The 144,179-nt window shown below is 41.1% G+C and overlaps 1 protein-coding gene across 5 annotated transcripts; it reads left to right on the top strand.

Moving 5' to 3' along the window:
• Window positions 1-32,027: 32,027 nt before the first annotated feature.
• On the top strand, window positions 32,028-139,478 carry WLS (Wnt ligand secretion mediator). 5 transcript variants are annotated; one of them, XM_032631048.1, is made up of 13 exons: window positions 32,360-32,707; window positions 69,377-69,649; window positions 98,086-98,210; window positions 103,034-103,195; window positions 104,914-105,050; window positions 107,995-108,163; window positions 110,283-110,380; window positions 110,734-110,797; window positions 113,106-113,249; window positions 114,475-114,558; window positions 121,135-121,288; window positions 137,967-138,131; window positions 138,414-138,554. In XM_032631048.1, exons 1-12 carry the CDS (start codon window positions 32,602-32,604, stop codon window positions 138,116-138,118), a joined length of 1,668 nt encoding a protein of 555 aa, XP_032486939.1. In that variant the 5' UTR covers window positions 32,360-32,601; the 3' UTR covers window positions 138,119-138,131; window positions 138,414-138,554. The 5 variants fall into 5 exon arrangements, with proteins under 5 accessions (XP_032486949.1, XP_032486939.1, XP_032486967.1 ...); XM_032631058.1 differs by lacking the exon at window positions 137,967-138,131 and having other exon boundaries at window positions 32,028-32,707; window positions 138,414-139,478; XM_032631076.1 differs by lacking the exon at window positions 69,377-69,649.
• Window positions 139,479-144,179: the final 4,701 nt, after the last annotated feature.

The following is a 144,179-nucleotide window of genomic DNA, read 5'->3' as shown; positions in this document are numbered from 1 at the left end:
TGCACAATTTCATTTTGCAAATCCTTTTTCCCACAATGAAATGATGTGTTTTTTCTGTTTATAAGATGCCATCTTAAGAAAGTAAGTTCCTTACAGGCAGAAATATATTTTGTTCACTGAAGAGCTCCAAGCACCCAGATCAGTACCTGGCATGGAATAATCACTTAATAATTATTTACTGAATTTAATTCAAGTAAAGTCAAGTTGGAATAAGATATTACTTTATAAAATTATTTGCTATATTCAATTTTCTCTGTGTTAAATAATCACGTGTACCTGGTGTAACCCAGGAGTTTAAGGAAAGCTAAAATGGAGAATACAATTAGGATTTTATTATTTTAGCTCTTTCAGGTCCAGAAAAGTTAAGCACCAGGTTAGGTTCTGTCTTGCATGAAAGGTGTAATATTGATCAAGTCACTAAATTTCCCTGAACCTGATTTAAGATAGATAAATAATGACATATTTATGTAGCAAACTATTTGTTTATCTATGTATCTGCCTCACAGAATTAGGACACCTTCTAAGAATACATACAATGGACCAAAACAAATTAGATAAACTGAATAAAGAAGTGTATCAATACATGTGTAAGTTTCAAATAAACTATAGGCTAAAGGAGAAGATATGACAAAGAATAAAGCTTTGTTTTTTTCAGTTTTAAGTTAAGAAATGGCACCAACCTTGCAGATTTAATGTATTGAATGATTTTATGTGATATTAACTTGTAAGGTTAACACATTTTAGGTCTTTTAGTTGTAATAGTAATTGTAATCTTAAAGATGAGTAGGGTAACTTCATGTTTCCTACCTTCATACCATTTGTGGCATTAATCTCCCCTCTGCACTGTAGTCTTTGTGACAGTTGTGGATGCTCAGTGGGTATTACTGAGGGTGACACAGAGTGTGTGGTAGATTATATGCAAAGATGGCCATTAGCAACACCTCCTATTCTTATATGTCTGCTGGGCCTCTCCTCTAGAAGTGCAGTTTATTTTCCTTTCTCTTAAATCTGGGATGACCTTGTGACTTGCTTTGTCCAAAAGAATGGAACGGAAGTAATATTGCACCAAGCTTTGTGAAGTGTTGAAACTTGTATTTTCACTCTCTTGGGAGTCCTCTGAGACACCATATAAAGGAGTCCATCTACCCTGCTAGACAGAGAGGCCATAATGAGAGAAACAAGCCCAGTCATTCCCGGCCATTCTAGCCACCCGCTCTAGCTGGAGCTCCAGTCATGTGCGTGAAGCCATCTGAGATCCTCCAATCCAGGGGAGCCACCCAGCCAAGACCACATGGGGCAGAGAAGAGCTGTCCACCCAAACCCTGGCCAATTTGGAGAATTGTGGGCAAAAATGTGGCTCTTGTTGGGAGCCACTGACTTTTGGGGTGGCTCTCTATGCAGCAATAGATCAACAGCGTGGTTTTCCCTGGGCAGAACACCAGCCTCAGAAATGCCCTATCCAATAGTAGTTTGTTTTGTTTGTTTCACCTGTGATCTCCCATCCTGAGCAACTTCCTCTTTATTTCTTCAATTACCACTCCATTAGCTATCCATGGATTTTCAAGGAAGATCAGTGATGCTGTGAAAAGGGCCTTGACCTTTGATTGGTACCCCAGAGAAGACTATCAGGTGTGAGGACTAAGTGACAATATTTAAATATTTAAAACTCAGAGTTGTTTAACAATACAGAAATGGAAATCTAGGCCTTCTATAGGCCAAATACCAGAAACTGGATGTCACAGTGGCTTGTTTGCGTAAGGCAAAAAGGAAGGAAAATGACATTAATCAGTCCCAGTGGACCGCAATAAGATATTGGTATCGCACAGGAAATGCAACCTCACTTCCCTTATAAAGTGAAAAAGCAGCGTAACACACACAAACATGCCCTTTTTATTTTCAATTTTAATGTATTGTACAATCAATATTTTAATGACAAGGAAAAGAATAAATAAGCCACAGTCTTAACACCAAATGCAACTATTTTGTCAAGTTCTTTTCCAGTCATCTTCCATGTGCGTTAACTGTAAGCCCTTATTTTTAGCTGGTTAATTATCCAGCTTCTCTTGCACAAGGATAAAGACCAATAGGAACTGAAAGCAGTGAGAGAGGCAGGGAAGGGAAATAAGGGAACTGTGCCCCCTGTCTCCATGGAGGCTTGGAGAGAAGGTGTTAACGGTTAATTTATTTCTTCATTTATTCAGTCAATGAACATTATTGCAAGTATTTTAAGTACTTTCCATTTCTTAACATTCTTCAGCTGTGTAACTACTTGTTCATTGGTCTTCTGCCCAATTAGACTGTGAGTTATACATGGCAAGGTCTGTTTTTATTCACAACTATTTTTCTAGCATTTAATATAATGCCTAGCACTTTGAAGGTATTAAGTAAATATTAGTTGGATTGAAGCATGGGAATGGCAAGTCTAGAGAATATATTTACCAAACCGGAGATGGAAGGAAAGAAGTAAGGAGGAATGGTGGTTGTTAAATAGTGGGTAAGAGCCTATGTATTAAAAGGAAAACATGCATGGTCTAATTGTACTTTAAAATGCGGTCTATTTGATTAATGTTGCTAGTTAGGATTTGGGTCTTCTGGAAAAAAAATGATGAAACCATCTCCAGAGACATTGTGTATTCAGTTCATTTAATATTTATATCGAGCTTCTTAACGCAGCATCCTCAAGGAGACTGAAAATGATCATTGGAATGTGCACTGATACTCAGGAGGATGGGGTAAGAGCACTCCCCACTCTCCCAGTCCCAGATAAATCAACATAGATTGAGTTAAATTTAGGTACTTTCCTGAAGGGCGGAGGAAGCACTATAGAATATTCAGAAAGGAAATATCCTTTCTCATCTCTTTCTCCACAAGACTCTAGCAGAGGTTTAAAAAGTAGGTTTGCTATTACGAGGAATAAAAAATATAAGTTAGGGGCTTCCCTGGTGGCGCAGTGATCGAGAGTCCGCCTGCCGATTCGGGAGACGCCGGTTCGTGCCCCGGTCCGGGAAGATCCCACATGGCGCGGAGCGGCTGCGCCCGTGAGCCATGGCCGCTGAGCCTGCGCGTCAAAATTCAGTGGCTTTAAAGAAGATAAACTTTTATTCTGCTCTCTCATAGTAGTCTACAGGTGGGCAGACCAGACCAGTAGACAAATTTGCTCAACAAAATAACTGACATTTAGATTTTTTTTCCATGGATGTTGATCCATCATCCGCTACTGAGGCAGTACTTCTCAAATGTTAATGTGCATTCAAACCACCTGAGGCTCTTGCTAAGATACAGATTCCGGTTCAGTGGGACCAGGATGGGGCCCAAGATTATGCATTTCTAAAAGGCATCCAGGTGATGCCGATGCTGCTAGTCCAAAGACCACACTAGGGGTAGCAAGGCTCTAGGGTGGCACTGTCATTATCTACATTGTCAAAGCTGGGTGGCTGGCATATTTTGATTCCAGTTTTCAGGAAAGGGAAAGAGAACAAGTCCAGGGCAAAAAGTTTCCTTAAAGTGAACAATGTAGAAATTATATGCATACCATCTGTTTATATTCAAAATCAAAGTCTTAGTACGATGGCCATGCTGGGGTTCCAGGGGGCTGGCAATGTGCTTAGTCTCTAGTTGGCAGCTATGTTGCCAGCAAAAAATGTGGAGTGGAGGAGAAAATCACTGTTACCCTAGGAAAAGAGAGAATGGCTGTTGGGGAACTGTTATCAGTCTACACACAAAAACAAAGGAGGCAGGAACGTGTAATGAAGCAATAGAGATGAAATGGAACACCAAGAAATAGGATGTATGAGCTAGATATTACCCTGAAGCCTATGAAGACAGCTTTAGCAAAAAGCTATTGGATCATAAGTCTATGGACACTGACAGAATCCCATTTTAAGTTTTCAACCCCTGGCATGCTTTGCTTGCATGTCCTCTGTGACTTATTCTTGGGGGGTGCTGACAATATGATAAGTAAGTGGGAATGACTCAGAGACTATTCAATTTCATTTTTGGCTGCAGTGGGTCTTAGTTGCTGTGCGCAGGCTTTCTCTAGTTGTGGCGAGCGGGGGCTACTCCTTGTTGCGGTGCACGGACTTCTCATTGCGGTGGCTTCTCTTGCTGTGGAGCACGGGCTCTAGGCATGTGGGCTTCAGTAGTTGTGGCTCACGGGCTCAGTAGTTGTGGCTCGTGGGCTCTAGAGCACAGGCTCAATAGTTGTGGTGCACAGGCTTAGTTGCTCCATGGCCTGTGGGATCTTCCCTGACCAGGGCTTGAACCCATGTCCCGTGCATTGGCAGGCAGATTCTTAACCACTGTGCCACCAAGGAAATCCCCAGAGACTATTTTAGAGACACTGAGTAGACACTGACATCTGCCTATGGTTTGAGAAAATAGATATAAACAAAAATCAAGAACATAGCTAAGATGTCATTAAAGACATTAGGCTAAATATTAAGAAAATCCAAGCATAAATTAGGAACTTCTGGACATAGTTAACATGACTTTTTATCCCTGTGACCATCAGTTTACCCGGGACGTATTTTGAAATTTGCTTCTGACAGCATCAGAAATAAAATTCATTGCCTAGCCCTTTGATATGACACATTTTCTCAGAACATTCAGTTGCATAATAAATTTGAGAAGCTTCCAGCAAGGAAAATTACATAACCTTTTCTGATAGTCCCACCTCATTTCAACATTTAATTACCCTGTCTTACATAAGATCTTGTTTGGATCTAACGTCCTTAGAGTGACCATGTTGGAACACTTCTGAAATTGATATGGCCATTGTTAACAATTATGCCAGAACAATAGGTATAAACCAGGACTGTCCTGGGTAACCCAAGGGATATGTAACTTAGTCTAGGTAATACCTATCATATTTTCTCTCTCTCTCTCTCTCTCTCTCTCTATATATATATATATATATATATATATAAATAAAATTATATAATATATAAAAATATATTATTTCTTCAGTAGAAGTAGGGAACATTAACTGTATTAATAAGGTTCTTTAAGATTGTAATGGATAGTCAGTTGCAGATTGTCTTTGGTAATGAGAGTTTGTTCCAATAAAAATAACAAGAAGGTGTGGCTGGGGAGCTGTGCAATCAGTCACTGTTGACTCTAATCCTATACTTTCAAGAATGGGATGTTCAATATCATTCAGGATATAGTCTGGGTTCCACTGTCTCTTCCTCTCTATGTGCCTTTGTTGGGCAGAGATATTGCCAAGTCCAAAGCACTTGGCCTTCTTCACATCAAGCACATTCAAGTTTGCCTTGTTCAATCAATAGTACCCAGGGAACAAAGACAGTTTACCTCATTGAAAATGTTGTGAACTTTAGGTGGTCTTCTTGTAGGACAAAAAAACAAATCTGTTGTGTTGTATATTTCCACTTATGTTTTTTTGCTTTAAATGGAGGAAGCATACAATTGATTGGGATATTCGGAAAGGAAATAACATTCTTTCCTATCTCTTTTTCCATGTGACTTTGTAGAGGTTAAAAAAGTAGATTGTGGATTGTGGTCCATTGTGACCATAAAGCTTATTTGGTCATTTGATTACTCCTTTGTAGGATTCTGTTACCAGAAGAAGTGGGGAGAGTGAATGTGATGGGCAGACAAAAATACAAATACTATCATGCTGGACAAGTGATAAAAGCTGATAGAGTGAAGTAGAAAATGTGTGGAACTTACCCCAGTGATACTGGCAATCTGAACAGGAGCTGCCCTCCAAGATGAGAGTTTAGATTGTGTCTGGAGAGGAATGCTATGTAGAAGGTGTGAACTCAGAATCACATAGCCCAGAGAGGGTTTCATAATGAAAGAACGCATTATGCAGGAAAGGGAGCTAAGGTTATAACCTGGAAAAAATCAGATGTTGCCTTAAGCCACAGAGACTCAATTGGAAGTATAAATATGGTAATGCATATGATAAAGACAGTTAAGTGAGGGATGAGGGGATGCAGTGTCAAGGTCAGGGATTTTTGTATATGGCTTCTTGAATTTTGCATATCTGGTAGAGAATATTTCTTTTAAATGTGGGTCCTAGCTTGTTTCATGATAGTGGAAAATAACTCTTAAATAAGTTGAAAGGAACCAAATTAGATAAATTTCTCATTTCAAGGAAGTACAAAGCACTGAGATAGAAATTCCCTTCCATAGACACCCCACTGCCTGGGCGAGGAGCATGAAGCCAGCAAGGAGGCCACGAGTGGGCGAGTATGATGGTATTTTGGAGGCGAGAGCTCCTTGAGCATTCACTCTTTCCTTGTTGTACCAAGTGCCAACACTATCCATAGTTTTTAAATGTGCTGTTCCCCAACAGAGTGGAGACATGCAATAAAACTTTATTGGATGAATGTATGATTGGTACTATTATTTCCCTTTGCCCCCTTCAAATACAAGCGAAGCCTGAACGTCCAACCTTCCCTTTCTCTAACCACTGTGAAGGAACCAAGCCTAGAAACAGAATCAAACCTAAGGTGTTCCTTTTAGTAGTTTCCACACGCTAAATAAACTTTAACCTATTCAACTTGCTAATGTCTAGACCCAGTGTATTCTCTTAATTATATTCCTTTTCAGGGCCAACAGGACCAGTTACTAAGGTATAAGAAGGAGCATGTATAGTTAACCAACTTGAATCAGAGACAGGGATACAGAGCCCAGCTACTAATCATGGGTCAAGGGCTTACTATGGCAGAGACTGAGTTGGTACTCACCAAATCTATTTTCTCTTCTCCCTGAAACATTTTTCAGTCTTGTTTGCAATTAAATGTGATTATGTTTTAGCTAATAGAATGTGAAAAAAGTGATATGTGCAAATTTTAGATCTGCTCAATAACCTTCCATCCTTCCATAGCATACAATCTTTGTTTTCTTTTCTATTCCCCTGGCTTAGTGATAAGAAGCATGGTGACCTGGGATGCCATAGTTTGAAGATAACAGAATCGCAAGATGAAGGAAGTCCCAAATCTTCACTTGGAGGAGAGCCACCTGCATATCAGATGTCTGTTTTGGACTTCATATGAGTAAGAAACGAACATCTTTTGTATTATGTCACTGAGATGCTGGTGTCTATCTGCTGTAGCGACTAGCATCACCTAACTGATTCCTATACACATGAAGAAAGAATCATGGAAATTAGAGCTGGAAAGGGCCTTAGAAATCATCACATCCAACTCTCTCAATATTCAGAAGTGTGGCCCAGAGTGGTAAAATATCTCCCCAAGACTAATGAGCTAGTACTAGAATCCATGTGTTATTTATTAGTCAGGATGAACTGTAACCGTACTAAACAAAAAGCAGTGATGTATTGGCTCACATAACTGAAAACTCATGGGTAGGGCTTCATCCAGAGGCTGAGACAATATCTTCAGGCTTTGGCCTTGCCCCCTCTCTCTGTTGTTCCTTCCACTGGGTGAGCTCTGTTCTCAGGAAGACTCTCCACTTCCGGCAGCAAAATGTCTGCTGGCAGCTCCAAGATACACCCCCAAAAGAAGGAGAGTTTTTCTTTACTGCACTTTAAACAAAAATCCTGGGATAATTGCTTCTGATTGACGTAGCCCTGTCATATGCCAATCTCAGGACCAAATGCTGCAGCCACCAACCTAGATGACTTGCTAGGTGGCATCGACCCCACGCATAAGATCTAGAAAAGCCAGAGGTCAGTGTTCTTACCTTACATAACTAAACGCACCATCTCTTCCTCACAAGAGCATTGACCATGCATTTACTCATTGTACATTTGCAGTATGCCAGGCTCTGTGCAGGATGCTATAATGGATACAAAGATAAACAAGACACAGGTCCTTCACTCAAAGAACTACCAATCTTGTGTGTTTGATGAAACATATACACAAATAATTACCTGGCCACCAAGCAACCATACGAGCAAGCTATCAATCATAAGTAGGATATGCTTAGAGTTTATGATTGCAATTTCCTACCATGAGACAACATGTTTGTTAAAATCCACAATCAGTGCCACTAAAAAGAGGAGAAACAGTTGAGCTAGGGAATTAAAGAAAGGCCAATTGAAACATACTTGGGGAAAATAGAATAAAGCTGGTTTTCCCTTGTAATTCCAAATTCCAACTTTAGTTACTAAAACAAAAGCCCAATTCATCAAAAGTAGTTTAAACAAGATAGAAGTGCATTTCTCTCTCATAGAACATTTTAACAATAAATGATAATAAGGCAGCTTCATAGTGTGAAAGGTCTAAATTCCTTCCGTCTGCATCATTCCTGATGGTGCTGTCTCCTCGTGCTTGAAGATGGATTGCCAACACATCTCCTCAATCAGCTTTCGGCAAGCAGGAAGACTAAAAGTTTCAAGGGAAAGACAGGCTTTTTGCTTCTAAAGGTACAACCCAGAAGTTGCAAACATTACTTCTGCTCATATCCCATTGACTACAAGGGAGATTGGGAAATAGCTTTTGTAGCTGAGAGTTCTAATAAGGGACAAAGGGAATGGGCACTAAGGGATGGCTAGCAATCATGCTACAGTAGAAATAATGATTTAATCTATCCATGAATGATTAGGGAGAACTTGTAAGTATTATTTAGTCAACTTCTGTTATAGGAAACCAAGATTCAGAGAGGTTGAATGATTTAGCTAAGGTCACACAGCAAATTATTGAGGGAGCCAGGACACAAGTTGGTGTTAGTTGACTTCAAATGGTAAATTGTTGTTATCACCCTGTGCTGCCTGGATTTTATTATTTTTTAAAATACATGCACTTTTTTTTTCTTTTTAATGCTTCTAGTACTCTTTGTTTCTAAATTTATTTATTTTTGGCTGCTTTGTGTCTTCGTTGCTGCGCGCGGGCTTTCTCTAGTTGCAGCGAGTGGGGGCTACTCTTCGTTGCGGTGCGTGGGCTTCTCATTGCCGTGGCTTCTCTTGTTGCGGAGCACAGGCTCTAGGCGTCCGGGCTTCAGTAGTTGTGACACATGGGCTCAGTAGTTGTGGCTCACAGGCTTAGTTGCTCCACGGCATGTGGGATCTTCCCAGACCAGGGCTCAAACCCGTGTCCCCTGCGTTGGCAGGAGGATTCTTAACCACTGCGCCACCAGGGAAGTCCTGTGCTGCCTTTAAAAGTGCTTTGTCACATAAAGTTGTAAAAAAGAAAGTAGTAGTGTAAGATGTCAATGAGAGCTTTTATAAGAAATGTTAAAAGACAGAAACACTGATTTTTTTTCATTGCATAGTTGATAGAGCTTATATAGATTTTAAGATATTTGGTTGTGTTATTTAATGCAAATTAATATGCAGTCATAAGAATTAAAGTATCACAGAAGTGGTTAAAAGTAAAAATCTTCCCAGGCATGACCGCTGTTAACAATTTGTGCAGAGATCTTCTCAGGTAGATTTTCAAAGGTTCTTGTGTCTATTCCCAAAGTGATGAGACTCCCAGCAATATTTTTTTAAGTAGAGTCAAAGGAAAAAGGCAAGTAGATCAGCAGAACCATTCCCAGTCACTGCAAAGTGGGGTGATTCTTTGGTTAGGAGACTTCGGAGGCACCTGGGGTCAGGCCGCAGAGAAGTAAAGAGCCAGTATAAGAGGTGGGCACACCTGCAGTTGTCATCTTGCCAACACCAGGACTGGTTGCTTGGCATCAATTCCTCCCTCCATCTCCATAACCCAGCACCCCATCCAAGCTGATATTATCCCTGAGGACACTGCCTTCCTTCCTCCCCAAAGGCTGGCTTCCACAGCCACATTCACTTGGTGGAAAATATTAAGTGTAGGGGCAAAGGGAGAGGAAGAACATGAGTTTTTTGTGTGATTTTCTGACCATTCAGAGTGACAGCCCAGAACTATATTCACGTTCATTCTGTCTGTCCAAGAGATAGTGTGTGCTGAAAGGCAGAGAGCTCAGTTCAAGACCTTGTGCCACTATTTACCATACATGTGCCTTGTAACAAGTCACTTAGCTCTCTGAGCCTAAATTTCTTCATGGTGACCAGGGACAATTAATCTTACCGGGTTGAGAAAATTAGTGAGATGCTGTATATGAACACTGTCGTAACTCTAAGCCTTTGTGGAAGAGAGGTTTAAGGCCCTGCTATCAATGGGCTACACTACCTTCTTTCTTGATTCAAGTAATTTCTGATATTAAAAAGAGTAAACATGTTCATATACCATTGAAATTTATGTTGAAAAACCCACAAGTTCTAATTTATAAAAATATTTTGAGAAACAGGACATAACAACAAAAATATTAGACCAAAATCTAATATTTGTAATTCTTTAGGGACTTAGCAAACCTCAGGTTATAGGTTTGAAGTGCCCTGGATATTTTTAGCATTAATAAAATGATTCTTCTTAATGAATAGGCAGTAATTCTGTAACATTATTCTTAATCCCAGAACTAGATCAGAGGGGCTAGTCCTTTTATTTTTTGTTTTTATTGTGACTTCTATTACTTCCTTTTTTAGTTCTAAACTTCATACGAAGATTCTCTGGGCCATTACTATGTTGGCAACAAGGGAAATGGATTGAGGAAGCCTAAAAGGTAGGGGTGATAGCCAGCAGGTACCATTAATTCAGGCTAAAAGTGGTGGTTTAAGGCTGGCCTTTCTTTTGATTAATACCTGAACCAGTGCTAACAGGGACCTTTTCATTAAAGAAGCAAATGTCAGTTTGAAAATCAACTCATTCTTGAGGAGAGTAGAGTAAACTTAAAGCATCTTTACTTTTGGGCAGAAAGGTTTAAATCAAAGGCAGATATGTTTTTTTCTTGGCAGATATGTTTTTCAACTCCCCAAACAAATGTCATTTACACGTTGACTGAATTGTGTAGATTTGCCCTTGAGATTTGGCCCTGTTTTAAACATAGTTTGGGGTTGCTTATAAAATAAGCAAACAAATGAATCAACCTCCTCCACCGCTCCCCTCTCTGCAAAGAAACCCAACAAACAAAATCAGTGGTGTCAGGAATGCACTAACCCTTTTTGCTCATAGACATAGCAGCATGTGTGTCTTTCTTCCCAAGATCCATTTTCAACCAAGAATACAAGCAACTGCATACGCCTAATCCTTACCATTCCCTTGAAGATATTCCTGAATCTACATTTTCTGTTTAAATTTGAAAAGCTCTAAGCAGAGATTTTATATCTTCAACCCCAAAGTGTTTGAAGACAGCAATTTGTGAATTGGTATATCTGTTTTCCTTCTTTATTTCTTTCTCTCTTTCTTTCTTTTGAAACATTTTAAGCTAGTGACTAATAAAACTAAGATTTTCCAGCTTTTCAACCAAAGATTAGAAACCCTACCCATTTCCTGGCCTCTGATAATTTTGCTTCCATTTATAGGACACAAAGAAAAGACAGCATGGGGAAATCAGTTAAGTCAGAAATTACTTCTCTGTCAGTTGTGCATATTGAAATAAGATATATAGACATATAGAAACAAACTTATGAGGAAAACGAGAAATTCAGAGAACTCAATCATTTCTATTATGACTGAATCAAAACAATTATTTAAGCCACTATATCTATCAAGTCTAAGCATAGCTTATATAAATGAGGGATAAAGTTTGAATTACTCCAAACTATCAGGTTATTCTATTGATACTTTTCTACAATACACTGAAATATTCACTATCTGTATTTTAGATTTGCGATTGTGGGTGATCAATTGCTTTCTTTTTTCTTCAAAAAAATTTTGACTCACATATACTACCAAAATTGGTGTTACTTTTTAAATTAGAAAAGTGAATAAAATAGTCAATTTTTATCATTAGAATACTCTTTTCTGTTCTAAAATGTTGATTCCACTGTGAAAAGTAAGAATTAATAGTTGTTGACTTTGCTGTTGTCCTCTACTGCTCAATTAATCTTAGAATTTTTTTGATGGAATCTTTGTTGGCAAGATACCACAATTCTGAAGTCAGTGTACTTTCATAAAATTGAATATTTCTCTTATGTAATAAGTCTCAGGAAGGTAACAAAATCTAAATTATTCAACCTAGAAAGAGCCTGAATCACCTCTAGTAGAAGCTAAAATTTATAATTTTGTTTAATTTTGCCTTATGCTTATTTTATGAACTTTAGTTTCACCTAAAGAAGAGTCAGGTACCTGATTCTGACCAGAAAATGAAACAAAGACTTAGGCACATTTGCCTTAAACAAAGTAAAGTTTTGAATTTCTGACAGTAATATAACCGTTAATATAATTTATTTTTTATATTTAGCAATCAGATAATTTCTAAAAAAGATTGACTAATGAGTAACCTTAGTCAGAGGAACTCTAATAGTCAATGAAAATTCCCCCAAAGGAAATATCACAACGTTCTTCCTTGCTTTAATTTATGAAATTGATTAATAAACCTGAAATACAAATTTGCCTCCATGACAAAGATGAGCAGTTTATTGTGACCTCTGAATATTAGCAGTCAATCCACAGCAACATTAGACAAGGAACAGTTAAAACATGTTAGCTTTCAGCAATTTAATGTGTTCCCACCATTAAAATGATTATTCCAAACCAGTATCCCTTCTAATGTTTCAATGTCTTAGGAAAAAAAAGCTTCTATTGACTATCTCAACAAATTCAGATGTTTATGATTTTTTCCCAAATTGAGGTTAGGAGTTATTGGAAATTTTTTAGCAGTAAAGATAATAGGTATGACTGCAAATAAATCATTTTTGTGTATGTGTTGCATTTTTTACTAGAAGTGAATTCCGTCTATGAAAAGCAGAACAGCCTGATGTTTAAGAATACAGATCTGTGTCAGAACCTTGGAGTCAAATCTTGCCTCTGCCAATTACTAGTGGTAAAACGTTCAACAAGTTATATAACCCACCTGACACTCAGTTTCCTCATCTGTAAAATGGGAACATCTCATTGGAATGTTGTAATGATTATACAAAATACAAAACTACAGTTTCTTATCCAAAACCCTAAGGCCTAATGTGTTTCAGAATTTAGATAGTATGTTTACAAAGGAAATGTGGTGAACATACTGTATATTATGCAATACCCCCACGAGAGTCTGGGGTGGCACTCCAAAATCAAACGTGTTGTGTTAGTCAGCTCCTGCCTCAATAATTCCTCATAACAAGACACACCAAAACTCAATGGCTTACAAAAGCAATCATATGTATATGTTTTTTATTTATAGGTCTGTGGGTCAGTTGGCATGACCACTTCAGCCTGTGGGTCACCTGAGCTCAGCTAGGATTGGCTGGGTTTGCTCCAGAAGGGAGCCTGGGGAGGCTGTTCTGCATTTCTTCTCATTCTTCTCGAACCAGCAATTTCCTGGCGCAGGCTTTCTCATGGTGAATCATAGGAAGGCCAGAGGCAAACCAAATTCAAACCTCACAAGCAGATTTAAAGCCCCTGCTCTCATCACCTTCACTCCATTCCACTGGCCAAAGCAAGCCACATGGCCAAGTCCACAGTTAGGGAAATACATTTCAGAATGAAGTAAGTGAATTATTTCTGTAAAATACTCAAATCTGTCATACATATTAACATTTCTTCAGTAAAATATACGAATATACTCATATTAAGTGGAATAAACACTAATTATAAATAACCTCATTATAGTCTGGTTTTCAGAACTTTTTGAATTTTATATTTGTTACTAAGACATTGTGGATCAGTAATGTAGGCAAAGAAAGCACTTTTACAGTGCCTGATAATAGATAGTCTTCTTCTGTGCTCACAGATGATGTATAATCTTTACGGTACCTAGGGACTTAACTACTGAAAACTTTTCCCCATGTCATGCTAAACATATTAAAATGTATTTCTATCCCCTCTTGCATATATGAATAAAATTGAACTGTAACTAGAGGACATAATTCTAGATTGTAATGATGCCTAAACATTTATTAAGTTTAATTAATTTATTTTAGTTTTCTTCTTGAAGGTTGAAACGAGTAATATGTCTTTAAATCTGAAGTACCTACATGTAAACACAACATAGAGCTTACCATGAGCCAGGAACTATTAAACTTCACATGTAGAGCTAATTTAATCCTTATAACCACTCTGTGAGTTAGGCACTATTGTTATCCTCAGTTTGATATCCCCAGATAAAGAAACTGGAGGGTCTTAGATGCTCTAAAACTTAAATCAAGTTCACACACCTAGGAAGCTGCAGAATTGGGATTCAAATCCAGGGGGGGCCCACTCTCTTCTCCTTTCTCTAAACCTTGTGCTAAGTGTTTTTGTAAACACAAAGAAGCTTAAGTTTTTCAACAGTGGACCAAGAATCCGTTGTGGATAAAAAAAGTCCCTGTTTGCACATGAATCTAGGACTGCTCCAGCTATCTTTTAAGATTTGGAAGATCTAGTCACTAGTTTACTTTTTGTCAATACCGTTTATCTGTGAGCTCCTGAAAGGCAGGAGGGCCGTGTGCTATACCATCATATTTCCAGCGTCTGGCATAATGTCTGGCATGTAATAGGCACCAAATATATATTTGTTGAACAAAATGAATGACCAAATGAGTAAGCTATACGTAATTAATGCATTTTAAACATGGACCTTTAAGGTAATAGTGTGTATAATTTCCATCAAATCACGTGGTATTTCCACTTATCCTTTTACTCTGCAATTCCTACTCCTGAGACTAAGAGCTGCAGTAAGGATGGCCTCCCCTCTGCTCAAGGCAGGCAAAAGCTACTGCTGGTACCTGATTCCTAAAGTTCTCCATGGCACCTTGGCTCTTTCAGATATCATCTACTTCTTTTGTTGCTCTCACAGGGCCTAACAAAAGCTTCAGACCCACAGGAGGTCCGTAAAATAATGCTTATTCAATTGGATTATAACATCAGTGAAGGCTGTAGATGATGCAAGCCAATTGTGAGAAGACTTGGGGAGTTAAGCCCCAGGGATGTTCCTGCCGTTCAGCTAGTGTATCTCATCCACTCCTATTCTGTAATCATTCTGCTTAAAGAACATCTGAACAATTTTCAGGTGGGTTAATTAAACTTCACATTTTCCATTTATTTACTAATTCATACTGCCATGTTTTTAACCAGAATGAGATAGTTACTTAGACTCCAATAATATTCTCCTAAAATAAAGAAAACAAATCTTGGCAATAAAGTTATACTTAACATTTAAGGCCAGCTAATAATTAGTGACTATACCATTTATGTATTCCCTTAGTTTTCTGAGAATCATGTTTCTAAGGGGATTTGAAGTAAAGCTATGGACTTGTATTTAGAGTGGAATATTGCCCAGTAACAGTGCTATCTACCATATATTTATCCCTAACCCTTTTAGCCTAGATTGTAATTAAAAGAGAAGGTTATTACAACAGCATGGTTATTACTTGTTTCATGTTACAGTAGGTTGGTTGATGTCTTCTTGAAAAATAAAGAACTCAACTTTAAGCTGAGGGATTTTTCTAAATACCCTGATGCCATTCTTGAGTGCACAAAATTATGATTTCTCGGGTTTCAAAAGAAGATAAATAAATCCAAAGATTTATGAAAGAAAAACCATAGAAAACAATACTGCTGAATTACTGGCAATTGAACCAGACAAAAGAGTCAAAATGAATTACATTTATTTTTAAAGCTAAATCATGAAGAAATAGCAAATCAAAAATAAATAAAACGAGAAATTTTTATGCCCACAAAGGAGATTTCTTAACATTTTTCTGGGACTTCAAAGATTCTCACACACATGCACAATTGACAAAAATTTTCCATTGCTTTTTACTTTTTCAAATTTATTTATTTATTTATTTATGGCTGCGCTGGGTCTTCGTTGCTGTGCGCAGGCTTTCTCTAGTTGCGACGAGCAGGGACTACTCTTCATTGTAGTGTGCAGGCTTCTCATTTTGGTGGCTTCTCTTGTTGCGAAGCATGGGCTCTAGGGTGAGTGGGCTTCAGTAGTTGTGGCATGCAGTCTCAGTAGTTGTGGCACACGGGCTTAGCTGCTCCGCAACATGAGGGACCTTCCCAGACCAGGGCTTGAACCCACGTCCCCTGAATTGGCAGGCGGATTCTTAACCACCGTGCCACCAGGGAAGTCCTCCATTGCTTTTTAAAATTAACTATTTTATTACAATAGTAATATAGGCTCAATATTTTAAATATTAACAGAATAGAGAGGTATAGGTAAAATGAAATTTCCCTGCCTTCTGTCCTTCCTACTCTGTAATCCCACTTTCTGGAGATAACTACTGGTAACATTTTCTTCCTTTTACAGCCGTTGAAAAGGTTTCACTTTTACTGTTTGTATTAGTTTGCTAGGGTTACCATAACACAGTACCACAGACTGGGGGCCTTAAACAAGAGAAATGTATTTTTTCACAGTTCTGGAGACCAGAATCCCAAGATTAAGGTGTTTGAAGGGTTGATTTCTTCTGAGGCCTCTCTCCTTGTGTCATACACAGCTGTTTCCTCCCTCTGTCTTCTTGTGGTCTTTCCTCTGTGCATCTCCATCTCTCTGAGTCCTAATCTCTTCTTCTTATGGGGACACCAGTCAGACTGGAGTAGGGCCACCCTAACAGCCTCATCTTAACCTAGTCATCTCTTTAAAAGTCCTATCTCCATATACAGTCACATTCAGGGATCTGGGGGTTAAGGTTTCTACATATGAATTTTGGGGAGAAAGAACTCAGCCCATAACACCATTAAAAGCAATACTACAACAAAACTGTGAAATTCCTGTACATATATCTTCAAAAACCTTTGCAAGTATATGAGTAGGATAAATTTCAACATGGAGGTCAAAGGATATGCTCATTAGTAATTTGGAAAAATATCGATAAATTTCCTAAAATGGTTTATAATAATTTATACTATCAGCAATGGTTTATAATAATTTATACTATCAGCAATACATAGAAATATCAGTTTCCCTTTAGCCTTGAACTGACCTAATCTTTTAATTTTTAATTGAATAGAAAAAAATGACAATTTATTCTTGTTTTAATTTGTACAATTTAAAATATGAATATGGTTACCCATGTAACATACTTTTCATGTATTAATTATCTATTAAGATTTTTTTCCATGAACTCCCTTGTGCATTTTCTCTCTTGGGTTATTTATCTTTTATTTACTTATTTGTGAGAATTTCTTGTATATTATGGATGCTTTTTCATATGTATTACAAATATTTTTTCCAATTTGTTATTGTCTATATTTTTGCCCCTTTTTATTGCATAGTCTTAAAATTGATAAAACCTTAACATATTAAGATATAAATTTGGATATTAAATGTTCTTGAATAGCTTGAGAGGTTTGAAAAATGCTTTAGAAAGGCCTTTCCCATGCCAAAATTGTTTATGTATTACTATTATCTCAAGTTCTCGTCCAGGTATTTTATGGTTTCTTTGTTCACATTTAAGTTTCTTTTCTCACATTTTAATATAGAAGGAGAAGAAGAATACTCAGCTTTATGTACGTCAAATGTTCAGCCATTCTCACCAACATTATTTATTCAACAATTCATATTTTCCTAATTTATTAAAGTTGGCTTTTATCACTTATTAAATTCTGAAAATTATTCAAGTTTATTTATGAATTATCTCTTCTGTCTCATTGATCTGTTTGTCTAATCTAAGGTCAGGGAAATACAGTTTTAAATACTTTACTTGTTACTCTCCTCATGATTTTTCTCTTTTACAATTTTTTCTTACGTGTACATTTTTCACATAAATTTTAGCATCATTTAGTTCAAGTTTAAAAAAAAAAACCCAAAACCTTGTTCATATTTTTGATTGATTCAAAGATAACTGATGTCTTTTTAAATATTGACTCCTCTATCCAAATTAAGGATGTCTTTTCATTTATTTAACTCTTTTTTTAGGTACCTCAGAGGAATTTTTAATTTCTGTGCCTTTTTTGTTATATTAATTCCTAGAATCTCAATATTTCATAGTAATTGTGAATGAGACTTTCCTTTAATTCTACTTTCTGATAGTTAATCATTAAGGTAAAGTAACTGTCTTTTATGTTAAATTTGTGATTAACCATATTAATGAATTTTTATTGTGCTAAATAATTTTTATTTGAATTGTTTGTAATTTTTAGGTTTATAATTATATCAATTACAAATTATTGTAAGTTTGTTTCCTTTTTGCTTCTTTTTTAATTCTCTTGTCCAGTTGCACTGGCTAGCATTTCCAAAATAAATATCAAATAATAGTGGTGACTTTTCAATTTTACATTGTACTGAAGGAATTGGCCATAACTATAAGGTAAGAAAACAAAATAAAGCTGTAATGTTTGGAAAGGAAGAAGTAAAATTGTCATTATTTGTACATGACATGATTGTTCATGAAAAATTCAGAAGAATCTACAAATAAATTATAAAAATAACTTAATTTTGCAAGGTCACTGGATAGAAGGTCAATATAGAAATATATATATAGGTACCAAACTAGAAAATAAAATTTTTTTAATTACCATTTATAATAGCACCCAAAAAATCCAATATTTAAGAACAGATCTAACAAAAGAAGTGTAAGACCTCTTCCCTTAAAATTAAAATATGACTGAGAGAATCTAAAGAAGACTCAAATCATTAGAAGAGACCCCATGTTTATTGATTGGAAAACTTAGTATAGTAAGATGTCAATTCTTGCCAAATTGGTTCAATGCAATCCTCGTCAAAACCCAGTGAGTTCTATTGTGGAAATTGACAAGATGATTCTAAAATTTATTTAAAGTTCAGAGAACTTAGGAGAGCCAAGGCAATTTTGAAGAGGAGCTAATCTGGTAAACTTAATTTATATCAAGTTTTAGCATAAAGCTTTAATAATTAAAAGAATCTAGTGTTACCACAAATTGAGATAAATAGACAAATGACAGAGAATACAGATACCAGAAGAAGACCTGCACAAATATGTTTACCTGATTAGCTACACAGCAACTACTGCAATTCAGTGGGAAAGAAGTGGTGCTGGATCAACTGGCTAGACATACAGAAAAATTAATTTGAGGTGAATCTTAATCTTTTACATGAAAATAAAACAATCGAGCTTCTAGAAGAAAACACAGGAGAATATCTTCATGACCTTGGAATTAGACAAGGTTTCTAAAAATGGAACATCAAGACAAACTGTAAAAGGAAAGATTGAAACATTGAACTTAAGAATTAACATTAAGAATATCTATTCATGAAAAGCACCATTTAAAAAGAGAAAAGACAAGCCATAGACCAAGAAATGATATCTGCAATACAAATCCTGAAGAAGGGTCTGTATCAAGAATATACAAAGAACTGCAAAAATCAACCAATTTAAAAATGGAAAGAAGACTTGAACAGACATTTCACAAAAGAGGATATCAAATGACCAAAAGTCAACAGCATTAGTCAGCAGGGAAATACAAATTAAAACTCCAAAGATATACTCATACATCCCACCAGAAAGGCTAAAATTAAAGAGCTGATAATGCTAAGTGTTGATGAAAATGTGGAACAACTGGAACTTACACTGCCAGTATATGTTGGCACACCTACTTTGGAAAATTATTCTACAGCATCTGTTAACATTGAATACAACCATATATCTATAGCCTAGCAATTCTACTTTTGCTATATACCTAGCAGAAAGGAATGATTATGTCTACCAAAAGACATATATAAGAATACTTACAGCAGCTTTATCATAACAGTCAAAAACTGGAAGCAACTCAAATATTGTATAAATTGTAACATATTTACACAATAAAATGAAATAAAATACTGCTACATGCAATAACATGGATGGATCTCACAGACATCATTTGGGGGGAAAAACAGCAGTCAAAAAGGTAACAGCCCCATATTATGAAGTTCTGAAATAGGAAGAAACATCAATGGCGATAAAGATGAAAAGGGATTAGCATTGGAGGATTGATTGACTGGAAGAGATCACAGAAGAACCTTTTGAGATTAAGGAAATGTTCTATACCTTGATCTAGGCAGTATCTTATATATGTATTTTCTACAGCTGAATTATGTCCTCCTTCAAAGTCATATGTTAAAGTCCCACCCCCCAGTACCTAAGAATGTGACTATATTTGAAGATAAGGTCTTTAAAGAGGTGATTAAATTAAAAGAGACCGTTTGGGAGGGGCCCTAATCCAATATGACTGATGTTTTTATGAGAAGAGGAGAGGACACCAGGGGTACAAACACACAGAGCAAAGATCATATGGGGCTTCCCTGGTGGCGCAGTGGTTGAGAGTCCGCCTGCCGATGCAGGGGACACGGGTTCGTGCCCCGGTCCGGGAAGATCCCACATGCCGCGGAGCGGCTTGGCCCGTGAGCCATGGCGTGTCCGGAGCCTGTGCTCCGCCACAGGAGAGGCCACAACAGTGAGAGGCCTGCATACCGCAAAAAAAAAAAAAAAAAAAAAAGATCATATGAAGAGACAGTAAGAGAGTGGCCACGTTCAAGCCAGGAGAGAAGTCTCAGAGGAATGCAACTCTGCCAGCACTTTAATGTTATATTTACAGCCTCCAGAACTGTGAGAAAATAAATTTGTTACTTAAGTCACCCAGTCTGTGGTATTTTGTTATGGCATCTCTAGCAAACAAATACAGTATTCATTTGTAGAAATTCATCAATGCATATACCTATGATTTATGTAGTTTCCTGTATGTAAGTTATATATACATCAATCTAAATTAAAAAAACAAAGTTTCCTCTGGCAGACAACCTAACTTATCCCAAACACATCAGTCCTACTCATCATTGGAAACCTGTGTCATATTTTATCCAGGATTTTCTGCAGAGCTCATCACTCTATCTGATTATCTTTAGCTTCACCTTAGCCTTTTCAGCTACAATATTTTGCTCTATTTTTCCATGACAAGAAGAGGAATGGGGGGGGGAGAGTGTGGAATTAGCACGATCTTGTTATTTTGGACACTTCAGTGAGCTGCAATATAGAGTCCCATTTCTAGGTCCATCAGTAACTTTTCGTACAACCCTGGATTTCTGCCTTCCCTACCTTGTACTTCTGCTTTCCTGTATGGAAAATGGTGATAATTATAATTGGCCAGACCTCCGAGGTTGTGAAGATTACTAAGATAGCATCTTAAAATTGTACAGAATTGGTGCTATACAAACACAGAAGAAGTGTTATTATTCGCAGTCCAATAATAAACATGGTTTTAAATGATAGCTTTTAAAGATCTATAATCATAATGAGAACATCACTTCTCCACCCTTGTTATGTTCCTATTTCCCATGGCTATAGGTCTCCAAAGCAATATGGTGGAGACACAATGACACATTATACTACCTCTTTTGTATGAGTTTTAGGAGTTACTGTTCTCTGATTTTAATATTGCCTATCTATCTATATATTTTGCCTACTTGGAGAACACCTGCTCATTTTTAAAAACTCATCTAGAGTTATCTTTTTCTCTAAAGACTTATATGAACTCCTTTACTCATTTTTTGTTCTTGCTTCTCAATGCCCATGTTTCCTTATATGGTAATTCCATTAAAACAACAACTACTGCTACTACTACTAGCTACAGCTGCCCTTTACTTAGTGTTGCCATGTTCCAGGCAGTGATCAAAGTTCTTTATATATAGTAAAACTTAAAATCTTGATAGCAATCATATGATGTAGGCATAAGTAATTTAAATGAATTTCCTAAGATCACACAGGAGGTATGTGGCAAAGCCAGGCTTTGAACAAGCTCTATCTTGTTCTAGAGTCTGTGTTTTGTGTTTGTTTTTCTTTTTCTGGCCACACTGCAAGGCATGCGGGATTTTGGTTCCCCGACCAGGGACAGAACCTGTGCCCCCTGTGGTGGAAGCACGGAGTCTTAATCACTGGGCCACCAGGGAAATCCCTAGAGTCTGTTTCCTTAACCTCTTTGTAATTCTACCTGTTATACTTCATTGTACTTGTTGGCTTTAATGTCCTTTTCATTTTCTAGATTTTTATTTTCTGAAGAAAAGAAACATTCTCTGGAGTATTTAGTGTCTTTCATACAGTAGGTATTCAATAAGTGTTTGCTTAATAGGTAGATGGTTGACTGAATGAAAGAGACCCTCATCTCGTACTGGAAAGGTACCTAAAAGTTTGTGTTAAATGATCTGAGAAATAGAAAATTCCAAGGAATTCTGAAACAAGCCCTTAAAAGAGTAAAAGTATACTCTTTTGCACTGAGTATTCACTTCAAGGTTTTTATGGGTTTCCAGTTTGAACTTTTATTCAGTTTTCTTTAAGTTTATCTGTATAGGTAATCAAGGAGAAAAATGACACCTACCTCACAGAGGGTGTTGTAAGGACTGAATGAAGTAATACATGTAATATATTCAGAGCAGTGCCTGGTACATAGAAAACCTTAAGGTATGCTACTATCACTGCTATTTGAATCAAAGGCAGAAGAGAGCATCTGTTAAGTGCAAGGACTTTGGTGTTATACTGATTGGGTTCACAGCCCAGCTCCAGTGTTTATTAACTGTGTGATCCTGGGTAAGTTACTAATCCTCTCTAAACCAGTTTCCCCAGTGTCTAAAATAGCATAATAGCATGTATCTCAAATGGTTGTTGTGAGGTTAAAATGTTCTAAGTGATACGTATAAGAGTACACTTAAAACACTTAATCCTCACTACAACTATTTGAGGTATATATTTGTATTATACTCTAGTAGTTCTAAGTGTTATATATTTACACATTCTATCTATCTATCTATCTCCCTACCTATCTCACTTCAAACAGGGTCTGTTTGATATACTCTGATATGAGTATTTTGTGTTATTATAATGATGCATTAGTTATGATGCCTGGCAGGTAATATTGTCAGTATCTGTTGACTACATTTACAAATGAGAAGTCTAGGATAATTTCTAGGTTTCCATTGAGTCTCTGGATAGCCAGCACTTTTAAACAGACAATGCAACAGGAAAAATACCACGAAATCATAGCTTGGTGACATCGCCTTAGCGGTCAACTAGTCTATCCCAATAATTATGTCACAAGGAGAAAGACATAAGCTAGACTGTGAATTATACACAGTGAGGTACAAAGAAGTGCCTTGGTGAGTCTGGGAACAAAAGGTAGTACAAAAGAACTATATCTTAGAGTACTCAGTGGAATTTTGCTAGACAAGGGCTTAAAAAGTAGGCTTTATTTGTAGGCAGTGGGAAGATACCATAGAATTATATTCAGAAAGTGAGCAAAACGGATCTGTGTTTTATAATGATCATACTTGGAAACTGTGTGCAGACTGGATTATCTAGAGTAAGAAACCAGAGATTGGAGAATTGTTAAGGAAGGTCTTCACTAGTCTCAATTTGGAGAGATAATGAGAGTCTGGAGTTGCAGAGAAGTGGGGAAGATGGAGATGAAAAGGTAGCTCATTTTGGGTAAGGAAGACAGAATCTGGTCTGGATAACTGATTGGATGTGGGGTAATGAATCAAGGATTGCCTTGAGACATGTAATTTGGGTAATTAGTTGGAAAGTTGGGCCATTAAGTGAGATACGGGACACCCGGTTGGTTTGGAGATGCATGTAGGCAGAGATGTCTAGGAAGTGACATCTATAGACTCTATGAGTCTATAGTTCAGTCAAGAGGTCAGGGCTGAAGATCCAGATTTGCCCATGGATTCTATGAGAAGAGATGAGGTAAAGGAAAGAATACTCAGGGATATTACCATTCAAGGAGTGGGCAGAGGAAATGGAGCTGGTGAAAGAGAGCAAAGGGGATGTTAGAGAAATAGGAAGAGACTCGAGAAAGCAAAGTTATTAAAGCTGAGGTAGGGAGAGCTTTTCCAAAAGGAGTGTTACATTTCAGAGGCATCAAGTAGGATGAAGACCAAGGAGGTCACTAGTGATATTTGTCAGAATAGAGAAGAGTAGAGTCAGTGGAATATTGGGTCTGGAATCTAGATCATCTGCAGTAAGTCAGGGAGGGAATGGGAAATGAGGTTATAAAGCCTGCAGATATGAACACTCTTTCCAGAAATTTGATTCACAGCCAAAAGAAAGAAGCCAGTGAACATGATGGATTAAGGAGAATGTGAAGGATATATTTTAGGATGGAGATTTGAGAATAAGATTGAAGCAAGGTAGGAAAAAAAGGTCATTAAAGAAGCAAGTTGTAGAAGGTGATGGAAGGTAATTTATAATAATAGCTAACAATTATTGATTGTATACCATGTGCTAAGTACTCTATCTAGGAAGTGCTTTCCACAGGCTAATTCATTTAATCCTTATTCTCACCCTGGAGGCAGGGGCTAAACAGAGCACACACGCTTAACCCTTAGGCTGTGCTGACCAGCTCTCTAAAATAGGCCGAAGAGCGTAAGTAAAGGTTGATATACATCAGTAAAGTTGTATGCTTTGCCCAAGAGGGGGCTCATTGCTTCTTTGGAGATCAGGCATCGGAAAATATTGATGAGTTTGGAGGCTAAGCATGTTTAAACCTGATGGCTCCTTCCCCCAACTTCCCCAGTAAAATAGAGCAACTGTTTTGAGAGGGAGGTGAAGAGACAAAGATCAGGAAGAAAGATCTATAAGAATCACTACAGAGCTTGGGTTTCTAATAGAATTAAATAAAAAGTCTTCTGAGTAAAACACAGTCCTTTTACCTTAAAAAAATGTGTGACTTAATAGAGTAGATATGACAAGTACCCAAATAACTACAGTATCAGGTAGCATGTGTGAAGGGACATAATAGACATAGCTATATGAGGGTTCACCCAAAGGAGATACTGTATCTGCTTATGAGGCAGGAGAATCAAAAAGTATCTCCAAGTATATCTGTGATACTGGAAAAATAGAGTTTCAGCAAGCAGTCCTAGAGGCTTAGAATCCCATTCTTTCCAACAGACAGCTCCACAGCTCCATAAGAGCAGGGTTGTTCCATGAGAGAGTTTTCAACAAGGATTATAGGGAATTGGAGTTGATGGGAACAAAGCACGGGGGAAGGAAGAGTCCCTGAACAGGGAAGGATGGGAAGGCAAGGGTTGAGAGCACTGAACCTGTTTTCCAACTAAAAAATGTCAGCCACCTCTAAGATTATTCTCCTCTTCTTCCTCCAGCTCTTCCTCTAGTTCCTCGTTATTGAGTGCTTATCAAATGCCTGGTACTTTACAAAGGTCTCTATACATTGAATGTATTCAATCTTCTCCATAGCTTTTGTGAAGATGTGATCCTCTCTACTTCACAGGTGACTTAGCTGAGGCTCTAAGAGGTCATGTTACTTGCCCGGGGAATTCCACTCAGATCCGTTTGATCTTTACCTTGCTTCTCACACTGCCTCCAATAATTATACAAACAGCACCTGGCATATAGGAGATATCCCATACATTAATAATGATGATAATAATAGTAATAATAATTATTAATAGATGTATATCTAACAACACGTGGTGCTTTGGGGATTTATCAAGATGTTAAAGTGAACAGAATCCAAGGTACATTTGTGGGAGTGATAGAAAAGGAAAAAATTTATTTATTTATTTTTAGCAAATCCATTGAACTTAAAATCAGGCAGTTTAAAATACTTTACACAAATTATACCATTTAATCTGCATAATGATCACACTTGGGGAGGGTATTATTATTCCCATTTTACAGGTGAGGGTACTGAGTGACAAAACAATTACCCTAACTGGCCCAGGCACACAACCAATAATTGGCAAAGCAAGGATTCAGATCCCAGGTAATCTGGCCCCAGATCCATGCTCTTCACTGCTTCACTATGCTGACTCTGAAGGTTAAATGGAGCCAGAGTGTGGAGGACCTCGTACATCCAGCCAAGGAAGGCACACCCCCTCTCAGAGCACATTCCCTTTCTCTTTCTCAGATCAGAGTTTCTTCCATGTGTCTTACACCAGTGATTATTTAGGACTTACTATCTTGGCTAATAGAGCCATTGCATCACCAAGATCCTTGGACACACCTGAGATTATAAGCTTTACAAGAGTCAATCTGTCCTTTTTGTATTTGTATCCCAGCACTTGCCAGATGGTAAATGTATAATAAATCTTTATGAAATAAGTGAAAAAAATTATCATCAAATCATTCAGGCTTCAGGTATCAGATTTCCTAGAAAGGTAAGACATATATCAGAAGTAGGAATTTTTACCCATAAAAATGATACAGTAAGATGAATAATATTTATAAAGCAACTTGAAACTTTGTGTAGAGACAACACAATATCAAACAGAAATATTTTAGGACTCAATCTGCAGCTTAGCTAAGCCAAAATTAATTTTGTTCATTGAATGTATTTTCCTAATGTGTATTCTTCAAGGATGTTCTCAAAACACTGTGAAATCACGCTTAACAATTTCTTCCATGAGTCATTTGACTTGAAAATTGATCTTCAACTTGGAAAAGCCTTAGTGGCAGATCCAAGCAAGGAAAGAATTGCAAAGATTTAAGGCTTTATTGGAGGGAGTTTGACCTGAGTGAGAGTAAGGTGCTGAAGAAAAAAACAGTTGAGTGTATGAACTAAGTAGTAGCTGAAAAACACTAAAACAGGGCCTGTCTCAGAATTGGCAGGAAAAGGGGTTTCTGAATGATTGTCTCCTGAGTGAAACATGGGAAAGCAGGAGTTAGGCCCCTCAGCCCAATGACAACATGATTTCTACTCACTTCCACAGCCTTATGGGGTTCTTTCTTTGATAAGTTCAAAGGGCACGGCTGACATAAAGGAGGTAAGAACCTAGGCTCTGAAGTGAGCTTTCTAAAGTAGGCTGCATGAGGGCAAGGCCTGTGTTGGGCTCACTGCTCTTCCCCAGGGTCTAGATCAGCCCCAGCACTTAGAGGAGTTCAGTACATATTTGGTGATTGAATGAATGGAGTGTTGCATCTACTTTAGAATCTTAATTCCCGTTACTAGCTCTGTGGCCAAGGGAATATTCATTACCTTCTCTGAACTGGCTTTCCCCTTTTAAAAATGATAAAAATAGTACCTACCTCAAAAGTTGTCATGTGCATTAACGGTGACAACATATGTAAAGCATTTCATGGAGTGCTTGGTACATAGGAAGCAATATAAGTTCTTGTTGTTGTTGCTGTTTTAATTATTGGTGTTATTATTAGGGGCTATTTGCTGCCATGTATCTGACATTTGGGGAATTACCTGCCCTCCCTCACTCCCAGTCATCCCAGTTTCCATTGGCCAGTGGGAAGTAGAAATATGAAGTTCCTTGACTTTCACATATTTTATTCTCATACAACATTTACTTTCCCACATTACACATAGATGCCTGAAGCTGTTTTTATTGGAGATTGTCCTTCATGCTGAGCTGCTTAGTGATGATTCTGAGCTAATTTACAATTAACATGGGGTAAGGACCGGGCTTTGGTCCAAGTCAGGGCCTATTCTCACCCCAGATGGTCTAGGGCTGACGTTAAGTCTGAGCTCCTCTTCTTGCCATTGGCCACCTGTGGGGGGCCTTCTTGAACCCCTGGACAGCCAGGGACTGGGACATGTTCATTGGTCATTCATTCATTCAGCAAAATTTGTGTGCTGATTCTGTGCTACGGTGTTGAGTGCTGTCCACACATCATAAGATCTCTGTCTAGGCTCTCCTCCCACTGCCACTGTCTCTGGGGAGGAGCAGATGGAAAGGAGATTGTGAGCATGACAGAGCACAAGGTGAGATGGGGAGAGCAGTCGTGAGAGGACGGGGAGTGGGGGAAGCAGTCAGCTCAGACCCCATTAGGCTTATACAGGCTATGAAAACACGCTAAGAGAAAAAGCCCTTTCCTCCACCTCTGCTCCAGGAACCCAGCATGTGTGACCTCTGAGGTTTAAACACTGGAGGCATGTCTGCTCTCTGCCAAAGCTTCTTTCAAGCCTGAGAAACAGCAGGGTGCTGGCTGGCTACTTCAAGTTGTCAGCTGCCTCCCACCAGAGGTCTCTGGAAACCTATAAAGTTTCTTACCTGCCATTCCGGGTTGCAATTTCAAAGAGATAATTTCATAAGAGACAATAATTAGGTGTTTCATAGTTCTTTGGGTTTTTTGTTTGTTTGTTTGTTTTTTCTATCTGGGAACAGAAATCTCCTCCTTTATAACATGCAAAATGTTTGTTGAGTGCCCACTTTGTGCCAGGCTCTGTGCTAGGCACTTTGTAACATTATTTTGCTTAATGCTCACCACAAACTATGAGGTTATATTATCACCTTTTTAAAATTTTTTAATAAATAAGAAAAATAAATATCAAAAAGGTAAGTAATTTTCTCAAGTTTATTTACACAATTAGTAAGACTGAATAAGCCTAATGTCTGAAATGTATGAGGAATGTGAAAGAAAAAGTGAAATGGAGAACTTCAGGGCAGGTGCTGATGTGTAAAAAGCGGGTGGTGGTGGGGTATTTATTAATTAAACAAATTCATCTGAAGATCAGGTTGAAATACTGGTCTTCCAAGCTCTGGGTTCTACACAGTTCCTATCCAAGGTTAGCCTGTGAGTGTGTGGGGGGGAGCTGGGAAGGGTCTTGTGTGTATACACGAAACAAGACAATGGGACTCAGAGAAAGAAGGGAAGGGTGGTTCTCTGTGGGAAAAAAAATAAGCATTTTAAAAGAAACTGAATATATATATATTCAGGGAGTATGTGTATATATATATATACATTCAGGGAGAGAGACAGAGCGAGGGAGAAAAGTGACGCTGAATAATAGAGTGTGAACCCCAAATGCCTGTTCACATTCACAGGCACTAACTGTGAGAAAATACCAACAACGGAGGAGCTGCGGGGATGCCATTTATGGATAAAAGCTATTTATGAGAATGAGAAGCCTCAGAGTGGGACTATTACTCTTGTTAGGTCCCTCTGAGAAGTAAATTACGTGTTTGAGTAGGTAGGTGCAACTCTTTTGTATTTCTATGTTACATTTACTGCGATGACAATAATGATATGCCACCCTTGGCTTCCAAAGGGGGCTTTCTCAAATTGAGGAACTGAGCCTCGCTCTGTGCAAGTTGCTGTGCTGGGGCTGTGAGAGACATAAAGGCTCAGGTCATATCTCCTTGTTTTTAAGGAGCTTGCCAGCCACGGGTGACAATACAGCACATATATAGAGATAGCGTGCAAACTTCAGCGCAGGAAAATGTGTCAGATAGGCATTTAGTCAGTGAAAGCTATATAGGAATTGGGGGTTGGGAGAGGGGGAGGAATTGCAGTGAATCCACCTTCAGTTAGATATTCATTTATTCATATGTTTGTTCACTCATTCCTTCATCCATTCAATAAATATGCACTGCAATCTTTATGACCTTCCATATGACAAACCCTTCAAATAAATCAATGGATAAATCAGGATCCCCAACTTAAAGTCTAGTGACTTGGAGTTGGAATGATCAGTTTCAGTTGGCAGAGTTGGACTGCATCCTTGGATTATCTGTCTTTTGGACAATGTACCTAATGACTCCAAAAAAGTGTTTTACTGGTGATTGGGCACAGTTTTTAGAATAGAATATCTATATTTAAGGTTCACTGAGTGTTGTTCAGAGTTCAGTACTAGATGTTGGCCTTATTAGCACTTTTGTCAAATAGTTAATCACCCAGAGCGATCCTAAAATATGCTTCCAAAAATAATTACAACATGATAAAATTTTAGAGCTGAGAATGAACCAATTAGTGATCAGTTTCTTCTAAGGGTTCCTAAATATAACCGTCATTATCATCGTCATCATATCTTGCAAGAATACCATGAGGTAGGTACTATTATGATCTCCATTTTTTATAGACGAGAAACCTGAGCCTCGGAGTGGGTAAATGACTGTGTAATGGTTTATGGTGATCACACACAGCAAGAGGCAGAGCTGGGATCTAGGCTACACCCCAGATCCAGCGGACTCAAACACTCATGCTCTTTTCTACTCATCTGTGTTATTTCCTTGGGAGATAAGGATCCGATAGTCACTTTTAATATTCATAAAGACATAATCGACATTGTGAATTTTTTAAAGCAGTTCATGGTGATGAATATTGCATGTTGTCTGCCCTACGCTCAGTTTGTCAATATTGGTAATCTCAGGCAAGCTAGAAGCATTTATTAGCAATTAGAAATATCTCTTTTTAATAAAAATGGTTATATAAGTGCCTGTTCAAAATAGGGGATCATATTTGTGGGGAACCAGTATTTTATCCCAAGCCTCTGGTTTCCAGATGTGGACACTGGAACATAAGGAGTTAAGCCAGTTACTCTGAAGAGATGCATTTGGGAGCTACAGGGATGGGGTGTGTTGTAGCAGTTGATAGAAAAATGAGTTGAGGACTCATTAATCTTAAATGAATAAACCAATGCAGCTAGCCAAGAATATCTTATGGATCCAATTCAAACTTGAAGTGCGTGGGACACCCATTTCTTTCTTCTTAAACAGTGAAATGTAATATCAAATGGAGAGTAAATCTTGATATTGAATCCTGTCAACCTTACTTTAGAAATATCCCTTGATATTAAAAAAAGGAATTCTAACCCTAAGGCATTATTATTAAAATGTGTGGAAGTTGCCAGCTTGTTGAGATGAGAACACAGAATGTGGAGTTAACTAGCAGTAAGGTGAGAAGGACATTCTTACTTCTTTTTATGATGCTCTGGAACCAATTCTGACAGGGAAAAAAAATGATGTAAGATTCTGAAAAGGTAAAGAAGGAATGCAAAAATAACCCACGCTGGTCTATCTATGTTTGGGTACCAAAGTGTTGACTTGACCGCTATTGTTCACAAAAATTCTGTCTATTTTTGACCATTTGCCATTTGATCTGCTGTTCTTTAAAGTAAAGATGGTTAATCACTATTCAGTGAATAACAGCTAGTCTGGGGCTCCTCCAGGTCAAGGGCAAGCGTCTTCACATCTTGGTATCCTCAAGTACTTAGAAAAGAAAACTTGGGACAAGTTAAGGGCGCAATATATGCCTATTGGTTAAAGGGTTAAAGGAAAGAATAAATAAATAGCAACTGTATCCTCAGAACTGTTAAAAACTGTTAGACTCCAAGGAGATGGAATTTTATATATGTATGGTTTGGCACCTGTCCTTAAGGAGTTCCTGGTCTAGCTGGAGATTAGAATCGAATACTTCTATTAAGTGTAACCTGCATGGCATCTTCTATAAGGGCACTGAGAAATCAGGAACAGAGTAAAGGAGGAGACAGGACTTGGGATATTCCCTTGGCATGAAGAGGGTGTAGGTGGAGGCGAGGGACAAGAAACCAGGCAAGTAAGGGGTGGTGGGTGGTGGAAACTGTATGTGTGAGAATAGGGTGTTACCAAACCAAGGGTCTGTTGGGCAATGTGAGCTGTACTGGCCAAGTGGCTAGTTTATGTAACGTGGAACAGCCAGGCCCAGGAATTTAGACTTGATGCAGCAGGAAATCTCTAGAGTCCCGCTTACCTTTCCCCCTGGAAGATAAGCATAAATATAAATATATCCTTACAAAGAGAGGACAAACATTGTAACTTAATTTGTGTTCCCTCTAAGGCAAATAAGGTCTCAGGCTTTTGAAATGCACACCGTGGGCTTGCTTTCACATTCACTTATTTATTCATTCCACAAAACTTTACAGAGGACCTACTAGAGCTAGAATTTTGTTAAGCACCACGGGGGGTACAAAGATGAAGAGCACCCGGTCCCTATCCCCCAGGAGTTTACAGCTAAATGGTGGAGACAAACGTGTGCACACAAGTCCTTGCAATAGGAGGTAAGAACATAAACATAGGAATTGTAGGGGCTTAATGTCCGGAGATATTAAAAGGAGGTGGTTTAGAAAGTAAGAAAGATTGTTCAGGCGAGCTGGTTTTTAAGTGAGGTTTAAAACTCCGATGGGGTAGAATATATTTTCTTTCAAGGCAAGAGCCAGGGTTAAGGCTCTGGAAACCTATGGAGTGGGGGGATAATGTGGTAATGAACAGTGGCCTGATCTGGCTGGAGCGCAGTGTTCCCCAAGGGGTGCAGTGGGGGGATTTAGCTGGCTATTTGCCCAATAACGAGGCTGGGATCAGGCAGAAGGAAGCCCAGCTGAGACTTTATTCCGCATCTCCGTGCTTTGACCTAAGCATCTATTGGGTCCCTTTAAAAGATTCTCCTCCTCTTTCCTAAAGAGAGTTCTAGCAGTTGGGGGTGGGGACCGTTTCCTAAAGTCAAGGCGTAAGTTAAAGGTCTGCCGAGCTGCCCACGGGGGATTTAAATCTCGCACCAGAAGAAGAAACGTGTGGGAAGCGGAGTAGGGGGAACCCACTAAAGAACAACATCAACCCCCAAACGACACGAGCCCCTGGCGGGACAGGTTGCCTTCCAGACCCGGGAGCGGGACACCAGCACCCGCCAGAGCTCGGAGACCCGCACTGGCGGGCAAGAGGGAGTGGAAGAGCGGGAGGTAGGGAGGGAGGGAGGAAGCGCGAGAGGGAGGGAGGAAGAAAGGGAGGGAGGCGGCGTCATGTGATCCGCTTCCCTGCTCCTTTAAGCGTCCACAGGCGGCGGAGCGGCCACAATCACAGCTCCTGGCATTGGGGGAGCCCGAGCCGGCTGTGCCGGGGGAATCCGTGCGGGCGTCTTCCGTCCCGGTCCCATCCTCGCCGCGCTCCCGCACCCCTGAAGTTTTGCAGCGCCCAGAAAGGAGGCGAGGGAGAAGGGAGCGTGAGAGGAAAGGGAGCAAAAAGCACACCCTAAAACATTTATTTCAAGGAGAAAAGAAAAAGGGGGGCGCAAAAATGGCTGGGGCAATTATAGAAAACATGAGCACCAAGAAGCTGTGCATTGTTGGTGGGATTCTGCTCCTGTTCCAAATCATCGCCTTTCTGGTGGGAGGCTTGATTGGTAAGTGCGAGAGCTGCAAACTTTTCCCCCTTTCTCTCTTTTCGGGCCCCTTCCCTCTTTGCCTCTTCGGCTACTTGTTACAGTATCACTGCCTTGCTTCTATGATCTAATTAGTCCGGCTATTGTGCTTAAGAAAGCAGAGCTCCATGGGGCTCCGTGGGGCACAATCCAGTCTAGTGGCTAAGAGAAAAGGAGGGGGAAAAGTTTTGGCCTAGTTTCAGTATCCACTTGAAAGGAAGGAGGGGGGTAGCGGGGGTGGGAATCTTAAGCATGGCGACGGATCGCGCGAGGAAGCGCTGGGTTACAAAGTTGATTGCCGCTCCCCCCGCTTTTTCCCGCGTTCCCCCCCTTTTCCTCTCGCTTCCCTCCCAATCAGCTCCCGGAGGGCAACGTAATCGACTTTATTAGGAACAACTGAAGAGTCAGAGAACTGCGCCCGGCGCAAACCCAGAGAGCCCTGTTACAGGGCTGTGATCTCTGCATGTGTAAACGCTTTGGGTTGTCTCAGCTGGGGGCTGAGAGTTTGCATTTTGGGTCCTGACCTTCGTGCCCTCAGCTTCCTCGTCGCACTCCCATCCCACGCCCCGCAGTGGCCGTCCGCAAGGTCCGAGCCTTGGCCCGGAGCCTGGATGGGGTGAGGTACGGTGGGAGAGAGTCCTTGGATGGAGCTGCGGGAAGTTGGAGAGGTCGGAGGGGAAAGGCGTATCGGAAAGGTGTTGCTTTTGGCCTCCCGCCCTCTCGCGAATCTCCCCTCCCCCACTTCTTAGAGCTCCGAGAGCCGGTGAGTCTGGAGCCCCGGGTCCTGCCTTGGCGCCTAGGAGGGCGGCCTGCGCCCCCGCCGCAGCCCCCCGCAGGTGACAGCTCCCCCCCTGGGAGACCTCCCCTGGCGTGCATCGCCCGGACCTCTCGAGCCAAACACGCTTCCGGGTGAAGAAGAGGGTTTCACGGACCTTCCACTCAAAAATACTCCCTTCTTCTCGCCGTGTCTCCATCTCCATCCATCCTCCCGCCTCTCCGCACACTCGCTTTCCCCTTACCCTCGAGATTTAGGACGGCCCGGCGCAAACTTCAGTGCCAACTTCGCCAGGGGTGCGGATGAGAGGCTTGGCTTCCGTATTTCGCAGATCTGTAAAACTTTGCGGAGTGGAGAGTCTACGGAGGGGCTTTCTGCGCGCGTCCCTTTTCCGGAGCCCGCGCGGCGCGGGTGTCGTCGTGGTCGTGAGAGCTGCACAGGCTTGGGCACCTCGAGTCCTGTGCCTGGCGTTTTGTCTCCAGACTTGGGTTTGATGGGAACAAATGAAAGGGAGTCTGGTTTTGTAAATCACCGTAACATCCAAGCTAATTGTTTAAACAAAGGAGAGTGGGTGAAGCTTCACCAAGGAGAGAAATTTCTGGAGGAGATCGTGCCTTTCGCTGTGTGTGTATCCACAAAGCAGAAGGAGGTTCGGAGTTTTCCAAGCTCATATCCTCAATTTGGGTCAAACAGCTTAATCTTTTTTATTCCTGGAACCCTCTCTCCCACCCCTCCCGTTAGGAGCTCCTGTTTAGCTACGTGCAATCTCCATGTTTCCCTGTATTGGATTTTTCGAGGCTCTTAATACATTCTCTACTGGGAGCTGAAGGCAGCCTTCTCTGTGCCCTCACGGTGATTATGCAGCGGTTACAATTACACCTCTTGTCTCCCTTGATGAGCAGTTGCAGTTAGATGCCATTGGATCTTGTGTGATTTCAGTGGCAGACCATAATTAAAATTTCTTGCACCTTGTGCTTTCAGAATTAAATTGGCCTATTATCCCTGTCTGACCTTCATCCTCTTTGAGGTTTTTGCACAAGCAGTGAACCATTACACATAGTTCCCTGGTATTTGTTGGTGTGTGTTTCTTTTTCTAAAGTTGATCTAGCCCATTATCCACTGTTGTAGGTTTCTTAGGGCACTTCTGGAACTAGCATAATTTCTGGAATCTTAGTACTGTGGAGAAGGTCCAAGGGCACTGGTGAGTGGCTGCTGGACATTGGAGTTTCCATAGGATCAGAACAGTTGTATGTTCAAAGAGGGGTTTGTTTGGAGTAAGTGGTGCCAAGGGTTGTTTTTCCCTGAGAACTTGATTAGTGACCGTATCTGATAACAATCTCAAAAAGTTAGTGATAGGTCTAGATTCCCCTCAGTAAATCAACTGATTTAATTCCATCTTTACTTGAAAAAGAAAACTATCTCTGTATAACACTTGTTGGGGGAAATCGTTGTGTACGTTTACCTCTTACCTCTCCTCCTTCCTCAGTTGCCAAGGCTATGTCCCTAGTTCTGGCCTGAAGGCTGAAAAGATCAGATCCATTTCACCGCAACACTTGAATAGTGGCTTAGCCTTTACCTCAACCAGTTATAGAGTAGTTTTTTTCTTTTTTTGCTGTTAAACAAATCTAAGAACTTAGGTATGCTATAAGACAAAAACATGGGAAATAAATATCAACAAAAGGTAAGTGATATGTTTTCCCACCAAACTTCCCTAAACTGGAAAGCAGGTGAAACTAAGCAAAGGATGGAACTTCAAGAAAGTGAGTGAGTGGAATCAGTAGCTGAAGAAGTGTGTAGGCTGGAAAGTCTAAGTAAAGTCCAGAAACCTCCTCTTCCACGCTCCGCAGTGAGAAGAGAACTTCTTCACTGCTCAACCCTATTGATGCGTAGGAAGTCCGGTATCTTGGGTGTGCAGTGTCTTTCTAATTCATCAGCAGAGGCCAAGTGAGAAAGTGAAATCTTCACTTTGAATTGGCCTTGGTATATAATGTTCCTTTTTGATCACTGTTGTCCTAGATGAAAGGAAACATGACAGCCTAGAAAGGGGAGGATCCGAATGGCAAAGCTCCTGATGGTAAGGGTGTAAGTACTCCACACACGCAGACGCAAAACAAAAGCAATCAACCACCACCCCCAAACAATAATGACAAACCACGCACCCAAGGTGACAGGCAGTTTTTCAGTTAACCAACAGGCTTCAGTCTCCTCATTGTTAGGTTGATGATTTTGAGATTCCTTTCAGTTGTGAAATTGTATGAATTTTTCAGTGCTTAAGTTTTATGTGGCATTCAGGCTGGTGTTTGGTTGTAGCCTTCTAGAATTGATGGGGAAAAATTTAAACACTAGGTAAAAAGAAAATTAGAGGGATTGGGTTTTGGTTTAGTCAGCTTAAATCCTCCCCTGCTCCAACAGCCTTCTTAGAACCAAGGTTTTTTTGCTTGTTTTTGTGCTTGTTTTGTTTGTTTGTTTTGTGCCAGGGTCTGTATACTGCTAAGCCTTTAATGGGATTTTTCAAGAAGTCTCTGGAAAGCAATATCTTATGTGGTAGAATTTGGGGTACTTAAGAATTCAATGAATTATGCCATACTTTTTTAAAAACTTTGAGTCATTATAAAATCATGCATCTGATTGGTTTCTTATGTATTGAGAAGGTTTCTTAAGTGGCTAACTTATTTTGTATTTAGAATTCATTTAAAAATTTAAGAACCCCTGAAGGAAAAGAAAATATTTTTAGAGATATAGCTTAATCTTTAGCCTCCTTAAAAATAAGCCTGCAGAAAATTAAAAAAATAATTTTCCTTTGATTTCACGTTTGGTGAGTTTAGTTCATGGAGAAGCAGCTGCAGGGGTGGTGGAAGGGGGGAGGGGAAGGAGACCATGTGTGCTGAAACAACAGTGCAGCCGACTAAAAATCATGAACTTGATTCCCTGGCCTATTATGTGCAATTTGCTCAGCTTCAAATTAGTCATGTCTGGGAGATATAATGGTTGGAAAAGCAGGTCACCGTTCCCACCTGTTCTAAAACTGGTAAGAGTATAAAGATCAGGGTTGGATGAATAGAAAATTATTGCATTGTTTTAAGCATACCTGTAAATTAGAATATTCCAAACTTAAACCCAAGTAAGTATCAACAAATTGCCCATTATTATTATTTTAGGAAGGATTGCTTTCTTTCAAAGGCTTAGTATGTTAGCAGCCTTTTCTTGTTTTTTATTGCTGAGAATATTATATGTGTGTATACATGTATAATACACATACATATACACACATGTATGATCAGTTTTCTCAATTTTAGCATGGACTTTTCTACTGCTTTTCAATGATATAGCCGTATTATTGTTTGAATGGAAACTATGGATGGTTTTGATTGTGGTCCATTCATATGAAGAGTTTTTGTTTCTGCTACTATCACTTATTTGAAAGGGGCAGGATTTTAAGAAATTTAATAAAATCACAGTTATGCAGAGTATATAAGTGTTTGCTTCTCAATATATTAGGTTTTAAACTTGTGGTATTTATTACATTTTAACATATATTAATAATGCAGTACTTGGCAGTCCTGCAGTGTTTGGGTATCTGTTGAGAAAAGAACTAATGAACTTGCTTTTGGTTGATGCTACTCCACAGTTTTCTGTATTTGATTCTTATTTTGTAAAATTTCATATCTGACTAAACCATGTCATTTTTTTCTTTGTTAACTATCAGAGTATCTAATATGGTTTGTAGAAGTACTGTGCAACCTCAAAATTTCTTTTGTAAAGAGTGGGAAATTTTTTGTAATTGAAATTGCATTATTTGACTTTTAAAAAACTATCTAAGCTATCTACTTGGTTATTGCAACAAAGTCATGCTAGTGCTAACAGTCTCTAATCATGCTTTCATCTAATCATTCAGTACGGCCTGTCTAGGCTTCTGTTGGAACTTTCCCTTTTCCCTGTTCAAAGTGAGAAGCATTTCCTTGAGATAATAGTGTGGCTTTGTAAAGTTTTCAAGTCCCCTGCCTGGAACCCAGATCTAGACTCAAAGCCTTTCCTAGCTAGTTGACATTTTGCAATAATGCAGCCTTAAAAAAAAATTTTTTTTTAATCCATGTAGACTGAGGAAAGATTCTTACCTTATCTTCCTCATAAAGGTGTTTCTATGGAGATTTAGAATTTGGAATTGTGTGAAAGTCCTTAGCTTAGAGCTCATGTGTGTTACCTACCTAATGTGCAAAATATCGATTAGAGCCTAATGTGTACCCAGCGTAGTGCTACGATGCTGACTAGGGCTTAGGAAAGAGGGGACTTGAAGCCTGAGTAACCTCAGGGAGCCAGAGGTAGAAAAGAGTCCCTCTTAATCCAAGTTCACTAGCTAAAGGTTTCTTATGATGAGGTTTTTAATATCATGATAATTCTCACTCATTTACTGGGAATTTGAGAACATGTGAAATGAGAAGCCCTGTTAATTATGTCATCAAATAGTTATATTAGCATTTCATCTTAACATATTAATATAACAATATAAATAATACTAAACGTGTTAAATATGTACTGTGTGCCAGACTTTGTTTAATTTGATTCACACAAAGCCTTGCCACATTGGTACTGTTGTACCCATTTTACATATAAGTAAACTGAGGTACAGGAAGGTCTAGAAAAATTGCTCAAGGTTACCTAGCTAGTCAGAGTCAAAACTCGGATTGGATTCCAGTCAATCCAGAATTATCAACCATTAGGTGCTCCTGACCCCACTTCCCAAAGCCTTGCCTTCTAGGGCTGAATAGAAATGGTTTGAATGTAGACAGACATGATAAGTAACACTGTAAATGCAACTAATTTCTCATTTCTAACCAACAGGTAACATGTTAAGAGAAAAAGTATCAAATCTGATGATAAGTGAAATGGAGTCCAGCTGTACTTAATAAAGCAGAGCCTCGACCCAGCTAAGGGAGGACAACTTCTGAGAAGTCTATATATGTCAGTCCAACCAATTTCTTACAGGTTCTAACCAGTATCCATAATTCTATGAATAATCCAACTGGCTGAGCAGCCAAGTTCATTAGCCACAAAATGTTTGAGTTCTGCTACCTTAAGGAAGATTACTCAATTTTATTTTCTCTAGTTAGTGGTTTTAACATATTTATACAGTTATATAAGTCTGGACTTTTTCAAAGGAAGAGGAGAGAAGAAATCAACTGAGGTTGGAGAGGTTTTTTAGAGAGTGTGAATTGGCAGTGAGAGCAGTTGAAAGAAGAGCCTCTTACTGAAAGTTGAAAATTCAGTTTCCCCAAAGGATAATTTTTGTTTATATACACACCCATGCATAATAATGAGGGCATTTCAAACCGGAGGCTTCCATGCTGACGCCGTGAATAGGCACATGTCCCATTGGAAAAAATGTTGATAGATTTTCTCTATTGAGAGATTTACTACCCTCAGTTTTGATAGAGACTCTAAGAGATGAAGGGAGACAGAGAGCATCAAGACGCGAAAAGATCATGTCTATTTCATTTGTCTTCTGTTTTCTCTGAGGTGTTGTAACGGTGGCACAATAGAATAGACAAGTGTGCCAGATGTGGATGGTTCCCAGAAAAAGTGCCTGGATGGGGATGGGAGTGGAGAGGAGGAGCTTGAGGCACTGAAGTTCTCAAACTTGATGATGAAATGTTTTGCGTTTTTCCCTTTTCATAATAGGGCTAATCAAAAAGAATTGATAAATAACAGAAAAGAGCAGCTCATATGTTTTAGAATACAGAAATCCTAAGGTTCTTTAGCCCTTTAGCACTACCTCTCCCTCCCCTCCATCCCTCCCACCCTACCATGTTCCACCCATAATTAAATTTTGTTGAGGAGTGAAAGCAATAATCAGAGTGTCATCTGACCAGTAGTGAGGGATTTGGCTAATTACGATTTGTTGCTGTTTTGAAGATTTATTGGGTGACTGTGGAAAACATTTTACATGTATTGATTCACTTAATGAACATAACAACCTAGAGGAGCAGGTACTTTCTCCAGTTTTCAGATGAACGTGAGGCTCACTTAAGGAACTTTTCAGAGTTAACAGAGATGGTAAATAAGAGGGCTGGCATTCAAGCCCATGATCCTGAACTGAATCAAGCCATGCTCTCAAGTCTAATGCCACTCTCCTCCTATTGTTCCTTCAATTTCTATGGGAAACAAAGAGTCAAGTGTGATGAAACATTCTACACAGATTCAATAGAAGATGAAAGCTCAGACTACTTTTTCTGCTTCTACGCCTTTCCCAGACCACATGCTCCCATCACTGCCTGGGTACTATTCACTGACCTAGTTACTTCCTATACAAATGATCCCAATTCCTAAAATATATTAACCTCCTTCACCAGCTATTGTGAGTGTTGGCCAGTGCTTGCAGGCCATGCTGAAGAGGGCTAAACCTGAGGAAATTACACCCCAGCTCCCCGCCCCCACCAAAAGAAATTATTACACACAGCAAAGAGTAACTGAGAGTTGTAATTGAAAACTTGTCAAAGAGTTGCTTCGACCTGAATGCCAGCTAGACTTAGTATACACAATAGGTCCTGAATATAGCTGTTAAATACAAGAGGGGGGAATGTGGGTGTGGAGAAGGGAGATAGGAGTAGAATATGGATTCAGGAATGGAAAATTAAGGCCCCTATAAACATATGAGAACGTCTCTTTGGGACATAACTTATGCCTGGATTTCCAAAATCTACTTCCTATGTCACCCACTCCCCCCAAGCTGAGCTAGTGTTTCTCTCTACTTGCCTGTTTAAATCCTGGGCCTTCAAGTGCAATTTCTGCTCCCTCTTTTTCTTTTCTACTCTATTCTTTTAATATTCCCTGGTAAAGGGTGTTCTTTCTTCACTGGCCCACAGGAATTATAGGGCCTTCTTAATCTTCTAGTTAATTCCCTGGGTTAACTAAGAGGCTTTATCCATAAATACACATTTCCAAGAAAGCAGAAGAAATTGAAAGAAGATGCCAAGTTATTACATTTGTTTTGGCAAGGCATTATGATTTTTCTTTCTGTAGAAGGTAACCGGTCTGTAAATGATTGGTTCCGTTTTTATTTATTTTTTTTCAAGCCCCAGATTAAGGAGGTTAAGCTTATGAGAGCTGGTTGGGGGCCAGTTATCTGCTGCTTTTAGTTTTGAACTGAGCCCCTCCCAGGGAGAGAGTGCCTGGTCTCAGGGCAGCAGCATGTAGTGGAGAGGAACTTGGCTGTAACTCTGCAGACGATCTGTGGTCTCCGTGATCGCAAATAAGTCACAAAAGCTCCTTGGTTCTCACCCTCAACTGTGCTGTGGGGCAGAGGCCTCCTATTTCATGGATGACTGTAGTGAGGAATCCACTGTCATGAGGATAAGGCACCCTTTGGGTTTCTCATTGAGCCAGGCCCACCAGAGATCTGATTCCCAGAGGACATTTTGCTGAAACCATCTGCTTAACTTGTATCTGTTTCTCCTACTTTTCTTTCTCTGTACCTCTCTGCTCTTAGATCTGGAAGAATTTAGCCTTGATGTCATTTATTTTCTATTCTTTTTCTTTCTTGAGTCACCACCACTTTGTCAAACACCTCCAGATTCATGGATCTATTTAGGCAGAGGGAAGTGGATTGACCCAAAGCATTACTCATTTTGGGTTTGAAGGTGCCCAGAGAGGTCATCCTGCTTTCCAACATGAATTCCCATTATAACTGTATGTCTCAGAATGAGCCTTCCCCAAATTGTAGATATTAATATTGTTGCAGATAACTAGCTAAAAAGAACGTGAGTCTAAATCATTGTCCTAAAGCATGCACATTTTGTTCCAGGTTAATTACTTTTGCTTTATAGGCAATTTTAATAGAGCTTGGTTATGCCATTTTCTAAGTCTACAGCAGTTGGGACAATTTGCCACAGAAACTCACTGGCAGCAGAGAGATGTAGATGCGTGGTAGGTACCATGAGGACACAGGTAGAGAAAGGGAGCATGCTCCGGGTTCTGGGGGTCTCTGGATATAGGCAAGTCATTTCACACCTAGCAGTAGCACCCCTTCCTCCTCCAGTGGCATCATTACGTTATAGGCTGGGGTATGTTAATTGATTCCACTCTAAAGCTTTGTGATCTTATCACTTGCCATGAGTGCAGCTTTTTGGATCCACTGTGTCTGTCCCCTTTGGTGGTATCTGGCCTGAATGGAAGCTGTGAAGCTTGTCGCTATTAAATTGTAAAGATGAAAGGGCCTTGGAGACCGTCTTGTCCTACCTCCTTTGAGGTGGAATCGGAGTCCCAAGAAAGGGAAGGGGCTCAGTTTACACAATTAGAGGCAGAGCCTTGGTTTAGACTCAGGTTCTCATGTCAGTCAGCACTCCAAACATATATCTCTTTCTGCGTTTCAGCGTGAAGATCATCTGATTTCCGTCGTATAGTTGATGTGCAGAAAATTCCCAACTTGTGGTTCTTAAAGCCCTATTGACTTTCCTGTTACTTGAAAATAAAGTAGCAATAACTTTACTGTCTTCTGCTTACCTTTGTGTGCTTAATGTTCTTAGCTAATTTCTGATGAAGCAATAGGATTACATGGAGTGTTAAGCTGTTCTATGTGGATTCTAAAGAATACCACATAATAATAAAAAACAAAAATAAAGCGAAATTTCTTCCTTGTTTGCTGAGCGGGCGGTACATCCCCTTTCTCCTGCTTGAGAAAATGTAAATTTCAAACTTAAAACTGTGCACTATGGTCCTTACCAATCCAACCAAAAGTGACATACATCCTCATGTTTAAAGACTTCCTCAGTCTAAAGCTTCCTTGTCTAAACGTCTGTGACTAACTTTTGTGCTTTCGGGAGATGTTTGTGGCAGGCATAATTCTGAAGTTGTAGTGAGTTTAGGGGAAGTGACATGCCCTGTATTTTCTGGGTCTGTTTTACATACAGAAGAAGCAACAAAGTTGCTCATCCTTTGTGTCTGCCATTTCTTCACTCTGAAGGTAATGGCAAGTAGAAAATTCAAATTGCCAAAACAGGGCTGAAGGCCTTATGCAGTTGTGTCTGACAAGCATATTTTTTGTGATTTCAGAGCTGCCAGTATTACAGGGTAGATTCTTCTACTTCTTTTATTTTTACTGAAACTAAACAGAGTCACAAAGCACTGTTTTTCTGCAGCCTCTGATTTAGCTGTGATGAATTTTTTTTTCTTTTAATTCTCTCTTTAACATGCTTGCCTTCAGGTGATCCCAACCAAAAAGGTGGCATCCATATTTGTGAAACCCAGCCCTCTCTCAAGGCAGATCAAGCCTTTTTTCTGTTCCCTTTACTCCGGGTTCTTATATATTTTATCTGCTGTCATTTAGGTTAGAACTCACCTGAGAACGGAATGCCTCAAATGTAGAAAACACACATCCCCACATTCCTTTCTTTGCTTTGCTCTGTTGAGCTAGTTCTGGCTTGTGTGAAATGGGCTCTGAGTTCAGCCCCTGCGTGCCTGGGCAAAAGGAAGTTGTAGATAAGATTTTTACTGAGGCTTTGGAAAGAGACTGCACCAGGGGCCTTGCTGTCACTTAAAGAACACATCTGTACTTAGAAGGGATCAGCTTCTTCTGAATTGTGAGGTGACCGTGGGTGAGGTGGGGAGGGGCTTGTGACAGGCAACTCCAGGGCCTTGGACATACGTTCAGTCACCCAGTCTCCTAACTGTACAGCGTTTGCACGTTCACGAGCCAGCCTGTGTTAAATCCTCGGCCGGCATCGTTCTTTGAACATGCCCAAATGGAACAGAGTTATGCTCTATGAGAATGTGGTGTTTCTGGATAATAGTTGATGAAAGAGAAAGAAACAGAATAATTTGTAGATGCCTAAGATATTTACACTTAAAGTATGCTAAGGTCCCCTTTCAGTTAGCATCATAGTTTTTTCTAGAGATCGGGAGAATTCTCTCATGTCGCTTCTCTACCCCACCTACCTGTTAAAAAAGACAAAGAGGGCTTCCCTGGTGGCGCAGTGGTTGAGAGTCCGCCTGCCGATGCAGGGGAAATGGGTTCGTGCCCCGGTCCGGGAAGATCCCACATGCCGCGGAGCGGCTGGGCCCGTGAGCCATGGCCGCTGAGCCTGCGCGTCCCGAGCCTGTGCTCCGCAACGGGAGAGGCCACAGCAGTGAGAGGCCCGCGTACCACAAAAAAAAAAAGACAAAGAGAGAAAATATAGTTTGGGGGAGGGATGAGCAGTAGGCTTGGAATTTGAACAAAATCGGCACTAGTATATATTTGAGAAGACAACATTTCCAGGTCAGGATGTGGTTAGGTACTGATACCAGCTCTGTCCGGGGAAGCCGCCAACTCTCTGTGCATCTCACGTTAGAGTAACTCTCCCAGCTAAGCAGTGACGTTACAGGAATTTGGAAGTTGCCTTTAATGACTTGGGCTTCTTATAAGATTCCTAGGAAATTGTCACACTGCAAAACAACATGGTGTTGGCTCAGGGTTTTCCATATGATGTTTCTGTTCAAATGATAGACTTAATGATTTAAAGGGATCAGATTTCTAACTGCTGGCATGCGGTTTTTGGGTTGATCAATGGGTGTGATCCAGTTTGTTATCAAACTTGGGCAAACCACTTACATTCTATGAGCCAGCCTCAGTTTCCTCGTCTGAACATTTTTTCCCTCACAGGAGGTTATGGATTTAATTGAGAGAACGTAAGTTACCTGTGCGTATGTGCTAGATCCATCAATGTATGTGAGACATTTCCCTGAATTAGAAGTCGTCACTAATTAACTTTTTAAGGATTTTTTTAAGTCATCCCATGCCTAGTTAGGCTCATGGCAGCTTATTTCTGCCTCTTAGTGAATTACATAAAATTAGAAACCCAGCAACCCTGCTTCATAGCCTTCCCATTAAGCGTAATCCATTCAAGCCAGCAGTTCAAGAAGCATGTCATCCACACATTTGGTGAATTAGAGCAGTTAACTTACTTTTTGATCCAGTTAGTGCTAGTTTTCACCAGGGTTTACTTTGAATCTTAAATTTTGCATTTTAAAATGCTTGCCAGTATTCAGCGCTCTTTATAGCATATATAGCCCAGGTAGCTTGGCTTTTAAATGAATACCACTCTATATGTGGAAGAGAGATTCCATCCATGCTTGCTGCATAGCAAATCCCAGTTGTTCTGTTTTACATTATAAAATTGAAGTCATCATCCACTGGGAAATGTTTTTGCTTCTAGATATAATATAAATGACAAAGACCTTTGAAAGTCAACCTTCAAGGAAAGAAATGATCTTTTATAAAATATTAACTACTTCTGAAACCTTAGCTAGAGTTATCGCACTGTATTATAAGGAATTATAAAGAAAAATAAAGTTAAAATATAATCCCTGTAAGACTATAAGCTACATGAGAGCAAGGATGGTCTAATGTGCTCATCTTTATCTCCAGTAGTTACCACAGGGTAGTGCAGTGAAGGTGTTCAGTAATACTTTTTGAAGAAATAGATAAATGCCTTGCATTTTGGACCTGTTGCAGGGGTAGCTAAAATGCTTCAACTTTAAGGTCAGCCCTAAAATTTCTAACACTCTATTCTGGGCTATTCTTTTATAATTTAAATGAGGACAGGTTTCTTATTACTTACTTGAACTTAAAAGATTATGTCACCTTCATGGTTTATATGCTTAGATTTATAAAATTGTAAGTTTGAGGAGTTTTGGGAAGGGACCTTTTCTTGTTATGTTGTATAATAGAAACTAAAGCTCAGAGAAATTGCAATGAAAGAAGATTTGAACCAAGTTTCCTGACTGCTAGGGGAGTGTTTCATTACCTATGCCTAGTGTTACAGCGATTACTACTAGGTCTGATTTATGTATTCGGTCTTTATTTGGCCATAAAGGCAGCAAATTGATTGTGGTTATCCATACTAGCTGATAAAGTTTGCTGGGAAAAAGGAACACACCCTAGTACATGAATCTTGAATATTCAAATAGGAATGTGGAACCATAATGGAATTTTGTGATTTATTAACTTTAAGAAGTAAGTGTGTTTCTTCTGCTCCCTGAGAGCTGTTTTTTAGGGGCTTCTTTAAGAAGCTCACATAATTTGCTTAATTTTCTATAAACTTTTAAAGATGGAAAATTCATCTTTCAGAGTTTCCCTTCTAAGAATTTTGCAGATGTATTTATGGTTCTTGTTAGAGATCAGTAATGTATGTGTGATGTCAGCTTTTATAACTGCCCTTGACAAGAAAGCATAAGACATTCAAATAACCACCTCTGCATCCCATTGTGTTCAGCTTGTTGATCTGGTGGGTGGGAATGAATTCATCCACACATTCTTCCAGGTTCCTGAACTGTACTGAAACATGCTGTGTGGAATAGGTGCCTGCAGGCAAAGAGGAGCCTGGGCCTGCTGACTTTCCAGTGGAGCCAGGTGGAAAGGTGGGAACAGAGATTTAAGAAGCAGATGTACACTGAAAGGGAAGGAAGCAAAAACCAAGGAGAAAGCTACGCAAAAGCTGGACTTGGACTTCTCTTAGCCAGACCTTCCAGCTAGAGGTGGAAGTATTGGGGAGGGGACACAGAGCTGACACAAGAGTCAGGGGAGAGGAGGCGGTGGTGATGGAGAGAAAATGGGCTTGAAAGACGCAACAGGAATTCCTCCTCGGCTGGGTCATCACATCATCATGCAGGCCTTCCCTCTAAAATAATGACGTGTGTGTGTGTGTGTGTGTGTGTACGCTATGAACCTATCCACTGCTCTAAAGGCTAGGTAAAACCACAGCGGAAATGGAAGTTTGCTATTCTAAATATAAGCAAGAGTGTTGCGTTCAGAAGGACTGGATAGAAATCCTGGCTCTACCCCTTGGTGGCTAGGTGGCCTTGAACAAATGATTGAAACTCAGAGCCAGAGTTTCCTCATCTACCTCTTGGGTAAAATGGGAGTGGTAGCGTTTGTGACATTGCTGTGAGGATTAAATGAAATAATCTGTGAAATGAAAAGTATGTATACAGTAACTTGCAAATTGTAACCACATAGAATATGCTACATGTTATTTTATTATTAGTCTTATTCTTTTAACCCAAGAATGATTTCCCAGTGTTAAATCACCCAGAGTCCTTTGGGAGCTGACATAAAATGTTTTCTGCCTGCTCCGAACCTGGACACAATGGTTCAGGGAGATGTAGGTGGCTCTAGAGTTGGGTTTAGATTGCTTGTGTGAAATTATAATCTAGTGACTAGAAACATGCATTTTTGTCCCCTCCTAATCTTATTTGTTTTTAAGCAAGAACATAATGATATTAAAGGAATTAAAAGCAAAGAAAAAAGGAAAAGAATCCTCCTAAAATGCACCATTTTAATACAGTTCCGTGTTAATTTTTTCACACTTCTGTGACTATTTCCAATTTTATATAAAAGAAATGTAAAAGCCTAGTTAGCAGAGGCTCAGACGTTTATTGTTTATGCCTCTACCAATTATGTGTTTTCTTTGGAAATTCAGCAGTCAGTTCCTCCTCTCCTTCTAAAACTCTTCTCTCATACTTAACTCAAGATTGCTTGTTGAACCATTGAACCATGGGAAATTCATTTTCAAAATCTGCTTAATTGCTGTGAGACTTTTAATTTGTTCTGGATGATGGTGCTAATGTCTGGGAACTGGGACCGAAGCCCTCCAAAGTTGTTAATTCAATCAGCCACTGTGCCCTTGCCATGCCTAATGAAGGGAGGGGGGTATCCAGACCCCTCTCACAAAGAGGCTGGGTCCCTCCTGACCACCTCGTCAAAGATGAATAAGAGGGACCCCACAGTTAGGTCGAACACTTGGGGCAAATTACCAGGGTGTCAGTCCACATTATCCAAAGCCCTGGGTTGTGCTTTCCCCAATAATTATTCAGTTGGTTTTATGTAGGAGCCCAGAGTTTTAAGGCATGGTTTTTGTGTGCATGTGTTCACACCTGCTAATCTGCAAGATTCTTTAATCCCCAGCGTCTATTTGGCTGTGTCTGCGATCTGTAAGATCATAAACATCACCCCCAGACTATTGATATTCCTGTTAACCACTGAAGTTTTCCATGGCGAGACTGGTGAAAGCTTGCTCTGTCCTCATGATAAATTAGCTTGTTTATTCCTCTTCTGCTTATTTCTATCCTGCTGTTGGTTAGTGTAATGAAGCAGAAGTCCATTGTGTATGTTCATTGGGTAGCGATCCTCTGGCACCAAAGGGGGTAATTGAGTAGAAAGGCAGAATGCTGTTGGTGCATGGGAGAAGTTAACACCACATGAGGTCACCAGGCTTCAAGCTTTAATCAATGTGGACACAATGCAATTGAGATTTTGAAAAGGGTTTGTTTATAGTGTGAGAGTAAGGGTCAGTAGTTAATTTGAAATGCTGTAGGTGTGTTTTCCTTGAACCAAGAAGGTACAGAGCATGTGTCATAGAGGATTGTAAATATCCTCAAGGGAGGGATGTAATTGGGGTGGAGGCTTAAAAAGAAGGGAATTTAAGAACTTCAGTGTGCTTATTATTGACCCATCCATGTTTCATTTAAACTTTTACCATTCTTCACAATGGGAAAAAGACTAGGAAAAAACCCTATAAAAGTCCATAGTACAGAGGCACAGCCCTACCAAGAAACAACTTTTTTGGTTTTTTTAAAGCAATGCTTTCCTTTGGGAAGATATTTGGAGTGCTATAAAATATTGCACTAAGAGTACTTAGTAGTACTAATATTACTCTTAGTATTAGCTGCTCATTCTCAAAGAATTCCCACTCTCAAAAGTTTACATCTTTTAGGATTTTTAATTGCCGTGGCTTGAATGAGATAATATGAAAACCCTTAACCCCTCTACTCATTTATGCTGCTGCCTCTTTCCATTTCAGGCTCCAGTCTAAACCAGGCATGTCTGTCTGCTTTTTGGATTATCTTTGACATTTCTCCCCATTATTTAATTACCTAAGTTTCAACAGCTGGAAACACCATGCTTTTATAATCACTATTCCAATTTGAAAGTAGAGAGGGCCCTATCCTTTTGTTGCAGGGAAACTCTGCAGACCAACGTCTGGTTTTCAGAAATGACTACAGGAAAAGAACATGAAGGCTATGGCAGAGCCAAAGACTAGACATGGACTCAGAGATGCTTTGTTAAGTGCATGTTAAACCTAGGTGATGACTTCATACTCCTAATACCTCATATTTGTATAGTGCTTTTATCCTTCTTCAAAGCACGTTCATAGAAATGATCTCATTTGATCTTAATAACAGCACTCTGAGACAGGTCAGTCCACCAGGAATATTCACATTTTAAAGTTATGGAAACAGAAATGGAGAATAGCTGTGTTTGTGGTTAGTTTTGTTTGAGAAGGGTTGATTTGGTAAGATTTATTTGTGGTGGAGTTACTCTGAGGATTTGAAGATTAATTGCTACTTGATGATATAGGATAAAGTGTAGTAAAGAGCTTAGTTTTTAATATAGAGAATTACTTCTTACAGGAGTTGCTGTATATTAACCAAACATTACTTTCTGAGCTATCTTCTAGGACAAGTACATGTCACCTGTGGTCCATCATGTTTAATTTCCCCATGTAACACTCAGCTGCTCCCTTAAACAATTGTTAAGCAAATATGTCAAAAATATCTCTTTGAAGGAACAACAAATTTTAGCCTGTTGCAGGTGTCCAGGTATTTTGACCTTTCCCTGGGCAGATCTGGGTCTTTAGAACCCTATGGAAAATCTTAAAGAAGGAGCCAGGGAGCACCTAGAGATGAAAGTGAAATTAATTTCTTAATTTTCGCCAGTAAATGGTGCTGTGGTATGGTCACCCACTTAGTAACTCTTCCATGGTATGCCTTTCTCCCTTAAAGTCATGCCAACAAATACGCATTGAAAAGCCATTTTTGGTGTTGGTATGATAGCCCATAGAATGGATTACCATAATTAGTTTACCTAATCTCCTACTGTTGGACACTGATGTTATTTCTAGTTGGGGGCTATATAATAGCACTACTGGGAAAACCTCCCTTGTAGTTAAATTTTTATTCATGCCCTTAATTATTTTCTTAGCAATTTCACTTCTGTGAATTTATCTGAGGTCAAAAATCATGCCCATTTTTAAAGATTTTGATAATCTCCATCTCGCCCTTCGAGATCAATGATAACCTCACATATACCTCATAAGTCAATCCTGGGAGTGTCCATATCCCTGCATCTTGGCCAGTACTGGGCATTAATTTTATTTTTAAAAATTTTGCTAATGTGCCAAGAATATGTTTTTCTTTTAATTTATATTTCTTTGATTACTAGTGAGGGTGAACCTATTTTCATATGCTCATTGGCTACTTATACTCTTTTGTGACTTGCCTGGTTGTTTCCTTCCTTTATATACTCTTTTCAAAGTTGATCATCCTTGTAAAACAAATGGTTAGAGATTAGGGAAAAAGGGAAGACTTACGGAGGAGGATGGTTCAGCCTAATTCTGTTGATAGCAGGATCCTGCATTTCCTTTGTGGTACCTCCCCTTTCCCACTCCCAGACCATGAGCTTTAAGAGGATCTTCATCTCTGACTCCAGTTATGGACATGTGACCAAGCCACAGGGGACACGTGGCTCAATTTAGTCTAATCACAATGAAGTCTGAGACTTGTTGTGGAAGCTACCAGGAAGAGATGTCCTCTCTGTTTATTACTGAACCTGAACCCAGATAATATGAGCCTGGAACTGCTGGAGCCCTTCCAATGAAGTCTGAAAATGAAGCTAGTAAAATATGATAGAATTCAGTGACCGTAGAGAGATGAGATCTGTTGATATAATTCGATTTCTCAAAACAACCACTATCTCAAGACCATGCTGTCTCTGGACATTTTTCATCTTCACCTTGCTAATTGATTAATTTAATTTTTGCTCAAGCAGCTTTGTGCAGGGTTTCCTTTCTTTTGCAACCAAAAGACCCCAGCCTGATTTACTTACTGTGCCTTTGGTTTAAAGATAGGTCGATGGAGACTGCTGCTATATCGTAGAAGGTGTATTTGGAGAGTTTGCTCATGTTAGGTCTTTGGTAACAATTAAAAAATAAAATTAGGTATGGAACCAACTTCTGTTAGGCACAGCTCTTCCAACTATAGCAATAGTTGAAATGGTGTGTGTGTGTGTGTGTGTGTGTGTGTGTGTGTGTTGTGTCACGGTTGGAGCACCAACTGCCTGGTGAAGATCATTAGTGACAATTCTTGGAACTTGGCCAGGCTGTTGGCTTCGAAGCAAAGCTCATTGCAACATGTACTCCTGCTGAGCTAGATGTGTGTGTGAAATGGATGGCAAGAGGGTGTCCCAGCAGCTAAAATGAGGTTCTTGATGGCACCACAGGAGAAGCTTAATGACTGCCCAAGCAGGCTAGTATTTGGGGGGATGGCTGGGAAACTTGAGTAGGTATTATGGTGACTCGAGGTTTCTTTGGGGGCATCCAGAAATCTGTGAGGCAGAACAAAGGATGAGCTGGCACATGTTACTACAATCCCTGAGCTGGGTTAGTCATGGGCTACAGAAGGAATGCACACATGGATCATGCCTTTGGGCAGCTTAACTTTGATTAGAGAGATAAGAGCGATAAAATAAGTCTGTTGTCAAGGTCAAAGTGGGTGAAATGGACTAAGTGCTCTAAGTATTTTTTAGATCAGATATAAAGATTTTTTTTGAAGAATTAGGGAGTTTGACCTGGGCCTTTGCAGTGTGGGTGGTCATTGGAAGCACAATTTGATGTACATAATTCAAGACAAGATTCACGTCATTCAGGGCACTGAATTAAGAGCAAGCTTAATAGAAAAAGCTATGAGTAGAGTATCGAGATCTGGCTCTAGCCCCATTTGCCTCCTTAGACATATCATTTAATCTCTCATGCTTCTTCTTGCCTTTGATTATTTGCTGAGTAGATCTGGTAATGCTTTCCCTTGGCAAATAAAGACAGAGGCATGTCTTTCTCAAAGCCAAATACGTTGGCTTTTTCCACCCATTTCTTTTCTTTTTTTAAAGGCATTAAAGTAAGTCCTCAGAGTCTTTAGGTTACTGGCAGATTAAAAGTTTGTTTAGATGGTGATTAAGGTATATCTTAGAACTTTGCTAAATTCTGGGGAACACACAGAGGCAGAAATCATGATAATCTGCTCATCTGTCATGTCATGGAAAGAAAGCGTGAAGTTAATGAGTTGCGATCTCAGGGAACCTATTTCTCACCAGCTATGAGACTAGGTTTGCTTTTAGTATCTTGTCTGTACCCTACCATAGATCTGTAAATCGGTAAATAAGAGGATGTGTATGAAGGCAAGGCACTTATCTTTTGTAATGTACCAAAGACAAACGAAGTGGCACCGTTTTAGCTGAGTAGACAGGCAGGACATACATAAAAATATCATTAATAAAACAGAGCATGGTGTGGTAAAAATATTAGGTAATATTAATTGAGCACTTACTATGTGCTAGGCAATGTGCTAAGTGTATTATATGCATTATGTTGGCCCACTAACATGGTTGAGCTGGAACTAGAGTCTTTGTTTCACTTGCTGTTTTCATGTTTAAAGGTCTAGAGAGACTGAATGATCCTTAAAGCACTGATTTGGACTTCTTTAACTCGATAATTGTATTTTCTTTAAAAACTGTAAGTTCGAAAAGCAGTGGAGTTTTGGGGACAAAACCTGGGGGTGGTTGTAAATTGACCAGAAGGTTTACAAATACCCATAAGGACGGGCATTGTGTTAGACATTGTGGGCAAATCCATTCAGCCTAGGGCCTTCCGTCTGTATTTCCCTTTGTGAACTCTTTTGCTGAATGTCCCATCATCCTTTGTGAGATGAGGTCCTGTTCATCCTGTCTGCTTTCACGACATAAATGTTTTAGGAACTCTCCACAGACTGGCTGGATTGTCTCTTTGGGCTATGAACAGATTGTGTGGGTGATGAGACAAGTAGGAAAAGACTCAACAATCAAAAAAGGGGGGTGGAAATCTCTTTCTCTGGCTCTCAGAATGGAGCTTGGACACAAAGGGAACTTCGTTAATCATGCCTCCTTTGTAATCAGAATGGTGGAGGCATTTTTTTTAAACCACTATTATTTTGTCCTTTGTCTCGTCTGAGTGAAACCAATTGTTAATAGCTAATCGAGGGGTTAAAAATTTCCCAGACATGGCCAGGCAGAATCAACTTCACTTGCTAAAGTAGTGGGTTGATTCTGGTTGGAACACCAAGTCAGGTGTGGTGACAGGCTTCTTGCAGACATGGTGCTGGTCTGATAGGATACCCTTGTCCAAGATCTACATGGTGGCAGCTTTGTGCTTAGTTGTTGAAAATTTCATGCATGTGTGAGAAATGGGGAAGAGATAGGTAAGACTTGGGGGTTTTGGTGAGTTAGGATTCAGTCACTTTGTAGTACTAAGTCCCTAAAACAAGCACTGAGTGGACAACTCCAAACATCTCAATTTACTGAGCAACTTGGACAGCTTACTTGTTTAATCTTTCTGTAGTTGCTTTCTTAGAAATCAAAGGAGGATAATAATCTTTGGTACCCACTTAATGGGTGTAAAATAATGAGAATGTAAATGCTTTGCGTGCCCTGGAGATGAAGAGATAGGGAAAATTCTCTTAATGTATTATTCATATATAATATGGTAAGATGAATCAGTATGGTTTTTTTTTTGAAAACCTGTTATTATTTTAGCACCTCCTCCCTTTTACAAGGGAGGTTGTGTGCCTTAGCAGAAGTTGACTTTGTCATAATTTTATTTGCCAAGACAGGTCCAGCAAATTTACAACGTGGTGGGTTTTCCAAGAGGAAAGGTTGAGGTTAGCCCTGTCCTATGCATTCCCTGAATCTGGTGGTGAGTTGTTTTATAATGAATTGTTGGTTGAGGGCAAGTCGAGGATAGTGAAACCAAAGACAATATCAGTGTTTAGAAGAAAGCTGTCAACTGTTATTCTAGCTATTCCTTACCTGGATGTTTGTCTATTTTCTTTAAAAAATTGAATGGATTTTTAAAATCAGATACTGAGAGCTGGCTGTAAATTCCAAGAAAGAGGCATCACGGTGTTATTAGGGTTGGAAGACAAAAGAAAGAGCTGCTTGATTCTTGGTCCTTTTTTAAAAACCCTACTGCCCTACCCTATTCAGAAGAGAAAAAAATCCCCCACAAGGCCTTCCCCTCTTATCTGGTACCACCTAAATGATATTTTCTTCCCAGGCAAGATGGGAGTCTGCCTCTCCTATTATGGCGATGAACTAATGCTGGTGCTTTTTGCCCAGTGGAGATCCCCACCTTTCCCACCCTCCATTTGTCTGTTTTCATCAGGAATCCACAATTTCCCAATTCTTTAGAGAAACAGAGATTCTTGTTTTGTAAGGGGCCTGGGAATTTGTCTAGTCTAACCTCACCCACACTGGGGTCTCCCCAACACAGACGACCTCCCTGGCAGCATTTTTTCCATTCCAGTGACGGTTGCTCAGTAGACAATTAAAATTGTTTAATTTTTCAATCTAGTTGAAACACTATGATGGTTAAATGTTCTTTCTTATAATTCAATGGAAAACTGGTTTCCATTACCACATTGTATTTTCCACTCATGAATCCTGGACTTTCCTTTTGGAATAATCTAGAATATGTGCTGCTTCCCTCTTGTTAGATGGTGGCCTTTCAAATAATTGAAGATGACTATCATTTCTCTCTGACGTTCCCTTTTCCAGGTGAAAACACTGTTGTCTGGTAAGATTCCTTACCAGAATCTTGCTGTCCCTGTCTGGTGATTGTATTCCCGGTCAAGATTAAGTTTACCTCTGCTACCATGGCAACCAGCTACTGCTTGTTGTTTCTGCTTAGAGGAAACCACCATTTTCCTGTCTTCAGTAGAAAATCCATAATTCAAAAATCAACTTGTTAGTGTCCTTAGAACGAATACGCCTCTATTACTGGTGATCAGCTTAGTTCAGAGAGCACCGAGTTCTACAACAGTCTATGTGCTGGCCTCCCCATTTTAACTCGGGTAACTCACGCCAAAGGTACTTCGCATATATGTCTGCACTGTTTTTTCTCATTAGGAGAAATAGTGTGACCTGAGACAGAGAGAGACTCTGGACTCAGATGGATTTAGGTTCAAACCCCAGCTCAACCCTTTATTGGCTGTGACCTTGGTTGAGTTATTTACATTTTCAGAGCCTCATTTTACTCATCTCTAAATGGAGATAATGATATCTACCACCTACTGCTGTATAAGAATGGAAACCAATCCAGTTAAATCCCCTAGCCTACTTCCTGGCACATATGAAATACCCAGCAATTGGTAGCTGTTAAAATCATTTACAATTTGTAGATGACAACCTGATGCCCTTTGCAGCCAGTCCAGCATGCAGGCAACTGAGATGGTTATGGATTATTCAGAGCTTGGAATCCCCGTAGTTGCAAATTCTGAAAAGGGAGTGTCGCAAATTGGCTTAGTGGGGTATGAATTTTTCTCCGAAGCCCGAGTGATTGGGATAAAGCCGGGGTTCTCAACCAGGAGTGATTTTGCCCCCCAGGGGATATTTGGCAATGTCTAGAGACATTTTTGATTTGCACTACATTTGGGAGGAGGAGAGAAGATGCTCCTGGCAACTAGTGAACAGAAGCCAGGGCTGCTGCCAAATACCCTGTTGTGCCCAGAAGAGCCTCCGCATTTATTCAGCCCCAAATGTCAACAGTGCCGGGGATGAGAAACCCTGGGGTAGAGGGATGGCAGCAGTGTAGCCAGGAGTATTAAGAGGGAATAGGCATGTGCAGCTCTCTGATTGTAAAGAGCCCAGGCTTTGAACAAAATATTGAAATAAAGTGATGATGAGATAGTGTAGGTGTAGCTCTGGCTTCATATGGTCAGCCCCATAATCCTAACTTGCTTTTCTAAAATGTCAATCCTTTCCATCTTCCCAGTGTCATGTGCTGATTAAATAAGTCCTGCCAAAGGTTTGGATGACTTTTTTGCACCTGTTAATCTATTTTGTTTGTGTTGCCCCCATGTAAAGACATGACTAGCCTAATAGAGCCATCTTGAAGTAGTGATTCTGTCAAAGAAATAGGCAATCCCCCCAAAATGAATTTAAAGTAATATAATAACTTCAGTTCTCTATTCATACTGTGAAACATGGTAAAGAAGACATATAATCTGTAGCACTACTTCTAGAAACCCCCCTTTTCTTCGATGCTTCTAACTTCTGTCTTCCAAAATACCCCTAAAACCTCCTCTGGTAAAATTCCCCCCCAGCCCAAGCCCATCTCTTCCACTTGTCCCTTTTCTCTTGATTGTGTATCATGAAAACTCAAAGAATCCATTTAGCAATAAGTTGAACCCCTGCTGGGGGCTGGTGAGGGCCTGCAACAGAGCAAGCAAAACCAGCATTCTCTCTATCTGCAGGGAGGAGGCAATGGACGAGGGAAGACCCACATTAATACTTTTGGCTGTAGTCATTTTCTAATAATTTATGGAAATACCTGTGAAAAAAGATGTTATTAAGCCCATTTCACTGAAGAGAAAATTAAGAGCTAATCCTGTGTTCAAACCACAGGCTGCTTATGATATCCCTGGGATGTTTCTTAGGGAAAGACATCTTAGATGTTCAAGTTAAAATTCTGATAGAATCATCTCCGATTGCTGAGAACCTCTGTTTTTAATGACCCAAAATTCAGACCTTCTAGTTCCTTGAATGTTTAGATAAACACATCCCTGGTGGGAAGGAGGGGGAGACAGGATAGCGAGCAAGGAACATGTCACCATCTCCCACCAGATTATTCTTTTCCATCTGCTGGCAGCTTTCTTATTATCAGTAGTTAACATTCATTAAGGCCTCACTATGTACAAGGTACTGTGATAGGCTCTTTTTACTAACTATTTTATCTTTACAACAAACTTACGAGGTGGGTACTCATAGTAAACTTTTCCAAAGGAGGAAACGAGCATTTTGTAAGGCCATGAAAATTGCCCAACTAAATTGCTAGTAAGAAACAGAGTTAGATTTGATCCCGAGTTTTTCTGAGTCTAGAGCCCTTGCTTTTAATTTCTCTTGTTCTGTTTTTGTAGATGCCTACAGCAACCGAAAGAACCCTTTCAGTGAAAGCATTTCCCTTGCTGCCCTGTAATTGTCATTTTTCTCTTATGGAACATTTTTTCATAGAGGGTACATTTTGAAATATATTAAGAACCCAGCAGTTTAAATGAAAATCTGAATGAATGTTATGAATTGATGTCTCGTTAGCAAATTTTGTCCATAATCATTTGGCTTAGGGCAGTGTTTGCCATGACTTCCATTTCTTCTGAATAATAGACTCAGCTCTGTTGAGCCTATTTCTATCAACCTGAAAAATAGAGGTTGGACATACTCCAGATTATTTCATTGTGTTGGAATGTCTTTGTGTTGTTATACTGCAAGTGTATGGGCCATTGGCTGGAAGCTGGAATGGAGTTTTGGGTTTTTTTCCCTAAACGTTTTCATTATGATTAGGTTGGACCACCTTCCCATAGTATGTATTACAGGGGTATATTTCATCGTGCTGAATATATCAGTATGAAATTTTACATATACAGTTGGCTCTAGCTTGCCTTTGCTTTCTGGAATAATTTGTTGATGTCAGCAGTTGTTGGAAGATAGAAAACACCCAGAGCCCATTTCGTCCTCAATAAGCACCAGAGAAGAGTAGGAGAGTACAGTCTTTTCCTCTAACAGATGTGAAAATACAAGGAAAATGAGGGGAGAAGGGGCTAGATGGGCAAGGCATGGCAGCCTGTAGTGTTGGCATATACACTGATCCTAATTTAAAAGGGTATTTTTCAAACTTAAAAGAATGACTTTCACCATAACATAGAACGTATAAATTCCCTTTACAGTCGAAGAATTTCTAAGTTAGGAATGTCTAGCAGTTAAAATACTGCCCTTTACAGTTGAGAGAACTGGGGCCCAAGATTGGTTGAATACTTTGCCTGCTTAGTGGCATATCCAGTACTAGAACTCCGCAATCCTGATTCATTGATAATTCATGATAATTGATAATTCATTCTGCCAAGGTTCTTATCCTCAAACTTGTAGTAATTCAGGATAGCAGACCAATTTGTGGCCCAGAGTTGGAGCTCTAAATGTCTGAAGAGTGCTCATAGAATATAATGATGGAGAAGGCCCTAAAGGCTGTCTTTCCATCCCCATCCAGTGCTCAAATGTCCTCTGTGCTCTTTGCACTTACCAAGTGTTTCTAGCAGGAGCATTTGTACTCACACAGGTATGAGTAACTCATTGTGTTCAACTGGTCAGGTTAACTTCGGACCATCTGATTTCTATTGCTCTCAGATTTCCTTCCTTAGAACTTGCAACACTGGAACCACCTAGAATAAATCTAACTCCTCTTTCAAATCTTAGTCATTCATGTATTTGACCTTTTATCTGTAACACCCCCTGCATCATACAGACTGAGCTCTTTAATTTAACAAGCTCTACACCTCCAGCTTCTTTATATTCTGCCTGTCATATGACATATCACTCATTTTCCTTTGATTCCTCTCTTAGCTAATGACATTGCCATCCATATGCTGCCCATGCAAAGAACTTGGACATCCTTGACTTCTCTCTCTCACGTTCCGCGTTAACCAACAGGGCCCACAAATTCTTCCTACTAACTAGCTCTTCCCTCCAGTCACAATTGCATTTGCCTGTCACCATTCAGAAGCTCCGTGTGTCATCTCAAGACTTCTGATACCATTCTGTGCTCCACAGTTCCTTCAACACCAGCAATCTTCCATTGCTTTTCTTGGCTACTCTTTTGTGAACTTTCATATGTAATTCATTGGACCACAGAGAAAATCTCATTTAGAGCTGCTGGGTAAATAGATCATAATGCCACAGAAGATTCTTTAGCCCAGGTTTCTGTCTGAGCTGTTTTGTAGATTTGATCTCAAAAGTAGGATTTGATGCCTTTAAAAGCAAGTGACTTGTATAGGGGATGTTAATGAAATGGCCCCAAATTTCCCTATATATGTTCTTAGGAATATAGATTTTGTTATAAAATCTTCAAATTTGCAGCCATTAATTATATACACTTAAGTCTAAGATGCGAATATTTTATCTCATTTTGTCTCCTATTTTTCTTTCCACCATGCAGGCCTTGATCCCTTCAAGGCAGCACTGGTATAGGGTAAATAACTGTTAAGTTCTACCTTTGTGAACCTCAGTTTCCAGGAAATAATGATAAAGAGTGGTATCTAAACATGCTCCCACAATTTTAATATGGGCTGCAAACCCTCATAGTAAAAAGGTAAAGGCTAATAAGTAAACTGGCAATTGAGGCAATGTGGTGTATTGGAAGGCGCAGCAGATGTGAAGTGAGACCAGGGTTCTAGTCCCAGCTCTGCCACTTACTGGTGGGACAAAGCTACCGATCTTCTGCATATGCAGTGTGGACCATTATAATAACAGCTTCACCTGTTTCCTATGAGGATTAGATGATCCAAGTGTCTGAAAGCGCTTTGTAAAATGCAACGTGCAGTTCACATATTAGTTAGTGTTCCTGTTTACTATTAACATCGGTAATATTGATAAAAGTAGAATATCTGTACTTTATAAATACATGTCTGATAATAATAAATTATAGGTAATAAACATGTGAAATTATTGTAGAATGTAATAGGTACTTCAGAACAAAGCAGCTATTTCTCCTAGAAGATTTAATTTAGGGGTTTTCTAACCCTAAAGTTTCACTCCAAAGGTGTGCCAGTGGTGAGCTTGCTGGTTCATAGAGCCAGGTGGCCACCTTTGTGTCTTCCCTACCCACATAGCTGCCAAGAGCAGCTTTGGGGGCCTCTACAGGGGCTCTGAGAGATTTTCCACACAAAAGCTTGTTCACCCTCCATGCTGGGTTTATGAGATCATAGCCAAGGTAGTAAATTATAAGATGCTATAATTCACTTTCCATAGGTGGTCTTGGCTGCATTCCACAGCCTTTTGGCTGAATGGTGGCTGATTTTGACGCACTGGCACAAAGTCAGAAATTCAGCCCAGATGACTGGTTTGCTGAGCGATGAGCAATAGTGTCAACAGATGAGCCGTTTGCTTTTTCTGTGGAGGACTTTTGTGTTCACTTCGTGTGTAGTTTCTAGCGTTTTGAGTATTTTTGAAGCGATGGAGAAACAGTAATTGTAGGTATTTTTCAGAGCTAGAGGTTAGGAATATTTGATGTACCTGTCAAGCTTCTTAATTTAATCTCTGTTCGTTGCCAGACACCAAAGTTGAGGGTCAGTTTTTTTAATCTGAATTCAGGGTTGCTCCCCCAATTAGCACGTCTAATGGTTGGCAGATTTTATGTGCTAAAACTCTGGCAGGGCTCTTTATGTGCATTTTATTATTTTTTCAAAAAGAGGGAAAAAAAACTGGCACTAATCTTGAGCCTAAAGTAACTTCATGTTTACCACAGCATTTCAAATACTATGTAAGAATTTGGCTCTATGTCCCAAAGCACAGGAATTTTTTTCCTCTTGGTTCCAGCGCTCCTCAATTCCACGGGATCCAAGCCAGACAAGTAATGGAAGCCAAGTGGCGCTTCATGTTTGCTGTGTAGATTCTGACAAATGTAGAGTAATTCTTCTATTCCTCAAAGCTGTTGCATCTTTGGCTCCAGAACAATTGAGGTTGCAGGCTAAGCATTTAAAATCCTCATCAGCCTAAGATGTAAACATACACTATTTTTCAATACTTTTTAAGGAAAGAATGAATTACACAAGTGTTTGCTACAATTTCTGAAACTTTCCTGTCAAAATGTCTGTCATTTATTCATAAGTTTATGTTGTAGGGAACTGTTTTAAAATACATGTTTGACTTGTGTGTGTACAGTACAAATTACTTTGCATTCATCTCTGCTATGTGGGGTGTGTGTGTGTTTGTGTGTTTTGGTGGTGGTAGGTTAGTGTAGAGGAATGTTCTGCTGTGTTTAAAAATTTAGCTTTCTTAGAACAGATGTTAGCATAATTAACTACTACTTACTGAAAACGGCTGGCAAGAATGAATTACACGTCACTTAGTATACCCCGTTACGCCCACTGGGGCAAAGCTAGGATAATTCTGAAAATTACTTCTCCAGATCTTGGCCCTGCACACCCACTTTTGGTTCTCTAGTGACTGAGATTGAATCATGAAATAATATTTTAGTTAGTAATCTAGTAAGATTTAATTGGTATGGTTGAAATATAGGAGAATTTTATCTTCAAAGTCAATGGCATAGGTAGAGTGAGTGTCTGACCATTACAACTTCAGAGCAATTTATGTGAAGGAATTAACAGACTGAGTCAGTTAATTCTGAAGCACTCAGTTTAACACAACTATTTATACTTTCTTTAGCTGAAAAGTTTTGAAGTGGTCATTATTAAGAGACATTCTAAAACTTAGGTACATGCTGTGGTAGATACTAAGAAATCTTTTTAGGAACTGACCTGGAGGGAACAGTAAGCAGAATTGGTCAAGGAATTGCTAGTTGTCTAAAATCTCTCAACTCAACCAGATAATATGATCTGGCTACTTCAGTTGTATAGTATATCCCACATGTATCCTTTTAACTAGAATTAAGGTAGAAGGTTTCTGAGCTTAAGAAAGGCAGGTGCAATCTCTGAGGGAATTCAATTTAATACATTTAAAAGCTAATTTTTAAATTTAGCTGAAGATTCCTTTATGTTAAATGAGTGTTTGGGGGAGTGGTTTGAATAAAACTTGTAGTTGTATAAATAACAGGTATTCATCTGGTCTCCTTGGTTTCTGTGGCCACCTATGTTCCTCTGCCCCTCTTTTCCCCATCCCCTTCCTTGGGAGGGAATCAAAAAATTCTAAGCAAACCCTGGAATTGTCCAAGGGCCTTAAAGGCCCAATGTATTTCATATAAATTCTCATTTAGGCAAGCATAGATATTCAGGTAGGCAAAGCTTAGAACCAATTTGAGTATATAATCTTTTATGAACATCTTATACATACCATCCATGATGAACATCTTATACATATAGTTCATAGCCAGGAAATGGAAGTTTTCTTTATATTACAAAGTGAAATGGATATTGAGCCATTTAGCTTTGTAGTTCAGCTGAAAGCTGCGGGGCTTACATTATCCAGCTATTGCTTTTATTCTCTACTTTCGTAGATACAGACATAGGCCAAGTAATTCTTAGTGCCCCAAACATTAATTCCATGCTTTTAAATCAGCCTCAACTCGTTTTAAAAAATAAAGTCTAATATTCACTTCCTAGTATCCAAAATCTTTTAGGGAACAAAGTAGAGAACAAATAAACAAATTAAATTGTAAAAAATAAATAAACCAATTATTCATGTTTATACAGGTCAGAGATCATGACAACAGATTTTGAAGTAAGACCAGATTTAAAGAGTTAAATCAACCTCCCTCTTGGGTCAGTAGAAAGTATCTGCTAGCAATTGTCTGTGTTTTAATTAATTAATTTATTTTCACTTTAATATTTTAATACATCTCTCTTCTAAATATAATTCTGTCACATATTTTTACACCTATATAAACAGCTTAATAAGTTATTTTAAGAAATGGGAATGAAATGAAAGGAAATAGCACCTTAAATTTTTATTAATTAGCAGAAGCAAAATAATCAAAAATAAGAGTAATGAACTCTTATACAAGTGCACCATTTTCTACAACAAAGATAACACTTTCAAGAAAGTAAATAATTGTAAGAATATAAATAATGTACTTTGTTTAAACAGCTCTATAGTTTACCTGGATCAGACTTATTGCGTATATTTCATAACAGTTTAAAAATTTATCCAGATTTAACTGTTAAGTCCCCAAATTTATAACATTATATATCACATTTCATTCCAGAAGAGAAAATGACCTGGTCTCAGGGATAGTTGCTTACAGCTTGGATATTTTGTAAACTTTTATATGAAGTATTAATACAATTTCTTTCATTCAGACAATTCAAACAATTTTCCTGGAATACAGTAGGGTACAAAATGTGTAGAAATCTTATAGTTAAATGGGATCAAATCAGACAGCAAAGATTTCCCAGACCATAAAATCTATGAAGACAGGAAGCAAGTGATTTAACTTTCAAGATGTTAATATACAGATCTAACTATTCATTTATGTTTAACATTAAAACAAATTTTGAATAAGTACTGTTACAGCATTTTTTTTCTAGGGACAATCTTATACTGGTTGGGTTATTCTGTCAGTTATTAAATATTCATTATTAGATCATATAATTAATGGGAGTCTACTCAGCTTTGTTTCATTTCATTAATTGTAATGGTGTGTTTTTATTTTTTAAAAATGTTTTTCTTCCAGTTTTATTGAGATATAGTTGACATACAGCACTGTATAAGTTTAAGGGGTACAGGATAATGATTTGACTTACATACATCATGAAATGATTGTGGGGTTTTTTTGTTTTTTTTTTTTTTGCGGTACGCAGACCTCTCACTGCTGTGGCCTCTCCCGTTGCGGAGCACAGGCTCCGGACACGCAGGCCCAGCGGCCATGGCTCACAGGCCCAACCACTTCGCGGCACGTGGGATCCTCCCGGACCACGGCACGAACCCGCGTCCCCTGCATCGGCAGGCGGACTCCCAACCAATGTGCCACTAGGGAAGCCCGATTGTGTTTTTAAATCAGTGTGTATAGTTTTGTTTTTCATTTTTGTTAGCTAAGATGCTATTATAAAAATAAAATTCTCTAAAATATTTCTGAAATGTTTGACCATTTTTAATTAAAATCGTTACTTTTTCAATTAGAGAGGTTCTGGTTATTAATGCTTGTAAACATGAATTACCCTTTTAATTGGTCTGTTTTCCACATTCCTTCCCCTTGGAGCCCAAGGCACATTAATCCTGAAATATCATTTCTGTTGCAAGGAAGACAGTCTTCCTCTAATTTAGGTGAAGGCTGTTCTGATAATGGAGACTGCACGGGCTCTTCGGAGACCCCATTGCCTTCTCCCTTCTTTCCGGGGCACCGTGTTGCTCATGTCTGGCCTTGTGGCTACCTATAAGATACCAACAGTGTCTTAGAAGGAAAGATTCCCCCAAATAAAAATTCTTTGTTATTTGCGGGTCTCTTCATGTCACTGTACAAAGTGAAGCTGAGACTGTTGGGAACAGAAGCCAAGGCCCCCTAGAGAACTAGACCCCTCGTCAGAGAAAGCAAAGGGCTGTAACAAGGTTAGGGCTGTGCAGCATTTTCACCTAGTAAATGATCTCTTCTTAAATTTGATGCTCAAACACAGACCGTACGATGGGCCTTCGGTATCCTCAGATCAAACAGCCAGGGATTGATCTGCTGATCAGGAGGACCGACTATATTGTGCCATTTTATAGAAGGGACTTGAGCATCCTCAGAATTTGGTATCCATAGGGGCCGTGGAAGCAGTCCTCCACGGATACAGAGGGACGACTGTATTGTGGTTTTCGAGATAGCCTCTGACCCAGCACATGCTCTTCTTCAGCGCCTTCCCTACTCCTGTCCCCTTTTCCACCTGGCTAACTAACACCTGCTCTCTTTGAAGTCTAAGTCCAGGCCTCGGGCAGGCAGCCCTCCCAGCCCCCTTCACAATTGATGCCTCCTGTGCAACATCTGTAAGGGCACGTTTCAATCAGGATGGGCTTCTCTGCCAACTTCTCACCCTCCCACACTCGACTGTGAGCAACTCAGGGTCTGGGACTGTCATTTGTCTCTATCTTTAGGTTGCAGTGCCCACATAATAGTAATACTCCTAGATAACTGCTAAAGGAAACTTCTTTACTTGTAATAAAGCAAAGAAATAAATAGTCTGTTGGCTTAAACGGAGACCATGTGTCATGTCAGCATGTTGTTTTAATTTTATTTTAACTTTTCTAGGAGGCAACCAAGTCTTGTGTCTCTGTCCAACTCTCTAATTAAAGGTTCTGGCGGGAGTAGGGGCTAATGATTTGATGTTGACTCAACTTTGAGCATGATAGCGGTAGTGGTTGGCCAGATAGTAATTTGTAAACGGGACAGCCATTTGAGATGCCATAACAGGAAGCTGACTGGAGTCAATGAATATTCTTCCAAAAGAAGTACAGGTTTAGTCATTGTTCACTTACATTTTTATTCAAGGTTGCATTGTAATGATGACTGGAATTTTTGCCTCATTCTAGTGAATTCATTTCTCCTGCCTTCCAAATATCTGACTATGGCCCTTTCTCAGGTAATGTCAGGGTAAATATAGTATCACCACAACTATAATTACTTTTTCCTGTAATTATTTATGTATTGTCTGTTTTCCCCATTATTTTTACATTCCACATGGCTGGTGTCTGTTAGGTTCCCTCAAGCACCTAACAGTGCTTCGTGCATAGTAGGTATTCAAGACATATTTGGTGAATGCAGTATGAGCCTTAGTGATGTATGTCACTGAAGGGTCACTGAATTTTTAGAGGCTTCACGTTGTGTTTGTACAGTTTTTCACAGCCTCGAATTAGAAGTCTTATTGATTTCACATCACTTTAAAATTAAATGTTGTGTGGTGTCAGATTTCACAGTTCTCTGCTCTTGTGGAGAGACGGAGGCCAAAAATACTGTGTTGAAATACAGATAAAAAAAGGAAAAAAAATGGCCTATGTTTGACACGGTAAAGAGAACTGGCCTCAAAATGGGGTGGTGTTTTCAAAGAGTGGCTTGTGTTTTATAACTTCTGTGCCTACTCCAAAAGTTGTGTTAACCTACCATAAACTAACCAGTCCATGGTGCCTGGGCATATTCATTTTGGGCCAACCTGCTCTGTCTATGAAATTGTACTGATGTAGAAGTGGCTTTGGGCCACTTGTTTTCAACTAAGTGCTAGGAATGGGTAGAGGGGACATTTATAATATGTGCCGGAGCAGCTGGGTGATATTACATCACTATCCTAGGAGTACTGAGGAGTGGTTATTTTTAGCTTTCACCTGAGCAAACATGACTCAGTTTGTTGACCTGAATCCATCTAGTTCCTTCTTAAGTACACAAACTATTAATCCCTAGAACCACGCTGGCGACTGAGGCCTTCCTTACGTATAACTGTTGGTTAGTTGACTGTGGCTTGTTCAAAGGTCACCGATAATTTCAGCTTCTCCCATTTCATTCTTTTCTCTTACAATAAAATCCCTCACACTTTTTAAAAATTTAAAGACAGAAATCGAAGTTCTTTTGATTTTAGACACCGCTTTGTGATCTACGTAGTCACGTTGTTGGCTGTAGCTGATGAAAACACCTTCTATAGTAGGCAACCAGCTAAGAGCTATAGACTTTGTTTTTGGCTTACTTTGATGTGCTTTCTACATAAGAAACACCTGGAAATTCACTTTTAGCTGGAGTAGGAAGTTGTCTTGAACTGTAAACATATTATTCAGGGAACATTAACTGTCCATGTTTGAATAACAGAATGTCTGTTTACTTTCTCAAATGATACAAGGGTTTCACCTTTTGAGTACTATTAGAAATGGAAAATGTTGAATTCTCTTCAGGTTTTTAAAGTTAGACAAAAGATTTTTTAGACTAGATTTATTCAAGTGAAGAAAAATACTTGTGATTCTTATAAGTACAGCTTGAGATGCACTTGCGGCTTCCCAAGTTCATTGCCATGATATTTATGAAAATATTAGTATTCCTGGGATTTTTTTCTTTATGCAAGAAACACTAGACTAATGAAAGAATGAAAATAATTCAGGCTGCTACAAAGGCAGGCGTTCACCATGTCCATTAAAAATGCAGCCTTTGTGCCTGTAAAGTGTTCAGCTTCTCTGTGATTAAGTTTGGAATGTGGTTTTGGAGGTTAACTAGGAACTCAGATAGTTATTTTTCATTTTGCTCTAAGGAGGGAAAGACTTGTTTTTCAAAAGGAAAAAAAAATAAAGAAATGAAAAAAGGGTAGGTTCATTTTGGAAGAATAGAAGTTTTAAAATGTAGTAACTATTTTCTGCAACAAATAGTCAGTTTGAGTATGTTAGCCAGAAATAGAATTCATGACTTTTGTCTCCCTGTTTATTCTCCAACCACATTAAAAGGAGTTTAGTTAAATGTGCCAGTTGGTCTTTGTAACGTTGGTGGGCCATTTAGCAGAGTCAGGATAACCCAAGTTTGATTGGTTCGTATTTCTAATAATAAGTGAGATGTCTGATTTTAGATGGATTAGGTGTAGAATGTATTCATGATACAGTTTTGAGTTTTAAAGAGAAACTTCGCTGGCCTGGATTAGTGGTGGCTCTGTGTTGTGGTATTCAGGATACTACATTGAAGAACTTTCAGCCAGAGTTTAGCAGTACTGTGTTTTCTGGTAAGTTTTAGTAGGCATCATCCCAATGTTCTGGGAACGTAACATTTTACTACTCAGAATTTACTGTTAGGATTGATATTTAGGGGTAGAAAAATGTGTATTTGAGCACTAGAAGTAGGGCAAAGTATTAATAATACACACCCTTGCGTCATAAATGACTTTTCCTCTTGCTTTACATATTCCTCTAGTTGCTATTTGATCTCTGTTAAGTAAGAGATGATTTCTGTTCATAAAGGGTCTGAAAGCAGTGTGTCAAGTATCATATGTGCAAAATTAAACATATTTAAACCATGCACATAAACCAGATTTATGTTTTCCTTCCACTACTTTCAGAGAAAAGTTTTATAAATAGGTTTAAAAATATATTGTAGTAGAAGGATCCACATGAAGAAAACTATGAAAATTTTCAAAGAGATATTAAAATGGACTGCAGTTAATGGAGAAATGATCACTGTTCTTGGGTGGGAAAACTAAATGTCAGGAAAGGATGCCAACCCTGTCCACATTAATTTATAGATGTAATTTCAATCAGATCCCAGCAAAAAATATAAACATGAAATGGCATGGGGGAGGGGTTTTACTCTATCAGATATTGATATAAACCATCAGTTTACGTGACTTAAAACCATGTTGTGTTAGGCCATGAATTTACAGTCCAATACATGGAAATAGACTAGATTGTCCAGAAATATCTATTTGTATACATAAGATAAAGGTGCTGTCATAAAGCAACAACAAAGGAGAGTTGGTTCAGTAAAGAAGAATTTAAATACTTAGAAAAATGAAACTAGATTCTCACCTCATCCCTTATATCAAAGCAAATTCCAGGTGGATCAACTATTTAAATATTTAAAAAATGAAATTGTTAAAAATGACTAGAAGGTAAAAGTTTATTGAATCTGGAGATTAGAAAGTCTGTCTATACACAGAAGAATGGGAAAAACATAAAAGTGTGATTGTACATGGAATCTGGGCTTTCTCTGTATTAAAATATGCCGTAAACAAATTGAGACAGCAGAGGGAAAAGTTGAGGTAAATCACTAACAAAACATATTAGGCAAAGAATTATTCTTATTTATAGACAACCTTTACAAAACAAGGGGTGGAGGGTTATAGGTAAATTAAAAGAGTGTATCGTGTGATTATTTTGCAACCACTAGTTGAAAAATTTTAATTACATAGAAAATATTTATAATATAATAGCTAAAATTAATTTTATATTTTTTCATGTACTTTCAAGCACTGTTCTGAATACTTTTCATATGTTAATTTGTTTAATGTATACAACGACTCAGAGAGTGACAAGATCTGAGACATCGAGGAAGTGATTCCAAGGGAAATCGAAGCCAATGACATTGTGTCTTCTGTCCACAGTCCCCTCCCCTCCATGGAGATGAGTCCTTGGTTCCAGTTCATGCTGTTTATCCTGCAGCTGGACACTGCATTCAAGCTATTATTGTTGCCATTTAAGAGATAACAAGACTAATACACAGACAGGTTTAGAAATTCACCCCAGACTTTGCTAGCTTGGATTCATGGTGACACAACCAGAAATGAGAGAGCCAGGCAAGTTGGCTTCACAGCTTGTGTTATTTACCACTGTTCTACTCTACTTTGCTAAGTGATTAAAAAGAAGAAGCTACAAATAGGTATGACCCTATTTTGTAACGATATGTGTTAATATTAGTATGTATTTTAAAGTTATACAAATTAATTCCTCCATAGATTTGTATCTAGTTACACACTCATAGAAAAGACAGATAATACTTTGATATTTTTCCAACAGTGGTTACTTCTCTTTAGTGGGATTTTGGGTAAATGTTGTTTTGGACTTCAACATTTCTGTATTTTGCAGATTTTCTGTTATAATTATGTGACCATTTTATAATCACAAAATTGTGTTGTCAATGTTATATATTTCAAATTTGATGATCCCTCTTGAAATGCATGTATCGTATTTTAGTATACCCTTGAAGTGTCAGTCAGTGTTTGGGTTCCATCCTCTGATAGGTACATTAAATGGGGGCCCAAAGTCAGAAAAATTCTTTCTCTCAATCAAAAGCAGTGTTGTAGAATTTCAGAGTTAAGAAGAATCTTAGAAACCAGCCACCTTGGTTGAATTTTAGAAGCCAACCATCTTAGTTCTCAGATGAGGATCCTAAAGCTACTATAGATTTGACCAATTTACCCAAAGTTACCTGAGAGTAAGTCATTCAACCAGGCTTCAGACCCAGGTCTTCTGACTTCAGACACTGTGTTCTGTGAAACCCCAGAGGTCTCCAGGCCCTCAGGCAGGTGGAAAGTGAAGCACAGTTGATTTTTGTGACATTTGTTTGGAATGATGAGGGAACTGAAGAAAACAAATGTATTCTTTCAGTAAATAACCGTCACTGAAAACAATGGGAAGGCTCTTGGGGATGCTTTATGATGCCTCTGGAGGTCACTGAAGGATCCTCACCCGGATTTTGGAGATCTCTTGGTATTAATGACCTCAAGTTATAGAAGGTGGTGTGAAAAATGGAGAGAGGGCAGTAGTGGAAAGAGTATTAGATAGAAATAGGCACTTCCGTGGATGATTCTTCTAAAACAGGAAAATATTCTCTTTTCAGCTCCAGGACCCACAACGGCAGTGTCCTACATGTCAGTGAAATGCGTGGATGTCCGTAAAAACCATCACAAGACAAAATGGTTAATGCCTTGGGGACCCAACCAGTGTGACAAGATCCGAGACATTGAGGAAGCGATTCCAAGGGAAATCGAAGCCAATGACATTGTGTTTTCTGTTCACATTCCCCTCCCCTCCATGGAGATGAGTCCTTGGTTCCAGTTCATGCTGTTTATCCTGCAGCTGGACATTGCATTCAAGCTGAACAACCAAATCAGTAAGTGCATTCTCCCCATCCCTCTCCTATCCTGGAGAATTTCTCTCTTCAGGCTTTTCGGAACCAGTTATAATCACAGTAAAATAATAGTATTACTAGTGACAATTATCGACTGCTTTCTACTTACTAGACACTTTTCTGAGTACTCTACCTGAATTAACCCGTTTAATTCCTAGAGGTAGGTCTCATTTCATTTTACACATAGAAAACTCAGGCATCAGTGAGACTGCCCAAAGTCAGAAGGCTAGAGAGTGGAAGAGCTGGAATTCAAAGTCAGGTGGCCAGAGCCCTGCCCTAACCAAGTTTTATAACCTCTCTAGTGTGGAGAGGGGGCTCATCCTAGTGGAGTGATTTGAGGGTTTCTGAAAGGTCGCATCTTTGCAAATGTCTTTTCTGGCTGGGCTTTGAGTGAAGCCATTGCCTTAGAAAAAGATACCTGTCAAAATGGGAACACCAACCCACAAGCACCTATTTTCCCACAAACCGGGTTATTTTTCTAGCTTACTCAATTGTGATTCAAGACTCTGAGGACGTGAGGCATATAAACATTTTGTGAGGAGGAGATTATTCGGTGATTTTGGAGAGGAAGATCCACTTGTGGCATCTGAGGACAGTATAGGGAATCTGAAATTGAGAAGGAAGAGAACATTTTTTACTGAAGCAGGATCAGGGGTGAGAGTGAAAGAGAAAAAGGTGTGTTGAAGACAGCTCTGCCTAGGGCCTGTCCATGGATTAAAGCACTTTTTCAATTCTAATTTTCCTGTATCAACAATTATCTTGATATACAATCACATTGATTTTACTCTGTTTAGGAGTTGGAGCAGTATATGTGCCTGGTTGACATTTTATCTGGAACAGATTATGCTAAGATAATTTTTCAGAATGTAGAGTTTCCACCCTACCCCTAATTCATTCAGTCTCTTACCCATTATTTCAAACTGTTTTTGAGTACCCACTACGGCCACATACCAAATTGATGGCTAGACATGTGGTTACATGTGAAGACACTGTCCTTCAAAGGGCTTATAGTTAAGTGGCAATGACAGGCAAGTAACAAGTCATTACAGTATAGTGTGCTAGGTGCTGTGACCAAGGTATACCCAGGATCTGTGGGAGCATAAAGAAAAGGCTTCAGAGCAGAGAAAGGGAAGGCTGCCTTGGTGCGCATACACACACACACGTGTGTGTGTGTGTGTGTAGAGGTGAGCAGACACATCTTTGAGGTGAGTGTTAAATAGTGAAAACCCTGACAAGGAGTTGGGGTGAGGGTGGGTGCAAGTGGAAGAGCATTTTAGGTAGAAGTAATGGCTGATGGGCACATCTGGACCTTCATAACAGCATTCAAGCGGTACTTCCCACATCCCTATTCTCTTGCCTATTGACTTGCTTACTCATTCATTGCTTGCGTAACACATTTGTTCATTCAAGCTTTATTAAGTCTCAACCATGTGTTAAGCAGTAGGTACTGAAGATACAAGATTGAACAAAGCACTAGGGAAGAAGTGGTTGGGAGAAAGACACTTAAACATACCATAAGGAAAGATAAGTGCTATAACGAGAGGAATATGCCATATAATGTGTGAGATTCGGGCAGGAAACTTTGCTATGAGGTTAAAAACTGAGACTAAAGCTAATGTATATATCTTGAGGTTTGGGTTTTCATATTCCTAATTCTAAGAATGTATTCAAGAAAAGGAGAATTACAACAGTTAGAGGAGCCATGGTAGGCTGACATGGGTAGGTTAACTGGCTTATTTATGTTTTGGTGTGAAGGTCAAGGACAGAGTTCTCTGTTATCTGGTTGCCTGTTGTGTATTTCAAGAATAATGTTCCCAGACAGACTCTTAGCTCCAAGTATAAAGGAAATGATTTACTCTGTAGTAGAAATTAAATAATTGCTCCGTATTGACTGTATTAGTGCTGGGTATAACAAATTATCCTGAAATTTAGCAGCATACATCAATAAGCATGTATTATCCCCCTATTTCTCTGGGTCAGGGATCTGGGTACAGCTTAACTTGGGAGTCTCCAGCTGAGCTTCTCTTTCGAGCTTGCAGTCAAGCTGTTGTTCTGGTCTGCAGTCTCATGAGAAGGCTTGAAGGCTCGACTGGGGGAGATCTGCTTCATGTGGTCACTCATGTGGTCGTTGGTAGGCCTTGTTCCATCACCACATAGGCCTTGCCATGGGGCTGTCTTACAGTAGGTCCCCCCCCACCCCTCAATAAGGGCTAGTGATGAGAGAGAGGCAGAGAGAGAGAGAGAGAGAGAGAGAGAGAGAGAGAGAGAGAGAGAGAGAGAAAACGCAGGTGCCTAAGACAGAAGCCACTCAGTCTTAGAAGTGACATCTCATCTCTTCTACTGTATTCTACTGGTTAGAAGTGAACGAGTAAGTCCAGCCCACACTTGAGGGAGATTACATACGGCATGAATATCGGGAAATGGACATCACTGAGGACCAATGAGTTGATCAATCAAGCCTATATGATGAAGCCTCCATAAAAACCCAGAAGGAGAGCTTCCAGGTTGGGGAATCAGAATGCTTCCATGTGGCACCATACTGGACCCCAAACTCCATGAGGACAGAAGCTCCTTTGTTAGGGATCTTGCCCTATGTATCTGGACGTTGATTTGTATCTACTTTAATATCTTTTGTAATAAACCTATAATCTAATGAATAAATGGGTTTCTGAGTTCTGTGAGCAGCTCTAGCAAATTAATCAAACCTGGGAAGGGGGTTGTGGGAACCTCTAGTTCGTAGCTACTAGGTTAGAAGTACAGGTAACAACCTGGACTTGGCAGCTGGCATCTGAAGTCTAAGGAGGGGATCATGGGATCCTCCAATCTGTAGCCAGTAGGTCAGAAGCGCAGGTAACAACCTGGGCTTGTGATTAGTGTCTGAAGAGAGGGGCAGTTTTGTGGGACTGAGCCCTTAACCTGTAGGATCTGATGGTATCTCCGAGTAGATAGTGTCAGAATTGAGTTGAATTGTAGGACACCCTGCTGGCATCAGAATTGTTGGATGTGTGGGAAATTTCACACCCCATCCTTACTGGTGGTCAGAACCTATCACATATCTTAATAACTTCACAGATGAATTGTTTCCCATCAAATATTAATTCTAAACATCAAAAATGCCTATGTTGGGGCTTCCCTGGTGGCGCAGTGGTTGAGAGTCCGCCTGCCGATGCAGGGGACACGGGTTCATGCCCCGGTCCGGGAAGATCCCACATGCCGCGGAACGGCTGGGCCCGTGAGCCATGGCCGCTGAGCCTGCGCGTCCGGAGCCTGTGCTCCGCAACGGGAGAGGCCACAACAGTGAGAGGACCGCGTACCGCAAAAAAAAAAAAAAAAATGCCTATGCTGGTAAGGCTTTAACTAAAACATTGCTATATGTAAATGAAATGTGAATGCATCTTATAGATTTTTTTCCCAAGTACATCTTCAGGTTCCAAAATATATTTTATCTTCATCTAGAAAAAGAGTGGACTAAAGATTCTTTACCTTAGAAACATACTTTAATTTCTTATAATGTGAGGGTCTGCACTTAATAGGGGCACACAAAAAAATTATCTTCCAAGCCGGGGCTACTCTTTGTTGTGGTGTGCGGGCTTCTCATTTATAAGACGTGGTAGGTCTGGGTTTTACCCTGATCCTTATATTAAAGAGTATGTACAGCTGCCGGTTCACTTTTTATATTTTATCATTGTTTGGATGCCTTTCTGACAGCAAGAGATGGGGCAGAAGAAGAAAGATAAGTGTGGTGAACAAGATCCTATTATATGTGGATGGCTTTCTGTTTATCAGAGATTCAGCTCTAGCAATATTACCTCAAATGGAAGGAAAAGTCAGGCCAATCCTGTTTTTTCTTTAAACTTTCCTATACAGTCTGTGAAATAAGTTTCAGATTTCAAGTAGTAAGAGATTTCACATTTGGACTATGAAATTAAAGTTAGGATTATATATATATATATATATATATATATATATATATATGTATTGAGTTTTCCTGTATCTTTGAAGGGTCTTTGAGCAGATAAAATAATCTAAGGACTATATATTTTAAAGGACATTCATTTGGTGCTAAATTTTGTTCATTTTATTTTCAAATTTATTTATTTAAAAATTATTTATTTATTTATTTTTGGGTGAGTTGGGTCTTTGTTGCTTGGTGCAGGCTTTCTCTAGTTGCGGCAAACAGGGGCTGCTGTTCGTTGCGGTGTGCGGGATTCTCATTGCGGTGGCTTCTCTTGTTGTAGAGCACCAGCTCTAGGCATCGGGCTCAGTAGTTGTGGCACGTGGGCTCAGTAGTTGTGGCTCTCGGGCTCTAGAGCGCAGGCTCAGTAGTTGTGGTGCATGGGCTTTGTTGCTCCACGGCATGTGGGATCTTCCCGGACCAGGGCTTGAACCCGTGTCCCCTGCACTGGCAGGCGGATTCTTAACCACTGCGCCACCAGGGAAGCCCTGTTTATTCCTTTTAAACTTTCAATTTAAGATGATACAGGTTTTGGCTAGGATTTGAAATCTTGACAATCCATCAGAAACTGAATAAGCATTGACATTCACTTTAAAAACTGGTCATTGTTTCATCAACTTCAAGATTTCATCAGACTGATGTTTTTTGGAGGGAAATGATGATATTATAGGGTAATGTATAGTAATAAAAGTGTTTAGAGAATGTGTATATTTTATTTGATTGTTGAGAAATATGATATTCCATGCTTATTATTCAATAAAAGTAATCCATACTTGAAAAAGCAATTTTAAACAGAATCCCTACTCTCATTGTTAAAACATAAACATTTCAAAAACCTACAGTTGTCATTCAGTAATAAGTATGAAAAGTAGTAGCCAGTTCAACTTGTAAATGGTGATAGTTTTAAAACTATAATCTGCCGGATCTGGGAAGGGAAAGCCAGTTGAATAGAATCTAGTTCTAGATGCTTAGAAAGTGGACCTTTCAGTAAATGCCAATTACAGGTGGCCCTCCATATCTCATCCTTGGATACTGAGGGCCTATTGTACTATGGTACTTTGTATAGGTGACTTGAGCATCCATAGGTTTTGGTATTTGCTGAGGGTTGGGGGTGGAGGGTGGTCCTGGAAACAATGGATAACGAGGGATGACTGTACAAATTCTGAGCAGACCTTTCTGTTGAAATCTATGTTTGGGTCACTGCTGACTTTTACCTAAACATTTCAGAGGCATGGAATTAACGTGTTTGTCAGGGCACAAACGTGGTGCTTCTATAGAGCTGAAAGAGACAGAGGACTTCAGTTTTTGCTCTGGAGAGTTAGAAAATGGAGGGAGTGTGAGTGGACTAAAAAGTGTCAAAAAAATGTCAACCTAAACATCTGGTGTCTGGATGGTTGAGCACTGAGAAAAATGAATGCTTATCTATGTGATGGGCTTAGATTGTTCTGTAACAGCAAATTCTGTTATTTGAAAATATCCTCTAGAGTGGGTGTATGTCATTTTTTAAAAGTGTTTTATGAGTCGCTTAATTTATGTATGTATTTGTGAAATATAGGTTTGAGTTGGCTAAAGTGGTACCCACTTGTAATGGAATGTCGCTCTACTGATTACAACTGCAAGTCACATACTTAGCATAACCTCAGACTCTACATGGGGCTTCTTTTGAGGAACTTGGGTGGAGAGATCAAAGAAGGAGGGTTTTTTTGACATGTCTCTACCCAGCTTTCAAATCTACTGTTGAAATAGAAGCACGGAAATTCTTTGGCAGAAAGCTTCAAGGTGGATTGATCTGTCTTGAGTAGTAAATCTAGGATTTCAGGGGTCTAAAAATCCCTTAGGCTGAAGAAATACTGATAAATGGTGTGGGATGGGGAAAGCCAGAGCATTTATTCTGTTCTTAGGTAATGAAGTCATTATGTTTTGCTTTAAACCCCGTGCTGTGTGCTATAATTGAGTATTGTCTTATTTGCTTGTTTCATTCTTGCAAATGACTACATGTAACGATGGAATTATTTCTATAACAAGTGATTTTTCTTTTCTCAAACTGAAAACATTTCTGTACAACATTTCTAGTAAAAAAAAAAAAAAGTAGAATGATATTATTACCCAGTCATTTTTCAAGTTAGATGGCTGAGTGTCCTGGGAGGAAATTGCCTAACTTTTTATGAAATGATTGTGTGCTTCCATTTGTGTATCGATTATAGAATGTTAGTTAGACACCACATGAAGACAGTTAGAATAAAGCAACAATCTGCTGACTGTAAAAAATAAACTGTCATGTTATCTAAAATGATTAGGGGCGAATTTATAGAAGGAAGAAAGACAGAATCCTATTGTGATCTTATTGTTGACCATCAGCAAGAGTCATGCTTCTTAATTCTATTATATTTTGAGATGCCTCTTGGGAAGAGTCCACAAAGAGAGCTTAATGGGGCAGAGGATTCTGTACACCATAAAACTACAACTACTGTGATGGAACAGACCATTGGTAATATGGTATGCACATAACTGGAATTCCATGCTTCATCAGATAATCCTCTTTAACAAACTATACTGAAGCAAGTCACTGAGAAGAAATCTAATTCTACCCTCCCACTCCCATTCCCCCACCTCCCCTAATAGAGACCTTCTTTGATTCATGACCATGTCACAGTCTCTATAAGAAACATTTCTGGTTGGACAGTTTTTATTACAGGCTGGTGACACCAAGATTTTTTAAGTTACCTTTTAAATTTCTTTACCTGCCCCAGAGTCAATGTGAGCAGAAATAAAAACTTCAAATTTTTCCTCTCCTCTCTCCCCTCCCCCTTAAAAAAAGATAAGCTGAAAAAGCTCAAAACACACCAGAAAGATGTGGCAGACTTAAATGGAGTGGGGTTTGAGGTGGTGGGTAAAGGTTAAGAGGTTGTCACTATTTGAGATGGATTTACACGGCCAGTCCTTTTTCTTATGGAGTGTGTTTCCCCTTCAAACAAAGGCTAGAACCTAGAACTTACAAGCATGATTCAGTCTTACCTACTGACTTGAAATAGAAGGAAACTAAAATCATGGGAGAAGACCATATTTTGTTGATTAACCCAGGATAGTGAATATTAAGGACATCATGTTTGTTTACTCTCATTGATGGATTATCTTTCCCTTTGTGGCAATCATCAGGCACAGCTTTGGAATTAACCGTTGTGAACGTGTTTATATTGGCAGGAGCGTGGAAACCTTTGGCTTTGTTTTATTTGGGTGTGATGGGTGTAAGCGCGTGACTTGGACAGCATCACTACAAAGCTGTCTGGATCTCTATATCTGGCTCAATGGTTTCGTGTTATGTATTTCCAAATGAAAAAATCCAGTTGAAAAACAGAGTTGGCCTCTCAAAACCTTCCCAAGATGTTTTATTAATGTTTATAGTTTGCTTATCCAGTCCCTCCCACTTCCTTCCAGTCATTCATTGATTTACCAGTCAATTTAACATTGGAAGCTAGATCGTTTTGGATTGGTCTTTAGTCTTAGCAAAACACTCATCTATGGTGTTGAATAATTTGCAGTAATTGTTACTAAACATCAACTGTGTGATTGCAGACTCTGAGCACTGGAAGATAGGTTAGAGTGCTGCTGCTCTAATTACCTTCAACCAGGAGTCTATGGGTAGGGTTCAAGAGCCACATGAGCCCCTGATACTGTGTGAAATTTTAGTCATATTTACTTATGTGCATTTTGGGAGTAAAAGGGTTTGTGGCTTTTGTCAGGTTTTCAAATGGGTGTTTGGCCCCAAAATGTTAAAGAACTAGTCCTTTAGTTTACTAGATGAGGAAACCTTACAATACTTGCCCACTGTAGCACAGCTGGCTGGAGACAGAGCAGGATCTCCCGGTGTATATCAGCCATGTAGGCAGGTGGATGGTACCTAGCAACAAGTAGCTACCATATACAGGGCAGTGAGCCTTCTGCCAAACAGCGGCCTCTAAGATTCTTGGACAGAAGTTGTGCTGGTCTTTCTAAAATGGTGTATTCTCTCTGTTTTTTTTTTTTTTTTAATCTCCCAAGTTCAGGAAATGTAGTGCAGTCTAGAATCTAGACTAGGAGGTAGGCTGGTCCTGTTTATAGTGCCACAGCTGCAGATCACCCATGTGTCTCATTTCCTGCTCTGAGTTTAGAATATAAATGAGGAGATTCTCTTTGCATCCATAACAAGTATATCCTGGTTACTAAAATAAAAGCCTGGTGACATCAATGAAAAATGGGAGCAGCAGAGCCACCAGTGGCAGCAGATTCCTTGTTGGTGCTCCACTATATAGAAGGTGTCTTTGTGCTTTTACCTCCTCTTCTAATTTGGGGTATTTTTGTTAATATTTAAATGCCAGCCAATCACCACATAGCTAATATGAGGTTATTTTATGGGGAATCATACCTTTATTTTGGGTAACCTAAGAAAATATGAAGTAAAATTATTTTCTGGATGATGCTTTTCAAAGCAAAAGAAAGTTAGATGGGGAAAGAAAATCCTTTGTTAAGCAAAGCAGAATTCTACTTGCAAAGGTGCCAGGGATTCTACAATGGAAAAAACCACTTTCTTCAACATCTACCTACTGTCTACACGCTGATGCTAGAAATGGTTCCAGTTCCTCTTTTGCTTTAGTAAGTTAGTGCTAATGGTATTAGTAGGAGAGGTAGTAGTAATTCTTTAAAGGAAGAAGAGGTTCTGGTTTTTTAATTGTTCTGGTTTAGGTTGTTTCCTAAAGTAATTGTCCAACGAATCTATCTTTCCTGCCCCACTGGTTATTCATATTATGACCACAAAGGAAAGCCCAGGCCTGACCTAACAAGCAAGATTATGTGTTCTTTAAAGGTAAGGGTTGGGGGAAGATTGTAAACATTTAAATTTAGTATCTTCTAAAAAGTTACTGTCAATGTAGAAAAGAGTTTTAATACTTGAAGTTGTTCAGCAATGAAAAGGCTGTCTCTTCAAGTAGTGAGCAGCCTGTCATTGGTAGTAATCAACCAGAAGCTGGTTGAGGGGGGAATCATAATGATGACCCCAAGTGATAACTTGCATTTGGTGGTGATTTCTTTACAAAGTACTTTTGTACTAGGGGTGCTGGTGGTTGTGTGTGTTGCCAGCCATTTGCTTTGGCCTCATGTCATTTTCCTGCAGAACTTGTCTATCTCTCCTCTCTGAGTGTGGGCTTCCACCGTGCCTGCTGAGTGGGCACCTGGCCACATGATCAGTCCCCCAGCCATAGCTGATTGGATTAGGATGGGTCCTTGCCCCAAGGGGGAACAATCAGATTCTCTCTTATAACAAATCGGGATTCACTATTTCTAGGCCCACCTTCATTGGCATTTAAACTGAAAAGTCCTGGGGGCTACCTGGGCAGGAGGTGTTGGAGATGTTGGAGAGAAAAGTTGTTTGGCAGATTGGGAAAATCAGATGCAAAGAGAAAAATGGAGACAAAGGACCATAATTATGGGGTATAATTATGATCAACTGCAAATGATGAATCTCTCTCTGACAGTTTTCTCTTCCTGGTTCTGGTTCCTCAAGCTTGTCAGCACTTTGTGTCCTGAGTTTCTTGAGATACCTTTGTATCCTTCCAGCTAATTTCTGCTTAAGCTAGCGTGCATAAAATCCTGTTACTTGCAAGCAAATCATCTCTGATTAAGACAACTTTATTTTATTTCATCTGATCATCTTAATAGTTCTTCTCCCTTATAAAATCAGAGGAAACTGAGGATGAGAGAAGCTAAATGATTTGTCCAAAGTCCCCCAGCTGAGAAATAGAGGGGTTATAAGTGAAAGCAATCTTGGAACTCTAGTGCCTTGATCCCACTGAGTCTATGGCGTGAACCCATCCATAGTGCTCTGGAGAGGCTTCCTGATCTGAGTGGGAAATCATACGAGATGACTCCTAAGGTTCCATCCACTCTACATCTCTTTTGCGGAAGAGTCCATGACTCACTTAAGATTCTTGGGCTCTATAAAAATCTCATGAGTATCCCTTCAGCTTTGTGAATCAGTTACTTCAAAGACCCTTAAGTGTAACCATTTTAGAAGATGCTGCTCAGTGGGGATGGATGCCTCTTTGTTAGTGGGTGAACTTAGTGTTGAAATGAGTGAGTTTTCTTGTCTTTTATTTTGTTATGTGTTACCTTGTGTTCATTTCTAGTCCTTGGGTAGGCAGACAGGGTTGGTGTACTGGAAGTGTATTTTTAGTCTGACATTAAAAAATGTATCATAGACACCAACACAGGAAACAGTTTTTAGGTGAGTCAGTATACAAATAACCTCAAAGAGTTTTCATAAAGGGATGGTAGATCTCTTAAATTTAACAGTCCAGTTTCTGAGGCCCCCCTCCCAATGTCCTGCATTCATTTATTGCTTATTTATTGGGCTTCTACTATGTGCTGGCATTTTTTTTTTTTTTTTTTGTGGCATGCGGGCCTCTCACTGTTGTGGCCTCTCCCGTTGCGGAGCACAGGCCCCGGACACGCAGGCTCAGCGGCCATGGCTCACGGGCCCAGCCGCTCTGCGGCATGTGGGATCTTCCCGGACCGGGGCACGAACCCATGTCCCCTGCATCGGCAGGCGGACTCTCAACCACTGCGCCACCAGGGAAGCCCTGGCATTTTTTACTCAGGAATTAAGGTATAAAGATAAGTCCTTATCTTTCATAATACAGTTTCAAAAAACATCATGACCCTTCTTTGTTTACTTCTCTCTATCCTGAAAGACTGAATTTTGAGGGCAAGGACTGTATCTTGTTCACCTTTGGGTCCCTAGCACAGCCCCTGGCACAGTAAATACTTGAGATGTAGTCAAAAGAATTAGGTGCTCACTGTCTAGTTCAGAGAGAAAGAAACAAAAAAATCACACTAATGTGTTCAGTGCTAAGTGCCCAGAATATTCCGTGAACACAGAAGGGGCAATGATGAACTAACTTCGAAGACAGTTTTTTAACTGAGTCTTGAAGGGTGGAGTCTTAAAGGAGATGTTGGAATTTGTGACTGTCTACTATCTGATGGCAAAGAAACAATCCAAGGGCAGCCTTATTTTGTTCTGGGAAGCCAGAGTTTTGGGGCCAAATCCCTGACCTATCACTTATAAATTATATGACACTTTTGGTAAGTTTGTGAACTTCCTTATACTTCATTTTCTTTATCAGTAGAATAGATATAATAGTAGTACCACCCTTATTAGGATTGTTTTAAGGATGAAACTAGAATAAAATACACGTGAGGCCTCTACATAGTAAGTGTACAGAGTAAATGCTCAGTAAAGGTGAGTTATTATTCTTGGACTTGAGCAGAGAGAAGAAATGTGAGTTCTGGAGAGAATAAAGTAGCCCAGAAAGGGAGGAAGCAGAGTCAAATGTACAAAACAAGAACCTGGGTGGATGATGGCCTTAGGCCTTTCATTACTTCAGGACAGTGGTTCTTAACTTTGGATCAAGGACCTTGACCTTGGGAGAAAAATGTGCATAAGCCCCATTCAAATATCATGTATTCATACTTCAACAGAAGACCTAAGGTCGTCTGTGGAATTTAGAGGTTTATGAATCTCAAGGTAAGAGCTCCAACTTCATGGTATAGGTAGACCCCATGAGTGCCAAATTTCATGTTGATCACCACCTAAGCAATTGGAGAACACCCTAAAATAGAAGTTATGGGAAATTCTCAGCATCCTTGTAGGAGAATATGTCCACAAGGGATGATTTAATCTTATTTGACTGTAAACATATGAATATGTAAATTAAAATGTTTGGGAATAGAGTAATAGGTCAAGATGGGAGCAGAGGTATGTGGGTGACAACCTTTTAGAGGTCTGCAAACTGAGATTATAGAAGGTATGTGACTTCTCCAAGGTCATCTGGTCTGCAGCTGAGAAAGGCAGAACTAAGACCCATATTTTTCCACCGTGAAATACTGTGAAATGACGTGTTGTATGCAAAGGACAGTAAATTTACTTGTTAGAAGAATTCTAGATTGGAGAGAAAAGATAAGCTCCTGAAAGATAGAGGGCCAGTCGGTGAGTTGCCTTGATGACCGGGCTAAGAAATTTGGAGTTTGATCCTTGAGAAAAGGAATTGAAAATCACATATTTAGGGCTGAAATGAAATGTGGAATTCAGGATTTGAGACTCATAGCTTGTCCTTTGAATTATACAGCAGCTGGAAATGGAATTTCTTTTTTTTCCATCTGGACTTCTCGCATGGTGGTCTTCCCGACGGGAGGGCATCTGTGAACTTTTTAATGGGAGAAGTCGTAAAGCTGTGTTAGGGCTGTGTTCGCACAAGGCTGGCTTCCGAGGCAGGTAAAATCGAACTCCCCTTTTTCTTTTCAGTTACAGACACAGCCATTGCTGCCACCACCAGCTGAGTGACTCGGAATCTAGGGGTTGCCAGTAATTGTGGGTTTTAAGTCACAGAGGAGAAAGATAAGAGGCAAGCAAGGCTGGTTTTTTCACAATTAAATGTTGCCTCTCGGGCTTCTCTGTCGGCAGGAATCCAAGAGGTCAGGACCCACCAGCCATATTATTTTTCTCCCTGGCTGCCTGCTGTCATTCTTATCCCCTCCTCATTCATGGGAACGAAGAAAAGGTGGGTTGGAAATAAAAAGCGTGTTCTAGCCTACTTTTTCCTTTATGAAACTTGTCGGAAACAAAGCTTTCCCGTGAAATAGACGGGATCCCTTCTGGTAGAGCTGGCTTTTCCTGCCAGCAGCACAAAGATATTTTTGGGGGGGGAGAGAAACCATTGTTGAAATGCACTTTTGTCCTTTTATAGTTATGACTTTGTTTTTTCTCAAGGACTACCATGGACTCTGGTATTTTTGTATTTGTTTCTGTTTAACTCATGTTAGTCAAAATCAAGGTTTTATCCCCGGTTGCTCCAACTCCATTATAAGTGCCCTGAGGATAGGAATTGTTCTACTGTTCTTCGTTTTTACTGCAGTGCCTCAAAGGTAGAAGGCAGTTAAGCTAGTAGTTTCGTTTTCTGCATTCAGGAGATGTTAGAACCGGAAGGACCTTAGTCATCATACGTTCAACGTCAGGATTTAATGAAAGAATACAATGTGTACAATGACTTACTCCAATTGTACAGCTAATTAGTGGCTTTTCTAGAGCAAGAAACAGGCCTCGTCCCCGAACTCATGACATGATAGGAGAGGCCTGGAGTGGTGGAGGTGGGCAAGCCTGGTTCATAGTTTGCCTCCTTCCCAGTTTCCTCATTTTGAGATTGCAGGTGATCATTTACATCTGGCTGGCATCTATGTGCAGCTGAAAATGTCTGCACATAATAGGCGCTCAAAAGTGTGAGCTTTAGGGCTTCCCTGGTGGCGCAGTGGTTGAGAGTCCGCCTGCCGATGCAGGGGACACGGGTTCATGCCCCATTCCGGAAAGATCCCACAAGCCGCGGAGCGGCTGGGCCCGTGAGCCATGGCCGCTGAGCCTGCGCGTCCGGAGCCTGTGCTCCGCATCGGGAGAGGCCACAACAGTGAGAGGCCCGCGTACCGCAAAAAAATATATATATATATGTGAGCTTTAGAGAATCATTGTTTTATTTCTTTTTAAAATACAAGACCTCCTTTATAAGAAAACACATTTCTTTTTTAAATTTTTATTTTTTTATGTCTTTATAATATCCTTTTATTATTTTTTAACATCTTTATTGTAGTATAATTGCTTTACAATGGTGTGTTAGTTTCTGCTATATAACCAAGTGAATCAGTTATACATATACTTATGTCCTCATATCTCTTTCTTCTTACATCTCCCTCCCTCCCACCCTCCCTATCCCACCCCTCTAGGTGGTCACAAAGCACTGAGCTGATCTCCCTGTGCTATGCGGCTGCTTCCCACTAGCTATCTATTTTACGTTTGGTAGTGTATATATGTCCATGGCACTCTCTCACTTCATCCCAGCTTACCCTTCCCCCTCCCTGTGTCCTCTAGTCCGTTCTCTACGTCTGTGTCTTTATTCCCGTCTTGCCCCTAGGTTCTTCAGAACCATTTTTTTTTTTTTTTAGATTCCACATATACGTGTTAGCATACGGTATTTGTTTTTCTCTTTCTGACTTACTTCACTGTATGACAGACTCTAGGGCCATCCACCTCACTACAAATAACTCAGTTTCGTTTCTTTTTATGGCTGAGTAATATTCCACTGTATATATGTGCCACATCTTCTTTATCCATTCACCTGTCGATGGACACTTAGGTTGTTTCCATGTCCTGGCTATTGTAAATAGTGCTGCAGTGAACATTGTGGTACATGACTCTTTTTGAATTACGGTTAAGAAAACACATTTCTGGAATCTCTTTAATGTCAGAAAACGTAGCCCGATTGCTGTTGTGAGAACAACTTAGGAGGAAGAGCAGGTTAATAGGGCTCCTGGTTGGATGCAGCATAGAATTGCCTACAAGTGGAAACTGGTCCTGCCCACAGATAAGAAAGGCCACAAGTGCAATACCTTTGCTCGGGTCCCATCAGCCCTCGCTGGAAGGGAGCTGGGTTGCTATGTTCAGCAGTTAGTAAGGAATGCCTGCTGTGCCTGCCTTGCTGAGCGAGAGGCTCGACTGTAGGGGGTGGGAGGGCACGAACGAGAGTCCACGGGCCCAGCTTGCGTCAGGAGTGACATAAACATAAACGACGGTAGGCGGTGCAGTGGGAGAGGGGAAGGCCAGGGGTTGAGGGAACACAAGAGGCACTGGCACAAGGCACGCAAGAGGACGCTGCCCAGGCCTAGTGTTGTTCAGAGGCAAGTTTGCAGAGAGGTGCACAGACAGACCGACAGAGATGAAGGGGGTGCCAACATTACATGATAGGAAAGAGGCTTTCCCAGGAGAGACTGAGGGAGACGGCTGGAGAGGAAGAGCAGAAGGAACCTCCTTTCAGTACTGGTGGCTTTTATCGAGGGAGGGGCCATTGAGGTCTTCGGGGCCCAACCCAGGGTCCTGGTTTTCTTCTCTCTGTCTCACAGACACACACGCCTTCTCCACACAGACACACACGCCTCCTCCACCCTCTTTGTGGTGTTATGAGTCCAACCATCTCCCGGAAGCCTGAGCAGCAGCCCAACATTGTCCCGTTGCTGCCCGGAGGTCAGGGAATGCCGTTGCTGATGATCAAGGGGAGGACCTGCTCTGCAAATAGCACCCCAGTCCCGTGTGCAATAATTCCCCACCTAAGCCACACGAAGCACATGCTCTGTGCAAATAACACTGGCCTGACTCCAGCAGTGACACAGCTGTTGAAACAGCTTAGTCACCGGGGCGATGGAGGTGGTGTGGCTCGGGAATGCGGGGTGCAGCGATCTGACATTTAGCTGGCTGGCAGCCGCCCTGAGAGCCAGCACAGATCTGTGGGAGAGCTGCAGAGAGAGTCTGCTTCCTGTCCACAAGCATTCCCTTGTTTCTTTTGAAGCCCAACCATAATCCCCTCCCTGGGCAGGACAGACTGGGGAACAAAACGTTTTGGGACCAAGGAGAGGAAAAAAGAAAGGGTGAATTCCTTTGAGACACCTGGTTTCTTTCCCTTAATGATCCATGTTAATTTACTGGATAACTTTTTTTTTTTTTTCCTGCCTCAGGCTAGGCAGGGTGTGATTTAGACTTCCTGAAGGTAGGGTGAGGCAGGGGGGAAGAGCTAATTTATCTAGAAAATGGAGTGACTTTCTTAGCTTTTAAGGTATCCAGGTGATGTAGGAAAAAGTTAAGAAGACAAGTCCTGGCCCTCCTGCCTGATGTTGATTGCATTTCTTCAGCCGTTTTGTCTGCCAGAGCTCCTGTCTGAAGGACTCTGGGCAGATCTGGGCACACTACTTCACTGGTTTCATCAGGATTTGAGGAGGACTAATACACTGCCACAGAGTGACCCCATTCCTCTTCCAGCCCTTTGAAGAAGTGACCTTTGTGTTTTCTCTTTATCCTGGACTTCTACTGGCTGTTTGTTTTGGGAGTTGTTAAGTTAAATTAGCCATCCCTTTCCTCTCCTGGTTACTGTATGAGAATGCAGCTGTCAGTCTGTGAATTCCGCTGTCGTCTATTTTTAGATTCAGTGTGAATGAAGCTCTCTTCTCTAATTGCAAGGGGGGGGGGGAGAGAGAGAGGGAGAGAGAGGGAGAGAGGGAGAGGGAGAGGCAGGTAGATTTTCATAACCATCACACTGGCTATTATTCTAGATGCTCTGTGCACTGATGGTGTCCTGGGGAGAAAGCAAAGAAACCCACTGTGTGTTTCCCTCCCTTGGCTCTCAAGTTTGTTTTCACTCCACATTTATGTTGATTATGGTCAATAGGAAAGAGCAGTGTGGCCACATTTGCTTTCCAGTGTTTTAACACTTGCCAGCTTGGATGGTTCTGATTTCTCTAGCTTTTTTAGGAAAAGATTGGCTCATTGTTGAGTTCAAATTCCTTGGAAAATGGGGAAGGTCCTTCTGGTGACCTTTACTATGAGATGAAATAATCTTAAACATGCTGAAAACTGTGTAAGTGCAGCGGGCCACAGTTTCTTCTCCATCTCTCTACCCCTTCCCCCACCTTATCCCAGTCAGCCTTTCACACAGCTGCCAGATCTCTTTGCTTAAACATCCTTCTAAAGAAAATGCTGGGACTTCTCTGGTGGTGCAGTGGTTAAGAATCCGCCTGCCAATGCAGGGGACACAGGTTTGATCCCTGGTCCGGGAGGATCCCACATGCCACAGAGCAACTAAGCCCGTGCACCACAACTACTGAGCCTGCTCTCTAGAGCCAACGAGCCACAACTACTGAGCCCACGTGCCTAGAGCCTGTGCTCTGCAACTAGAGAAGCCACCGCAATGAGAAGCCCGTGCACGGCAATGAAGAGTAGCCCCCGCTTGCCACAACTAGAGAAAGTCTGCGTGCAGCAACGAAGACTCAACCCAGCCAAAAAAAATAAATAAGTAAAATATTAAAATAAATAAAGAAATAAAATGCAGTGTTCAGAGCATGTTTCTTCTCTTTGTCAGAAAATCCTTTCTCCTCTCAACCTTGTCTGTTTTCTCCACTCCTTTTCCCATTCCCTGCCATATTGAATTAGTTGATTTCTCTGACCACACTGTCCTATTTTTTGCTTCCGTGACTCTTTAGGCATGCAGCTCCCTCTGCCTGTAATTTCTTCTCCTGCTTCCTTACCTAGTGAACTCTTACTCATCCTGTGATTCACAGTTAAACATCATCTCTTCTAGATGAGATAATCTAGAAGATCGTGCATTCCATGCTGCATTTCTTGTCCCCCTACCTAGCACTCTTGACATCTTTGTGCTGACTACAGCCATCCCTCGATATCCCTGGGGGATTGGTTACAGGATCCACCTGAATATCAAAATTCATGGACGCCCAAGTCCTTTATATAAAATGGTGCAGTACAGTCAGCCTTGTATATCTGCAGGTTCTGCGTCTGTATATAGAGGACTGACTGTATATACCTACTTTAGATGTACTACCCACATGAGATAATACTTATTTATGTATATGCCTGCCTTCCCCACCATACTGTGAACAATCGAGGGCAATGACTTTGCCTTGTATGTCTTTTTCATCCCCACTGTTGTGCACAGAAACTAGTAGGTGCTTAAACATATTTGGTGGAGGAAAAAATGAATTGGATTGGATGGTCCATTTAGAATTAGAGGTTTCAGAGGTACATTATTCCATCTTGGTGGCCACACCAGCTGTTATGACATCCTGTTATGAGTTCCTGATGGGCTTCTTTTCTGTCCTGGAAAAATAGGCTTGAGTAGATTACCAGAGACCTGACGTGTTATACCCAAATGGGTGCTGTACAGTTTTTCTTCTCTGAAGTCTCTTGCCAGTAGTGCCACCTATTCTCTTATCCCTATCGACTTGGGCAGGCATGGTACACACCTCAAAGACCCATCTTTTTATTGCTTTACTTAAATCTTGAACTCTAGAACAGGTCAGAGGACTATTTGGTTTCTAGTCCCTGTGGCTACATCCTTTCTCCTCCTTTACCCCTACTAGCCCTCTGAAGCAGAACACCTACTGCAACCCCATATTATAATTCAGATGGAGAGGGAGGAAGGAGACCGTGCCTCCCTCAGGCTCCCTCCCCTTCCACCCAGTCCTGGGAACAGGCATATTGCTTCTTGATGGGACCCTTGGCCAAATTTGAGGAACATCCTTTTTTCTGAGTGTGTGTGTGTGTGTGTGTGTGTGTGTGTGTGTGTGTGTGTGTTGGTGGGGGCGGGTGGGGGGAGAAAGGAAGCAGGCAGTGGGGAAAAGAAAGTGAATGCCACCAGAACACAGCAAACTATAGACTACACACGTTTGTTATAGAGGTGATGGAGTGATGGAGGGAATTTTGGATTGTAGGAATATTCGGAGGAAGAAGAATGACATTCATTAATTTGGCAAATATTTAATGACTATCTGATTTGTAAAGACATGGGTGATATAGCTGTGAGCAAAACTGAGGTAGTCCCTGGCTTTCATGAACCTCTCAGTCTAAGTGGGAGGTGGGTAGGGAAAGAGATACAGGTAAATAGGTAGCTGAACTGCAGTAGGACACGTGTTACAGCGCTGGACACACAGGGTACTGTGCGAGCAAGAGGAGGGGCACTTCATCCGTTTTAGTGGGTGAGGGAAGGCGGGAATGAATCTGTAGAATTCTAGAGGATGAGCAGGAGTTGTTCTGGCACGAGTGGGAATGCCATGCACTACCTGCCGAGTACTGTCTGCAGCCCAGAGGCAAAGAAGCTCTTTTGTAATTCCTCCTCTCAAAGGGGACACCTATTAAACACCTGGTATGCAAGCAGGGACCCCAAGTGCAGTAAGTGTAGGTAACCTTGAGTAGCAGACTTAAAAAAGCAGTCAGCGTTTACTGAATGCTTACTGTACGCCAGGGCTGTGCTGAGTGATTAGCACGTTTAGTCCTCACAACCATAGGACATGGGCATGCTGTTCTCCCCCTTTTATAGAGAGAGAAGTTCAGTGGCTTGCCTACTGTTGCACACCTTGCCTACTTGGCCACCAAGTGGCCAAGGTGGGCCGTGATTCCAGGCTGCCTCTCTCCAGAACCTGAACTCTTACCCATCTTCCAGGCTGGAGGCAGGATGGCGGGCTAAGGTGACTAGTCTGGGGAGGCAGGAATAGGGAAGAGTTTGCGAGATGAGACCCTGGGATGCTAACCAAGTGTCAGATCTTAGTCTCCTGTGCCATTTAAGGAGTTTCGACATTAGACTGAGGGTAATGTAAAGACATTGAAGGTATCTCAGAAATCATCTATCTGGCTACAGTGTGAAACACAGGCATGGGGCATGTGTTTGTGTCATCTAGACCTGAAATGATGGTGACCTTGAGCACGGGGAGTGGTGGTGAGGATAGAGATGGGGATAAATCTGCAAGACTTGATGAGCTGAGAGAATTGACCAGATTTGGTGGTTTGGCTTTCTTTTCTGAACCACAGAAATAAAGCCATCCAGTGGGTAGTGAGCGTGCAGATTTGAAACTTAGGAGAGGAATCTGAACTTGAGAGGTGGCTGGTGTCCCAAGAGCAGATGAGACCCCTCAGGGCAAGTGAGCTGAGTTGGAAGGGGAAGGGACTATTCTACAGCCCAGTGAACACCAGGATATATTTTTTCTATATTCTGTGGTCCTGCAGATTCATTTGTTTACAAAACATTTGATGCCTCAGCTACTTTTCCAAATGTATAGCCTTTAAGCAGTCCAGTAGGGTGCAATATGCGTGAGTGGATGTTTTCTAACTGCAAAGGACCTGATGTGTGGAACATTCCCCTATGCCCTAGTCATATTTCATAGACAGCTTACTTCAATTAGGAGATACTGCTTCAGAATATAGCAAGGGATCGTTCTGATGATGCTTAGAAAAATGTCTTCCTACATGTGGAAAATATTTCTCCACAACGCAAATGCTTGACGTGATGGGGGAAAAATGAGAGAGGTGGTGTGAACTAAACTGTTAGGCTGGTTCGGGAAATAATTGTACTCATTCATTTTATAACTGCTTACACCCAGGCCTCTAGGGCATCTTAAGAAAACAGCGCAGACCAAATTTATAATTAGCTGAGTCCTTTTTTGCCAGACCTAACCGTGGATATTGGACAGGGCTGGTTTTGTTATTTCCTTAATTGAAAACGTCAAGAAAATACAAGCCAGGTCAGGGAGTTTTTGATCAGGGTAGGAATGCTGGCATAAATAACCTCAGATTATATGTCTGCAGGAGGCTGGGAGGAGGCTGGTCTGCACGGCCTCCTTCTGAGGTTACCCAAACAAACCTGGTGACTGGTAGCTCCCCTATGTAACGTGGGAATGCATGTGAGCATTTTGAAATCTCTTTAATTTTTTTCCCAGAACAAGGGCCCAGGGAAATCAAGGTTTCTTAGGGAACTGAAAAGCTTTTGACAACCATAAAATACTTCTTTAATAGCTCTTAATGTAACTTGTCCTCCCCCTTTTCCCCTTTATTTCCAGTTAATTGATCAATAATATAACATAACCATCCTAGGACTGGATGGAAAGGGAGTGAGTATTTTTAAGTACCTATATGCCAAGTGGTCTTGTCAACAGCCTTGAGAAGTAGGTCCCACTATTTCTATATTGCAGAGGTGGAAACTAAGACATTTCAGGTCTCTTAGCTAGGAAGACATAAAGATTAAATTGAAAAGCAGATCTGTTTGGCCGCCAAGCTCTTTGTACTATCCTGGCTGGCAAATACCTGTTTCTAAAAGTGTAAGTAAGAAGCATTTTGATTACTTTCTTTCTTTTTCCTCAAGGAAGGCTCATCTTTCATCACTTTAGCCCCTCCTCCCACAGGGACCATTCTTACCTTAAGCAGCGGCCCTAGGTTTCTTGAGGTGCTCACACTGTTTTCCTAGCTATTTGTCCCCCCACCATTTTTGGCTTATGCTAAGGACTGGCTCACCTCTCTGGCCTTCCACTTGTCTTCAGAAAACTGATTGGCAAACACTTTTCTCATGAAGGGCAGGGCGTTGTTTCCCTCCCCCGTACGCGGGCCTCTCACTGTTGTGGCCTCTCCCGTTGCGGAGCACAGGCTCCGCACGCGCAGGCCCAGCGGCCGGCCATGGCTCACGGGCCCAGCCACTCCGCGGCATGTGGGATCTTCCCGGGGCACGAACCCGTGTCCCCTGCATCGGCAGGCGGACTCCCAACCACTGCGCCACCAGGGAAGCCCAGGGCAGGGCGTTTTAACTCATACAGAGATAAATGCTTCTTAAGGATATGATTGGTCTATACTTCCCAATATGGAAAGGCACAGATCTTTCTGCTTGTAATGATACTCTGCAGTCTGTGTCTGCTTCTCCGGAACCCTGGAGTGCAGGTTCCTCACATCAGAGCACTGCTCCCATAACAGGATGGAAAAACCGAGTGTGCCTTTCCACACCTCCCTTCCCAGTATTGAGAATGGATTTTCCCTGCAACCAAAATGTGTCTCCAAAGCCATTTGAGAAACGCGAGGCTCCGACAACCCACAGGATAGCAAAGCTGCTGGTCTCGTTTAGGTGTGGAAAACCATGCATTTCAAATCTATAAATGCCCTATGCTGATATACTTCACAGCTTTACCCCATGGAACTGGTATAACCAGCATCCTTGTTTTATAGGGAAGGTTCTCCAGGTGCCAGAGGTAGCCTTGGCCTTCCTGCCATTCTCCCTGGGAGTTCAAATTGGATGCTTTACTTTCATTATCTCTGTGGGGAGGGGAGGGGTGTCAGGAGACCAGTGTTTTACTACATGCAACATAGTCATTAAAGCTGAACTTTGTTTCCGAGTCCATTGGAGACAGAAGAGGAAGTGATTCTGGTGGCTGACTTCAGAGCTTTGCTGTATTTCTCTGCCCAGTGTTTTCCTTTTTCTGAGTTTTGTGTTCCAGGTTTGGATACGGGTTCATAGTGGGAGGTTCCATGTCCCTGAAACCCGGTAATTATTTTGAATTAAAGTAAGTATAAGACTGACTTTCACTTCCCTAATAAAATGATAAAAACAATAGCTAACCCTTCATGCTTTCTGCACTATTCTAAGGATTTTTCTTGTAGTAACTGATTTAATGATCACAGAATCCTAGGAGGCAAGTCCTATTCCAACAGGGTAAGGAACCTGAATGTTCATGGCAGGGTGGGTAGGGGAGATCACAGAGTCCAGCCAGGGAAGGCTCGAGGGCCACTTGAACTGGCCATTCTCCCTGTGGTTTCTGTAAGAATTATACGCCATGAAACTCTAGAAGCTTGAGTGTCTGATGTTTCTAGGGGTGAAGCTTTCTGAGTCTTGGCTTCTCTGCCTCACAAACAGGAATGATAACACCTGCCCCCAGATGGCAAAGGAAGTAAGGAGGTGATGTGTGAGGATTAGGCAGGGTATGTGGTAAAGTTCATGAACCAAAATAGAAAGCTTTAGAAAGAACTTCGCCTAATGCTGAAATGGAAAGAAAAGAACGGTGGTGTGGGGGGAGTAGGAAAAGTGTCCCCCCAAAGAATGACACAGCTTGCCTGATGTCTTATTAGCTGACCTGCGCAGAGATTTTGTTTCCTTTTACTTCTAGCGAATTGGTTATTGACATTTAAAGATTGAGAGATGTTGTATAACCATCTGCATTTCTGGCTTCTCTTGAAAGAAGCAGCAGGTCTGGTCGGAAGACCTGTGCTGCCTTACGATGATGGCTGGAGCTGAAAGCAGCTGCCCCCAGTCCACAGGGCTCACTTCTGTCCCTGACTGCACACCTGGTTAGGGCCAGATCCACAACATGAACACAAGCGTCGCCAGGCTTCCAACTCCACGCTGGGGCGGGGGGGGAGGGGTCGCATCACACTCCTCCAGTCAGTTTTCTGAAGTAATGGTGTGTTTCTCTCCTGTAGAAAGTTGTGTTTAGTCGGAGTTGAGTGGTCTCTGCATGCAGTGTGTTTGATTCAACTGTTAAGTTTCTTTTGAATTCTGTTTCTACCAACGAAGGTAACAGAGGGTGGTGGGGTCTGGGGTGATCCGGACTGAGGTTTAAGGCCCAGCTCTGCAATTACTAGCCATGTACTCTTGGACAATTTATATAACTAACTTCTTTATAGGACGGGTGTGATGACCGAAGGGGACAGTGTACACGCGGAGACTTGCTTTTATTAAAGACCTACCTATTCATAGTTTGTGACTAGTTTGAGGGGCTTCTTTCATCACAAGTTACCCAGTTTTCTTTAAGCCATACAAATAAGATGGTTGTCTTTTAAGACAGTTTCAAAATACTTCTCTTTCTCATGTTACCAACAATAATACAACTTTAGGCAAGTCACTTCATATCTGAGGACCTCGGTTTACTCACTAATCAAAAGGAAATATCCATGCCCACTTTATAAGTTGTTTCATGAGGTCATTTAAATGAAAGCACGGAAGTCACGAGGACCTAACACAGAGTAATTGTACACGAAAACAGTGTTTAAAATTTTTTTTTTTTTTTTTTTTTGTGGTACGCAGGCCTCTCACTGTTGTGGCCCCTCCCGTTGTGGAGCACAGGCTCCGGACGTGCAGGCTTAGTCGCCATGGCTCACAGGCCCAGCCAGCCGCTCCACGGCATGTGGGATCTTCCCAGACTGGGGCACGAACCCGTGTCCCCTAGCATCAGCAGGTGGACTCTCAACCACTGCGCCACCAGGGAAACCCCTTTTGTTTGTTTTTAACAGCATATTTTAAAACAGTCTGGGGATTCCCAACAGGTGGCAATAACTTTTAAAGCTGGAGCAGGCCAGGAGGCCAGTCTGTCTGGCCCTTTCTCTCCCAGAGGCACCAGGCCCTGTACCAGGGCCTGTACCCTGTACTCTGTACTCTGTACCAGGCCCACTCCTAACATTTGTGGGGTACAAGGTAAGAGTACCTATGAAGGCATGGCTGCCACATGTCTAAATATTTTTAAAGTGATAAACTTGGCTTACCAAATTATTAAGCCAAATAAGTCTTATCATCCAATTGTAACAAATTTACTTTTGTAATGCACTGCAAGTCTGGATGTGAATTTAAGATTCTTGGATGCCTTGGAATTCTGTGCCAAAAATGTGATGGACCAGCGAGTGTGGGCTTCTAGATGTCTTTTCTTCCCACCCCTGGCTCCATCCCATACAGAGAGTGTGTTTCTGTGTGGACACCCCACCCTCCAAGCTCAGTCTCTGTCTGTATCCTCCTCCAAACAGCAGCCCTTTGAGCACTCCTGAGCCCAAGGGTGCACAAGTAGTCGTGTAGTTCCCTCTGGGAGGCCAGATCTGGGGAAGAGGTCCCCCCCAGTCCCACGATGTGGAAGTAGGCTCAGAGCTGTCTGGGTATGTATTCTGGGATCCTGAGTTCCTGGACTATGTTCTAAAAATTGTGGAAGGGGTTAGGCTCTTGATGGACGTGTCCTCTTCACTTCAGGGTCTTCTCATCTGGAGAGGAAGAGAACAGCTGGAAAAGGGCCAGACCGAGCGGGACCCTTGAAAAGTGTGGCGCCCAGATTCAGGGCCCCTCCTGCTGTGCTGTGTCTAAGGCCAGTGCTGCTCTGAACCCTGGTCCTCCAAGGAGCACAATATGAGAATTGATAACTTCCTTTATACCTTTCAGATTTATACTGTTGAGTTCTGTGGTTCTGGAAGTGCCCTTTCGACAGAGTTGAAAGTCCCAATTCCTAATCACAATGTTAGAAATGAAAAGGAGGTACCCTGGTGCCTAATATTCAACTCACAGATGGGATCTCTGCTCAGTTCTTTCTTTGGACCACTGAGGCTGCCAAGTGACAAACAGTTGTAGCCATTCTGGTGCCTAACCAAGAGGATACACAAACTCTGAGCATTGCTTCTGCCAAGCCAGGCATCCCACAGTTTCTTATACAGACTCTTATTATCCATTCTCAGCCCTGGGTCTCTGCACAGCCTGGTGTCCTCAAGTCCAGAGTCTCCTGGACTATGTGGAGATGGGAAGATGGATGAGAACTAGGGTTCCAGCGATTCTGTGTACAGACTTTGACCCCACTACTCTGTTGTCAGCATCTTGCCTCTTCTGTCTTATGTCACACCTAGTGCTTTCCAGTTCTGAGTGGCTTGGGGGTCTGTTGGACATGTTGGCTCACTTTTCCAAAATATCCCTTCTGTGGAGTTTCGGCTGTGCCCATCTCTGGCTGTCAGGAAATCCTACTCCATCTGTTTTTCATCTTCGAAAAAATTGTTGCAGTCTCTGGTTTGCTCATGTCACTACCATTTTTTTTTCCCCTTGTGATTTAATATCCTTTGTGTTCTTTTACTGTTTTTTTGTTTGTTGTTTGGTTTTTTTTTTGGAGTTTCAGGAGTGAGAGGAGGAAAACATAAGTAGCCAGTTCACCATGTTTGAGATTTATTATCTTTTGTTAATTTTTCATTGAAGTGTAGTTAATTTACAGTATTATATTAGTTTCAGATATACAGCATAGAGATTCAGGTTTTTTTTTTTTTACAGATTATACTCTATTAACAGTTATTATAAAATAATGGCTGTAATCCCCTATGCTATACAATATACCCTTGTTGTTTTTTTATTTTATACATAGCAGTTTGTATCTCTTAATCTCATACCCCTTACATGCCACTCACCCCTTCCCTCTCCCTGCAGGTAACCACTAGTTTGTTTTCTATATCTGTTTCTATTTTGCTATATACATTCGTTTGTATTATTTTTTAGATTCCACATGTAAGTGATATCATATAGCATTTGTCTTTCTCTGACATAAGCAAAGCATAATATTCTCTAGGTCCATTCACATAGCTGCAAATGGCAGAACTTCATTCTTTTTTATGGCTGAGTAATATTCCATTGTGTGTGCTTATGTGTGTATGTGTGTATTTATATATGTGTGTGTGTGTATATATATATATATATTTATACCACATCTTTATCCATTTGTCTGTTGGTGGACACTTGGATTGCTTCCATATCTTGGCTACTGAAATAGTGCTGCTGTGAACATAAGGGTGCATGTATCTTTTCGAATTAGTGTTTTCATTTTTTCTGGATATATACCCAGGAGTGGAATTGTTGGATTGTATGGTAGTTCTATTTTTAGTTTTTTGAGGAACCTCCATACTGTTTTCTGTAGTGACTGCACCAATTTACATTCCCACCAACAGTGTACAGAGTTCTTTTTTCTCTACATCCTCACCAACACTTGTGTGAGGTAATATCTCACTGTGCTTTGACTTGCATTTCTCTAATATTAGAAATGTTGAGCATCTTTTCGTGTGCCTGTTGGCCATCTGTATATCTTCTTTGGAAAAATGTCTATTCAAGTCTTCTGCCCATTTTTAAACTGGATTGTTTGTTTTTTTGATATTGAGTTGTATGAGTTGTTTGTATATTTTGGATATTAATCCCTTGTCAGTTGCATCATTTGCATATATTTTCTCCCATTCTGTAGGCTGTCTTTTTGTTTTATCATTGCTTTCCTTTGCATGCAAAAACTTTTACATTTAATTAGGTCCCATTTGTTTATTTTTGCTTTTGTTTCTTTTGCCTTAGGGGACAAATCCAAAAAAATATTGCTGTGATTTATGTCAAAGAGTGTTCTGCCTATGTTATCTTCTTTATGGTGTCATGTTCTACATTTAGGTCTTTAATCAATTTTGAGTTTATTTTTATATATGGTGTGAGGAAATGTTGTAATCTCATTCTTTTACATGTAGCTGTCCAGTTTCCCCAGCACTACTTAATAAAGTGACTGTCTTTTCTCCATTGTATATTCTTGCTTTCTTTCTCATAGACTAATTGACCACAGGTGTTTGGGTTTATTTCTGGGCTCACTGTTCTGTTCCATTGATCTATGTATCTGTTTTTGTGCCAGTACCATGCTGTTTTGATTACTGTAGCTTTGTAGTATAGTCTGAAATCTGGGAAGGTGACACCTCCAGCTTTATTCTTTTTATCTCAATATTGCTTTGGCAATTCTGGGTCTTTTGTGGTTCCATATAAATTTTAGGGTTATTTGTCTTAGTTCTGTGAAAAAGGTCATGGGTATTTTCATAGAGACTGCATTAAATCTGTAGATAGCTCTGGGTAGCATGGCCATTTTAACAATATTAATTATTCCAATACAAGAGCATGGGAGATCTTTCCACTTCTTTGTATCATCTTCAGTTTCCTTCATCAGTATTTTACAGTTTGCAGAGTATAGGTCTTTTATCTTCTTGGTTAAGTTTATTCCTAGGTATTTTATTCTTTTTGATGTGATTCTAAATGGGATTTTTTTTTTTTACTTTCTTTTTCTGATAGTTCATTATTAATGACTGAGGGTTTAAATGATACTAATAAAGGAGCGGGTACTGATGTTAATGAAGGTTTGGTCTATATCAGAATGGCCTCAAATTCCTTCTTTCCTGCATTATTTCCTTCTCTTCCTAGATTTCCTCAGAGAACCAGGGATTCACCGCACTGTCAAATTGTCTACAAGCCACGCTGGGTCAGTGGAAAGAACAGCCCTAATTTTCCAGACAGCAGTTATTCTTATCTTTCCCTTGTGACCTGATATTCAGGTTCCAGAGCCTAGAACTGAGCCCAGTCTCATAACCCCAACCAAGGTCATTTTGGAAATGTAGTCTGTGCTTTTTTTCCTCCATTAAGACTCCTCTGTTCTTGAGCTTGCTCAACAGAGTATAAAACAGACAAAATGGGTAGAGGCAGTTTTTATTACTCTAATTTCCTTAATGAGTTCTATGGTGAGTTAAACCCATTCATGGTCCTTATTGATATGGAAGTGTATGTGAACGTTCCTTTGCACAATTATGAACTTATTATTATATTCCTGTCTGTGCATAAGTCTTTAATTTGGAAAAACCCTTTACCTCTTATATTAACTTCGTCCATACTCTGAAGAAGGGGTTTTGAGAAGCAGCAGAGCCTATATTTGAGAGCTTCTTGGGGATAATTTTTAAAAAGGATGCTTTCAGACTAGATTGTGTCCTGAAGAAAGCACCCAAGGTACTTAAATCATGTCTCTGAGGGGTGGCTGAAAAAGTTGGTCATTTTTATCAGAGAGGAGAGGAAACACAGGCAGATGAGTTGCAGGTTTCAAGTGCCTAAGGAACTTTTGTGGAAAAAGGATCTCATCTGCTGTGGGACTCCTACAGGCAGACCTAGGACCAGTGGTGCAAGTTAAGGAGGATGAATGCTGACCGTGAGTTGGAATCTGACCATTTGAACTGCCTCAGAGAGAGTGAGACCCCCGCCTCTGGAGGACTTTAAGTGGATGCTCTTTGACTCCTTGGCAGAGCAGTTGGTTATGGGAGGGGACCCAACGTCCAGCTTAGACAGTCATCCTATGACTTTTAAGTCCTCCGGTTTGGAGAGTCACGTTTGGCATTTGATAGGAACTGATACATCTCTTTTGTCTTATTGGTTTCCATGGTAGAGCCTATAAGAATTTTTAAACTCTTTCCAAAGTATCTTCCCAGAAGCTGTTTCTGAATTCTGCATCCTTTCTCTTGCAGGAGAAAATGCAGAAGTTTCCATGGACGTTTCCCTGGCTTACCGAGATGATATGTTTGCTGAGTGGACTGAAATGGCCCATGAGAGAGTGCCCCGGAAACTCAAATGTACCTTCACCTCCCCCAAGGTAGGGTACCTTGAAGTCTCAGTTGACGGGATTTTTTATTTGGTTTCCAGGTATGTGGGAACATTTGCTCAGACACATTTCTTCTAAGCATGCATGACCCACAAAGGTTAGTAGTCACCGTCCTTTGTCCTAGAAGAGGGTAATGTAGATATTTCATGTCCCTGCAAAGGAGGAAAGAACAGAAGAAGGAATGTCTGTTTGAAGTGATTTAGTTGTTTCTCTGAAATACCTCCATAAAAATAAATTCTTGGTTCTTTGGATATTAACAAAAAGTGTTTGAAGATCATTGCTAAGTTAATTTTAGATGTACAAATCTGTTCATATTGGTTCAATGCATGTGTCTGCTTCTCTGTTTCATCGGCATCTCTGTTGCCAAGTCAGTGTGCAGGTGTGGAGACTAACAATCCCAGAGAACAAACACTACAGACAAAAAGAGGACCTGAGGGAGAAATCTAGTTTCCTTTGAGACCTCTCAGTTCTCTTACATACTTTTAGGACTCTCCCTTCTTTGTTTCTTCCAGGAAGACTCATTTAACCACCAAGGGGAGGAAAGCCACTATCCTTCATTGAGAGTAGGGAGACACTTTCTCTTGGACAAAGGCCTTAGATTCTCCAGGTGTTAAAATACAGGCATGGACTCAGTGACCCTCAGAGGATAGTGGGATTTGTCTGTATAAGGACCAAATCAGAACTAGTGAGGGGCCCTTTTCCAGGGCCACATGCTGCCCTCACACATGCCTCCCCAAGATTCTGTCCCCCTCCCCACTCCCCACCCCCTTCCCCCCTTGAAAATCTCTGTGAAGTTGAAATGGAGCCGTAGTTACTGTTACTCATGGCTACTCACATTCCTCAAGAGTGTTGACAAGGAGTACCACCTGCTAGGTGATCTCTGATGTCCCTTCACAGACATAAATAGTCTTGTTTTCTTTGCATGAAATGCATGAGAGGCCAAACTGCACTGAAGCACATTCCTGATTATGTCATTTGTCACTTGATATCTTCAGGTCAGTTGCTCCTGAAAGATTTGGGCTACTTTGTAGTACTCGCTCTGTTGACTGATTTAGTTCCTCTCTTCTCCTAACATTGGCCTTTCCTAACTTCACTTTTGCCTATAACTGGAAAGTTGGGGTTCCCTGTGGAATGGTAAGAATGGCAGGTTGAAGCCTCTGAGGACCATGCCCCTGCCCTGTCCGTTCTGCCCCGAAGAGGAGTAAGATGGGGCTGGGCAGGTTCATGAACATTAGTTAAAGACCTGGATTTGGAGCAAAACATACTTGGCTTCACTTCCAGGCTATTTCACTTACTGACTGCATGACCTCAGGCAAGCTTGCTTCAACTGTCCAAGCTTCAGTTTCTCCTTTGCAAAATGGGATAATAATACTTGCCCTGGGAATTTTTATAAGGACGAGATGAGATAATGAACCTTATCACTTAAAATCAAGTCTGGGACATGTTTCACCAGTCGGGCCAACAGGACAAAAGGTATAAATTAAAGCTCTCATGGGCAAACCATGCACCCTACACATAAGCATCTTTTGGGGCACCTGGTGTTTGTTAATTCTCCCTCCCCAGGTTCCCTATACAAGAGCTATGGAAAGTGTGGTCTAAGGACTAACAGCGTCAGCATCACCTGGTAGCTTGTAGGAAATGCAGATTCCCAGGGCACACCCCCAAACCCATGAATCAAAATCTCAGCATGTAGGACCAAGGAATCTGTGTTTTAACAGGATTTCAATTCCTTCTCTTAAGCTTGATAAAGTTTGAAAGTCACTTCAGTAGACCCTTTGCTGAATGGTCAAATATAGGGTTCCCCCCACCCAAAAGCCATCTGGAATTGTTTTGGGTAGGCCTTTGGGGGCAATCTATAGGTAAAAATGAATGGTCAAGAGAAATTGGAGGTAGCAGGAGAGAGATATGTAATATTTCTAGACCTTTGTATGCAATGGAGGAAATTAATTAAAAGTTGACCTCATCATTCAGAGGTAAGACTGGTTGGCTGTCTAAGCTAAAGGATATAAAGCTTTTGGATATGGAATATCAACCTCAGAAAAGGGAAAAGTCATTTCTCACCTTACGTATACACTTAGAGGGCACTGAGAAGCAGAGTCGGGGGAGGCCGTTAAGAAGACTGCAACTGCTTCTTAATGACAGTTGCTTAATTATCTTTAGGATGTGTTGATCCCTTTCAAGAAAGATATTAAACCTTGCAAAGTGTGAAGGAAATGAATCATCAAATCTATGCTTTTTGATTGCAGTGAAATTTAGACTTGAGTTTGAAGATTAAATGAGAAATTGCTTTAAAGCTTTTTAGTCCCTGGGGGATTGTGAAGTTAAAAAAAAAAAGTCAAGTTGCCACCTGCTGTAATTTGTCCTAATTAGCCAGGCTTATGCTGGATTTGGGGGAGGGCGGAGGGGCGTGGGGCAAAGGAAAAGGAGGCAGGAAGAGAGAGAAGGAAATCTTTCTTCCTAAATGCCCTAAATACTGGCAGAGGCAGAACCTCAGTGAATAAGGAAAAGTCCCCAGCAGGATACAGTGAATTTGTCTCTGAGACAGGTAGGCCAGGCCAGGATCCCAGTACCATGTGTGTCTCTCTCATTTGTTGGACTTAGGTAAATTTATCTCATGTGATGGTGTTACCCTCTCTGTAGGGACAGGGAAGTGGAGGACACACAGAGACCCATGACGGGGCATTAGAAGGAACCCCAGAGATCATATAATCAAACCTTCGTGCTTTACTTAGGAAGAAAGTGAGGCCAAATGAGTTGGATGACCTTCCCCGGGTACCCAGCAAGGGATGAGGGCAGGACAAGAATTTCAGCCTCCTGGCTTGAAGTTCAGTGCTCTCCTTATCAATGCCTGCCTTCAGGCATGTCTGAGGCAAAACAGCATTCCTTTCTTCCTGCTGCACTCACCAGTCCTCCTCTGCATCAGAGCTGGAGGCTGGACTTGGGAGACCCACGTCCTCAACCCAATTCTGCCATGACTTTTGGACTTTGGGTGAGCCCCATAATCAAGTCAGTGGCATTAGACTAAATAAGTTTTGTTTCCTTCAAACTCTCAGTTTCTATAAATAAGACCCTGACTGGAAACACATCAGAAAAACCCACCTCCTGTTGTTACCATAGCAGGTAATCAGCCTCCTGAGTGCAGCTTCATCTGAGCCTGAATTAGAGCCTGTACTGTATTTTCAGTAGTTCTGCAGAGTCCTAATAATAGCCTTGATTTGTAAGTATAAGAGAAAGGAGCAGAGGGGAGAGGAAGACAGATCTATACAGGAAAACTCATCCAACCCGAAGCTGGGGTTTGGAAAAGAAGGATCCTTTCTACAGAAGAATTTTTAAAATCTTATATGCCGTGTCTAATCAACTGGTAGTTCTGATAAGAGCCCCTTAGACCTTAGAGGATGAAAAATTATCATGATTGATTAGTGATGTCTGCCATGAATGGGAAAGGGAAAAATGGAAGTGCATAAGCAAGATATTTGCCTGCTCTACCTCTACTTATGTCATGTGTGTCTTCCGTTCCTGTACAAAGGTCTGTTTATTGCACTCTAAGCTCTGACTGTCCAGTAAAGAGCCCTCCCTCCCCATCCCCTGCCCCAAGATCACAGAAGAAACAGATTCCTTGGTATCTTCCGTTTGATTTCTCCACTGGACTTTTTACTCTGAAGATTTACAAAAAATTTTGGAGGCCCTGAGAATTCAGGCTTAGGAACACCAAATCAGTCCCCCATCACTTCATCAGGAGGTAACAAGCAAACATTGAAGCTGGCATACAAACCCAGCAGTGAAGACAAGACACTCATTTGCTTTATCAGGGAAGAGTCCTCGGTTGCTGAAGCTCCTGCCTATACCTGTCCATATTTACCCGCTTCCCCCACCCCTCAGCTGGGACACATAGCCATGTGTCCTGTGAAGGTAGAGCAGAATTTAGTTTTCAAAAGCAAGTTGTACTACTTGCCAATCTCCCACTTCCATGTGCTGGCTGGTACCTTTTAAATTGCTTGGCAGGAAGTCCAAGAGGCTTTTCTAGAAACTGAGCTAAATTTTTGTTTATTTAATTTCTGCTCCCTCTGCCATCTTGTCTCTTGGGCAGTTAGAAAGCTTTAGAGGCAGAGAATTACGAGTGGTCATCTCTAGCAAGCTAATCTCATTGTTTCCTTTCATCCCCCTATGTCTTCCCCAAATTCCAAGGGCTCCTTGGGTAGCTTCTTCTTTTTTTTTTTTTTGGTCAAATCAATAAAAAGTAGATATTTTCAGCTTCTTTTAGCTTCTCCTGCAGGCCAAAACCATGTAAATAAGTAGTCATCATCCAAGAAAGTGATGAACATTAGCAAGGGCTTCCTCCTGAACATTTGAGTTGACTGTTCCACAGAGCCTTAGAGGTCTCCGATGGTAGGCTGCAAATAAAATTGTAGCCCTGCTAGACCAGGTTAGTCTGACGTGAGGCTCTAATGAGGACTGAAGAGCTGAGAAAGGTGTCGAAATAGAAGAAATTTCTGCTTGTTACCTAAAATTTCTGGTTCTATCTCGAATGTGGCTGGGTTTTATTTTTATCTTTTTATAAATTTATTTCTTTTTGGTTGTGTTGGGTCTTTGTTGCTGTGCATGGGCTTTCTCCAGTTGCAGCGAGTGGGGGCTACTCTTCATTGTGGGCAGCTTGTAGATGCCATGCCTCCAGTGTACCCTATTATCTGTACCTCTGAGGTATACCTTTAAGCATTAGCTTTTTAGAATTGGTGATATGAGGCAAAAGCAAGACAATTCAGACATAGTCTATTGGAAATAGTGACCATGCCTCAAACCCTCCACTCTTCTTCCAGACCGCAGAACATGAGGGCCGTTACTATGAATGTGACGTCCTTCCTTTCATGGAAATTGGGTCTGTGGCTCATAAGTATTACCTTCTAAACATCCGGCTGCCTGTGAATGAGAAGAAGAAAATCAATGTTGGGATTGGAGAGATTAAGGATATCCGGCTGGTGGTAAGTGAATCTGATTGATCCAGGTAGCCTGTCACATCAGAGCACTGGCTAAGAACACTGGTTGTGAGCATGTGTATTGGAAAGACGCTCCATCTCAATCTTGAATTTTCCATGTCTGTACTATTTCATTAAGAAGTAAGAAGAATAACAAACCCATGGAAATGGAAAGTAATGCAATTATTGTGTCCATTTAAGATTTTATTATGATGATCATGATTATATAGTGAATAACACCAAGATAAAAGTAATTTTTTTTTTTTACATGTTTCACCTTGCAAGCACAAATGTTAAAGGGAGCAGTCGTGATTTAGGTTCTTTCCCTTTTATCTCTTTAGTGGGGAAAAAAAAGAATGTGCAGCATGACTTTTTATATCTAATTTAGGTTTTTTTACATCTAAAACACAAATACATATTTACTCTAGAAAATTAGAAGCACAAATGAGCACAGAATAGAACATAAACGTTACCTGTAACATCCTGCCATCTAGAGAAATAACCACTTTGAGGTTATGCTGTATCTCCTCAATTTTTTTCTCTGTGTATATAATCCTTCCCTTACAAAAAAAAAGACCATCATACTCAACTGACTCTTTCATTCCTTGCTTTTTAAAATTAATTGTATGTATCTTTCCTTGGAAGAAATTTTGAGAATATTTAAAATGTCTTAATTTGGGATTATTCTACATGAAACCCAGAATTTCAGTGTTTCTGTATCTTCATTAGCAAATACTAAAAGCACTTTGATACAGTGGTTTTCAAGAGTTTCTTCACTGTGAAATATGGTGGCTGGTGCTTATGTATATACCAACTTTCATGGGCATGCTATGTCAGTAGGCACCCACAAAATCTTTTTCATTTCTTGAAGAGAGAATGTGTTTATATGCAACTCCTGTGGCAATGACATCCATTCCACCCCTTTCTCTCCACTAAAGGAAGGATATTGTAACACAAGTAAGGTATAATGAAATTTTATGGGAATAACCTGAAAGCCATTCTAACAAATTTAAAAAAAAGTTGTTATCATTAACAATACTGTATTAATAGAAACAAATCACATTACAACTGTATTTCAACTGTTGGCACAATGTAGGCACTCAATATTTGTCTAATGAGTGTATTAACCAGACACGCACATATTACTGAATGCCCACATATTATTAAAAACGTGATGGAAAATATTTGTGTTGAGATCTGGGATTGATTCACCAATGAATGACAAGGGTATGTGTAAAGTTACATATGTATTCAAGATGTTGATAATATAATACATTTCTCTGAGTTCATAAAGAGTTTGTGACCAAAAAAAAAAATTAATGGTATATTGTGAATACAGTATAAATATACTTTGTAGTACTGCTTAGCATTCCACAGTACGGATTTACCTTAACACGTTTTACCAATGCCAACATTTTGGGCATCTAAGATAGCTCCAATTTTTCAATGAAGACCTTATAGACAAATCTTTGATCATGTTCTTAATCGTTCCCTTAGGATAGAGTGAGTCTATCTTTATGCCTTTTGACTTATATTTCTACAGTGCCTGAGGAGGGGCCCAGGCGGGTAGGATGAGGACAATACATGCTGTGAATGTTAGCGCTCATTGATCTTGAAAGTTCAGCAAAAAAGATCTCCATTTACCTCTCCCCGGAATGCATCTGCTGGTAGAAAATAACACTAAGATACATTGACCTTCAAAATTATGATTGGTCTCTATCTAGGGAATTCACCAAAATGGAGGCTTCACCAAGGTGTGGTTTGCCATGAAGACCTTCCTTACACCCAGCATCTTCATCATTATGGTGTGGTATTGGAGAAGGATCACCATGATGTCTCGACCCCCCGTGCTTCTGGAAAAGTAAGAGCTGATTTTGGAGCACCCTTAAGGAGCGCGGACATCCTGTGATTTGCCTGCCATGGACCTGGTTTTGCTGGGGGCCTAGTTCAAGTGGTCAGTGTGTTATCAATACTTGGGCTGGTGATTTGACCACAAATCAGCCTGGACTCCTTTTTCTCCTTCAGCTTTCATGTGCAAATTATTATTAAATCCTAGGGGTTCTGCTGCTCTCATATTTCCAGCGCTCTGTTGTATCTTTGCTCTTCATTCCCATGTTCTGCATCAGATTCTTCTATTACAGTGGACGAACTGCCTTGCTGCTAACTGATCCCGACCCCTCTCACTGCCAGACGGATGATGTTTCTGTAGACATAGCCCCTTTCTCTCCCACATTATTGACATTTTCCTTTCTGCTGGATTATTCCCATTAATACACAGACACACTCTGCCTTCCCCCATTCTTAGTCAAAACTCTTTGTACTTCCCCCTGAAGCCACCACACCAATTTTCTGCTCCTTTTTACAGCAAAACTCCTCAAAAATCTTGTCTGTATATCTTCTCCTGCTGCTTTTTCTTGAGCTCCTTCAACCCCTTATTAAAATTGCTCAACAGAATCACCAGTGACCTCCACATTCCAAATCCAATGCTCATTTCTCAGTCCGCGCTTTTCTTGACTTGTCATTAGCATTTGGCATAACTGATCACTCCCTTTTTCTTCATAGAGCCTCCTCCACATTCTCATTGTTATTCTCCTTTGCTGACCACTCAGTCTCCATGGCTGTTTCCATCAATTTTTCCGACCTCTTCAACTTTGGAACCAGGGCTCGGTCTTTGGACGTCTTCTTTTCCTTAGCTACGCTGCTTTCCCTGGGTGATCTCATTTAGTTTTCTGGTCTTAAAAAATCATCTACACTCTGATGACTCTACATTTACATGGTCAACCTCAGCTTCTCCCAAATCTAGACCCAAATATTCTACCTGTTTACGTAACATCTTCACTTACACAGAAATGTAACACATACGAAGAACACTTGTTTTCCTCTCACTTCAAACTTGCTCCTCTTCGGGGCCTCCTGGTCTTAGGAATTGGCAACTCTATCCTTTCAGCTGCTCAGAAGCAGCTGAGCAGACATGTAGGAGGCATCCTTTACTTCTCTTTCTTCACACGCCTCTGCCAACACACCAGGAAATCTCACCATTTCCATTCCTACCACCCTAATCTAACTAACCATGATTTCTCATTTCTCACCTGGATTATAGGAAATAGCCTCTCATTTGCTATAAGATGCTCCTCTTGTTTCCATCATTTTCCTTCCTGAAACCTATTCATACAGCAGCCCGACTGTTCCCTTTTAAGTAGAAATTGGATGATGTCAGTGCTCTGCTCAAAGCTCTCTATTGGCTTTTCATTTCCTTTGCTCTGGCCTATAAACCCTCGATGATCCCAGCTCTTCACCACCTCTAAATTTTATCTCCTATTCTCTGCACCACCTACCATCCACCTTGATGGTTCTCAGACATGCCCAGCATGCACTCACCTTAGAGCCTCTGCACTTGCTAGTCTCTTCATCTGAAGTGCTCTTTCCCAGGTATCATTGTGGCTCAATGCCTCATTTCCTTCAGGACCTGATATAATTTCTGTCTTAAAGGCTTCTTCCCATCTACCTTATTTAAATCGCACCCGATCTCTCTCCATTCTCCTACCTTGCTTTATTACACTTCTTCATAATACTCATTCTCTATTTATTTATCATTCCTCCCATACCCTCCCCCTCACCCATCTGGATACAAGCATCACTAGAGCAGAATTCTTGCCTACTTTGTTTACTACTATATCCCCAGAATTTAGAATAGTGACTGGAACATAGTAGGAGCTCAATAAATATAAATTTGTTGAATGAATGAATGGAATGATGTCACTCCATTGCTTAACCTTCTTATTGGATCCTCAGTCCCTTCAAGATAATTTTCAAATTCTCTAATGAGGTATGCAAGTTTCTTTATCAGCTCAGCCTTTTTTATTTCTCTGGTATCATGTACTGTCATTTCCTGATATGTGCCACATACAGAACCCCAAATGCTTCAGGCTGTTCCAGACTCCCGTGCCTCCCTCCAGGCTCTTCCCTCTGCTTGGAATGCCCTTCCACCTCCCTAATCTTGACTCACAACTCAGTTCCATTTCTGTCTCTATCAAAGTGAGAAGTCCTGGTAGCAGCCTGTGCACACTTCTGTCACATTACTTATCACACTTTGTCTGGCTCAGCCACTGAATATACCTCCTTGAAGGAAAGAACTGGTGCTATTCATTTAGGTATGTATGTCCCTAACAAAATGCCTGGTACATGATTTGTGCTTAATAAACATATCATGGGTATGAATGAAAGTGTGAATAAGTCAGTAACAAAATGAATGATATTTTGATAGAGAAGTGGAAATAACAGAAAGTCAAAATAAAAATGAAACAAGCAGCTAAAATAATTTGTATTTCGTATTGTTTGGAGTCACGTATTATTGAAACAAATATGCTTGCATACTTTATAGTTGCTGAGGATATCATAATAATGAGTGTTCTTAACGAGCAGGTTAATGATAACCTGAATAGGTAAGAGCAGATAATTGTATTCAGTGAGGTCTGTTTAAGAAGGCAAGGGAGGGTGAAAACACTATAGGAAGCTCTTGATCTGAGGTGGCACCAAGATAAAGTTCAGAGCGTTCAGGAGGTTAGGTTCAGTTACTGTGTAGAAAGATTAATGTAACACTCCTTCATTCTGCAGTGGTGCCAGTGAAAGAAGACATTTAGCATCTCCGTGTAAAGACTCATTATGAGAGCAAAGAAACTGATCATATGGCTTCGGTCCCAATATGTAACATCTCAGTTCCCAAAACTGGGTTTTGATTTTTAGATGAAAAATGTTTTGCCTCCCAGATGAATAAAGTCGTTTTCCTGATATTGTCTCACCATCAGAGTCATCTTTGCCCTTGGGATTTCCATGACTTTTATCAATATCCCAGTGGAATGGTTTTCCATTGGGTTTGACTGGACCTGGATGCTATTGTTTGGCGATATCCGACAGGGCATCTTCTATGCAATGCTCCTCTCCTTCTGGATCATCTTCTGTGGTGAGCACATGATGGTAAGAGCGCCCTGGGGAAGAGGCAGTGGGTGAGGCAGAATAAACTAGCGGTTACAGGAGTAGTGAGCTCAAGAGCCCTGGAGTCAGACTCGTGGTTCAGGTTCCTGCATTACCACTTATAAACTAGCTGGCAAGTGACTTGACCACTCAGAATCTCAGGTTCCTCAACTATAAAATGGGTTTTAAAGGCTAATGTGTAGGTTTTTCGTGAGGTTTAAATGAGATAACATAGATAAGTATTTAGCAGAAAGTAAACGCACAAACATTAATGATTATCACTCTTTCTTGTCCTTTGGCTTCAGCTCTGCTTGTCCCTAGGACCAAGGTAACCGCCAGAGAATGTGGGCCGGGCTGTTTCCAGCCGGCAATTTGTCCAGGTGGCCTAGTAACCCCTATTACCCTGAAATACTGACCTCCCTGGTCTCAGTTTGCACAGACACCAAATCACATTTCAAGAGGGATTGAAGATACCGTGGATAAAAATAAGAATGGTGCAGTCATCGCGTTGTGGCTAGGAGGATAGGCCAGCTGGAGCTTGGTCCTTGTGTCAGGCACATGGGCCTCATAGTAGAGCGGACCGTTTTCAAATTCCTTTATGGTTTGATCATTGCTTCTGAAGCCTCGCAGCCCTTCCACAAGAGCAGTGAGCAGAGAGAAAGGCTTTTCCTTACAGCTGGGGTGGGCATGAGGGGTCCTTCAGCCCTCGGCAGCAGGGATGGGAGCTGAGGGGACTCAGGTGCAGCAGCAGGACAGCCAGTCTGGGTGGCTGTAGCCTGGATGCTACGACATGTCTTTTACCTTTCCCTGTCTTCTCACTTTACATTCCTTCATTTTCTGTCTCTTAACATCTTTGTATGTCTATCAAGAGGAATCATTCTTCTTTTTAATGAAGATAGACTTTATTTCTATTTTCCTAACCATAAGAGACCTTTTACACTTGACGTATTTTAATGCATTTACGTCTTTATTTTGTCCTCTGGGAACTACCCCACCTGAAAAAACACAAGTGGTGAGTCACATAGGAATTTAATTCTGAATGAGTTATTTTGTGGATCACAGAACTTCCACTATCTAAGGTATGTAGGGGAGCAAAATTTGCCAATCAAAACCAAAATATCTCTTTGATGTGTGAATTATTTCTAACTGAAACAATCAAGGTTCAGAAGACTCAGGAAGAAACTTGGACCTTCCCCCTAACTGCCTAAAAGAATTTCAGTAGAGGCCCGGTTGCCTGAATAGAGCTATCACCAGAGACATCTGCAAGAATATGGGCTGGGTGTGGTGGGGAAAACTCTAGGCAGGGCCTCAAAAATCAGTTTACTCCATCTCATTGCGTCTGGAGGGCCCAGCAAACATTTATTTACCAAACATTTGCTTTTCCATCTCCATGTGAATTGCCTTCCTTCCCTTTGAAGTCCCGAACCACCACCCCCAACAGCCTCTTTTGTCTTTAGCTGAAGATGGTATTTAAGAGGTGAGGGTCAGCGGTCTGGTGATTAGGTCAAGGTCTTTATAAAAGCTAAGCAAAGTGTGGATCTATTTTTTAGATAATTTATGGAAGGTGTCAAGAAAGAGTTGATAAGGCTCTATGATGTAATTTTTTTTAAAAAAACAAAAAGCTGCAACTTAGAGAAATGTTTTCCATTTATGAACACTATGTTTCTTATCTGTATCATGAAGGAATTATGGAATGGGTGCATTTTTCTCTAAGTACATTTTCCACCCATTTGTCGCTATCAAAAAAAAAAGGGAGGTGAGGGTTTTGGCCATTTGGGCAAGTTACTCAGTTTTCCTGGGACTATCCTATGTTATTAAACTTTTGTTTGATTTTCACCTTGTTAATCTGTCTCATGTCAGACCAGCCAGAAGAACCTAGAAGGGTAGAGGAAAATATCTTCCTCCCTGACAGGTACAAGTCCTTTCTTTGTGTTCCCTCCTGTGGCATCCTGTCCTTATGAGAACAGGATGAGAGCCCTTATGGATGGGCTCGTATGCTGGTCTAGCACGATGCTTGATACACAACAGGTGGCCAGCAAGGATTGTTGGATGACTGAGTCACCTACAGAATTGCTTTGCTCTCCCACATCTTTATCTCACTTTTCAACTTGGTTTTCCTCAGGATCAGCATGAACGGAATCACATAGCAGGGTATTGGAAGCAAGTCGGACCAATTGCTGTGGGCTCTTTCTGCCTCTTCATATTTGACATGTGTGAGAGGTGAGCAGGGGGATCGTGGGACTCTGGGCTGAAATGCATGTCACCAGGTCCACTCCCAGCTCTTTTGAAAAGGAGAGGGGGTGGTCGGGAGCCTGTAGGATGAAAGCACTGGACATGGTCACATCCTCAGATAAGCACTGGGATTAAATCAGAGACAGAGTTCTTTATAGATAACAAAATATTTGAGCTGACTGTATTCTTCAAACTCCGTTTCTCTTTTAAGTCCTCCATGACTTAGTCTAAATACAGTCTCCGCCCCTCTGGCTGAAAAGCTGAGAGTATGTAAGGAGGAAAGTTCCCCTTTGCCTCTGTATTAATTGTTTCTTACCTTTCCATCTTGTTTCTCTTTGTAGAGGGGTACAACTCACGAATCCCTTCTACAGTATCTGGACTACAGATGTTGGAACAGAGCTGGCTGTATCCTTTCTTGATGGGCTCAGGGTTTTATTTCGTCCCATAGCGGCCTGGTCCCCAAGATCATTTTCTAAGTCCCGCTGATGCTCTCCATATGTGCTCAGCCAGGGCTTTGATCTTCAGACCAATGATAACGGCACAATTAAGGCAAATAATGAGGAGAATTAATGCTTGCTTTCAAGCCTGGGTGACAGCAGGCCAAATGAGGAGGTAGCAGCGCATCTCCACGGCAGAAGAATCAGAGTAGCTGGTCTTACTGCTGCCTGTCTAAATGATCTGTTATACACTTGTTTACTGCAGACTGAAGCATGACTAGCTTTTCCCTGGAGCCACGGAGGTTCATCTCTGGGCCCCTGTGGGAGAGCCTGTTTCTGAAGTCGTCTGTGTGCAAGGCTTCTTACAGTGACTTTGGTGTGCTGGCTTCCCATGCTGCTGCCATTCATTTCCAAGACCAAGTGGAGATAAGGCTAAGGGGATTAGTTCCAGAGGAGGTCGCCCAGGCTTCTGGTTGGTTGGCATAAAGTGTCTGAGTCATCTTTATGAAGCAGAAGCGACGGTCTTAGCTTATCCCTTTTAGGATGCTGGATTTAAATATTTTATCTTCCTCAACAATATGTTAAGTGCTTCAGGAGAAAAAGACTGTCCTCTGGAGAGGGGGCTTGAGTTGTATTCTTTCTTGATAGGTAATATCTTGTCATGTGCTGGTGAATATGCTTTGTTTGGTCATGATCAATAGTATCCTTGCTTTAAGGACGAGAGAGTTGAGCTCCCCCTTTCTGCTCCGCACCCCCTCAAATGTGAGCTGCGCAACACCAAGGATATTTATAATGTTGAGTCTGCCTCAACCCCTTCGTTCTATAGATGTGATAGAGGTCTAAGGAGGCAAATAAATTGTCAAGTCTTGCAGGAAACAACTCTTCATCTAAGGGTACCACTGATTTTAGGAAAGAAAGAGAAACTGCATTAAATATATTATTTAATGAAATATAAATGCTGAGTTCACACTTGTTAAAATTTTTTAAAATATGCAACTTGGCATGGAGTTGGAGCAGAAAAATGTTGGGAGTCTGGTCACCTGCCTCCCAAGCCAGCTCACTCTACCCCAAACCTGGTTGGTTCTCAGATTAAGCTTTGAAGATCGGCCTCAGAGTATATGGCTCCCACCCTCAGCTCCCACTTTGGCCATGCGTTCTTCTGCTCCCCGTTCCATTTGACAAGACTTTTCTCGTGGTGAGAGAAGATTGCGACAGAACTTCATCCCTGGTTTTACTTGAAGACCTGCAGTCTCAGGCCCAGGATCCCTTGCAGCAGCCGCTGCTGCTATTGCACCCAACCCCACTCCATCCCCTTCAGATTCCAGGGTATCCCAATCTCCTTATAAAAATCCAGGGACGGGCTTCCCTGGTGGCGCGGTGGTTGAGAGTCCGCCTGCCGATGCAGGCGACGCAGGTTCGTGCCCCGGTCCGGGAAGATCCCACATGCCGCGGCGCGGCTGGGCCCGTGAGCCATGGCCGCTGAGCCTGCGCGTCCGGAGCCTGTGCTCCGCAACGGGAGAGGCCACGACAGCGAGAGGCCCGCGTACCGCAAAAAAAAAAAAAAAAAAAAAAAAAATCCAGGGACTAGCCCTATGGTTCCCAAACATGGTTGTACTTGGTTTCCCAGCCCTTGGAAAATCTGCTCCTGTAGATCTGCAGTGAGACCTAGGCACCTGTATTTTAACTCTTGTGGTGATTTTAATGCAACTTTCCACTCGATCAATATTTTACAACCAATATCCAATATTTTAGTGCTTTTCAAATTTACTGTGCATATGACACTCCTGGGGACCCCGTTAAAAGGCAGATTCTGATTCAGTAGGTCTAGGGTGGAACCCTAGAGCCTGCATTTCTGAAAGCAAGGCTCCATTCCTCTTCTTACTCAGCTTAGAAAGCAGTTTGGAACATACCACACTGGTACTTTTGTGTCCGGAAACCTCTCTATTGTTGATATTAGAGTGCCAGGTTTTAAGATTTTTATCCTCCCGAGGGCTTCCTTGGTGGCGCAGTGGTTGAGAGTCCGCCTGCCGATGCAGGGGACACGGGTTCATGTCCCGGTCCGGGAGGATCCCACATGCCGCGGCGCGGCTGGTCCCGTGAGCCATGGCCGCTGAGCCTGCGCGTCCGCAGCCTGTGCTCCGCAACGGGAGAGGTCACAGCAGTGAGAGGCCTGCGTACTGAAAAAAAAAAAAAAAAAGTATCGCCCACAGAGATGGGGAGAGAAGTACTGAGTCCTTGGCGATGAGCTGGCCATTTCCTTGACCGGACGCCGTCAGATGGCCTTCATCATTGTGGCTGGCATCTGCCTCTGCCTCTACTTCCTGTTTCTGTGCTTCATGGTCTTTCAGGTGTTTCGGAACATCAGCGGGAAGCAGTCCAGCCTGTCAGCCATGAGCAAAGTCCGGCGGCTGCACTATGAGGTGAGCACATCTCTGGGCTCATTCAGGAACTACTTGTGAACACACACACACACACACACACACACACACACACACACTATACCTGGAGATATAGGGGAGATGGAAGCTTTTATTTCAAATACACAGTGAGAGATTCTCATGTAATGTAGAACCTCTAGGCAAAATAAGAGGCTAAATCCTACTCTGAGAGGCATCTAGCTTTCTGGCTTATCTAGATCTTGGAGTTTTCTGTGGTATAAATGTCTTTCTATCCCCAGTAAGGAGTAAACTTGTTCAGCAGGTTCTTGAGCTTTGGAATGGAATGTGGGTGTGTGCTAGATAGGAGACCTGACTATGGTAGAATTGGGATTTGGCTTGGAGTGAGGCTTTATTTAAAGTTCTCTTGCTGAGAATCAAAGCCTTGAGAGTGGGGTTCAGACCAGGTGATCTGATTTCCGGACTTCAATTAACCAACTTTCCCCTAAAATATCCAGCAGGTGCTCGCTCTGTTTATAGATCATGTCCCTATTAAAGAGAAACACACGATAGCCTCACATCTCTAACGCAAGGCAACACATTCTTAATTTTTCAAGGATCCCTTAGGCTCATGCCTAAGTGGCTGTCCTTGGAGACATGGGCCTAATTCCTTTGTGCAAAGAGAAACAGAAACTGCAGAACCACAGGGTTTTTATATGCAGCGGAAATAAGAGCCCCTGAATAAGAGACGTCTCTCCCTGAAACACAGGTTCCCTCCAATCCCCTCAGGAAAGCAGGGGCACTTTCAGAAGCTTTGCCTGTGTCTGGAGCTGGAGTGACACGTGAGAAAATTCAACCAAATCCACTTCATGCTGATTACTATGCACATTTCTCTTTGTTCACTGGAGCAGAGTTTTATTACAACCGCAGAAAACTTGGATTTGGTAACTTTGAACCCTTGCAGAGAAGCATAACTAGCTTAGCAGGGAAATTAGCAGCCTCATGACGTGCCGTGAATATAATTTCCCAGGCTCTGGTATCACTGTTTCATGACAGATAAGAACGTTGGAAATACCGGACCCAGTAAATTTTCCAGCCATATTCACCTCTACAGGAGAAACGTTACTTTGTGAAATTATTTTACTGTTACTCCTAGGGATTTGGTTTTACAGATTTCTTTAAAATTAGCTTTTGATAGATTTATATACTGAGAAAAGGATTGGCGGTAGCTGGTAGAATGTTAAACTGCTGTTTCTCTCTTTCCTAATAGGGGCTAATTTTCAGGTTCAAGTTCCTCATGCTTATCACCCTGGCCTGTGCTGCCATGACTGTCATCTTCTTCATCGTTAGTCAGGTAAGTTGACCCTGAGAGGTCAGGATGAGAATGTCCTGAAAAGGTGCCTCTGCTTTGCACAGAAAATTCTATGGAGCTACTGTGAAAGGAGCAGAGAGGCTGTTATGCTGGGCAGCTGATCAAACCATTGCTTTTAGGCAGCTCTAATCTGGGACTGTTATCACCTGGCCAGAGGTAGACTGAATTTTTCTTTCAGTACAGCCTCCTAGGAGGGAAAAGTTGCTAATTAAATTAAAAGCCTGCAGCTAGACTGAAGGGCACTTGTTTCATTTACTTAAGAGAATAACTTTTCAAGCCCCGTAGCAGATCACCAACAAGCAAGTATTCATTTGATTTGATCCTTATCTAGCATTAACATAGATCCTTTTACAGGCCATCAGCCATTCTTTGGCACAATTATATTGCCACTTAAACATGAAATGTAATTCAAAATTCCCCTTGATAGAGCTTTATCTTTCTTCTGGTTATTTCTAAAGCTCTACTTGAAAATCTCAATAATGGTAACGATAATGATTTTTAAATATTGGTAACTTGCTTTGGAAAGTACTGTTTAAATCATACATATTACGTACCTATCATGCTTTTGAGCTTCACAAAAATCTGATGGGTAAGTAGGATAGGAATTGCTATGCCAGTTTGCTAGAATATGAAGTCTAATGGCCTCAGAGACATTTCTCATTTATGCTGTTTTCCAACTGGGTGGGACTATGGATGGATTACTGAACACTTCTAAGGTTTAATTTTCTTATCCATAAAATGGATATAATAATAGCACCACCTGAAGAAGGCGGCTGTAAGGATCATATGAAGTAATGCTTGCAGAGTGATTCGCAGAGGGCCTGGCAAGCTGTGAGCGTGGGTAGCTGCGCTCTTATGAATAGCAGCAGGGTGAGTGCTGTACCAGAGGACATACAGTGAGTTAGGCACCAGAATCCAGTCTTTTGATTTTCTTTGCCAGCTGCTCTGTCATCCCTATATTTGATTAAAAGTGAGAACGTTAGTAGTGCAAATAGAGCCTTAGGACAAGACTTGCCCCATTTTGCTAGCAAGCTTCCTTTTAGGAGAGGGGCTCCTAAGCTTTTTTGTGTCCTGGACCCCTTAGGTAACCTTAGGTGAAGGCCATGGCCTTCCAAACATCCAAAGGCCTCTTCTTTGAATGTTTTTAAATGAACAAAATACTTTGGATTTCAAAGGGAATCATACAGATACATAGATAGATAGATAGGCGATGTATATTTGCAGTTATACATATTACAGAGATTTCAGATATATAAGTGTGATCGATCCGAAAATATAATTTCTATTGGTGACAGAATTACAGATATTGGTAACAGAATTACAGGTATTGCTCATATTATGGGGATTTGTTTCTTACATTCATAATTGAAAGAAATGGTAACTTTCAGTTAGAGACTGAAAAGACGTAATTATAAAAATTTTATAAAATTTTTTATAAAAATATTTTTTATAAAAAATTTTATACAATTTAAATTTTATAAAAATAAAGACGTAAAGAAAATAAAGACATAATTTTTTCCCACTCTAGTTCATGGACCCCTTGAATTCTATCCAAGGATGCCCAAGGGTACCTCTAATCCCTAGAGCCCTGTTGGCTACGCCCACTGAGCAGTGTTAGGGCTGCTGCTGAAGGCTGATGTGAATAGAAAAAAATACAACAAATATACATACACATCTTCAGAGGTTCTGTGCACCACCTCTGCTTTGACCTATAACAGTGCTGTGTTTGTATCAGACTGTTTGTTTATAAAGCCTTGGAAACTTCACCCTCCACTCCAAATGCAGTAAAAATATTTCGGATTCTGAATGAGTTTTTTATTCAACCAGCTGAGGCTCAAACAAGGGTGTCTGAGGCCAGACTTATCCCTTGGCTAATTCCCTCATGTGCCCAAAATGCTTTCCAGTCCTCAAGTCCCTCAGTAATGCACTGTGACACTTAACACAACCAGCTCTGCAAGGCTGCGAGAGCAGGACACACTCCTTGGAGAAACAGAACCTCGAGGAAGATGGGCTGAGGAATAAAAGGTAATACCAAGATACGTTCTCAGGGAGGCAGAAAGAAAGGACCCCTTTTGCTCCTAACACGTGCTTCTGCTACTTTTGAAAGCTGAAGTCATTGCCCCATGGCCCCATCCCATCCCACTTACTCTCTTGTTTCTGCAGAGCGTCTCTCCCATCTGAAGGCAAGAGGGATTTTGGGCTGATCTTTAAGCTGGCTACATGTTGCCCAAATTTAATCTGGTACATGTTTTATTAGTACACCTTTCTGAAGCAAAGGAGGCCACCCTTCCAAGTCGCAGAGTTTGTGGCTTTTCTCCGGAGAAAAAGATTCATATTCTGCTGCCCAGTATTTTCTAACACGGCTGCAGCCTGTGGCTGGCTTTTTATATCTGCTGCGACAGTTGGCCTGGAGTGGATTTCAACTCTAAGGGGGTAGCCATGAGGTCTTTTGGATTCCATTAGCTCTTTACAGTCCTCCTGCTGGGTTATTTTTTTTTTAAGGTTTATTTATAGATATCTAAGACGTTTTCAGACATAACTCTCAGTGTCCCAGGTACTGTATTAATACAATCATCAGAGGATTTATTTTTTAATGTCATTTTGGAATGTCTCAGCAATGAGCTCACCTGAAAGAAAACCTATTGGGTAACTTTCTGAAATAGATCCCAGCCTTAGGTAAAAGGAATGTATTAAAACTCCCATTATACTCTCAGGCTTGCTGGGAGAGCTTGCATTTAAGCCTCATGAAATATAATGCGACGGGATCTCTCCAGGATATTGAAGCTCTGAGGCCAGGAATGAAAGGCCGACGGAAGCTGTGGAATGCAGTGACCTTGAGGCTTTGTAGTTGGGTACTGAGGTGCAGTCTTTTAATGCCTGCCATTTAAATGGCCTCAGTCATAGCAACCAAGTGATGGCACGTCACAGTCTGGTATTTTAGCCCCTTCCCTCTGGAAAAGAAAGAAGCATTCCATTTAGGGATGGCAGGCAGTAGGGAACAGAAGTGCAATGCAGGAAAGATGGTCACTGACCTTCACTAAGGGGATTCCAGGTGCTTGACATTTAGGTCGAGCCACATGCAGCAAACTCACAGAGAGCCTTCCCCAGTTCTTTTTTTGTATGTGACCACTTCATTCTGTTACTTACAGAGGAAATGTTTCCAGTAAGAGAGCCTGTGTCTGGGATTTGGAAATCTCGTTGTAAAGTGGAATGTTGGTTGTCAAGACTACTGGGTGTAAAGGGATTTGACCTTCACTTGGCTACAAGGGTATAATTGGGTGGTTTCACACAAAAGTAAATTGTTCAAATGTGAAATCAGGAAAAACGGGGACTTTTAGAAATAAGACTTCAGGCAGAGGGGAGATTCTTTTCTTTTTTTCTTTTTTTTTTGGTTGGGGCTACCTGATTTTTCTCTCTGGAAGTTTAAAGGGGGTGACTGTCACCTCTTTGCCTTGCCATTAATAAGATTTTGGATTTACAAGGCCTGCTCTGTTGAGGCTGCTTATTGTGGTACATATTGGTGGGAATGTACTCGGAGCTCAGGATGTCTCAGGCATGAGTAATTGAGAGAGAAGAGGGGAAAGCACAATGGGGTCTCCAAACAGTAGAGTGACATTATGTATACAGTCCGTTTATGCAAATTCAACTCCTTGCCCTCAGCAGGAAGTAATGCATTTAGAGATTACAAATCAAATAGTATGGGTAATTCTGCAACTGCATTTTAAACAAGTGCAGGTGTCCCAAAGCAGACATTGGATGGGGGCTTGAATCTACTGTTTCCTCAGCCGGTCCTGGTTCCAATGCATCTCTCATAGTATAAGCATCTCATTTCAGTGTTTCTACTGTAAAACTGTATTTTGCATATATATCTAGTTTGTTATATACCAAACATTACTACATCTGGGATACATAGTTCATATAATTACAGATTTGAATATAAAAACCTGTGTATGTGTGTGTGTGTATATATATATATATACACACACACATACTGTATAAATATTGTGCTCAATTAAGTGAATTTCAAAGGAAATTTGACCTAATAGTTGCCTCTTCGTCTCTCTAACTAAGAGACTCATCCTATTTAAGATAATATTCCTACTCTTGTGTTGTATAATGGTTAGGAACACCCACCTTTCTGGTGGGTCAGAGCCACAGCTTTCCGGCTGAGCAATCCTGGGCAAGATACTGTGTGTCACAGTTTACCACCAGTTGCGTGCAGATATTACCTGCCTACCTCACAGAATTGTTATTAAGACTAAATGATATCTTCCACATACGGTTCTTAGTATAGTGCCTGACACACCATTAGCACTGAATAAACGTTAACTATCATTATCCTTGTTATTATTTCTAAACGTCTTAGCTTTGTTAATATCTACGTTGATGATTTGTTTTAAGTGATAATAAAGGAATATAGTAGAGAGCACTATTTAAATGATTTGACCTATTGACTACTCATTAGGTCATTGACGACTCTTTTTACTTTTAAGTGTAATTATTATGGTTTACTATGGACTGCAATATTTTCTTAGATATTTCCTAAAAGTGACTCTTTCTATACACCCTTTCTACCTCCCTGTATTTGTGCTGGCATTCTTGCACTCATCCCTGTGCTTTTGCCCATATTGATTCAACAAATATCTGTCTGTAGAGCGCCATTGTGTACCAGGCATGCAGGGGAGTGTTTCCTTAGATGGATCAGTTATGCCAGTCCCAGCAAGAATCAATTTCAGCAAAGTTGTCAATACTGAGTATTCCCAGCTTGTATTATGGGAAGTAGGCTCTCCTGCAGGCCCTTCCCCTAGCTGAGGGGCCCACTGCCTTAACAGAGTAGAAGAAAATAAGAACTGCCTTACTGCACATTACCTTTAGCTCTCCCAGCCTCATTTCCCCTCTTTGATCACATAAAGAAGAGTTCCCTTTGTTATGATAGCAGGTACATGGATTTCCAAAAACTGTCTTAAGGCTACTTCTCCCCTTCCATTATGTGCATTAAAAATCATCTTAAGTATGCTCTAAGTGCTGTAATTTTTATAAAGTTAGGATATTCTGTACTTAAAAGTAAGAAGAGTGACATTTGGAGATGTTTCTAAGAAGCAGTCTTAAATAGCTTGAATGCTCGTACATTTTTCTAAAATCATTGATGGTTATGAAATCATTCTTTGCCATAAAAACTTTCCTGAGCGTGTCATATAAAGTGAATTATTTCCCAAAGTAAATAAGAGTTAGTGGTGGTGGTTTATGAATCACAAAAATGAAAAATTATGTATTAACAAGGCCAAACTAAAACTGGCAAGTCTATAATCCATTAACCTGGTTAACTGACACTCTAGGTCTTTCAGAAGGAAATTCCTGTCCTTATAGCTTTATTCTGCCTGGGGCCCCTGTGGGTCATGGGTTATACAGAGGGTACCAAATAAATATAGACCCACTGCCTCATAAACAGGAGGTGAAATCAACCTGATTGTTTAAGTCATTAACATTTAGAGGTAGCTTGCCATCTTACACTTTAGCTCCTAGAAGGAGGGGCTCCTAGATATGGTTTATATAACCCAGCCTCATCACAAGAACATCAGTTCAATACTTTCTTTTACTCCCATTTAAGATTTCCTGGAGCAAGGAGAAGTGGTCAAAATCATTTCATTGATCTCAGAGCTGGCACAAATTATTAGTTCCTCTGCTCAGCAGTTTTCTTGACCGTTCTTAGTGCAATCCATATGTCATCAGCCCTTAAAACAATTACCAAGTCATTAACATAGACAAAACCAGCCTCAAAACGTTCTTGCCAAATTGTAAAGCATATGAAAGCTTCGTAAGTACCTTCGTGAGTGACTTACATAGGGTGACATTATAAAATAAGATTTTTTGAGTGTTTGCTGTGTGCCAGGAAATTTCTAGAAATATTTTTACTTAATTCTCCTTAGTAACCCTGCAAGCTTTTGTTTTGCACTTCAGAAAACTGAAGTTTAGAGTCTTAATCCTACTTCTCTTACATTAAACAGAAAGTGAGTGGTAGAGCCTGGACTTGAATCCAGGTCTCTGACTTCAAGCCTGTGTCCTTCTGCTTCTCCATACTGCCCCACTCAGGAAAACTACTCACTCCGAGGACCCATTTGTTTATTTCACCAACCCTGTGGTATATCAGGTGCTGAAGATACGGCAGAAAACAAACCAGAACTGGTCTCTGCCTGCAGGGAGTTTACATCCAGCTGGGAAGACAGGTAGCAGAGGAGGAACTATAATTGTAGATAAGCGTTAAGACTCAAATGCCGTTTCATTAAATTAGGGATAATTATGTGCTGCTGTTTTAGGAAGAGACGCTACCCAGGTGATGCTGATGCAGCCAAGATGAGAACCACTGACTTTGTGCCTGACACATAGTAAACCCTCAATTAACCTTAATTCATACTAGTACGATTCAGATTAAAAGATGGAACCTTACGTGGCCCTTCACTTTCACATATATGGAAGAGACTTGGTGTTTGTGTTAGTTGGTTCCTATGTTGGAGTTGTTTCTTCTTGGTTCCAATTGAATGTCACTCCTTTATCCTGTAGGTGACTGAAGGCCACTGGAAGTGGGGCGGCGTCACGGTCCAAGTGAACAGTGCCTTTTTTACAGGCATCTATGGCATGTGGAACCTGTATGTCTTTGCTTTGATGTTCTTGTATGCACCATCCCATAAGAACTATGGGGAAGACCAGTCCAATGGTGAGTTCCAGCCTCTTTGGCATAGCTTTAATCAGGATAAGTAGGCTTCTGTCTCTACAAGACTTAGATAGCAAAGGCTCTGGGTTCCCCAGTCGAATGTTCCCTCCAAGTGTGAATGAACACCTCCAGGGACTCTGGGGCCATAAGACAAAACGCCAGCATAGGGCAGACATTTCTATTAAGTCCTCATTTAAAAAAATCTTTAAAATACATTGGGAATATTGCATTCTAGTCTACAATATCTCCCAGTCTTAGTACAAAAATTAAATTTACTTTCCTCAATTTTTTGAACAAAATTGACTGTTGGAAAGTGTGCTACATTTATTCTTCTAGTTTGAGAACCACAATCTGAGATATTGGGTGGATGGGGACTGAGCCCTGAGTGGAAGTGGAGCTAGCTTTGTTTTTCCTCTGCTCATTTTCCTGCAAGCCTGTTGACACATCCAAACTGGTAGCTATTCTCCTGTCCCCATAGCCTCCCTCCCCTTAAGTGCTAGTATGTGCTGTCTTTGGTGCTGCTGCAAGGAGCCTTGGAGAACTTAGTCAGTCCAGTCATTTTATAGATGAGGAAACTGAGACCCAGAGAAGGGAGAGGCTTGCCTGGGGTTTCTCTACCAGCCATGGCAGAGGGAAATGAACATTACTGCCTGGGCCAGTGCTGTTAACATGGAAGAGGTGACCTGGTAAACAACACATCTGAGAGCTCCTTTTTCTTTGCATACTTAGGCCTACGTTGTCTGGCTCCACCCTTATTCTTTCTTCCCGTTTTCATGCCTGCTTTACCCTGGCCATGTGCCTCCTATTCCCCAAACAAAAGATGCTTTTGTCAAATCAGGGCCAGTGCCCTTCACTCTGCCCTGAAGCAGAGATCAGGGCTTTAAGGTCTGCATGTCTGCGTGGCACCAAGGGTTGGCCTTGCTCATAGGAAGTGCTCAGCAAGTGTCTGCTGAGTCGATGGATTCATATCCCCCCTCCATCTGGGCCTGATAAAACCCTACTCGTCTTTTGGGTCCATTCAAAATGTTTTCTCCTCCTTCAAACCCATTACTGATCACCCCAGTTGGAGTCTGGCAAGTTACATTCAGTAGAATATTGTTGCCATGGGATGTTGGTAGGCTTAAGTAGTCAGATGAGTTTGAGAATCATTGGGTTTTTAATCAGCATTAATATGATTTTACTGCAAGATATCTTAATGCCTTTAGCACATTAATTTGTACTATGTCTTCTAAAATGGGTGGGGGAAACAGCACTTCCAAATTATTATTTTTTAAAATTATTTATTTATTTATTTGGCTGCGCTGGGTCTTAACTGCGGCGCACGGATCTGTAGTTGTGATATACGGGATCTTTAGTTATGGCATGCGGTGTCTAGTTCCCTGACCAGGGATCAAACCTGGGCCCCCTGCATTGGGAGCACAGAGTCTTAACCACTGGACCACCAGTGTAGTCCCACTTCCAAATTATTAAATCATTTGGCCCTGGAAACCTTTTTCCAGGCATGTTATCTTTTGGAACTGGTGTTCTGAAGAGCAGGCCTGGGGGAACATAACTACACTTTTCACATGACACTCACCGTGTAGGTGTAGTAGATGAGTTTGCCTGTGCCTTCTCTCTCCTGCTGGAACACTTAACTCCTTAAGGGCCAGGATCAGTTCTTAAGGGTGCTTTGAAAATGTTGAGTGCATTAATGTTTTAGAAATAAGAGTTCTATATTAGCTTCCTTATTTCACAGATGGGCCAGTGATCTTGAGATAAGTCATCTTGAGATGAACATGAGGGATGGAGCAGGGAGAGGAGGGCATCTGTGCTGAGGGTCAGGGGTCGTGGAATGGTCTCAGCCACCATCTGTCCCCAGTATTACACCTGCCTCTTCTGTACAAAAGCATCCTAGACACCAGGCCTCTCTTCCTTTCTACTCCATGGCTTCCTGTCACACTATCAAGTCCATCTCTGGCCATGGGTCCTGGGCAAGAGTAAAGACCTTTGGCTCACCTACCCACCTGCCCAACTCTTGGTTTGATTGACTTCCCTTCTACAAAGCTTGTGAGCCAGGTAGCCTTCAGCTTCCTTTCCACTGCTAGCACTCTGTGTTTTACTATATGCATGGTAATGGGAGCATGTAGTCTCTTAGTGGCCCTCCATAATGCCAAAGGAAGGGATTCTGGGCTTGTGAACAAGAATCTTGATTTTATTTCATGGCCATCCTCTTGGACTTTGACAGAAACCATATGGACTTGTCCTTGACTTGAGAGTATTAAGCAGGAACCTAGTAGGTGGAGTTCCTGCCTTCCAGGGAAATACTACCTAAAGCAATGGCTGGACTTCCTGGGATGTTGGAATAATAATCCTAGCGGGTAACAGTTATTGAGTACTGACCGCGTGCTACAGCACTTTATGGACATAAACTATTCTGGTTGTTTTTGCTGTGGGACTAGTGGCGAACTGCTTCCCTCTCTGTGCACCACTTCTCCCACCTGTACGTGATCTCTTAAAATCTTTTGGGACCATAAAATTCTATGGTTCTCTCCATTCCCGTTAGCGAGGAAGGGGCAGAAGAGCACCTCCTTTCATAAAGTGGTAGCCCAGAGGGTGATTCCGTCACACGTAAGGGATTTCTAAACACTGGTGAGAATTTGCCCAAGCCCAGCACTTTCAGGCACATGGGAGACCAGTGCTGTGGCCAGGCCTGCAGAAGCAGGATGACTGCCTGCCACCCTGTGGCATCAAATGCTTGAGCCGCGAGCCAAGTGTTAGGCAGCTCCCATGAGGACGTCTTACTCAGCACAGCAGCCACCCTCCTAGGCTTCGAACCTCGCCATTGAGAATAGAACTTGATTTGTTCCCCAACAGATTTGTTGTTGTTTTTGAAGTCTACACAACACACAGACCTGGAATTTCACCGAAAGCTCAAAAGCTATTCTCAACAGGAGGTCATATGCACTGAATCCCTTGCAAAGAGGTGTTTGGAAATGTCCATGGCTGTCCTGGATTGTCATTTATGACTGGGACGTGCCACTGGCATTTAGTGGCCAGATTCTAGGGATGCTAAATGTCCTACAAGGAGCAAAACAGTCCCTTATAGTAAGGAGTTATCCTGCCCAAAATGCCAATAGGGCCCTCGTTGAAAAACATTCAAGCAATCTAGCAGGCAGACTCCTTTGGGACCCTGTTATGATCATAAACACAATTTTTAGTCACACAATTTAGCAGCCCTGCAGTGGTGACATGACCCACTGTGACTTTGCAGAAGCCCGTAAGCCCCTAGCAGCTTGTTGTGCCCTTAGCTTACCTGGCTGGTGCTGTGCCCTGTGCATTTGGAAAGGGCTCTTCCAAATTGGGTGTTCCGATCATTTTCCTTCTCTGCTCTCTTCCCTTTTCATCTCTTCATCCGCCGCCAGATCACACAATGTATCGTAGGAATTACGGAGCGTTTGTCAAAATTTTTTTATTTATTTATTTTTTTGTCAAAATTTTGAAGCTCCTTGGAAAAAGCTAATTTGGAATATTACATGGAAACCTAGAAAATGAACTCTCAGAGGGATACACTGTATTTTTTTAAATGTATCTTTATTGGAGTATAACTGCTTCACAATACTGAGCTAGCCTCTGTCGCACAACAAAGTGAATCAGCCACGTGCATACATACGTCCCCATATCCCCTCTGTCTTGAGCCTCCCTCCCTATCCCACCCCTCTAGGTCATCACAAAGCACCGAGCTGCTCTCCCTGTGCTATGCTGCTGCTTCCCACTAGCTATCTATTTTACATTTGGTAGTGTATATATGTCCCTGCTACTCTCACTTTGCCAAGGCTTCCCACTCCCCTCCGTGTCCTCAAGTCCATTCTCTATGTCTATGTCTTTGTTACTGCCCTGCCACTAGGTTCATCAGTACCATTTTTTTGTTGTTGTTTTTTAGGTTCCATATAGATGCGTTAGCATGTGGTATTTGTTTTTCTCTTTCTGACTTACTTCACTCATATGACAGACTCTAGGTCCATCCACCTCATTACAAATAACTCAGTTTCATTCCTTTTTATGGCTGAGTAATATTCCATTGTATATATGTGCCACATCTTCTTTATCCATTCATCTGTCGATGGACATTTAGGTTGCTTCCATGTCCTGGCTATTGTAAATAGTGCTGCAATGAACATGGTACATGTCTCTCTTTGAATTATGGTTTTCTGGGTATATGCCCAGTAGTGGGATTGCCATATGGTAGTTCTATTTTTAGTTTTTTAAGGAACCTCCATGCTGTTCTCTGTAGTGGCTGTATCAACTTACATTCCCACCAACAGTGCAGGAGGGTTCCCTTTACACTACACCCTTTCCAGAATTTACTGTTTCTAGATTTTTTGATGATGGCCATTAGGACCAGTGTGAGGTGATAACTCATTGTAGTTTGGATTTGCATTTCTCTAATAATTAGTGATGTTGAGCATCTTTTCATTTGCCTCTTGGCCATCTGTATGTCTTCTTTGGTGAAATGTCTATTTAGGTCTTCCATGCATTTTTAAATTGGATTGTTGTTTTTTTTTGATATTGAGCTCCATGAGCTGTTTGTATATTTTGGAGATTGATCCTACTTCCATTGTTTCATTTGCAAATATTTTCTCCCATTCTGAGGGTTGGCTTTTCATTTTGTTTATGGTTTCCTTTGCTGTACAAAAGCTTTTACGTTTAATTAGTTCCCGTTTATTTTTGTTTTTATTTTCATTACTCTAGGAGGTGGGTGGAAAAACATCTTGCTGTGGTTTATGTCAAAGAATGTTTTTCCTATGTTTTCCTCTAAGAGTTTTATAGTGTCTGGTCTTACATTTAGGTCTTTAATCCATTTGGAGTTTATTTTTGTGTATGGTGTTAGGGAATGTTCTAATTTCATTCTTTTTGTTTTTGCGATACATGGGCCTCTCACTGTTGTGGCCTCTCCCATTGTGAAACACAGGCTCCGGAAGCGCAGGCTCAGCAGCCATGGCTCACGGGCCCAGTCACTCCGCGGCATGTGGAACCTTCCTGGACCGGGGCACGACCCCGTGTCCCCTGCATCGACAGGCGGACTCTCAACCACTGCGCCACCAGGGAAGTCCTAATTTCATTCTTTTACATGTAGCTGTCCAGTTTTCCCAGCACCACTTATTGAAGAGGCTGCCTTTTCTCCATTGTATGTTCTTGCCTCCCTTGTCATAAATTAGGTGGCCATATGTGTGTGGGTTTATCTCTAGGCTTTCTATCCTGTACCATTGATCTATATTTTTGTTTTTATGCCAGTACCATACTATCTTGATTACTGTAGCTTTGTAGTATAGTTTGAAGTTAAGGAGCCTGATTCCTCCAGCTCCGCTCTTCTTTCTCAAGATTGCTTTTGCTATTCGGGGTCTTATGTGTTTCCACACAAACTGTAAATTTTTTTCTAATTCTCTGAAGAATGCCATTGGTAATTTGATAGGCATTCCATTGACTCTGTAAATTGCTTTGGGTAGTGTAGTCATTTTGACAATATTGATTCTTCCAATCCAAGAACATGGTGTATTTCTCCATCTGTTTATGTCATCTTTGATTTCTTTCATCAGTGTTTTATAGTTTTCTGAGTACAAGTCTTTCGCCTCCTTAGGTAGGTTCATTCCTAGGTATTTTATTCTTTTTATTGCAATGGTAAATGGGATTGTTTCCTTAATTTCTCTTTCTGATTTTTTTGTTGTTAGTGTATAGGAATACCAGAGATTTCTGTGCATTTATTTTGTATCCTGCAACCTTACCAAATTCATTGATTAGTTCTAGTAGATTTTTGGTGGCATCTTTAGGATTTTCTATGTATAATATCATGTCATCTGCAAACAGTGACAGTTTTATTTCTTCTTTTCCCATTTGTATTCCTTTTATTTCTTTTTCTTCTCTGATTGCTGTGGCTAGGTCTTCCAAAACTATGTTGAATAAGAGTGGTGAGAGTGGACATCCTTGTCTTGTTCCGGATCTTAATAGAAATGCTTTCAGTTTTTCACCACTGAGTATGATATTTGCTGTGGGTTTGTAATATGTGGCCTTTATTATGTTGAGGTAGGTTCCCTCTGTGCCCATTTTCTGGAGGGTTTTTTATCATAAAGAGGTGTTGAATTTTGTCAAAAGCTTTTTCTGCATCTATTGAGATGATCATATGGTTTTCATTCTTCAATTTGTTAATATGGTGTATCACATTGATTGATTCACATATTTTGAAGAATCCTTCATCCCTGGGATAAATCCAACTTGATCATGGTGTATGACCCTTTTAATGTGTTGTTGGCTTCTGTTTGCTAGTATTTTGTTCAGGATTTTTGTGTCTATGTTCATCAGTGATATTGGTCTATAATTTTCTTTTTTGTAATATCTTTTTCTGGTTTTGGTATCAGGGTGATGGTAGCTTTGTAGAATGAATTTGGGAGTGTTCCTTCCCCTGCAGTTTTTTGGAAGAGTTTGAGAAGAATCAGTTTTAGCTCTTCTCTAAATGTTTGATAGAATTTGCCTGTGAAGCCATCTGGTCCTGGACTTTTGTTTGTTGGAAGAGTTTTAACTACAGTTTCAATTTAATTACTTGTGATAAGTCTGTTTATATTTTCTAATTCTTCCTGGTTCAGTCTTGTAGAATTGTACCTTTCCAAGAATTTGTCCATTTCTTCCGTGGTTGTCCATTTTATTGGCATATAGTTTGTAGTAGTGTCTTATAATCCTTTGTATTTCTGTGGTGTCAGTTGTGATTTCTCCTTTTTCTTTACTAATTTTATTGATTTGCGTCCTCTCCCCTTTTTTCTTGATGAGTCTGGCTAATGGTTTATCAATTTTGTTTATCTTCTCAAAGAACCAGCTTTTATTTTTATTGATGTTTGCTATCATTTCCTTCATTTCTTTTTCATTTGTTTCTGATCTGATCTTTATGATTTCTTTCCTTCTGCTAACTTTGGGGTATTTTTGTTCTTCTTTCTCTAATTCCTTTAGGTCTAGGGTTAGATTGGTTACTTGAGATTTTTCTTGTTTCTTGAGGTGAGATTGAATTGCTATAAACTTCCCTCTTAGAACTGCTTTTGTGTTCCATAGGTTTTGGGTCATGATGTTTTCGTTGTCATTTGTTTCTTTGTATTTTTTTATTTCTTCTTTGATTTCCTCAGTGATCTCTTGGTTATTTAGTAGCTCACTGTTTAGCCTCCATGTATTTGTGGTTTTTACAGTATTTTTCCTATAATTGATTTCCAGTCTCATAGCATTGTTGTCAGAAAAGATGCTTGATGATTTCAATTTTTTTAAATTTACCAAGGCTTGATTTGTGACCCAAGAGGTGATCTATCCTGGAGAATGTTCTGTGTCTACTTGAGAAGTGTATTCTGCAACTTTAGGGTGGAATGTTCTATAAATATCAATTAAATCAATCTGGTCTATTTGTCATCTAAAGCTTGTGTTTCCTTATTTCTTTTCTGTTTGGATGATCTGTCCATTGGTTTAAGTGGGGTGTTAAAGTCCCCTACGATTATTGTGTTACTGTCGATTTCTCCTTTCATGGTTGTTAGCATTGGCCTTATGTCTTGAGGTGGGTTTATGCACGCTATGTTAGGTGCCTAAACATTTATAATTGTTATATCTTCCTCTTGGATTGATCCCTTGATCATTACATAGTGTCCTTCCTTATCTCTTGTGACAGTCTTTATTTTAACATCTATTTTATCTGATATGCGTATTGCTACTCCAGCTTTCTTGTGATTTCCATTTGCATGGAATATCTTTTTCCATTCCTTCACTTCCAGTCTGTATGTGTCCGTAGGTCTGAAGTGGGTCTCTTGTAGACAGCATATATATGGGTCTTGTTTTTGTATCCATTTAGCCAGTCCTGTGTCTTTGGTTGGGGCATTCAGTCCATTTATGTTCAAGGTTATTATCGATATGTATGTTCCTATTACCATTTTCTTAATTGTTTTGGGTTTGTTTTTGTGGGTCTTTTTCTTCTCTTGTGTTTCCTGCCTAGAGAAGTTTCTTTAGCATTTGTTGTAAAGCTGTTTTGGTGGTGCTGAATTCTCTTAGCTTTGGCTTGTCTGAAAAGCTTTTGATTTCTCCATTGAATCTGAATGAGATCCTTGCTGGGTAGAGCAATCTTGGTTGTAGGTTTTCCTCTTTCAGCACTTAAAGTATATCCTGCCACTCCCTGTGGCCTGCAGAGTTTCTGCTGAAAAGTCAGCTGATAACCTTATGGGATTTCCTTTGTATGTTATTTTTTGTTTTTCCCTTTTAATATTTTTTCTTTGAATTTAATTTTTGTTAGTTTGATAAATATGTGGTTTGATGTGTTTCTTTTGGTTTATCCTGGATGGGACTCTCTGTGCTTCTTGGACTTTCGTGACTATTTCCTTTCCCATGTTAGGGAAGTTTTCCACTACAATCTCTTCAAATATTTCCTCAGACCCATTCTTTTTCTCTTCTTCTGGGACCCCTATAATTTGAATGTTGGTGCATTTAGTGTTGTCCCAGCGGTGTCTGAGATTGTCTTCAATTCTTTTCATTCTTTTTTCTTTATTCTGCTCCTCGGCAGGTACTTCCACCCTTTTGTCTTCCAGCTCACTTATTCGTTCCTGTGCCTCAGTTATATTCTGTTACTGATTCCTTCTAGTGTATTTTTCATTTCAGTTATTGTGCTGTTCATCTGTGTTTGCTTGTTCTTTACTTCTTCTACAGCTTTCTTAAACATTTCTTGTATTTTCTCAGTCTGTGCCTCCATTCTATTTCTGAGATTCTGGATCATCTTTACTGTCATTACTCTGAATTCTTCTTCAGGGAGATTGCCTATTTCTTCTTCATTTATTTGGTCTTATAGGTCTTTACCTTGCTCCTTCATCTGTGACATATTTTTTTGCCATCTCATTTTTTTTTTTTTTTTTGATGAGTGGGATTGTGTTCCTGTCTTACTGGTTGTTTGGCCTGAGGCTTCCAACACTGGAGTTTGTACGCTGTTGGGTAGAGCTGGGTCTTGGTGCTGAGATGAGGACCTCTGGGAGACCCCACTCCGATGAATGTTCCCTGGAGTCTGAGGTTCTCTATTAGTCTAGTGGTTCGGACTCGGAGCTCCCACTGCAGGATCTTTGGCCAGACCCCTGGCTCATGAACCAAGATCCCACAAGCTGCCCAGAGCAGCCAAAAAAAAAAGGGGGGGAGAACAATAACAAAGTAAAAAATAAAATTATACTAAGAAATTAATAGATATGTTAGAAAGAATGTAAAAATAAAAATAGAGCTGAAACAACAGCTGGAAGGCTAAACAGAACCACAATAATAAAAAAGAGGAGGAGAAAAGAAGAAAAGGTGGAAAAGGCCTTGGCTATGTAGGGCGGGGCCTAAGCAGAGGTGGGGTTTGGGCAGTGGGCAGGCCCTATGCTTAGGACCCACAGGACTGGAAAAGGCCCTGGGGGTGTTGGGGGTGGGGCTTAGGCTCAATGGAACAGAAGGGGCCCCAGGTGTGCCTCCACCTCTGGTCTCAGAGCACTGGGGACCCCACCTGGGAGCTCAGTAGGTTTCCCCGGACTCAAGTGGGTTGGGCCAACTCCCTCTGCTCCTCTCCCGCTCCTCCCGGTCCTGGAGGTCCCCTCCTGCGTGCCTCTCCTGATCTCCTCCCCGTCTCCCTCCTATGCCCCCAGGACCCACGCAGCCTGTAGTGGGCCTCTGAGGGCATAGGGACCTGGCCCGAGAATCAGGCAGACTTCTCTGGACGATTGGGCAGGTGATGCGCTGGGCGTGCTCCCCCTGATCCAAGCCTCCAAGGGTGAACCCCTTCTCCCTCTCAGTCACCCCTCAAGGGCACCTGTCCTGTCTGGCCTCCACTTCTCCTACCTCCTCAGTCCCCCCACATCCTACCAGTTCGCTTGGGTGTTCCTCCTGTCACCTTGGGCTTCGAGGTACCCCACCAGCATCCTGCCGGTGCCCACGTTGTGGGGAGATGCAAACTCCTCATCTTCCCACACTGCCCTACAGTGCATTTTTAAATTCTCCGACTCTCTGGATGGCATTCCTCCTCCTTCCTCAGCCTTCCCATGCTCCTTTTCCTTTCTTGTGGAAAGTTTTTATTTTTAAATGGCTTGGACTCCCTCCCCACTCTAGCTTGTAAGGTCCAGAGCCAAGAATTTGGATCTCTTGCTATGGAGAATGAATCCTAGGTATGTGGCTCTTCTTGCCTTCGTGAGATGGATCCTGAGTGGAGCTCTGGAGAAAGCTCATTTCCAGGAACTTGGCAAGCAGGTTCTGATGCAGCAGAGGCCAGAGGGGCTAAGGAAAGAGAAAGGACCACTGAGAAGTGTTGTTTTGTTTGGGAGATGGAGAGAGATGCTGAGAAATGTGTGTGCAGGACAACTCCAGCCAGGGTGTCCAAGCGAGAATGTTTTCATGTTGTCAGCAGCTGATTGGTGCCGCAGGGGTGTGGTACTCCAGGTTCCTAACTGTCGGTGGATCCACCATAGCTGCAGTGTTGGTATAAACACATTCAAATCAGTCTATATATATATGGTCGTAAAATTAATTTATGTCCATGTTTACTAAACGATTACCCTTAGTTTTGTAAACCATAGAGATCCCAATTCTCAGATTCTTATATCAGAAGAACAGGAATGTTTGTGAATGCTTGTAATCTGTATTTTGATTGAGGATCATACAGTGGATTTTGAAAGGCTTTATTTAGACTATGTGTGTACTTAATATACGTTAATTAATAAAACTGAATAGTTTTTAATGTGTTAAAAATATATATAATGAGGGCTTCCCTGGTGGCGCAGTGGTTGAGAGTCCGCCTGCCGATGCAGGGGACGTGGGTTCGTGCCCCAGTCCGGGAAGATCCCACATGCCGCGGAGCGGCTGGCCCGTGAGCCATGGCCGCTGAGCCTGTGCATCCGGAGCCTGTGTTCCGCAACGGGAGAGGCCACAACAGTGAGAGGCCCGCGTACTGCAAAAAAATAAAAATAAAAAATATATATATATACATATATATATATAATGAGACTATCAATGTATACATATGTATCTGTTTACATATAGTCATCTTATGTGTATATATGTATATATGTGTATACATATATATAGATATACATATACTTTTTTTTCTTTAATTTAGCAAAGATACTTTAGACCTTCTCTTTCAAGGACCATTCACATTTTCTGCCGTGCTCCTGATGCCTTTTCATTAAAGCTTTTCCTTTTACCTGTTTCCATAATCAATCTGCGAATCATTCTGGATGTCTTCCCAGGCAGAAACAAACTGCAACACAGGCTGATGTTAACCCTCAGCCCGGAGCAAAGGCTTCATCTCTCAGGGGTACACCACTGATGCCCTGCACACAGGACACACTGTCCAGATCCCCTCAAGTCACCAGTTCATGTAGGGGAAAAAAGTTGGAGTTGCTTATGAAGTCAGTTCTTGATACTAGCTTTCATTTTTGTGTTATTTCGTTTATAAAATTCTTATCGGAAGGTTTTAGAAAAAAAGTGAGAAATGGTATTCCTGACTAGATGACTATGACAGAGGGAACAGGAGACACTCTAAGTGCCAACAGGTTCCTTTCTATTTCTATTCCCACTAAATGTCTTCTGTCTGACACATTCTTTCTGCTGGAAGCCACAGCAGCAACTCCAGGTCCTGTGTCTTGGTAGCTACCGTTCAGTGTCAGTTTTGCTTCTGGAGGCTTCTGAGATCTCCTGCTGCTTGTTTCACAGGAAAGGTGGCTTAGGCTTTTGTTGCCTCAGTAAATGTTTGGTTTGAGTCATGAGGCTTTGACAGTGGCTGCCTTTTGTTGCGATCTTTCCCCTGCTTGTGTGTTAAGTGACACGCACCTACCCACGGCCAGGCTGGCTTCCCCTTGATGTCTGTGAGCAGCGATGGAATCGGTCTTCCCTCCAGGGCTGGACTCAGATTCTGAAGTGGGTCTTGATAGCCTGTCTCTTCACATGGTCTTCCCTCTGTGCATGTCTGTATCCTCATCTTTTTTTTTTTTCTCAGAAGGAGAAATTATGGTTATATTGGATTAGGGTTCACCCTAATGACTTCATTTTAACTTAATCACCTCTTTAAAGACCCTGTGTCCAAATATAGTCACATTCTGAGGTACTGGGAATTAGGACTTCAACAAATGGATTGGCGGGGAGGTACAATTCAAACTACCATGCTAAGATTTCATGCAAAATGTCTAGGATTTATTGTTCCCCTCCTTAGAGGTGCCTGGCACTGAGTGTCTGGAGGCACCTTGGAGGTAGATGGGAAACGGCTCACTTCAAGCCTGGTATAAACCAACTTGATCGTTGAAAGGGATTGAGAGATCCCTGAACCCTTCCTACCAAGGCCACTCTGCCTTATCCCCCAGAAGGGATCACAAAGGCTGAGTCACCCCAAAGCACACCTGTTTTTTGTTTTTTTTTTTTTTTGCGGTTCGCGGGCCTCTCACTACTGCGGCCCCTCCCATTGCGGAGCGCAGGCTCAGCGGCCATGGCTCAGCCGCTGATAAATAGTGATGTGGGGGGGCTTCCGCTCAGCGGCCATGGCCCAGCCGCTCCATGGCACGTGGGATCCTCCCGGACCGGGGCACGAACCGGTGTCCCCTGCATCGGCAGCCGGACTCTCAACCACTGCGCCACCAGGCAAGCCCAGCACACCTGTTTTCTAGCTGAGTGTTTGTCCCTAAACCCCAGTGGGGAATTCCAGTGCTGGGGTGCTGGACTAGATAGAACCGTGTAGAGCAGAGCAGGGAGGAGCTGGACCGGCCCATGTGAGGAAGTATTGGTGGGTGTTTTTAATGATCACTTACTACATAGCAGATACTGTGCTGGTGATTTACATTCTTTAAAAATTTTTTTTTATTTTTAAAGATTTAGAAAACCCACCATCCCGTATTTTGTTAACACCCAAAATGTAGAAAGGATATAATTGTAAACAACAGTCTTTGGCATGGAAATAATTTAGCTTTACTAACAATACACTCTCCTTGATTTTCTCATTTTCCATGAACCAGAGACATCATTACAGAGAGTTATCATTTGAGCTTAGCGTTGAAGGTGAAAATGGGAAGAGGTTTGTTGTGGGACTGGAAGAAATTCCACAGAAAAGTAAGGAGTGTTATAGAAAGAACATAAACTTTGGAGGTAGACACAGATGGTTTGGAATCCTGGCTCCAATATATACTGTGTATGACCTCAAGAAATAAATATAAACTCATAGTATGAGAGCTTTCTGGCTTCCACATCTGGGTAATGAGGTACTAATTTGCCTTCGTGGTTGTGAGGACAGAATTAGGTAGCCCTTATTAATATTAGAAGAATGTGGATCTCTCCCAAATTCTGTGAAACAACCTTGGAATTAAATTAGAAGTTTCCCTTCTTTGACTAAAGTAGCCACATTTACACAAATAGTTGTCATTAAAATGCTGCCAGTCTTAGGAAGCTGTGCTCATCATTATATCATTAGAGTGCAGTTTATGTAGCTTTCTGCATCCCCGGTATGCATCCCAGCAGTTAAAATCAAGCAGCAGCTGCATATCTGTGGATGTCATACCATAGATGTGGATCTATTGATAGTCCTTTGAGATTAAATCCCATGGCAGAGATTGGTCTCATTTCACAATGGTTAGAAAGAAGGGCTTCATCATTTTTTTTTTTTTTTTTTTTTTTTTTGCGGTACGCGGGCCTCTCACTGTTGTGGCCTCTCCCGTTGCGGAGCACAGGCTCCGGATGGGCAGGCTCAGCGGCCATGGCTCATGGGCCCAGCCGCTCCGCGGCATGTGGGATCTTCCCGGACCGGGGCACGAACCCGCGTCCCCTGCATCAGCAGGCGGACTCCCAACCACTGCGCCACCAGGGAAGCCCAAGGCTTCATCTTATTGTTAATTAGCTGAGATGAACTGACATCATAACTAGGAAGAGAGACTTACTGCAAACTGAAGAATTCTTTTCCTTTCATAATTTATTCTTTTCCACTTATTCTGCTCCTACCCCCTAATAAGAAACATATCACATTTTCAGAAGGGTTTGTTTTGTTTTGTTTTGTTGTCTTGGAAGGGAAGAGACTTTGAACATGTTTGTGCACCAAGCAGCAGAAGCTGGGAGAGGGAGGGTAGCAGGTGGAGTGAGACCTTGGCAGAAGAGGAAGTTTGTGGAGTTTGGAGACAAATGGCGGGATCCCTACTCCTGCTTTGTCACTGTCATTTTCCCATCCGTTCCCTAAGGGGGAAATGTTGGTCTTCAAGGTACAATGAAACCACACATGAATCATGGATTTTCCTAGCCAGAGTCCCATTGATCCAGGTCCTCATTCCGGCTCTGCTGGGAGCAAGCCTGGTCACATTAAAGAAATTCATTGCCTATTTGAGCCTTGGTGTCTTCACATCTTATTAGGAAATACAGGGCGCGCTAAGCCCCTAAAAGTGCATATGGTAAATACTCATAAATAATAGCTCTCCTTACTATCAGTGCACTGATGTTGTGTGCTATAAACTTCCTTTCATCAGATGCAAATGCAAAATTAATATGCTGAACAATTCATCCAAATTACTGTATGTATATATCTATGACAGTAACGTATTGTATGTGGATTTGTACTTCACCGGCAGTCTCAATGGGTGTTGGAAACTTGAATATTTACATAGAGTCAGCATAACCTAAGGTTGAGGAGCCTCATTGCTCCGGTTTCAACCCCACATCACTATTTTTTGTCGTTGTTGTTGTTGCGGTACGCGGGCCTCTCACTGTTGTGGGCTCTCCTGTTGAGGAGCACAGGCTCCGGACGTGCAGGCCCAGCGGCCATGACTCACGGGCCCAGCCGTTCCGCGGCATGTGGAATCTTCCCGGACCGGGGCACGAACCCGTGTCCCCTACATCAGCAGGTGGACTCTCAACCACTGCACCACCAGGGAAGCCCCCCACATCACTATTTATCAACTTGGGTCTTGGGAAAGTTACTTGACCTCTCTGTGCCTCAGTTTCTTCTTCAAAAGAATGGAAATGATGAAATGGTACCTCTCACAAAGGGTTGGTAACGAGTATTAAATGCATAAATATTTGTAAAGTGTTTAGAATGGAGTCAGACATAGGACAAGCACTGTAACATAGGTACCTGTTAAAATTAAAAAGCCCAAGTAATTTTGGCTGTTTTGTCACATGATGTGATCTGTAACGGTCATACACATTTTCCAGGACCTGCTAATTGGAATCACATTTTACGCTTAAATCATTGGTGCCTTCGGTTCAAAACCTGAGTAGAATTACAATCTAGTATCTATTTCTACGAAGTCTTCAGTGAAGGGGATTCCTTAGGTAAACACTTGGAGGTACTGATGGGTCTACTGGGGTGCTCAGGACTCTCTTTGAAATTTTGATGACTCTCAGACATGCAGATCATGAAATTGGCTTTGAAGTTTTGGTTGGCTCACCCAGATATGCGAATCCAGAACTAGCTTTGACCAAGAAATTTGAGGCTTGAGCCCGTTCTTGACTGAGGAGTGGACTAGAAGTTGCAGCAGTGAGAATGTAAGTTAGTGACCTGGGAAAACTTGCTCATTGTATAATTAATGGTTCCACGTGGCCCCAGGCAGCTCTGTGTAAAGCCTTTAAGCAGCCTTTCCACTCTATTGGTGCATGCCAAGTGCCGTACCATTGGAGTCTGGGCTGATACCCCTTTGGTACCTGCTCTGCGCCCTGTCCTTGGATTGGACACTTGCTAGAACAGCCCCAAAATGCTATTAACAGTTTCTGCAACAGCTAATGACCCCGCTTCTGGGACTAAAGATTCTTCTGGGTAGAGAACTGCAATTCCAGCATTTCATAAGAGTGATTTAGCTGCACAGCTGCTGAGGGTCTACAGTGAAAAATGAATACCCCGTGGCACACATGAAGGGCACCAGCCAAGCAGCCTGCAGGGTGACCCCTAGAGTCCTAAGGCCATCAGATTAATGGATGCCCAGCAATTCCTAAACTAGTGACAAGATATTAGTTGGGCCAGTGCTTTCTTCTAAGTAATAGTATGGAATCCCAATTGAAAACAGCGCTTATGTGTTTAATTCCATGCTTTGAAGTAGGAAAAATGTCAATTCCAGAAACTATGAAATCATCTGTGTACAATGTAAGTAAAAAAATAATCCCAGACATAATCTTAACCTTTTGTTCTCCAGCATCCCTCTCTGCAAATATGCCTGTACATGTGCACCCCACATACAGTCTAACTGAGAACCACTGGGTCTTGGTGTTTTTCGTTTTCCCTTTGCCAGCTATATATTCACTTGATGGTCTTACGGCACATAGTAGACTCTAAGAGTTTAACAGGGAAACTTATTTTTCTCCTGCTAGTTGAGAAGAGGCCACATTATTCCATTTTAGCAGAGGAATACCTTTGTCCGCTGGTGATGACTCCAGAACACTGGTGTTGTGTAGAATCCTGGGGGCAACAGAAAATTCAGAGCACATTTCTTATGTTTTATTCCTGGAGGAGAAAACCCCTAATTATTCCTAAAGGCATTACATGTAGTACCCTGTCCAATCTGTTGGTGAATATAGGCAGGTCGTCTTTACTTTCACATGGCCGTAGCTGCTTTGTAAATTATTCACAGCGAATGTGTACGTGATTTTGGAGTCAGACCTACCTTCCTTGGCCTAGTTCCCGGCTCCATCGTGTGTCTGCTCCTCTTCCTGACCCCCCTCCCAGCTTCCTCACCTGTAAAGCTGGCAAGACCAGAGTTCCTGCCTCGGAGGGCTCTCGTGAGGATTAAATACGGCAAAAACCGCATGGTCGTGTCAATAGACGCAGAAGACGCATTTGACAAATTTCAACCATCACGTATAAAGCATCAAGAATAGCGTCAGGCACAAAGTAAGCTCTATTAAATGTTAATAATATTACGAATAACATAGGCAGTAAGCTGACTCATCTATCCTTAAAATGTCTTCTCTGGGAGATGGAAATGCTAAGAAATCACTGGCAAGTCTGAGTGCAAAGGGTGGGAGTCAGCCCTAGTTTTAGGTGTCTGTGCCCTGGTTTTTGCTCTAAGCTCAGAATGTGAAATAGCTCTGGTGTTGGGCGGTTGTTACTGAGACGAATCCCAGCTTTCTCCTTCCTCCTTGACCACATCTAACACCAAAAACCCTGTTTCAGGAGATCTGGGTGTCCACAGTGGGGAAGAACTCCAGCTCACCACCACTATCACCCACGTGGACGGACCCACCGAGATCTACAAGTTGACCCGCAAGGAGGCCCAGGAGTAGGAGGCTGCAGCACCCGGCTGGGACTATCCCCCACGCCCCAGCCCCACTAACTAGAGTGGGGAGCGTGCCAGAGAGCTCCACGTGCAGATGAATGCTCTGTCTCTTAGCTGTGGTTTACTTGGACCAGCAGCGTGGATGTTCGTCAGCTTGCCTTCTGATGGTAACTCTTGGAGGAAGATTCCTGCAGCCACTAATGCGTTGTGTATGATAACAAACCCTCTGGTACGACACATGTTCTGTGATCATTGTTAATTAGTGACATAGTAACAGCTGTAGCAGGTGGTTAGTCAACCTCATGTGTTGGGGGTACACTCCTTGGGGGATGGTTTGGGCCAGATGGGGTCTATATGGAGTGGAATATTTGATTCTTTTTTTTTCCTGTTTTAGATTCTAGGATAGAGTTTAACATTCTTTGCTGTCCGAGGTGGGCTGGTGTCATAGTCTTCTTAGTCCGTGACCACTTTTTTTTTTTCCCTATTTATATCACCAAGTAGCCTATCGAGTTAATATTTAAGTTGTCAATAGATATGTGCCCTTATTTTTTACGGCATAATATAAAATAACTGAATTTCATGAGAAGGTCTGTTACACCAGGGGCATTTCAGCTTTGAAACCAAATCTGTATATCCAATACTAACCAGTCTGTTGGATGTGGGTTTTAAAAAATGTTTGCTAAACTACCCAAGTAGGATTTATTGTATTAAATGGCCTCTGGGTCTGAAAAGCTTTTTTAACCTCTTGCTTAAAATGTGTTTTCTTTTGCTAAGATGCTTCAAACAGCCTCCGAAAGTGTAGATCCGATCATTTAAATAAACCTGTATGTATATGCGTATATGTATATGCACACCTTGTTCTCATGCTCAGCCAGAAAACGTGCATGCGGATTCTTTTCCGTGTTGCGTCTATGAGGTAGGGGGAAACAGCTCTATGAAAAATTAAAATATTTTGCCATCAACTCAAAGTGTTTGGGGGTGGTATATATTTCTGGAAATAGGGTAACATTTTCTGCACTGGATGGTTAACCTACCTAGGCTGGCATGTGTGACAGAAAGGGTCGTGGGGGGGGGGGGAATGTACATGATTTAGAAGTAAATTATGACCCTCCTACCTATGCCCACTTCCCCAAATAGCCTGTTTCGTTGTATTTTAACTCTGCCATTGGAGAGACAACATGGTACAGCAGAGAGAAAGAATACTGGATCTGAGATTAGAAGGCAGAGTTTCCTAGCAGAGGCCCAACATTTATTACATAGCGTGACCTTGTTGAAGTCACCTGACCTGGCTGTTCCCTCACCTACAAACTGGCATTCATAAACTTTAACTGCTTCACGGGGTGGCAGTGCAAATTAAGTCAGTTAATGTGTATGGAAATGCATTTTAAACTCTGAAGCTGTGTTAACTATGTTCTTTCTGGATTTTAAAGACAATTTCGTGAGTGTCCTGTTTTTCAGACATTGATGCCTGGAGGTTTGGGGCACAATCCATTTAATTCACCTACTCGGCACTCCTTCTCCATCCTTTCTTTTCCCTGATTTTGGCTAAAACCATGGTATACAGTGATGGGAGGAATTACTTTGGCTTTGGCTTTTCTCTCAGGCCTTTTCCTGTCCTGGTAAACATTTGATGGTGTTTAATCCAATGCACTCAACATCCACTTCTGATCGACCACTGTGGTGCCAGGAATTAAATGTAGCCCATGCTTCACAGTCTGGAAGGGAAGATGAACTTAAAACACGACAAGTAATCTCCTGCCCCAGAGGATGGATGAGAGTTTCTCCTAAGGAGATGTGGAAAGGGCCTGAGATAGGCCTTAAAGAAGAAGAAGTAAGATTTTACGAGGGCTGAAGGACAAAGGGAACAACAGTGAAAAATCATAGAGGAAGTGAAGAAGAGAGAATGTGTGGACAAGGCTGGTCATCAGGCCTGAATGGCACATAAAGGAGTGGATATGGCAGAAGATGGCCCCATGCATCTGTGAGCCAGAATGAGAAGGGTCCTTAATTCTATGGGAAGGGCTATCAGACTCAGCCTAGAGTTTTAGGCAGAAAAGTGATATGATCAGAGTTACTGCTGGAGCAACAGAAAGGCTGGACAAGCCCAGCAAAAAGATCACAAACCCTGGAACCAGGGCAATAGTAGAGGACATGGAGAAGAGGGGATTAATTTTGGAGATAAAACCGGCAAGGCCTGAGCATTCTGAATGTGGACCTCATGAAAAGCAAGAGCAGAATCAAATTTCAAGCCCTCCTAGGTGAGGGAACGTTAGGGACCTTGACAGAATTAGGGATTTTCGGAGAGAAAGTATCAGTGAAACTATTACCTAAGGGTCTGTAAGTACTAAAAGCCAAGTCTAGCAAGCTTAACTAAAAGAGGGACTTTAGTAGAACTTTCCGAGAGCACCCAGCACCAGGAATTCATGGACCTTTCCCCTAAGACACTACCATTAACTAGTCCAAGTCTTTGTCTCTCTCGCTTCAAAACTAGGGGAGGGTGCGTGAGTGGCTCAGTCTCAGGCAGGTGGCTGCCTCTGTGCAGATCACCTGTGATCAGGAAGCCAAGTCAAATGGCTGCTAGCAGTGTACCCTGTGGATTGACATCAGTTTCTAAAGAATGGAGAATCCATTTTGAGCTGGGCACACAATCAGAAAAGATGAATTACAGTGGGCCAGATGAGGAGTTTGGAGTTTTGGGTTTTAAAAGCCATCTTCTGGAGGAATTGACAAGCTAGCAGTTGGAAACAAGAGAAGAAGCGGACCAGTCAAGGCAGGAGGCTTTGCAGCCATCATCACTGAGAACGAAGTTCAGCTTGGCAGAGCAGCAAAGCATCAGATAGCTGTGAGCGATGAACCGGGCACAGCCCGTTCAAGAGGTGGGAGGAAGTAACTGAGGTGCATGACTCACAGGAACGCAAGGTGTCAAAGAAGCCAAAGAAAGAACCAGACCCAAGGGAAAAAAGTTCAATACCCTGAGAGATTCAACAGCATTTAAAGATTGAATAAGTCCTGTTGGATTTGGTGGTTTGGACATGTGGGACCTCATGGCAAGGGCAGACATTAGAGTGCTCATGATGGGAAGGAAAGAGGTAGGACGGTGGTCCAGGAGGAACCAGAGTCTGGGGAGAGAATGGGACTGAGTTTGTAAACTCTGAGGGGGTGAGAGTCAGCCATGAAGTCAAGACAATGATGAAGTAACATAAGCCCCAAGGAAGGTCAGAGACTTGGGATAAAGGACACAAGCTGATGAGTTAACTCTGAAAGAGTGAAAGGGTCACTTTTATCCAGAGACAGGAGAGAAATAACCGATGGATGTTAGAGGAGAAACTTTAGGTCAAAAGGAGAGAAGTTGCAGCCTGTCCCTTTGTGTGTTCTGCTTTCTCCATGAACATGAAATGAGCTTGGAGTTCTGCTGAAGAAGTTCTCCGTTTCAACAATGCAGGTTGAATACAATTGTTTTCAATCAGTTGGAGACTTCAAGAAACCCTTCAAGAGGCAAGAAAGAGCCTTTATTAAGGACTATCAACCTAGAGCAAATGTTAATTATTGGCCATGTATGCATTTTACAAATTGTCTTAAATTTTTAAAGTAGTTTTGAAGAATATTATGGAGGAGTATAAAATTCCCCAACTATCTGCCTTTAAAAAATAAGAGAATTTACGATTATATTCATCAAACAAGTAAGGTACAATTGCTATTTCCCATAGAAAACAATCGGTTTTATGTTGGTTAAGCCATTGGGTTCACGAGGTGTTAGTCCTTCATTTTCCCCTTAGGGGTAGAAAACGTCCATAAAAATGAAATAAGTGGTGTTTCTCACGACCTCTTGGTAGTTCTAATCATTTCTCAGAACTGAGATGATGTCTCAATTCTGATACCTAAGAGCTGGTGAAGCCTTTGGAAGTCAGACCCCTCGGGGTTCTGGCAGGTACCTTGAGAAGCTCTACAGAAGTATCAGAAGGGAAGTTGGTCTTGGGTCTCATCCTCATCTTGGCAGTTCTAGAAACTCTATTTTGTCAACTTTTTCAAACTGATCCAGCTTTGAGAGGCTGCCTGGTCACATCGGGGAGTCTCAGTGGATCGCAATTCCCATGCAGTCTCAACAGTGAAGCGTTCGACACGCCTTGTGTCTCCATCATCAAGGACATGTTCTTCCTTGCTATTGTTGGGTAACCATGGAGGCTAAAAGAGGAAATGGGAGGTTTTCGGTGCACAGGGGATAAAAGCACAGAGAAATGAGAGCCCTTGAAAGAAATAGCATCTCAACCATGACGAAGCCGTACCTCCAAAGGAAATACACACAGCTCCCTGAAGAGTGCTTAGCACAGTGTGGGAGTCCAGCTGGGGAGCATTGGTGGGTGAGCCAGTGAACGCACCTCAGCTCATCCCATTCTCTCTGACTGCTGGGGATGCCCTTCTTCCCTTGATTCAATCATACCCTGCTCCTTTCACTGCCGTTCAGCATCGGGATACGTTAGTGCAGTTGATTAGGCTTCATGTGTGGGTGTAGCCTGACTTCCATGAGCCTATGCCTCACCCTGTATTTCAAGGTCCTCTCGTACTTTTGTGCTACGGGAACCATTCTGACTTCGGCGGCTTGCTCTTGCCCGTCACATTTTGCTACAGGGATGACTTAGTTTCTGAGACGGTGTCAGTGGTGCGTTTCTTTCCTCCTGACATCAGAGGGCTCTGCGGGCACTCCTGGATCCACCCCAGTGCCCAGAGCTTCCTGTGTCTATGATCATGCACTTAGCTTCGGTGGTCGAGAAGACCCTTCAGTATTGAGACCCGACCCCCTTTGCGACTTTGGCCTTTTTTGTTCTGACTGCAGTTCCTCCCACAGGTCCTGTCCCACCCAGGACTGCTCTCCTCCAGGCTCACGTCTTGATTCCTCAGCTCCTCGTCCAGATGTGGTTTCTGGACCCTTGCCTCATGACTGCGCGCCTATTAAGTGCCTTCTAGTTTCTCATTGTTCTAGAATTTGATGCTCAGACTGCAGCATTGCTCCGGCTGGTACAGATTTGTGTGAAAATACTTCTACTAGGGCTCGACATCCTAAGAAAATGGCACTGGATTTGAAAACTTATCCACTTCTTACCTTTTTGCTTCTCATGAACATGTGACCACTAAAACACTTAAGAGTTTTTAAAATTAATACAGGCATACTTTGTTTTACTGCACTTTGCAGGTACTGCAGTTTTTACAAATTGAAGCTTTATGGCGACCCCCTGTTGTCAGATGATGTTTAGCGTTTTTTAGCAATGAAGTGTTTTTTAATTGAGGTATGCCCCTTGTTTTTTAGACATGATGCTACTGCACACTGAATAGACTATAGTATGGTGTAAACATAACTTTTACATGCATTGGGAAACCAAAAAATCCACGTGAGTCCTTTTATTGTGGTGTTCACTTTATCACAGTGTTCTGGAGCCAAGCCCGCAGCATCTCCAAGGTATGCGTGTATCGCCAATACCCGCCTTTGTATTCAGCAATATTTTTCAACTAAATTGTAGGACTTTACAAGTGTATCTGTGAATTTCACTTTTTTCCCACACACGGATTCAATAGGTAAAGCACATCTGTAACTTTTAAATAAGCACAGTTTGAAATGTAAATAAAAGTAGTTAAGACGTAAGTGCAAAATGGGTTGGTTTCAACTGCTG

This window comes from Phocoena sinus, chromosome 1 (genome assembly GCF_008692025.1).
Source record: "Phocoena sinus isolate mPhoSin1 chromosome 1, mPhoSin1.pri, whole genome shotgun sequence".
NCBI lineage: Eukaryota > Metazoa > Chordata > Mammalia > Artiodactyla > Phocoenidae > Phocoena > Phocoena sinus.
Note: the sequence above shows the minus strand (reverse complement) of the source record. Positions and strands in the feature narration are given on the sequence as shown.

Excerpts from the sequence above, each read along its gene's own strand:
- WLS (XM_032631048.1), top strand. The coding sequence starts at position 32,602 with ATGGCTGGGGCAATTATAGAAAACATGAGCACCAAGAAGCTGTGCATT. Across the intron at positions 105,051-107,994 it reads CCCCCCGTGCTTCTGGAAAA|AGTCATCTTTGCCCTTGGGA; the intron begins GTAAGAGCTGAT and ends TCTCACCATCAG. Across the intron at positions 108,164-110,282 it reads TCTGTGGTGAGCACATGATG|GATCAGCATGAACGGAATCA; the intron begins GTAAGAGCGCCC and ends GGTTTTCCTCAG.